The sequence below is a fragment of the Protopterus annectens genome, chromosome 3.part0 (assembly GCF_019279795.1).
Source record: "Protopterus annectens isolate FY-2018-M chromosome 3.part0, PAN1.0, whole genome shotgun sequence".
Lineage (NCBI taxonomy): Eukaryota > Metazoa > Chordata > Ceratodontiformes > Protopteridae > Protopterus > Protopterus annectens.
The window spans coordinates 417,099,170-417,243,348 of record NC_056731.1 but is presented as its reverse complement, the minus strand read 5'-3'; positions in this window follow the sequence as shown (position 1 = coordinate 417,243,348).

Below are 144,179 nucleotides of genomic sequence, written 5' to 3'. Positions count from 1 at the left end.
ACTGGGAACTGCTGCTGTACAAATACTGTAAAATGTTTATTAAAACACAAAACAAACCAAAAAGTATCAAAGTGAGCTTTTAGTAAGCCCTTCCTCAGACAAAGTGCTTCTCACAAACATCACATTTTAAAATAAACATACACCAATCACTCTTCAGTAAAAAAAAACCCACCCTGTTTTAATTGTTAGCTGAAACTAACAAGTCATCATTAAAAACACATTGCCACTACTCTTACCTAATAAAAAATACGCCTACTTTTAAGTGTTGGCTTCAGAGGCACCATATCATTCAGCCCAGGTTGAATATGGGCTGTTAAATCTAAAATCCACTTTGATTCTATGGTTTCTGTCTTTAACCTAATATCACCCCCTCTCTTATTAATGAATACATTGGCTATCACCCTAAATTTAAATCTATGTGTAGGATTATCCTTTACATGATTATATAGCGCATTGTGCTCATCACAGTTCCTAATTGACGAAATGTGCTGTAGTATCCTGACCTTAAGCATATTGTTGGTTTTACCAACATAGTATCCTGAGCATGACATGCAATCAGCCAAATACACCACATTAATGGTCCTACAGGTAGCTCTCCCTTTAAAATGAAAACTCTTCCCTGTGGAAGGATGCACAAACACTGTCTCCCTATTAATGTGATCACAAGCCTTACAGCCCCCACATGGGACAGTACCCAGCGACCTAGGTAGGCATGTGACCTCATTATTTCCCCTATCGTGACAGAGTATATCCTTCAGGTTCTTATTTCTCTTATAACTAAATTGTGGAAAGTCCCCTACTATATCACTCAAGTTTCTGTCACTAGTGATGATGTTCCAATTCCTCTTGATGATGTCACACACCCCTTTGACATTACTGCCATATGTTAGTGTTATCCTAGGTATAGTTTCCTTCTTCCTACCTTTCATCCGGTGACCATTGTGATTACTATAATTACTTCCTAGGTTCGTCATAACATCAAGCCATGGTCTATATTTGCCTTGCCTGTTCGCAGTACCTCTTGCTACTGCTGTTTCCACTAGCTCACATCTATACCCTCTTTCTTGGAAACATTCTTTTAAGTCATCTATCTCTCTCTCAAAATGTTCATCCTGTCGACTGATCCTAGAGATCCTGCCAACCTGCCCCTCTACTATGTTGGAAAAGGTATACCTAGGGTGCATGCTGTCAAATGAGAGCAAAGAATTCTTCCAACTCTCTTTTCAATACAATCTGGAACTAAAGCCTCCGGGTGTAAGTTCTACTGTGACATCCAAGAAGTCCAGAGCCTCACATGAGCTCTTGATATCAAACTTCAAGAAGGATGTGGTAGAGTGTAGATATTCCATAAAAGTATTTAGCCTTTGTTCACCCCCCTTCCAGGCAATAAAAATATCGTCTACAAAACGTAGATAAACCCCTATATGTGGACTCCAATCTCTGTGGTTTAAAACATATTTCTTTTCCCAGAAGGAGAGAACTAGGTTGGCGTAGGAATTTGCACAGGGGGTGCCCATGGCTACCCCCTGTACTTGCCTAAACACTGATCCATTGCTCAAGAAGATGTTATTCTCCAAGATCAGTTTCAGTGACTCTTCTATGAGAAAAAGTTCTTTCTCTACAACACCCACATCCTTCAGAATCCCTACACCTACACTGAAGGATGTGGGTGTTGTAGAGAAAGAACTTTTTCTCATAGAAGAGTCACTGAAACTGATCTTGGAGAATAACATCTTCTTGAGCAATGGATCAGTGTTTAGGCAAGTACAGGGGGTAGCCATGGGCACCCCCTGTGCAAATTCCTACGCCAACCTAGTTCTCTCCTTCTGGGAAAAGAAATATGTTTTAAACCTCAGAGATTGGAGTCCACATATAGGGGTTTATCTACGTTTTGTAGACGATATTTTTATTGCCTGGAAGGGGGGTGAACAAAGGCTAAATACTTTTATGGAATATCTACACTCTACCACATCCTTCTTGAAGTTTGATATCAAGAGCTCATGTGAGGCTCTGGACTTCTTGGATGTCACAGTAGAACTTACACCTGGAGGCTTTAGTTCCAGATTGTATCGAAAAGAGAGTTGGAAGAATTCTTTGCTCTCATTTGACAGCATGCACCCTAGGTATACCTTTTCCAACATAGTGAAGGGGCAGGTTGGCAGGATCTCTAGGATCAGTCGACAGGATGAACATTTTGAGAGAGAGATAGATGACTTAAAAGAATGTTTCCAAGAAAGAGGGTATAGATGTGAGCTAGTGGAAACAGCAGTAGCAAGAGGTACTGCGAACAGGCAAGGCAAATATAGACCATGGCTTGATGTTACGCATAACCTAGGAAGTAATTATAGTAATCACAATGGTCACCGGATGAAAGGTAGGAAGAAGGAAACTATACCTAGGATAACACTAACATATGGCAGTAATGTCAAAGGGGTGTGTGACATCATCAAGAGGAATTGGAACATCATCACTAGTGACAGAAACTTGAGTGATATAGTAGGGGACTTTCCACAATTTAGTTATAAGAGAAATAAGAACCTGAAGGATATACTCTGTCACGATAGGGGAAATAATGAGGTCACATGCCTACCTAGGTCGCTGGGTACTGTCCCATGTGGGGGCTGTAAGGCTTGTGATCACATTAATAGGGACACAGTGTTTGTGCATCCTTCCACAGGGAAGAGTTTTCATTTTAAAGGGAGAGCTACCTGTAGGACCATTAATGTGGTGTATTTGGCTGATTGCACGTCATGCTCAGGATACTATGTTGGTAAAACCAACAATATGCTTAAGGTCAGGATACTACAGCACATTTCGTCAGTTAGGAACTGTGATGAGCACAATGCGCTATATAATCATGTAAAGGATAATCCTACACATAGATTTAAATTTAGGGTGATAGCCAATGTATTCATTAATAAGAGAGGGGATGATATTAGGTTAAAGACAGAAACCATAGAATCAAAGTGGATTTTAGATTTAACAGCCCATATTCAACCTGGGCTGAATGATATGGTGCCTCTGAAGCCAACACTTAAAAGTAGGCGTATTTTTTATTAGGTAAGAGTAGTGGCAATGTGTTTTTAATGATGACTTGTTAGTTTCAGCTAACAATTAAAACAGGGTGGGGTTTTTTTACTGAAGAGTGATTGGTGTATGTTTATTTTAAAATGTGATGTTTGTGAGAAGCACTTTGTCTGAAGAAGGGCTTAGCCCGAAAGCGCTCACTTTGATACTTTTTGGTTTGTTTTGTGTTTTAATAAACATTTTACAGTATTTGTACAGCAGCAGTTCCCAGTGACGTTTTTGGTTTGCTGATGTATGTGATCTACTATTTTCAGGGAAGTTACATCTATATTTGTGGTATTTTACATTCCCTTCTGTCTATGTAGACACCTGTACACAGAAAATATCCGCGTACATTACGAACACGGACATAGATGCCTTTCACCTTGTTGGATCACTCCATTTGCATAAGATCCACCTGCTTAAACAGAAAATTGCATTGCACAGATGTTTCCCTGTTTGCCGGTGCTTTAGCGCCATTAGGCAATGCTTACTAAATCAAAAAATGTTCGAACTAGCTCATTTAGATTGTTAAGGAATGTGTTGTTAAAGTGAGTTACAGCACCAGAATGTCCCAATTGTATCTGTTGAGGTAGCTAATGAAGGTGTCATTACTGAAGGAGGAGAGTGTACACATATTATTACAGATTATGTGTTTATGTGCATGATTATATTGTTTCTCTGCAAGGGTTGGTAGATGGTTAAGGGCAACCAGCAGTGTTAATTTTGTTAGGGGTGGTGGTGGTGAGGATCCGGTCTAATGTACACTCCTTATAACTGTATTTATCTATTCAAGAAGCATTAGTGATAATTTGGGTGAAACCAACGAGATTGATGGAGAGTGTTGGAGAGTTAGAATTTATAAGAAGGTAGTCTGTATTAGCATCATCTATGCTGATCGTTTCCTTTTTGATATCATGACAGATCCACTAAAAGATTATTCTAGTAAACGGATGTTATTTCCAGAAGGAATATAGATGGCAGTGACGCTTATAGTCTTGTGTTTGTTGATTTGCAGGCGAGAGAGAGAGAGAGAGAGAGAGAGAGAGAGATTTATTTCAGCATTAGGAAAGCTGGGCTCAGGTGAGTAGGTAGGAAGTAATTTCAAGGTGGTTTTGCATATCATAGCCACACCACCGGCTTTCTTTTTACTTTATGGCTATGCAATAAAAGACGGTATCTTTCAGTTTTCAATGAGCTAGAGACATAGAGTTTTTGCTGAGAAGTTTTCTGTATTGTCTTTGATGTGAACTAATTACTAGTTTTGAAATGCAAAGGAATGCAATTGTTTTATGGCCTTCAGCATCTGCCAAAGATCTGAGTTCAAAGTATTTTCAGAGGTAGATGCTAAATACTGCCAGATTTCAACAGTGATGATTTCATCTGGGATAGAGTCATATGACAAGAAATGATGTCATTCTGCAACATATCTTAGCAGTAATATCTGAGATATTCATTTGAAAGTTTCTTAGAGAGGTAGAGCATTCTGTATTCTGTCTTGGACCTGACAACAACAGGAACCATTCACCACATTTGCCTTGCTCTGATGAAGTAAGTTTCTAGGGAATGTATAACTCTCTTGGATATACTCAGGAATATAGGAAAGCTTAGTTTAGATATTTTTCTTTATTTATTTGAGACTGTCCTGCAATGTTGTTTTAAATAATTTCAAGTGACTTTGAATTCTGATGTCACTGTGAATATATTGAGTATTTTCTTGTTCTTTTTTTAGTTATTATTAGATATATCTAAACCTTTCATTGTGGCTGATCTGTCTAGAGATATTTAAGTTTTAAGAGTACTTGCATATTTATTTGGAGACACTGTGTGGGCCACTCCTAATAGCCTCGCTCTTGGTCAAACTACCATTTGCATTAATATTAATATTAATATTACACAGTATGATTCGACACCCTTTGTTAAGGGCCTTAAAGTAGCTGATAAGGAACTGGCTGGTGGCAGTGATAACTACTTTATAGTGAGGACAAAAAGGGGACATACCTTGTGCCACCCTTTCCCAGGTGTGTGTACATGTGTGTGTGTGTGCATGTGTGTGCATGTGTGTGTGTGTGTGTGTGTGTGTGTGTGTGTGTGTGTGTGTGTGTGTGTGTGTGTGTGTGTGTGTGTGCGTGTGTGTGTGTGTGTGTGTGTGTGTGTGTATGTAAATCAAATGTCAAAGAGTGTGTGTGTTAGCTACTTGGGCAGGAACACAAAGCACTGGTTAGACAGAGAGGGTGCTGGAGGTCTTGGCTTAGCCACTCAGCTGAGATCTCAACTCTATATCTGTGCCAGTGGGGAGTCTTACTGGGAATCTGAAGAAATAAGGAGAAACCAGCCCAGGACTGACTGTGGTCTCTGTGTGCTCTTAAGGGAAAGTTCACTTGATGCAGAGAGCTGCATTTGGAAATACTGCGTGTGTGCCTGTTATCCTCTCAGTTTATGTCCCCCACTGGTGCCAGTGGTGAGGATTGAGGTTCCTTGATTACAGGTCCAGTGGTGGGGCATCACAACTTATATTTGTATTTACTGTTTCATGTTATTACTTTAAAAAGGCTGTAATTAAAAAAGATCCATGTTGTCCAGTTTATCTCACTATATGAATACATTAAAACAAATGTAAAAGAACTGCTTGTTCCAAGTTGGTTGATGGCCATTGCACCTGCTCTTTCCTTCCTTATGGAGTTATCTGATGCTGGGAGAAGCTGTGGAATGAATAAGATTATTGGGAATGATTACTCAGAATTAGGCTCAATAGCCAAGGAGTCACTGATGTGAACTGAAGTATGGAATGAATACTCTGGTATGTTGCACTGTCATACGATTAGGGGAGGACAGTTAAGAAAGAATAAAAGTGCATTTAAAGAGTCATTCCAGCTTATACCCTACAAATTTATAAAAATAAATTAATAGCGATCTGATTGAGTTTGGTCTATGCATATCTTACATGACTGTTGAAGGTCACCTATGTAAATTACTGAGAAATGAACCAGCAAAAGCATATGACCATGCTACTCAGACAAAGTTTTTTTTAAATGTTGTGGTGCCGGCATGGGCACAGAGAAAAATGGTGTTAAATAATTTTGGAACTTAACATATATATGAATCAACCACATATGCTTGAAAATAACCTACAAGGATGAAAAGCATACTTCTTGTAGATCTGTTTCATGCAGTCATTTAACTTTAAAGCAGCATGTTTAGGCCTTTAATTCAGGTGTGCTAACAATCAGACTACAAACTGACATATAGTACAGTACAGATTTACAAAGGAAGCAGTTTGACTTATTCTTTCCTGGAGTGGTTTCTGCTTTTTTGAGAACTAATTCTTTATGCTGATCAGGTAAGCACTTGAGAAGTATGTCAAAGTTTTCAAGGTTACTTTCCTATGATAACTATTCAACATTCGTATCTGACTATCTCTAACAAGAATGGGATTACTAAAGCAGCTGGGGATAGAAAGCAGCATCTGAAGTAAGGTTTTGATTATTATACCATAAAATTAGACAACATGACACATATGACATACATCCCATGAGATATTAGCAGAAATAAATGTTTTGGCAATATTTGTTTATATTTTCAGCATAAATTGCATTGTATTGTATAAGAATCAAATGAAACTGAATATAATCTATGTAAAAAGATTGTAAGACCATTGTTAATGTATTTAATATATTGAGTGTTAGGAACCAACTTTTTTGAACTTACAGTACATTTTGACAGAGTTCACCCATTCTGAATGACATACAAATGCCAGAAAAAAAAAATGTTTGTTAAACGGGGAAGCCCACAGGACACATAGCACAAACAGAGAAGCAGCACTTTGTTAACTGACTTGCTTAGGGTCATAAAGTAGGCAAATGGTGCCTATGAGAATCAAACCCAGGACTGTTCCAGGGTCTAGGTCTAAAGCACATAGTCTTAAATCCCTAGACAGATCAAAACAATACTGCAGACGGATGTAGAATGCAAATGCGCTGGCAATGTTAATTAACAGTGTAGGTTACTGATGAAGCCTGTAGAGTTTCAAGATAACATGGCTACATTTCATTGAATATAACAGTGCTAATTTTATGTCTTTTTCTTAGTCTCCATATTGCAAGCCATCAGTGAAAACATTCTCAAGTCGCCTGTTTCTGTTTCTTTACATTAATTAAATGGAGGACAAAGTTTAAATTCTCAAACATTAGTTACTCGAGACTCAGTTCCCTGAGGTTCCAATCAACTCTATAGAAAATCATTATCAGTAAGATGTTTTGACAGTAATCAACATTTTTCTTTGAGTTGGTGCGACCAGGTTTGTTTGTTTTTTAGTAAAACATTTTGGGTCTATAGCAGTCCGTCAAAACGGCTGACGATAAAATACCAGATGTTTGAACTGTGAAGTTCGAACACTGATTATCGCGAAGCCGCAGAGCACCGAATTCTTTCCCAGGGAAAGAATTTGGTGGGCCGTTTCTGTGGCTTCGCAATTATCAGGACTGTGGTGGGAAGTTACAGGTTGGGTTCAGGTAAGTGTGTGATTGTATGGATGTTAGGGTTAGGGCGCGGGTTAGGTGAGATAGGGTTAGGGCGCAGGTGAAGAGGGTGTGCAATAGTGGCAGACTTTAGGGTTAGGGCGGGATAGGTGAGTTAGGGTTAGGGCGTGGGTCAGGTGAGTGTGCGATAGTGACGGACCTTAGGGTTAGGGTTTGTGCATGTACAGTTTAGTGTAGGGTTAGATGTAGGATTTTTAAGTGTATGTGTGTGGATTGATGTTTTTTTTGGTGTGCTTTGAGTGTGAAGAGTGTGGAGATTCTGATCATCTGGGGTTTCATCTTCCAAGCATCATAGTGGAAGTACTTCTCTGATTTATCCGTCATCTAGCGTTAACCTTTTGCACAACAATACTTCAATTAATATAAGCAGCTCATTATCTCAATAACCCTCTTCAAATTCTTACTTTGTAGTTAAAAAATCTATATCATCCTTATCAGTACTTCTCAGTCTTATTTTATGTATATATGTATATATATATATATATATATATATATATATATATATACACACACACACACACACACACACACACACACACACACACATACACACACACACTCATGTATGCTTGTTTTTATAGTTCTTTCATATATATTTTGTATATATTACAAACATCATTCATATTTTAATTTCCTTTTAGAAGAAACATAATTCATACAAAACTGAGTTTATGCAGATTATTATTTTTTTCTTTTACCTTCTATACATCTCACTGCTCAGCTGTTTCAGTATACCTGTGTGCTATTAAAGTTAAAGTCAAAGTAAACGGTATTGTCATTCAAAAATCACACAAGTGCAAAAACTGAACGAAATTTCGTGTCTTCGGACTCAATGTGCAGACACCATATAGACTACTTTTACAGACATTTACACATGTAACACCTAGCTATTACATCATGGACATGCAGGTAGACAGACTAATATTGCACCTAATTAGAAACATTTTAACACTTTTCAAAGTGAACACTTACTTGCATGGGACTTTAGCATTGCTCAGGTACTTGGTTAAGACATTGCACTGATCCTTGCACAGAAAGAGACATTTGAGTATTGCACTGTGAACATTAGAGTATTGCACTATGGACCTTACAGTATTGCACTATGGTTAATTTACGAATTTGCAACATATATTGCACTGAACGAAGAGATATTTTACTACATTGCTACTGCCCTAGATGGCCTATAATCTTGGTGAATATTGCCCTAAGTATTAGATGAGACTGGTAACCAGGTTAATGTACAATTTGAGACAGTTTCTACTGACCCAAGTGAACACCATGAAGTGTAATTGTTACTAGAGTTCATCAGCCTGAATGATTATCATTTGTGTCTGCTGTCACCTTGCTTTCAGTCTTTCTGTTCTTCTAGGCAGGAACTAAATTGGGACTCACTTTATCAATGCCCCATCAGGTCATCAAACATTAAAAAACAAATAAAAATAAAAAGGTTAAACATAATACTTATCAGTTTACTTGTGTCATTTTACCTAGTTCTTTACCAGAAAAGGAAAAGCGTGCAAGTTGTCCCATTCATTTAATTGTCAAATAAGTAAACAAGAACATTTCTGAATAACTTTCTTCCCAACATCTTCCCACTTTCCACTGTTACTTGCAGTGAAATTGTAATTCCTAAGGTTCTTAATCACTCTAAGGCAGCTTCTGATTAAGCAGATCCTAAAATAGTAGTGCCTGACACATACATGCTCTCCCACCCATTAATCAACCAACAGATAAATATGCAAGTTTCGGCTAGAGAATAAGCTGTTAGTTAACAAAACTTGAAGATTTTAGAATGATCAGGACAAAAAAAACTGATTGAGCTATACATGAGGCTGGAGTTTTTATTAAAAAGAAATAGTATTTCACCCGAACAATAAGGTATTCATGAAAACACGAGCTGTCAAAACAGAATTAGAATGGTTTCACTATGAAATACTGGAATACAATTACTTGGAAATCACTTCTGTGATCTCAGCTAATCAAAACAAGTCTGTGCCATATTTGGTGCAATGACACAGACAGAGAACATTCTTTTTTATTTTTACTAATTAATTTATTTACTTGTTTGTTTACTTTTTTCAGGTAGATTCCCTGCATACCACATGTGGAGAGCAACCCCCAGAACTTCCAAACTTATATATACAAACTAAGCAGCTGATCATTATCGGGGAAAGATGGAGCTCCTGAAAGCACTGCACTACAGTCTTAAGCAATGACTGTTTTTGCTCCAACAACAGCAAGTGATTTCCAAGGAGAAGCAGATTTGAGAACTATGGGGCAGCCATTTAACAGCATTGTAACAACAATCAGTGCTGATGCTTCTTCACAGTGTATGGCTCTCCAGTTCAGTTCTCTGCTGAGGTGCCTTCTATTTGGAGCCAATATATCCTCCATGTGTCTGTGGAGACTTTCACAAGATGTTTCACTTTCCTGTCACTTACCCACAACAAATAGTTGAGTTGTTGATCCCCTCAGATTACGTGTGTGTGTGTGTGTGTGTGTGTGTGTGTGTGTGTGTGTGTGTGTGTGTGTGTGTGTGTGTGTGTGTGTGTGTGTGTGTGTGTGTGTGTGTGTGTGTGCGGGTAAATCTTGCAACAGACTAGTGTCCAGTTCAGGATTAGCTTCAATGCCTTGTGTCTACTGAGGGCCAGAATAGTCTCCAGAGTCCTGTGACCCTGCATTGGATAAGATAATGGATAAATGAATGAATGAATGAATGAATGAATGAATGAATGAATGAATGAATGAATGAATGTGTAATAGTCTGGTATGTAAATAGCAGACCTTATTATACACAGCTGTGTTATATCTGTCAGCTATGCATACTCCCATCTCCTCTACCAGATCTATTTATTTATTAGTTATTTGTTTGCTTATTTTTGTTTATTTGCCATTTGCAGTGAAGGAAAGTTTAATTGAGCATAGTTCCTTTCAGCAGAAACCCTGAAAGATAATTTGCTCTAATGTCAAGAACAATATTTTTTACAGATTGTAATTATGAACATTAATTTTCATGTTTTCTTTATTTTATTTGATACATTTAATAAATGTGTAAGCCCACTGGATACATGTCCCTTTTCAAGGGTGACCCAAGAGCATGCTCTGGTCAAGTGACCTGCTAAGAGTCACACAGTAGGCAAGTGGAAAAGGAAGGAATTAAGTCCTGATGGGACTTTTATGATACTTTTGTACCCTGGGCTACAAAAAGTAGCTATTTAACAGCTAAGAACCTCCATCCCCTGTACTGACTGCCAGGCAAACTCAATATGCATTCAATCAAAAACACATATACTGTTGTGTTTCTGGCAGTAATAAAGACAAAAAACTAATGATCATTACTTATTGTAGATATATATATATATATATATAAAATCTTCTTCTTCTGGCTTTTCCTGGTTAGGGGACGCCACAGCAGATCACCTGTCTGCTCATGATTGCCAGTGGAGTTTTACGGTGTCAAGTTGCCAGCCCAACCTTCCACAGAAGGCACACACACACATGCACTCACACCTAGGGCCAATTTAGAGTGTCCAATCCACCTACAGCATGTCTTTGGAATGTGGGAGGAAACCGGAGCACCCAGAGGAAACCCACGCAACCACAGGGAGGACATGCAGACTCTGCACAGAAGGCACCCCAGCCAAGGATTGAACCTGGGAACCACTGCACCACCGTGGCAACCTATATATATATATATATATATATATATATATATATATATATATATATATATATATATATTTTATAAAAAAATGTTCTGTTATGAATGAGTATAATAAGTGATATCATGAAAGAGCCAAATAAGGTATTGTTGTTAGGCTTGACATTGAATTTCAGGTTCTGCTTGATGGTAAGTTATGCATTTCTGTATATGAGCCAGTATGAGATATTAATATTATGGGTGGTTACATGGAGGATAAACAAAGAATGAATAGACATCTTTGGTGCAAATGGCATGAGTAACATTGCAGCTGTAGTTAATGATCCTGAGATAACATGATAACATATATATGGATCCAGAGTATTGGTCAATGTTCACTTTAGTCAGCAGTTTCCTATCAGTTTCACTTGGTTGACAGGAAAGCTGAGTGACAATTGCAGCAAGATTTTCTGGGGTTTGGGATTTTGCTGTTTCCCATGGTATTTTGCACTCTTGAAGTTGGTATATTTAAGAAACAATGAGGTAAGAGTAAAGCCCACATATGTTCATAGGTTCAAAGATAAGTACTAGATTAGCTGTCAAGGTCTAGCTGCCCTTGTGGGCCATTTTAAGCCTTGCTACTTTCCCTTTTTGTGTTGAAATAACCTATCCCATTTAGTTATTGATCAGCCTTACCCATCCCATGGTAGATAATTATATGTTATCCCTCATGAGAATAACTGGAATCATACAACTGAAATTTGAGGGGAGACCCATGCATGGAATAAAGCATACAGGACCTGCCCCTGTCAATTAATACCACAGGGTGCAGTCATGGAATACATTTTATGTTTCCAATCCATAGATCTAAGTTGCACTTGAATAGGGACAGACATGATTTTTTTATATATTATTAATCTCAGTTTAAATTTATTATTCGGCTCATCTTAAATCCAAAAAAAAAAACTTAAACTCTTACTATTCTTTCCTCGACCTGTCTCTCTCACCATAAATCCTTTGTCATCACATCCCTTGACAAGACCACCATCCTAGCTGAAGTCCACACAAAGCTCCTAGTCACAATTATTGATGATGAACTTAAATTTAATCTCCATATTCAGCAAAATATTAAAAAAACTCACCAAAAACTAGGTCTGCTTTACCCAAATAAGAAATTTCTTAACTCAGAAGTTAGACTCACCATAGCTCAGTCTCTCCTCCTTCCCTCCCTTCTCTATGCAGCTGCTATTCTCACTTCTGTGCTCTCCACACATCTTTCCAAACTCCAACAAAACTTATCATAAAGTAGGCAGATTTGTTACTAACTCTCTACACAACTCACACCACTTCCTAGAACTCAACTCTCTTAAATGACTAGAAATCCCCCAACAACTCCAAATGTCTCAATTTCAAATCATACACTCTGTACTATACAAACCCGCTTCCTGCCTTTCTCTTTCCTCCCTTGTATCCTATTATACCCAAACCACACCCTCCATACATCGAATCAATAACTCCTTGACATTTATAAGCCCAAGAAATATTTTGGAAAATACTTTACAAATACAGCGTAGCCCAAGCATGAAACAAACTCCCCTCACATATAAGAACCATCTCCTACCCTATGTACTTCAAAAAAGAGCTTAGACAACATTTACATAGATAAAGTCTTGCTCCTGTTATGACCCTACCTAACCCATTACACCTCTTCACCCCCTCCTCCAAGCCAGGAATAAACAACACATAGTTTGGTGATTTCACACATAAATGTATCTCATACCTAGCTCTGTTAATTTTTGTTTTTTTAGGTATGTCCAAAAAAAAAAACATCGCTGATATTTTTATGCTTTGTATTTTTATCTTGTTCACATTGTTTTCTGTAAATCTTAATTACCTGCAATTGTATTACTACTGCTTTTTGAATTGTGTTGTGATTAATTGTTAACTATGTTAAAATGTGTTCTTGTGTCTGTAAAATCTCTGGAGCTTTTCTCCTCGGGTTGCCACTGAAAATGGGCCTCTGGCTCAGTTGGACCAGCCCGGTTAACAAATGTCAAATAAAATAAATAAAGTAAATAATTCTCTACTACTTTTTGATAATCCCAAACATTCCCACATGCAGTTGCCTCCAAATTCCCTATATAACTGAATAAGATCTCCTCTAAAATATCTATAAGAGATACTGTACAAGATCAGATATTTTAGTCTTTCATAATAACTTAAATTTTCAAATCCATGGATGTCCTTGGTATATTTATGCTATCCTTTTTCCAGTCTATGTATGCTTGTTTTCTTATAAGGTTTTCATATTTTTATTCCATATTGAAGTTTAGTTTAAAGTCCTCCACCCAAGTGACCCGACATCCAGCCAACATACAACAGCTTTTAGCTACTGCAGGTACATGGGATGTCGCATATATGTGCTGGAACATCAGCCATAAAAGGATGCCTGCACGTACAATCCTCAGAACTGCAATGCCCCAGTAAGAACACCAGAGCAAAGGACAAATAATCTGCCATCCAAGAAAAAAGCAAGGTATGGAGGGAAGTTGGAAGGGATAGAATACTGCAACATAGAAGCGAAGGTCATCTATTGTTATGGTAAGATTTTACACAACTATACCATGTCCTTCTATTCAATGTTGCAGTATTCTTTACATATGGGAGAGTGCCAAAGCTTAGTAAGAACCCTGGGAGGAGGAAGGGAATAATGAGCTTACTAGATAGCCATGGAGAATGGCTCTAGCAAACCCTGCCCTAGATCTAGAAATGCTATCCAATATGTATTGTTTGGTGAAAGTATGAACAGAAGACTAAGTAGCAGCCTCTAAAATGGTGTTAGTATCCAAGCCATTAAAGAATGCACCTGAGGAAGCCACAGACCTAGTAGAGTGAGCCTTAACAGGAGGAGGAAGTGTCTTACCATGAAAGTCATAACAAAGCAAAAGTGTGTTAGAAACCTAAGAAGAAACTGTCTGTTTAGAGACATGCAAACCCAGAGCCCCAGGGTAAAAAGAAACAAATAGCTGAGCGGACTTCCTGATAGCCTTGGTCTTATCCAAATAAATTCTGAGTCATCTATGCACATCCAAGGTGTGTTAAACCCTTTCACTGGAGTGTTAAGGAGAAGAGAAAAAAGTGGGCAATTGAACAGATTAAGACACAACTCATTCACCACCTTGGGCATAAAGGTGGGATTAGTACACAAAAATATCCTGTCTTTGTAAAAAAACAAGAAAAGGTGGAGAAGACATCAAAGCTTGAATCTCAGAAACCCTCTTTGCAGAGATTAAAGCTAGCAAAAGAACTGTTTTCCAGGTACAAAGCTTTAGGGAAGCTCAGACTGATGGTTCAAAAGGGGCTACAGTAAGCTTCTCTTAGACATAATTCAAATCCCAAGGAGGTGGAACTGGTTTCCTGGGAGGCTTAATATGAAGGACTTGTTTAAGAAAATGTTTTACTTCTAAACTGGAAGCCAAAGCTGGAGGTAATGGCAGACAAGCAGGAATGGCTAACAAGTGATACACACCTGATGAAAGTCCTTAATTTTTATTTAATAAGCTGCATTTAATAACAAGCAAAAACCCAAGACTGCCACCAGAGCTTTAGAACTCCCTTGTCCTGCACAAAACAAATACAGAATAAAAAGCAAAACACCAGGACTTGGGAGACGGCTGTAGAATCCAGTATAAAAATCTTTATTCGACACAAGCACTTTCGTGGGTAACCCCACTTCTTCAGATGTCTAATACATTTTAAAAACAGCTCTTAGTTTAAATATCCTCTTGAGACACATGATTAAAACCAACCAATACATTGTTCTGGTGTAAACAAGCAAATTTAAAGCAACATCCTACAAGGTACATGCCATTAACTGAACTAGAAATCTGAATGTATATGTATACACTTCTAAAAGCCTATTTATAAAGTATCTAGATTCAAATTTCCATAACATTTCAGAAATGGAACATGTCTTTAAATTTCTAGTTATAGGGAGAACATATGAGAGTATAAGAGGGGGGATCTACGGAACATCATTGAAGAGCTTGAAGCTAAGTGGATAGTAAGATTAAGGGCTGATAGAAGACATGGATTAAATGAATATGTACCCCTGCATCCTAAGTTAAGGTATAGGCAGCTTTTTAGGTAAGATGTGCTATGGAATTGTTCGTATGATAAATAACTGACTTTTTGTTACAAGTTTGTATGTGTTTTGGAAAACATCAGAGGTAAATATAAACATGCAAATATATTCTTTGTTTATGACTGTAGGTTGAAATGTCCTAAGTGAAAGCTGATGCAGCTTTTTAGGCAAGATATGCTGTGGAGTTGTTTGTATGATAAATTACTGAGTTCTTGTTACAGGTTTGCATGTGTTTTGGAGAACAGAAGCGGAAAATGTAAATATGTGCAGATATATTCTGTGCTTGTGTCTGAAAACTGAAATGTTATGGAAATTTCAACCTAGATACTTTATAAATAGGCTTTTAGAAGTGTATACATATACATTCAGATTTCTAGTTCAGTTAATGGCATGTACCTTGTAGGATGTTGCTTTAAATTTGCTTGTTCACACCAGAACAATGTATTGGTTGGTTTTAATCATGTGTCTCAAGAGGATATTTAAACTAAGAGCTGTTTTTAAACTGTATTAGACATCTGAAGAAGTGGGGTTACCCATGAAAGTGCTTGTGTCGAATAAAGGTTTTTATACTGGATTTTACAGCTGCATCCAAGTCCTGGTGTTTTGCTTTGTATTTAATAACAGTTGCCATAGCTGGCCTTAGGCATAGGCCAACTAGGTGGCCACCTAGGGTGCTGCTCTAACAGGGGTGCTTTTCTAGTAATCTGAATGGTGTAGACAGACCAGGGTGGAGGCATAGGGTGGTGTTGGGGGGGGTGCTATGGAGACCTTTTGCCTAGGGCACCAGTTGACCAAAGTCTGGTCCTGACAGTTGGAAGTCCATTTTCTGACCCTGGTCCCAGTACTGTGTTTTAGTTTTGCTAGTGGTTCCTAGTCAGCGACAAGTGAACTTTCACTGAAGAATAAGCCAAACCACTCTTAAGTAACCCACACAAGTAAGAAAGAACTACTGGAACATCTACTAAAAAATGGATCCAGATTTTGAGAAAAACACTAAATTGAAAATCTCTTCCATTTGGATAAGTAAGATTTCTTGTACTGGGTTTCCTGGCCTCCTGCAGAACCCTAAGCATGTCCTCTGAAAAAAGGTGTCTGAAAGGAATCAAAAGTATATTACCCACAAAATCAGTTGTAAGGCTGGCAGATGTGGATAAAGTAGAGATTCCTTGTCCTGTATGAGAAGGTCCAGTCTGTGAGGTAACTTGGGATGACTGGCCTTGGCTAAATGCAGAAAAAAAAGGAATAAATGCCATCTTGGCCAAAAGGGAGTCACCAGCAAGAATTTTGTTTTTTCTTGCTGAATTTTGATCAGGACTTTTTGAATGAGAGAAAACAGGGGGATGCATAGAGAAACATCCCCTTCCATGAGAAAGATAGGACATCCACCTTCCAAGCCAGATGATATGGGAATCTGGCACAAAATAGAGAAAGTTGTCTGTTCACCTGGGAGACAAAAAGATCCAGTAGATGAGTACCCAACTGATGGACCAAGTCTAGAAACACATCTCTGTGAAGCATCTGTTCATGGGATTGAGTCTTGGACCTGCTTAGTGTGCCTGCCACAATGTTTTGGGTGGGTCTATATTATAATCGCGAAAGCTGTCTTTTGTGAATACATGTTCATTGACACATAAATGTCGAAGAACGAGAACAGCGAATTATCAAAATAATGAAATGGAGAACACAGAACACATTCCCGGAAGTAACAGCGCCATACAGGTAAGGTAAACCTAACTGTACAAACCTTACCTAAAACACTTTTTCAAACATTTTTGCAGGGGGCCAAGCCCCCCTGTACCCCCCACTCCCCTTACTTATATATACCAACTCTGAGACTGCACTACAGTGGGGAAAAGGATTCATTTCCTCATACCCACGATCACCCTGCTAGTCAAGAAAATCCGTTCGGCATTCTCCATTTCACTTTTTTGGTACTTTGCTGTTCTCGTTCTTCGATGTATATGTGTCGATGAACATGTATTCACTAAAGACAGCTTTCATGATTCTGATATAGACCCGTTTTGGGTGGATGGGATGTAAACCTCTTGAGAAGTCACATTGTATTGAACTGCCAAATCCCATGCCATGAGAGCTAACCTGAAAAGAAGGTAAGATTTTGTTACCCTACTTGTTGACATACCAAAGGACTGTGGTGTTGTCTGTAAATACTTTCAGGGGGCCTGGATGAAAGAGAGGATGAAAAGCCTGTAGAACTAGAATAAGAGCCTTCACTTCCTTGATGTTGATATATTCTTTTCTTTGTGAAATAGACCAAAGGCCCTGCACTTTCTGAGAAGCAAAACATCTGAGGCATCTGTAAACAACTCTTGAGCTGGCTGAGGAAGATGAAGAGGAAGTCCTGGACTCAGAGAAAATTGTTAAATCCACCAAAGGAGCTCGGATTTTATGCATAGGAGAAGAGGGATCACAAACTCCAGAGGGGGATCCGGCTGCATCCAAACTGATTCTAGATATCACTGAAATTTCCTCATGTGGAGTTTTGCAAGGGTCAGTATAGGTATTGTGGATGCCATAAACCCTAGAAGTCCCAGAAACCCCCTGGCTGTAATGGAGGGAAGAGGCAGAAGGCTTTCAAAGAAGGAAATGAGGGACAGAATTTTTTTCTGGTTGAAGAAAAGCCATCAAGAGGTCTGTTCTGAAGCCACACCCTAGAAAGATGTGATCTTGTGATGGGAAAAGAAAAGAGTTTTTGAAATGTATGGTGAACCCCAGACTTTGCAGGTGAGAAATGGCAAACTGGAGATTTTGAATCAACTGTTCTGACTGAGGAACCAGAAAAAAATAATATTGTCCAAGTATGGGTATACCTGAATTCCCTTGACCCCGAGGAAAACAATCACTTGAGCCAAGCACTTTGTGAATACCCCTGGTCAGCTGAAAGTCCAAAAGGCAAGGCAGAAAACTGAAAGTGAAAAGAAGCCACAGATAAATGTAAAAATTTCCTGTAAAGAGGATGGATAGGTATGTGAAGGTAGACATCCTTGATGTCTAGAGAACCCATGTAAGACTGAGGAGGAATCAAAGTAAACAAAGTGTGTAAAGACAGCATGTGGAAAGTTGGTATTTTAGGAAAGTGTTTAAGTGAGATAAGTCCAGAATTGGACTCCAAGGACTGTCCTTTCTTGGGACAAGAAACATTCTTGAGTAAAACCCCCTCTCTGGTCCATTGGCACATGCTGAATTGTGCCTTGAAAAAGTAATTCCCTTAGAAACTGTGGAAACAAAGTCAACTGGTTTGTAGGGGGGGCTGTGGAATACCCATGAAAGGAGAAAGAATTTTCCAAGTCAGGAAATATCCTTGTTGGATAATAGAAAGAATCAAAGAATCCTGAGTTATACTTGCCTAAGCTGTAAAAGAAAGGGATAGATGAAGAAATAGAAGAGTAAGACTTGGAAGAGGTTGGTAGTCACATAGTACTTGGCCTAGCTGGAAAGGGCTGCTGGGATAAAGGGCCAAAAACAGTAGTCTTAGACTGTGAAGGTTTTCTTGCAGTCTTCTTACAAATGGAAGAAGAAGCAGAGGAAGAAGATGAACGTGATTGACTCCTAACAAAGGAAGTCTTAGTGGGAAAATATCTGTGGAATTATGGAACAGGAGACACAAAAAGGTGCTTCATATCTTGATGTTCCTTTGCCTTGTCTTGTAAGAACTGAAATAAATCGGCAGCTGCAGAACCAAAAAGAGCAGAGTTATCTACAGTTGCATCCATTAATTTTGCTTTGATGTCATCTGCCAAAGGTTGAAGCCTCAAGCAAGAGTGCCTTCTAAGGACAGAGCCAAAAGCAGCTGCACTACAGGATGCTTCAAGTGCATCATAACTACATTTAATAAAGTGTTTAGCCACTTATGAAGAAGCTGCTAATAGAGACATGACCTGTTTTTTTAGGTTAGAGTCTAGAAGCTGTGAAAGAGCTTGAGAAGCCTGTGAAAGCAGGGCTTATGAATACCTGGACATGTGTGTTTGATAGTTTATAGCTCCGATAGCCAAAGTGAAAGAAGTGTAAACTTCCTTACGAAGTCTTTCGATAATTTTATTCTCCTTATCTGATGGAAGAAGCTTTGAAAAAGGTGACAACCTAGAGGACTTGTCTGAAGCAATGAATACTACAGCTGGATCAGCTGAAGGACACTTATAGAGGAATTTGCAGTCATCAGACATCTGGCCTTTTAGGAGCAGAAGCGTGTGAATCAGAGGTCTTAGAAATAGATGAAAAAGCTGGCAAAACAGGAGGCACAGAAGAAGGAGAAGGAGTTTCTATTTGTAAAAGGTCATAATACCTTTTATGCTCTTCTGCGATCTGTGAGCAGTCCCATTTAAAAAAAAATCTCTCATTCTGTTAATGGTCTCCCTAAAATAAATCTCTTCTACCAGAGAATCTGCCCCATTGGACTCCTCCTCCAGAGAAGCATCTTCTAAAAGGGAAGCCATTTGTGTAGAGTATGTCAAGGAATCCTCATCAGAAGAAGAATCATCATCATCAGCTAATTCTTGTTCCCTGACCCTTTTAACAGGAAAGGATGTGAAAGAAGGAACATAAACAGCAGTGGAAGGCTTCAGAGCCATCAAAGCCTTAATTAGTCCTTGAGAAAATGTATCCCTGTTGGACTGTGGAGAGGAAGGGGCCTGAGAATGTTTGGTTTTCTGTTTTTTTCTTTAACATGCATTTCTGCATGATGAGTTGAGGAGGAACCCAATGTAGGCCTGGTTTCTGTGTCTAACTACAGAATCTGTTCCCAAGTTGGAGAAAGAGGTGCATCCCTGGGACATTCAATCACAATAAGTCATGCTTCCCCTTGTCCTTCTGAAATTGACATCTGCCCTGCCTCAGAAGAAGTGCCAAGGTCGGATTATTTATGTAAAGATTCAAAGCCGAATGTTGGCTTCGCAATGTTTTTGGGGCAAAGTTTTTGAAACCTAACATAGAAGGATCCTTCACCTACTTCATCTTGCCTTACACTAGTAAGTGAATTAGGGAATAGTAATTATTGAGATCAGTCAGGAAAATATAATGAGATTAGTTAAGTACTGTTTTTCTGTATCTGTATAAATCTATTCATCAGTGTTATTTTAATTTTCCTGTGAATGAAACTCTAGTGTTTATTGTAAACAGATATTCCATATTTTCATATTCTTTTATTATTTATTATTAAATATATTTAAACATTTCATTGTGACTGTTCCTTTAGGGAATATTTTAACCTTTAACCTTTGAGAGTACTTATATCTATTTGCTGATTCTGTGGCCACTCCTGAAAGCCTTACTGCATTGGTCAAACACTATCATTTGTATTAATATTAATTTCACTCAGTGTAATTGGGTACCCTTGTAAAAGCCTTAGAGTAGCTGGCTTTGGAGTGTCTTGTATTAATGCAACTACCTTATAGTGTGGGCAGAAGGTGGAATAGCTAGTAAATCTGTACCAGCCTTTCCCAGGTGTGTGTGTGTGTGTGTGTGTGTGTGTGTGTGTGTGTGTGTGTGTGTGTGTGTGTGTGTGTGTGTGTGTGTGAAAATCAAATCTCAAAGAGTGTGTGTATCAGCTGCTTGGAGCAGGGACACATAGCACTGGTTTCACCAGGGTGCTGGAGGACTTGGCTTGGATGCTCGACTAAGGACTCAACTCTACAGTTGTGCCATTGGACATTCTTATTGAGGACCTGGAGAGAGAGAGAGAGAGAGAGAAAAACCCAAACCCCAGACACAGTGCGCTTCCTGTGAACTCTTAAGGGAAATTGTACTTTATGCAGAGAGCTGCATTTGGAAATAGTGTGTGTATCTATTTTTGTTCCAAGTGAATGTCCCCCTCCAGTGTAAGTGGTAAGGATTCATGAGCCTTGATTACTGGCACAGTGAGGGGACATCATTTCTAATTTCCTAGGCTTCAAAAATCTTTTTATTCAATTTATAGTTCTATAACTAATATTAACCAATATGATTAGAAAAACTCAAAGCTGGATCTACCCATGCACCAAGGTCCTTAAATGATTCTACAGTTCAATTACTGTCTGCTGTATTAAACATTCACCTTTCAATTTATGTCTTCCATATCTCATATGTTTCGTTTTTGAAGTATTTATCAGCATATTATTCCGCGGTGCTCAAATTTGCCCTGTCTGTAACACATGTAATCAGTTTACCCTATGTCATGTGCATACAGTTGAAAAAGACAGATCAGTAAGATGCAATCAAAACATGTATGGGCCTAGGATAGAGCCCTGTGGGACACCCTGACTGTAACCTTGAATTTCACCTGTCCAATTACTGTATGACACTTTCCATGTCCTATTTGTAAGCCATACAGCTATCCATCTTATCAAGGGTACTTCAATACCCAGGTGTTCGAATTTATTGATCAGTGTTTTGTGCTTAACCTTGTCAAATGATGAAGTTAAGTGGATATAAATTAAATCACAGCACAATGTTTCATTCATAGCTGTTGTTATAGAACATAATTCTACAGGTGGTAATAGATCTATTTTCAACATAGGGATAATGCTAAATGGTTTCAAGTACCAACCTTTGCAATTCTGACAACTTACCCAATATTACCTTCTCTATTATTTTCTCCCAATATGAAAGTAAACTTAAGGGTCTGTATGACTCTTAGTTTGTCCTACTCCCCTTCCCCTTAAGAAAAGGTTTAACAAGTGCATGTCTCCAAATTCATGGAATCTCCCCATATTTATATGAACTATTAAATAACAGATATAATGGTATCTCCCTTTTTTTTCAATTTCTCCAAGTATTTTGGGTTTCTAATACCATGACTGGAATGGATCCCATTCCTAAGTCAAAGTACATTAAAGTTCATGAAATTAGTATTGTTTTAATATTTGATGTAAGCCAAAAGTACTCTTCATAGCACCCGCAATGGTCCCATTAATGACTCCTTCGGCAATTCGTATGGGGTTAAATATATTGGTAACATATCTAAATATGATTGCAGATTCTTTTTTATAAGACCCATTGCTCCTACTACTATTGGAACTGCCTGTGTATCTTTCTTCCACATTGCTCTCTTTTCTGCCTGCAAATCCTGATATTTTAGGACTTTGTGTCTCTCTATACACAAGACACTATAGTCACTGGGCATGATGATTTCAATGGTCAATGCTATTTTTGTTTTCTTTTTATGGACCACTATATCCAGTTTTCTAGCATCTATCTTTTGAACTGTTGGTAATGGATGATCCCATGTGATGTAAACTTCATCATTTTCTATGATGCTTTGTGGCTCATGTTTCCAGGGTTTTTCAGCCATTTCAGTACCATAATGGTTTCACAATCCCCAGTGCAACAATCTTGCCATATTATTATGCCTTTCATTATACAGTCCTTCTGCCATTAGTATGTCACAACCAGCAACGAGTTGTGTGAGTGTTTCCAATTTGGTTTTACAAAACCTACATTTGTCTGTTTCTCTCACATGTTCAATGGACTTTGTAAACCAACGCGTATGCAGCCTACTATCTTGAGCCACCTATAGTAACCTTTCATCTCTTGGTTTGAATTCCGCTCTCCTTAACAATTCCTGCATTTGTTCCTGAGCAATATGAGGTTTGTCCAGAGGTTTTCTATGCTTTCAACTATATTTATGAATTTTCCACATTGCTTGCCTTCTCATCTGGTCTGTCACCTTATATTCTTTCTTTTGTTTGTTGGCACATTCAGTTGCTGATTTTTATCTACTTCTGGTTTGATTTTCATTCCTGCCTGATGCCGATATGCTTCTGTCAGATTAAGCAGAGAAGTCATCTTAGATTTATTCTCTTCATGTTTCAAAACTTTCACTATGTTTAGGTCTTGTGAGGTCAGCAGATATGTGTGGAGTCCCACGATTGCAGATCTATACATGTAATCAGTTTCAAGGAGGCCCATCCCTCCTTCTGAATGGGAAATATATAATATTGGTATGCACTAATTTTTGTAAATCATTTGGTGAGCATGAAGCATCCTTTTTGTTTTCCTATCTAATCTATCCAATACATTTTGGGGCCAGTCAATCATTCCTAAACTGTAAGGTAGGACAGGAAGAGCAAATTGGTTTATAACTTGGATTTTGTTCCAAGATGTCAATGCTGTTTTCAGGGTTAATTTAAGTCATCTGAAGTATTCCTTACTAAGTTTTATTTGCATTTGTTCATGTTTTATTGTTGATCCTTCATCAATTCTCAAATATTTATACACTCTCTCTTGCTCAAGTTCTTTTTTATCACATTCTTGTCCCAAACTGATGTTTTCTTGGTGCTGCTGTTTTCCTGTATTAAAAGTTGCTTTTGCACATTTATGAAGACCAAATGACATTCATATATCATCTAAAAAAGTTTTGACAATTTGCAGTTGTGCTTTCAGTTCCTCATCTGATGAGCTATACAGTTTTAAATCATCGACAAAGAGAAGATGAGAAGTCCTTACACTTTGTTGTTTTCTATCGGTACTGTAAGTTCTTTCTGAATTGTTCTCAAGCTATTATTATTATTTCTGTCTCTTCCCTGTGCTTTGTTTAGATCCAGTTTGCATTGTTATTTTTCAATAAAATTTTATTTAACTTCAGTATCTGGGGTTACCTGGATGTCACTAGGACAGTTCCTCTCCCCTTTATTCGTCCAAACTGCTTTGCATAAGATTTCGTAAATATATTGATAATCTGTTGTGTCTGAGAATGAATTTTAGAATCTACACGCAGTTTGTCAATTTGTATGTCATTACTCCTTACACATGTTATGTATGTATAAAATGGTTTCTTATTATGCTCAATATGTTTATATATATTTTCTTAAAATTTTTTGAGCTTGTCTCACACTATGTTTGATTTGTCTGTCTAGCTTGTTTATTTCAGTTTTCAAAGTTGTAGTTCAACCTCTTTTCCATTTCTTATATTTTTTCTCACTCACCTTAATCAAGTATTTTGTTCTTGGAAATATGTCCTCCTGATGTTGTATGCCTAGATCCTGATGTTAAACATTTTTTATTTTTGCATTCAGTTTTTCTTTCAAAACATTCCACATTCCTTGGCAGTTTTTCCTACTGAACATTAAGTTCTTTAGGAACACAAATAATGTCTGGTATGTTACATTCTCTGGTAGGTCTTTTTACAATCTGAAGCAATTGTTGTTCCTGAACATACATTTTGAATATTTTCCTTACTAATGTTGTTGAATCAATATTATTCCAATCTGTTTCTGGTACTTTTAAGTCCCCAGCCACTAATATTCTTCCCTTCTGTGTTTCATTCAAGAAAAATATGAATTCCTCTAGGTCATCGGCACTTGACTTTAGTGGTCTATACACTCCAGCAATAGTTATATGTTACAGGGTTGTCTTTATTGTCACAATTACACAATCTATAGCATTAGTGTTATCAGTGAACATGTAATAATCACAGGTCTCATAACTCTCTTTAATCCCTATCATAACACCTCCATCTAATTAGAATGTCTGTTCAGGTAAAACATTCATACCCTAACAGAACTGGTTTCCAGTCATTGTTCTTTAACCATGTTTCACAAAAATAACAATATCAGTCTTGTGGGAACATAGCAAATTCTCCAATAAAAAAGTATTATTAATGCTTCTAGCATTAACAACCGACAGAGATGCATCAAACGTTGCTATCTGTGAACTGTTAAATTTTTAACCTGGCAAAACTGCTACCTTGTGTTTGTCCAAATGACCTGTTTAGATCCCTCAACTGAGTACTTCTGATAACATCTGCCTTGCTGATGTGCAGTAAATCCATCAGTAATGGGTCAGACGATGCCTTGTATGCAAGACACAATCACTTCTTAGCAGTCTGTAGAATTTCAAGAATAGTAACAAGGATTTGAGTCAGTCCATCTAAGACGCGTTGTTTAGGCATTGTATTCTTTCAGTAAAATATCTCTGTGGGATCTTCATTTGCTGCATGTTTCTGGACAGATATATGCCAAAGGGGGCATATTATTCAATGACTGGTATAATGAGGGCTGAGTAGAAGGTGACAATGACATCCTTAGATACAGACACACTCTCTTTGCTTATAAGCTGTGCAATGTAGAAGGACTTTATTACAAAAATGGACATATGTTGATCAAAATTGAGGTCATTGTCCATATAAGTGCCCAAATCCAGAACTACTAGGTCAACTGTTAGGGGTGCATTGTCAATGAGCTAGTTGCCTGGGGTAGATGACTTCCCAAAGAATAGAATAATGCATTTTTTGGCATTTAGTTTCACTCCCATGATTTTGGCACCAATTATTTATTTGGGACAAATTTTCCTGCAGGATACCTAAGTCATTTAGGGATTCAATAACTGCTTCTAATTTGCAGTCATCTGCAAACTTTGTCAGCTAGAGCCCTTTGGTATTGGCTTTTACTTCAGAAAAGTATATGCCAAACAGGAGATGTCCCAGCACAGAACCTGGGGGACTTCACTGATTACTGGTCTCTTTTATTTAGGTAACTTCCCCTATTGTGATTATCTGCATCCTATCTGTGAGCCAGTTGGCAGTCCGGGGGGTGACACAGGGGTTTATTCCCAATTTGTTTATCTTTTCTACTATGCGTGGCCAGGTGAAGGTATGCAGTGTATACCATTTTTGTTCTTGTTTTGCATGCTCCATTATTATATCTTGGAGTATGCTCATTGCAGTGGCATTGTTTTGCTGACATTTTGGACATCAGTATATTGAAGATTATCGCTTTCTCTCTCTCTCTATTTACATATATACAGGGTCTGTTTTATTTCATCAAGCTGCATTTAGTCAAACTTTAGCAGTTATGGTCACCCAACCATATAGTGTAGCTCAGTGAGTTTGGCCATGGGATGTATTCAGCATGTGCCCTTTTCACCTATTGTTGTATTTGGTGAGCTACATCTGGTGTCTACCATTTTAGGGAGCTGTCAGGTAACCTAATGATAGGAATCCTTGAGGTTTATTTAGGGCATATAGTAACTACGCTAATACCACTGTTACAAAAATGGCTTAAAGACTATCTGTCAAATAGCTGGCAGCACATCATTTCAAGACATCTGATACTTTATGGATGTACTTCTATAATTTTAATACATTAAAATAAATGAGACAATGGTGACTGAGCAAAAAGTCATATATCAGCACTGAGAGTGGATATGAGGGTTAACATTTAACTGCCATTCCTGTGGTTTATTTTCTTTCCTCAATTTATCACCACCTCATTTTAATCAGTGCATGTTAATGACTTTCATGTACTGACAAGTTCTCTCTGTTACCCAGACACATATATTTTAGCTTCCTTTACGCCACTCCACTGAGTAGACATTGTAACAATTCCACTGTCTAATATTGTTTTTTGTGTATTTTCTCCATTAGGCTTAACCTACTATGTTTCTTTTTCTGCTTTTGTAACAGCTGAAATTCAAAGTAATATGTTTTTGACAAATAGTTTTCAGAGAAATCAGGAAAATTCATTTCCATCACTACATAACTCAGATTTTGTCATCAGTTATTAACTTTAAAGAGATACATATTAAATAATTCTTTATTGAATTTTCAATAAAAAAGAAAAAAATGGAAGAGGGAAGGATAAAATATGCAGGAAAAACACTTAGGCATATGAAAAGTTTTAATGAACAAAAATCTGACCTAGAAAACAAACCAGCTTTAAATCAATAAAGTTATATTTATATTTGTAAAAAGATATTTTTAATCAAGATCATGGAAATAATTTTGTATCAGTTAGTATATTTAATGTATAGATAGGCAATCCTAGACAGCAACCATTTTCTAAGTATTTCAGCCATTTTGCACTAATAGGTGCATTTTTTTTTTTAGAATTTAGCGATTTTTTTTGGTTACTGCCAAATATGTCCAAATAAAATGGCCTCAAATGATAGAATAATAACATGCAGTGGGATCCCAAACATTTTCATAGCAATTGTAATTGTAACATTAGCATTTCTGGTACTTGAAACATAAACGGAAGTGTATGCTGTGTTTTAGCAGATTGTTTAAATAATGTAGTTGTGTTTAGAAGCATCACATAAATGTTTCCTGCTGCAGTGCTGGGTAGATGTTCTATTTTTCCTGCATACAAACAAAAATATAGAGTGTAACTGACTAAACACATCATTCTTTCAGTGTTGCAATCAACATAAGTATTCAAATAATAATTATTTCTGACTTCTGGAAGTGCAAGCCTATTTATAACACTGACACAGACTTATTCAACTTCACTCTGCTCATGTTACAAAAAGTTCATTCAAGTCTAAAAAAATCAAGATAATTAATACGAGAATTAATATAAAGATATGACCTCGAAACTTTCTATATTTCTCTGCCAAAAAGCTTGACTTAATGGCTAACGAACTAATTCTTCTGCAAACTGAATATAGATTACCAGTATTTGTCTACAGCTCCACGTCAAATTAGCCAGCTTTACAAATCCTAACAAACTCTATGCATGTATGATATTGGCTCCTACAAAGAAGTACTACATCAACTCACAGGTGATAAAAATGAACACATTCCTAGTAAAAGATCACCTATTATCCACACTAATATACAAGCTAGAAATATAAACTACTGACCCATACAGGGTCCCACTTCACCCCACAATATAGTCAGAAACATCAAATTGATGATGCAGAAAAGCTACAAAACAGAGAATATGCTCCCCAACTCTTTCCAAAAATCTCTTCTCCATTACCAAACAATATAATTAATGTGCAGCCATAATTTCACCTAAGCCACATAAAAAGTAAAGCAAGTGCATATTTAAACTGTAAGTCACAGTAAGCTGTGGGTAACATGGATAATTTGTTATTCCTTTCCTCCCTGCTTGCCCACAAATAAGTAAAGGTCATGGCATGCATACCTTACAATATGATAGTGTGCTATTATTAAGGATAACCACCAATGACATAAACACAGCAGCAGGTTGAAAACAGTGCTTTTCTCTTTACAGCAAACTAAATGTTTGATTATATTTATTGTGTTTAATCCATGACTGAGTATGTGTTGCACACTCACGAGTCAACATATTCTAAAGTGTGTGTATATATATATATATATATATATATATATATATATATATATAGATAGATAGATAGATAGATCGATCCCTGTCAGGTGATTGAGTTTTCAGAAAATTGAAATTCATATGGTTGAAACCATATAATTGAGTTTTTGAAAACAGAAAGCTTTTGAATGGAGATTGCAGTGCAGCAAAGATCAGGAAATGTACCCTTCTTCACTATTGTGCAATCTATGAGTTGATATACATAATTTGCAGGGAATGTGGGAGATGCAAGAGGGCTTCCCCTGTAGCATAAGCATAAAAAAGTAGATTTTTTGAGTGTTTTTTTTTTTTTTTGGAAACTCGATCATATGGTCTTGTCCGTATGAATTTCGAGTTACTGAAAACTCAATCATCTGACATAGATATATATATATATATATATATATATATATATATATATATATATACACACAGATATAGATTCAAAGAAAAACATGTTACAGAGTCCAAATGGCAACCATTCTAACCTCGTATGCATATATGTTAGCAGGTAATGCCACACAGATAAAAGTTGATCCTGTAAAGTACTTTAGAATTAACATTTTTCCACTATCCTTAATGAGAAGTTTATCTGTATTAATTTTGCAGTTTTGTAATAAAGCTTTACTACAGTAATATGTCTAAATATTAATCTTAATCAGAATATCTTTATTATAATTAAACTGACTAATGTAAATATTCACTCTGATGTGAACAATGTGCTTTCAAACAAAAAAAGGTTTAACTACCTCTATGAAACTTTGGTCAGAACATTTTTAGAGAAAAGCAATCTATGTTATTATCAGAAAAGGAATGTAGATTGCTGATATTGAAAGAGTTCAGCATTATTTCAAGAGATCGACAATGCAGCTTCAAACAGGAGTAAAAGCATCAAACTAAACACTGGACTCAGTAACCATGGACAGATGTAATTAGATATAACAAAATGAATAGTTTACAACAGATACAAGTTATCAGATTTTAAAAAATTCAACCATTAAGCCATGCTACAGCAAATACTGATGCTTAAATGGCAGCCACATAGCAGATCTAGCCAATGAGCACTCAAGAATACTTTATTAATATAGCTCACTTTCATAAAAAAATCCCATACTATGCTTACAAATGTACAGAAATACAACAAAACTAGGTAAAATGCATCTAAAATATTTAAATTTATCAGTTTAACCGTGGCTTGTTTAGCCTTTAGTAGTAGTTTTATAGTAGTAGTAGTATTGAAGCCAGGATACTGATCTACCATTAGCAATGTAATCTGGTCCTCATTATGTAATTCTGTCCTGAGGATTACATCCCCACCTATGGGATACATAGTGGCTTTCTCAATAACTCTGTCTCAGATCACTCTCCATAGCATGTTTAGCAATTAAGTCAGGGTAGTTTTTAATTTGCTTTTATTTTTGTTAGTGAAATTTTTAACCTATTCATATAAGTTCATGGCATCTATGGGTTAGATTGAGTTAGAGTCAGACTGAGTTTGGGAAGCAACAATTTGGTCAACAGTTTGACCCTTGCTAGATGACCAGCTTTGAAGTTGCCTTCGGTTACATAGGAAGAGCTGGTGTCTAGAAGTTCTATTTATTTTTGCTTTTCTTCTCAAAAATCTGTTCTGATTTTAGCTTATTTTTAATGGTAGAGTTTTTTCTTTCATTATTATTATTTTGTTTCTTCAAAAGATAAATATGAATACATACGGTTGCTGGGATATTTTATCTATCTATCTATCTATCTATCTATCTATCTATCTATCTATCTATCTATCTATCTATCCATCTATCTATCTATCTATCTATCTATCTATCTATCTATCTATCTATCTGTTTCTTTGAGGATTTTTGAGTTTTGTTAGTGGTCTGGTAGACAGACTACGTAAAATGTTCATTATGTATATGTTTTATTTATTTATCTTAATATGTTCATTATCAAGTGCAATCCCCCCATTGGGATGTATCTCACTAAACATATCAAATAATTAGACCCCAAAGGATCCTAAATAAAAATATCTTAGGCCTAAAGTCCCTGAGCTACACAGAGGTGCTGGAAGCTCTATCCCTTTATTCAAAGTCTTCGAGACTTTTTTGGGGAAATCACTGCCTCGCATACCACACTATTATAGACCAATTTTCCTGAACATCCTGTTTCTCCACAAGTCTCATATCTCTGCCAATACTTGAACCAGGAGCCTAAATCTTCACACCAAAAAGTATATAAAACATGACGGAGAGGTTTGTTTATAATCCATTGCCTCTCAGACTTCAAAAATAAACTTCTACTGCATGTAAGTAGTGTGATTCACTATTTTTCTTTAAACATAAACTAGATGACTGCATGCACATTCACAAATTTACTTCAGGATTGACTATTATGGCCCTCCTGGAGAAAGAAGGTGCTGTCGGGGGGGGGGGCGGGGAGTACTGGCAAGATGAGAATGGTCAAAAGATTCAGTGGCCTTAGAATATCTATAAATCTGTAAATCTTTAGTTAAGTATGTGTTTCAGGAGACATGGATAAAGGAATGGGTATGAGTAAATATAAGCTGTAGTTTCTTGGGTTTATGGGAATTATTTTAGTTTTATTTATTTTTACATCACGTGTGATTTTTTGTGAGGTCTGTGGGTTTCAGAAGAATTAGTTTCATGTGTCCTGGGTTGGATTCATTCTTACCTGAGTTTTTATTTTAAATATATATATATATATATATATATATATATATATATAATTTTTTTTAATTTGTTAACCATGGGGTCCTGTTTTCAATCCCCCAGTTAAACCATGATGCTTGAAAATCTGACAGTTGGCACACAGTGTTAAGTCAGCAAACTGTAGTTATTATGCCAAAGGGTTTGATTAGCTCCTCCCTCATTTGCCTATTGCATGACCATAAGCAAGACAATTAGTCATACAGTGTTTAGGGAAAAATGGAAATTTGGGCTAGACTCCTCAACAGTCCCCTGGACTGCAAGCCTAGTAACAACCTATATACATGTGTTATATACCAAGAGGATATCTAGCTTGGCATGATGAAAGAATCACAATGAAAAGTAGAGTCAGAACAAGCTATTTAGAAAGAAGTAGGGTAGGAAAAAGTTAAATTATATGATGAGAGAGAGAGCAGTTGCATTTTCCAAGAGTCTTATAATATGATTTTAGTTTTGATCAGAAAATGGGATAAAAAAAGAATGATCTTTACGAAAGCAAGTGAGAGATTCATATAGTTTGGGACCAAGGATTGAGAAAGCATGGTCTGTGCACTAAAGTCTAGTTTGGACCTATACTAACACTAGTTGATTAATTATTTATACACAGTAATTGAATTGGGGCAGTACTGGATCTTGATCTAACAGGGCCCTAGGTAGGGTAATGGACCATTCTCATCAGTATCCTATTTCCTGGCTGTATCCCCCACCAATTACCAAAAAGTACTGTTCAAATCTGTCAGTGTGCTTACTATTTTGCAATGATCATAGAGACTGGAATTTAATTTAAAACTTTTATTTTAAACTTTGCAGCAAAACACTGCACATCAGCAAGTCAAATGTCACCATTTACTAAATAAAATAAAACACTCTGCTATTGAAATCTAATTTAGCATGAGTAACAGTAAACTTCTCTTCCTTTGAAATTCACATATTGCAATCACGAACTCATTACACTACAAGATACAGTATTTGCTAACAGCCTGGAGTAGCCCACTAAATACAAAAGTTCCTTTTTGGGGGCAGCCCAGAAGCACTATCTGGCAAAGTAGCTTGCTATGGGTCAGAGTCACATAGTAGAGAAATGAAGGCTGAGGGAATCCAATCCTGCACTATAGGAAGCATCTCATTAACAACTGATAGCCTTACTCATCTGCACTAGTCCAAAGACAAACTGTTGTACTCCAACATGTTGCATTTCACACCTGTGTGGATCAAACACCATCGCCCCTGCACAATCACCCAAATACTTATTAAAGTGTGCTATATTATTTGTACATCTGATATTTTCAGATAATTTATTCCATAATTGTGATATCTTATGTGTTAAATACAATGTATGCTCTTTTTATTACATAACCATAAATAGAACTTTAAATAATGATGTTTATATTTATTTGGATTATTATATACTTCCAGATGTAATATATACTAAAGAAAAGAGCCATTAAACACTTTATGGGCAAATATAAGTTGAACCCTGATATATCTGCAATGGAGGGTATAAGGACCTAATGAAACACATCTATCCTTATAGCATAACAAAACTGCTTAATATCAGGTGTTATTTTTGCAACTTTACATTATACTGATTCTATACAATTAAGCTGTCAATTATAAAGAGTACAGAAGAATATACTGCATTCCAAAACTGATCTGATATATACACCTTAAGTAAATTCTTAAATTTGATAAGATTGTAACCTGCCTAGTTGTAAGGATTTTGAGAATCAAAAAACTGTCCCAAGGCATTATTACAGATGGTCATCACATGATTTTCAAAATAAAAAGAGGGATCAATCAGTTTACTAAGATACTTATATTCACTAACTTTCAATAAATCAAATGTTGACAATGTAATAGATCTTATTTTTTGTTTGCCAAAATATATGACATTACACTTTTTCACTAAATGACAGAAAAACTGTAATAGTCCACTTACCTAGACATAGTTAACACATTTACTGCTATTAGCAAAAAAGCCAATTTTACAGTCATCTGCATACTTAACCAAATAACAGTGCTCATCATGTGGAATAGAGGCATGGACCAAGGAGTCCAACAGGTGCACAAGTCTGAGGGTGGGCAGCAGACCCCATGGCACAATGAGAGTGAGGGCTGGCACATGCCAGCTGAAGCAGGATCCCCCATCCCATGCAGGGGCTGCACTGCTGGCCCGTTTCACCCATCCCATCAGAGAGGTGGAGTTTGAGCATACCTGGTGGGACCTAAAGGATGGTGAACTATGTCTGGGCAGGGCAAAGACAGAGTAAACTGGTGGAGGCCTGTACTGGCCTTAATGTGCAAATCTGTCGTCTGATCTGGGTATAGTGGTGAAGACTAATTAAACCATCTAGTAGCTGGTTCCCTCTGAAGGGAAGCTGGTGCTCTGCAGACACAGTTTTATCTGGTAAAGTAAATGATTAGAGGTCTTGGGGCTGAAACGATCAGCCTATTCTCAAACTTTAAATGGGTAAGAATCCCAACTCATTGGCTTGGTGCTGGGTGTGGAATGTGAGCACCCAGTGGGCCACCTTTGATAAGTAGAACTGGAGCTACAGTATGAACTGAATGCCGGGTTAAGGTGCCCAATGCCAACACCCATCTGATCCCAGAAAAGGTGTTGGTTGATATAGGCAGCAGGACGGTGGCCATGGAAGTTGGAATCCACTAAGGAGTGTGTAACATCTCACCTGCCAAATCAACTACCCCTGAAAATGGATGGCACTGGAGCATTGGGCACATACCTGGGCATCACCGGTGCTGGGAGCAGAGGGGGCTATGCTGTGACAGGTAGTAGGGCCGCCACAGTGGTAATGAAGCCCAGGGTGAGGGCCTAGGTGGAGCTGCCACCAGTGCAGATCTTGGTGGTAGTAGCAAATATTCAAATGAAAGCTTTGAATGCCAAAGTGGAGAAGGGTTCCATGTAAATAGCAGTTGAACATGGGTCAGTCAGTCCTGAGAGAGATAGGTGAGCACCATTCTGAAGGGACTGGTGATGGCCTCCATTGCCATCAGCCAATCAAAAGGAAATTGAGTTCAGATCCCCACATCTGGAGGGGCAGAGGCGGTTCCCTCACAGCGTCCAGTGCATTGGCACAAGTGATCCTGGAGAAGCCAGCAAGGGCCTCTGAGGAGGTCTCTTTTCTTTGTAAAAGGCAGGGTGCCCTGCAATGGGTTCACTCCAAGAGAGGGGCCTGCACCATGGAAAGCATTGCGGTTCTGGTGGTGTCAGATAAGCTCTTGCCAGCCATTGAAAATCTGGGGAAGAGTGTGTAAGTCTAGCACCATGCCATACTCATATCCACAACAGGTCTTCAAGGTGAGCAGCCTAAGGTATGTTAGAACAATGTAGGTAAGGGAAGTCGGCAAGCCAGATCCATAACTTTGGGATAAGGTCTGGCTGTAAGGGCTATGTCAGTCTGGCTCATGTATGAAGTGGGGCTGAGCGCTCACTGTGGCTGGATGAGGCATCATTCCCTTGCCCACCCCCCTCCCCGGGGGGGCCAGGGGGACAGCAATTGTAACTCAAGATGTGCAACGGACCCTTCCTGTGGATCATCCTGGCAATGGCGAGCGTCGGTCCCAACTGGCATCCTGTATCATCAGGCAGCTAGCAGCTGACTTAGAACTGGTGCAGACCAGGGGAATCTGACTGTTTAATTAAAACAACACATCGTGAAGGTCCAAGACGGGTGTTGACATGATGTGACTTTTGCCCAATGCTTTGAATGTAAAGTGAAGAAATTCGATGAAGTGCAGGTAAACAGTGGGAGTAACTATGACACTGTTAAAGTAGCCAAATACCTCATCATCTAATTAGTGACGGCCATGAATGGATGAACGATATTCCCACTGTCCCTACCTACTATCTAGCAAAACCACAGCCAAGGGAATGGGCTTGGCAGAATCATCAGAGAAAGAAGACCCTGTTGAGCTTGATTCTAGTGTGGCACTAAACAACAAAGGCCTGAGCACAGATCCCTGACAAACACCTCTCTGATTTTTTTGAGCAATGATTTCTCCACCTACATAAATATTGAATAACCTTATAGTGTTCCAATCCCAGGTCAATAGCGTGGAATGACAGTAAGTCAAAAGCTTTTGTTAGAGCCAAATAGAGTACACCTGTGCTAATAGCTATTCATACCTCTCAACCTGGAAACATCAAAAATCTGGACAAAGCCCATGAAAAATAGGTACGAATCTGTATGCTGATTAACATCTAATTTGCATACATAATTATGTAACCCCACCCACTCCAATGGAATTGTGGGATACCAACTTTCAAACACAAACTGAAGAACAGACAACCAAAACATGGCACCAGAGTCCCCCTGCAGCAATGTCCCATTACTTGGCTATTTCGCCCCATTTGCCATAGACACTGTGTGCATACTGCTTTGCTTCTGCAAAGATTCATTGGATTTTATTTTTTACATTTTACAGCACAGCAATGCAGAAACACTAATAGACATCTGGTAAACAAAGCAATACTGTCTCACAATGAAAATAGGCTTGGCATTAAAACTTCTCTGTCCTTGAAACAGCATTGAAACCCACACCACATCCAAAGAAAATGCATCTGGCCAGTGGTGGATAAAGATTACCTTTCGGCCATTTTCAAAACTTCAGCCCTTTGCACACAAAACAAGAAACATACATGTGTTCTTCTCTTTGATACACCTTCCTGACTTTATTAAATTATATTCCTTGTATAATACAACACACATGCCAGAGCGCAATTTAAATTTATTGTTTGAACATTTTTCCAGTAGGCTGTACTGTAGGCAATGAAACAAAACACATGAACCAATAATGACAAAACTGCCCAATTCAGAACATTTCCATCATAAAAGTCTACTTCCACACCCACACTATAAATAGAATGACAGTAGTGTAAGCCATAGGCATCTTGCACAGTAACTTGCACTTATTTTTTTTGGGGGGGGGGGGCAAAAGGTCAAAAACCAAGGACACGTTTTAAACATTGCTTGTATAATTTTGAAAAATTGCTAGAATAAAATGCTGTGTTACCACCATGCATTTCACTGGCATGTTTTGAACCCAGGACCCTATGCACTACAGTCAGAACATATCACTATTCCAAATCAGCAGCTTCCTGAAACACAGGAAGACTGAAACTTAATGGCTATCATTTAGTGAATTAATTTCTCACTTCTCACCATAGCTCTCAACCTCTTAGCACAAAAAAACCTTGACAAAGCCAATAATGGGGGAATACAGATTGAGTTCTCACTTCTATCTGGATAATTTTTCCTTAGGCAGACAGCAAATGTTGGAGGTGTGAAGGGGAAGAAAGAGGTAATTCGGAACATATTTTCTTGGAGTGCAGTGAGTTGGCGGACTTTAAGGATTCCCTGGGGGATGCACTGCTCAGGATGCTGGGTGGACAGATTGGTTTGAGGAGGAAGATTGTTTTGCTGACTATGATACAGATTCAGAATTACTTAGACATGGTAAGACCTTGCTGTGTCTAATAATGATGGATGCCAAAAACAGCAATTACTAGAATATGGAAATCAAAGTCTAAACCAACTATACTGGAAGTAGTGAATATAGTAACAGAGATAAAACAACTGGAATTGGGAACTTTAGAAAAGGGTAGGAGCAAACTACATAGGAAAAAATGGGAATTGTGGGAACAGTACATACAAGGGAAGAATGAGATTTATAAGGCAGCAGGACTTAAATGAGCTATGTAATGTTTGAGTGAGAAATATTGGGTTGATTACAAGTGATGTATAGTATTTGCAAGTGGGAGTATGTCAGAATGGTTTGTGATGTAAAATGCTTGCAACTAGGATTGTGTTGGTGTGGTTCGTTTTCATTTATTTAAATGTATGATTGCCTATGTAGTAAGTGGTGGTTTAATAAAGATATTTCTTGTTTAAAAAAAAAGCAGGAGTTGAATAATTTATGTAATATTGCTTAGGTTATATGACATAGCGAATATATGAAAAGTATAATGTTTGCTATGTTAATATACTTTGATTACTTTTATATAAATGTAAATTTGCCTGTGTCACAACTGATAGTTTAATAAAGGTGTTTTTTTTTTTTTTTTTAAAAAAGGACATATGTGGGAGTGCCTATGCCCTTTACATTTATATGCTAACTCTGTGGTCACATGATTAGTGGTATTGTTTTCCCTTGGGTAATAATCAGAAGTGATTTCAACACTGGTGGACAGAAACTGATAGATTTAAAGCTGTCCACTCTGCAGTCAACCAAGTATTGGTGTAGGTAAACTGATTTATACATCATGGTGGGGGGGGGGGGTAACAGGACTACTGTTTTTAAATATCTCAAAACTATAAAATTGGTCCAAGAAAAGAAACCTTTTTCAGAAAAAAAATGTTCCAGTCCAATGAGTTTGCTGTGAAACTATAATTGGTAGGCCATGCCCAGGTGACAACGTCAAATCAAATGAAATACCTTTATTACGGTCACTGATGCTGCCCACCTGTGTGAACCCTAGCGCACTCATAATGAGGAGGATATCCCTTCCTAGTATGATAGTTTCACCAGTGTGCACACTATTGAAATAACCTGAGAAAAGTCAATAGAGTTGACCAGCACTGATCTGACAAGAAAGTCAGTAAAGTGTTGAAAGAACATCTTGTCAAGACATGGATCTGTCCCCATTTCCTTTACTTTTTCTACTTGCATAAGGTAGAGGTGTTCATTGTAATATGTATGTGTAAACATATTGAATTTCACAACTGTTAAGCCCCTAAACGTATTAATGTCATTCAGGTCCAAATCAAGGAGTAAAGCCAAAATCCTACACCGTAAACATCACACTATTATGCATTTTGTCCTTCTAAAGTCACCATCCCTGACCAGTTCCACGACATATGATCACATCCCTTATCCAAGGTTTCAGGTGTGCACCTGATAGCTCAGCTGATTAGCCATTTGTTCAACATCAAGATGAATCTGCTGTTAAACTTGTTTTGCATAATACTTCAGTCCACGGAGTCATTTGTAATGTACACTCAGCTTTTCCTGATCAGATCAGACATTTTGCCAATCTCTTCACTTAGCAGCGCTGAATACAGCAAAAAAGAGCACTGCAATATGTGATAATTTGGCAGATAATGTATTGTACATAGTACTCAATTAAATATAAGGTCTTACAATAAATCGCAAAGACGCTTAAAACATAATGATATATCATTCAAGAATGTATCTTGTTGCACCCTAATGGTGTTTGGTAACTTGATTTCAACTAAGATGATACTGTAAAACAAAGTCAACTTCAACTTGTGCAGATACTATGATCTTATATTATTATAACTACATATTTAATCATTTATGATGCATTCACGCACTCGTACTATGATACCTGCAAAGTCGCAGAGGAGCCATAGCTTATTCACGGAAGTAAGAAGCAAAAACACGAGGCAGACAAAGAATCAGCTTCAAACAATATATCAGTCAATTGCAACACACACACACACACACACACACATACACACACACACACACACACACACACACACACACACACACACACACACACACACACACTCACACCCCGAGTAAAGGTCTCAGCGAGACTTCTAAATAAAAGAAATCCTTTGCGCACACACTTACTTCTTCTCCATTCAGCCAGGAGTGAGTAAATCCATTTTGGCAATTGCTTTCTGTTCCCACTCGCTTGGCAAGCCTTCTAAATGAAATTACATCCTTGCTTTCTGTTCCCGCTCGCTCGGAAAGCATTTGAACTGGAAACCCGGAAATATGTGCGTGGCATGCAAAGCTTGATTCCGACAGGCTGGCAGCCCTAACGAGCTGATGTCATTATGCACGTGATGATGTCAGCTTACAAAGTGCGAAAAATAAAAAAAAATTAAAAAATAAAGAAAAAATCAGAAATGAAGGGGTGCCACTCGGGAATCGTGGCACCCCATTATTTGGACCCCAAAACTTGGTAAACACCAAGTAATTTGGGACAGTTGGGAGGTATGTAGCTATTTCCACAGCCATAGAGATGTAATCATAAAACCTTGACCAATTAATGAGTGTAGAACAGCCTTTCAAAATAAAAATATTTTGAAAAATGTCTCTCAGCTATATATATATAATACATCTCTCAAAACATTTGCATAATATTGGTATTAGACTTACTGGACAATAATTGTCTACCTACATCTTATCTCTAGATTTAAAATTTGAAGTAATTAATGATTCCATCCACAAACTTGATATATATCCTTTACATATCATAGCATTAGATGTCCTAATTATATTATATATAATGGATCATAGAATTAGGCATTTAATTCTATGATCTACAATGGATCATATATCATAGAATTAGATCGTAGAATTAGATGCCCTAGTTAAGATACTCGTTAAATAATATTTTTAATAACCAAAATAATTCTAGTAATACAATATAATCCACTCAATGTATCAGATTTAATTTTATTTAAGGCTCTTAGAAACATCTCTTCAATATTAGGATGTTTTGTATTTCAATACATTCTTTCTTACATGAATTGAGAATAATAATCATTAGTATCAACAGAACCAGTAAAATATTCATTAAATTTATTGGCCATCGATTCATGTTCCTAATCATTGACTAATCTACAAAAATAGAATTAATATGATCTGCTTCATTCCTGAAAGAATTCATGAATTTATAAAAATCTTTGTGTGATCATTTGCCAACAAATTTTCATATTTTTTCATTCATTATTCTTAATGAATTTATAAAAATCTTTGTGTGATCATTTGCCAACAAATTTTCATATTTTTTCATTCATTATTCTTAATGATAGTCCCCTCCTTCCTAATCTTAACTTCATTTTATTAAACATATTTGGAAATGTATGGTAAACACAATAAGCCCTCGTTCTATATTATATATTCTGTTCATATTATAATTACACCATACTGTGAATTTATGTTTGTAATTTGCTGTTTTATAATAAGTTGTCACAGCTGCACTGTTACACAACAGAGATTCTACATTATCATAGCCCTCACTGACCGAATCAGCAATCTCTACCCAGTCCAAAGAAAGTAAATTATTCTTTAACTGATAATTAGACTGTAACTATCATATTTTGGCTATACTTTCAGTTTATCCTTAGCAACTATTTTAAATAAGAAAAGCAAATGATCAGATAATCCTAAAGAAAGAGAAATCCAAATATCTTCCATTAAAATCAGATTATCTGTACTTAACAAATCTAGGATATTACTACCTCAAGTCAGTTTCAAAATCAATTGTGTAATATTACCATACTCAAAAATCTCAGTAAATTGTCTTTTACAATTATTTTCTTCTCCATTTAGTTGTCAGTCAATGGTAGTATAATTAAATATATCTGTTAATACCAGATTTCTATAACCTTAATTCATATTTAATGTAGACAAATAATCATGCTGAGTATCTAAATCTACTGTAGGTTTATGATAACAAAGTTTCAGTCTTATAGGATCATGCAAAAATATTCCATTAGCTTGGACTAATAAACACTCCAACTCAGCAATAGCCTTTCCAAGTTTACACAAAATTGAATCTCTAACCCATAAAGTTATACCTGTACCTTTCTTGCTTATTTGTAAGCATTCAAATTTGTTATATCCTAATATTTGTAAGTCAGATGAATTATATGTCCAGTAACAGCAATAAATTCATATCCTTCAGACCATGCAATACATTTTAACTCACTTTCTTTGTTCCCCAAGCTGTGGGCATTACAATAGAAACATTTTAAAGATCCATTAAATTATCTCTTACTACTGCACAAATGCATCTGCTTATTTGAGGCCCTAAAATTCTTTACAATTCTTAAATAAGCCTTAGAAAACCTCAGATCCATAATAGTTAAGATAATCTCCATTCCTTGATAAACTTGTTAAATCATAGGCATTAATTTCACAATTTTTTATTAATTTAATATTGTAGACAAAACACAGTTGTCCTAGCCAATTATTAAATAATTTTACCTTCAGCCACTTGCAGTCTGACCAAAGCAAGTCAGGAAGGATTTTACATAATGCAAATTCTAGAATTAAAGTTTCAAAATATACAGTTATATCAAAAATTGCATTTTTCATCTAATTTAAAGATGTATACCTTAAATCAGTAATACATTCCTGAAAAATAAATTTAGTATAGGTTACTTTTACCATAGTTAATGCTGGTAACAAATCTAAATAATCAATTAACTTTAACCCTGATAAAGAGGAAATTGTAATCGCCTCACAGCAAGAGGTTCTCCAGTTCGATTTTTGGCTGGGGTGCCTTCTGTGTGAAGTCTGCATGTCCTCCCTGCGGTCACGTGGGTTTTCTCTGGGTGCTCCAGTTTCCTCCCACATCCCAAAGACATGCTGTAGGTGGATTGGACACTCTAAATTGACCCTAGGTGTGAGTGCGTGCATGTGTGTGCCTTCTGTGGAAGGTTGGGCGTCGGGCTGGCAACTCGACACCATAAAACTCCACTGCCAATCATGAGTGGACAGATGATCTGCTGTGGCAACCCTTAATTGGGAAAAGCCGAAAGAAGAAGAAGAAGAAGAAAGAGGAAATTGTAATAACATCAGAAATAAAACAAGACTTTTCACTGTTTATTAATATATTTATCTTCACTAATTAACCCTCATAAAGTTCTTTTAAGCTTCCTTACATGTGAGATCTCTTGTCATCCTTCACTCTACCCACTAATACAATACTAACATCAGTGTAAGGGTTAAATGAAATACTACCAGTTAATGAATAAAGACTTTCCTCCAAATGTTCTGTGTTCAAAACAACTTCCTCTTTACTAGAATGAATCAAACATTGATGTTTGCTTACAATTGCTAAACTGCATTCAGCTTCAGGCTTGTTCAATACTTTCTTGAAATTAGGAGATAGAGAAAACTATAATGGTATAAATCTCTTACACTTCAGGCTCTACACTTCAACCATGAAATCATTACTGAAATTATTATATTGTTTTATCTATGTTTCTTTTCTTATAAGTAATAACAGTTACACCAGTGTCAAAAAGAATTTCCACACTAACTGAGATTCTACTATCATAATTTTCCACCACACAATTTTTTTTATGTTTTGAAAGATTAGATCAATCAGATTTTCTAGTACAACAACTATCTAGTCCCTCTCTTATAGTATGTTCTAAATTACCCTCAATTATCCCTGAAAGAAAGGGCATAATCAATGTTAGCCACCAAAATTTTAGAATTGTTCAAATCTTCTTTCCTAGATTGTTGCCATTGTTCTCTATTAACAGATAAGTCTCTTTCATTTGAAATAACACTTGATGAACTAAATTAAAATTCTTCTATTAAATTTATCAGTGTGGATGATTTACTACCTTTCTTCTTTTTATTCACTCCATAAGCATTCCTAGGTTTCTATTTCCTCATGACTGATGTTTCAAAGGTTACCATTTGAAATGCTGGGACCTGCTAGAGTGAGTCCACAAATATGGAGACTGAATGGGCCAAAGGACATACTGACAAGATGCCATTTCTCAGACTATTCCCTTTTCTCAGAGGTATGATGATCTCGAAGTTGATCTATTTAAGTCTGGGGGAAGTTTAAAGGAGAAGAGTGATTTTCAAGATTTGCTTTTCTCCTGTGTTTTCTGTCTTCCTCTATGAAGTACACTCTGACACTGTTGAAGACATACTTGTGTGGTGGTGCTAGTGTTAATTACTGTATTTTGCAGCTTGTGTAAGTAGATGGATAGGGATTCTAATCTCACAACTGTCAGCTAGTGTGTGTGTTTTCATTCCACTATCAGTCTACAGACACTTTTACACTGGGATGTGAGTACACATCTATGTCAGACACTCCTGCCAGCATGTTCTCTGCATACACTTATGATATCATCATTTATAAAATGCACTCTGACACTATTAAAAGCAGACTACTACAGTGGTGGTGGTAGCATTAAGTACTGTGTTCTACAGCTTGTGTAACTAGATAGGTAGGTGTTCCAATCTCACAGCAGTCAGCTTGAGTGTGTTTGCTCATTCAGCTACCAGTCTGGAGATAATTTTGTACTGGGTGTGAGTCCACAACTAAGTCAGACACTCCTACCTTAACATCTGCTTTTTAGTATACACTGATAATAACAATGTCATTCTCTATGAAGAACACCCTGAAACTGTCAAAATCAGACATCTGTGGTGACACTAGTCTTACATTGTATGGAATCCAGCTCGTATACCTGCATAGGTGTGGTGTTCAAATCTGGACCTCAGTCAACTGGTGTGTGTGTGTGTGTGTGTGTGTGTGTGTGTGTGTGTGTGTGTGTGTGTGTGTGTGTGTGTGTGTGTGTGTGTGTGTGTGTGCATGACTGTCATTGTATGATGTTTTGAATCTCTTTTCATTTGATAATCACTCAGGACAACCTTTTACATAGCCTCCTGAATCCAACATCCCCTTTACATAACATCCTTTCTGTGAAACACTGAGGATGTCATCTCAAAGATGTATACACACAAAATGTGAAGCACAGGCCTTCCATGACCCCCTGCAAGCCATCTCCAGACCACTGGATGTGTGACTGATAATTCTGTCATGGAGTGGTGCCCATGTCACATATGGACAGAGGCGAGCTTCATTAACTCAAACACATTCACACATAGACACATACCCTGTTATCGTCCATCACATAGATATAGTGATTTGGGGTTTAAATGATATTTAGCCTAGTAATGTCCTATGATGCTCTGAACATTGCAGATGTCAGTGGTGTTCTCATCCACATATGCTGTGTTGAGGTGTGGATGTACTGTACTCCTACAACAGTGTATTCCAATCTGTGATTTGAGCCACTGTACTGATGGCTGCTGCTGCCATTTGGTTACATGTTCCTTCTATAACAGATATAGTGATATCCCTCCTGAGGGCTGTTAACATTGGATGACACTATGTATATTGTTGCTGTACTAAGGCATGTGTTCTTGTATTGGAGTATATCAACATTTTATACAGTTGTCATGCAACCATCACAGTGACAGATGTATATGGCACAGATGTACATGTGTATACCTGGCCTTTGGAAATGTTATCTGACATAAAGCAATATTGCATCATACTGATTACATGGCCACATACACCTGGGTTCATTCACATGTTCTAATGCTGTTATACAGACAAACATATGACATGTTGAGATTTACTTGCACCCTTGGGGAATTTCATTATATGCACTATTGTGTTGCAATTCTCAAGGATTATACACATGGTCCCCAGCAGCACTGTGTGACTGTCACCATTTTTGTCATTAATATGTCTGCATGAACCACTTCCACCTCAGTTATAATGTGAACATATATGGTGTCAGGGCCCTCACTCATACAGTTCCACTGATAAACATATAGGCATATGATGAAGTCCAACTGTGTCTTCGATACATCTGTAGTGTGACTGTATTGTGTCACAGATGAACCACTACATCACATCAGTATTACCACTTGATAGTTTGCATGAACACATATGGATGTAGGTCAGGATTTCAAGGCAGTATAACCTTTTAATGGCAGTGCCAGGGGTACAAAGATCATGTGGTACATGTGCTGAGTGTTGACATGCACTTATAGTGGGTACTCCATGTACTGTTTAGTATGTGTACAATATCACAGTGACAGCTTCCTCACTCATTGACACTAGACTTTGCACTGCTGTAGTTTCTGGGCACATGGGCATAGTTGCTGCATTGCCATCATTCTCATATACTGCTGTACCATTCATTATAATGGATCACTTCTTAATTCACACATCAATTGCAGATGCTTCAGACAATATCCATTCTTTTTACATGTGACAGATACATACAATATCCAGATGTGTGTAGGGTATTCACTCATAATAGTGTGTTGCTTGTACATGTTGTTATCTACATGGTTGTTACCTATATCAGACAGGAATACTTTACTCAAGTGTATCACATTTATCACACTGAGCTCCCATATGTCTTGTCAGCCATACAGAACTATTCTTTGGTATACATACCCTTTAGGATTTGAAAGTACAAACTTCCCTTCAAAGTGTTCTGCTAGCTGCTTGTGTGACGTGTCTTTCTGTGTTCCACCCAGTAAATACACAGCTCAGTGACAACATTGATGCCATGAGTTTGATTCTTGCAGGCGTAGATTGCAGCTTATGTGACAAGAAAACATCTCAACTGATCAGGATTGACCCTGATTTAAATTCCAGGTTAATAATGTCCCTCTTAACCACTCCAAAAAGTGGTCATTTTTGGGGAAGAGGTGGTAAATTTCCCTTACAGAATACTGACAATCATTATAGTTGTACATGTCTTTTCCTGTAGAACATGCATAATAAGTTACACTCGCATATTCTGTCAATGCCAGAGATTTCTGGTCATAATATTGTAAAAGTGTCTATTTTGTATCTGTTTCTGTCTACATTTGTCCGGGAGTCTGTTCCTATGTGTCCCTGATTGGTTGAGAGTTATGATGACAAGTCAGTCATATTCAAGCAGGTCATTTTGCAGATCTTCCAAGTATGCACATAGCCCCTATTAGATATACTGTCCTTGCTAAATATCCTTTCCATTGAGCATGTCAGTCATGTTTATATCACAACCAAACACCTCCATTGACATAACCTTGTGTGACTGTCACATATATACTATTGTGTGCGATAATATAATATACTCACACAGGAGGTGACAACAGCAATACATATGGTGCTCTTTACTTATGTGCTTAATTTCATGCTACTGACTTGTCTTGGAAGTGTATACACATTAACATATCCTTTCTTGGGGACAATGCCGTATTTACCATGCCCTCTTCCTCTTTAATCATTCCTACCATTCATTTCTATGACCATTTCCATCAGCACACTTTCCTAGCCAAATGTACATCTCCTTGTATTTGTCCTTGTGGTTTACCCCCCCCCCCCCATTATTTCATTCTGAAAGTAATTGTTATTGTGTAACTTGTACTCAGTGCACTTTTCCTTATTGTGTTATTACTGCTGTTATGGCAGTATTTTCACCCATGGTATTGACTGAGGCTGTCCGCACAATCTCGCTCAGCAGGTTTGCCCATAAACAAACTTGAGTGCTTCTTGTTTCTCTGCTCAAGCTGCTCTGCACGGTTTCGTAGAGGGAGCACTGTTGCTGGCTATGAAACATTGCTTGTATTGGTGAAGGCATGATGAGCAGCATGAATATGTTATTAGCGCTGCTGCTCATTGCACTAACACGTAAATTCAGAGTAGGCTTCGGGTTTATTGAATTCCCAGGATTGTGTTTGATGTTAAGAATCCTAATAACAGAAAAGGAAATTGATAATACTTAACAGGCATCAAAATATTCATAAATAACAGATTGAGTAGGAAATCAGAGCTATTGTTTTATACAGTAGAGTATGCTGGAAAAGATAACATGCTATGATGGAGGATTACATCTAAAACTGTATGTCACAAAAGTATATTTCATAGTTGAGCTTTAACAAATATATGACAGCATGAATCTTCAACCTAACTCTTCCTGATTAAACTTTCTCTTTTTCTTGCTATTTCCCTTTCTGTTGTCTGATTCAGTCTCCTCTCTTTAGTCTGCACTGCAGTTGTATCTGTGGTTAGAGACATTAAATGAAGACTGTCTTAATAGCTTTATGTACAGTATAGTGTAGTTTGTTATGGTTATCTATCCAAACTAGGAACTAAGGATTACTATAATGGATTTACAGTGTTTTTCTTAGAAGTAGAACTGTTTAAATTTCCTTTGTAATACATGGTGTATTAGTCAATATTTAAGCATATTCTTTCAGCTGTAATTGAAACTTAACAGTGCAGGTTTTGTACTAAACATAACTTAGTACATCTACCAAAGAGTGAGAAATTTGAATGAAGAAATATGTTACTAAAATATGAGCACTCTGCATGAAATCTTGGGTAGCCAGAGATTACAATTATGATCCTTTGCTAATCTAGTACTGGAATTTATGTGGGTGTAGCAAATTCTTTTTGCATTTTAGTGGATAATGGAGATGGGAGTCAAATCTTATACTTCTGGTTTCATTTCCCACCAAACGCTGATAACAGTGGCATAAAATTTAAAGCCCATAGCTCTGGCCACCAGATTTTAAATGGTAGCAGCAGATGGTACTATAGGTCTGTTCACCAGAATCATTATTGCAACCCTGGCCCAAGTAATGCATGAAAATGTTCCATGAGCCATCCATTTAGTTGACTAACAGATGTCAAGAAAATGAATAAACAAATACATCTATACTGCATGGGACATGTAACTTGATTATATTATTGCATATCTGTGGATTGCTCAGTAGTTTTCTTATTTTACTACTCCCCCTCCTGTTCCAGCCATTTTCTTTCCCTTTTATCATTTCACATTTTAAATCCCACCACCCCACACTATGACATTCTTCATATATCTCTCCTTAGCTTTGAAGCAGCTACAGTGCTGCCTTCCTCACCTGCCTCACACTGTTTATATCATTGTGGTCTCTGAAACATTGCCTCTGCTTTTCCAAGCTGCTCCCCAGGTGTCATCACACCATACCCTATTGCTTGGGCTAATCATTCTATTGCTCATTAGATTCTAATACCTCATTTGCCTAGTCTTGCTAACACGTGGCACCTCTTATCACTGTGAAACAGGCTGACAAACTCTCAGCACCTAGCCACTGCTGTCCTTGATCCTCTTCCTTTTGCTATCCACATCTACTTGAATGCTCTCACACGATCATTACTCCATATATGTAATCTAGCCTTTTTGCTTTTGTCGACCATAAGAACGACTGGCACACATGAGCCAAGACACTGAGTCCACAAGCACTTCATTGTTGTTCCATTCCCATGTACTCCAACTTGCAATAGCCTTTCCCAGTGTTATGACTCCACAAGATCCTATCATAATATTTTCACTTTTACTGACCCAGCTCTCCTATCAGGTGGACTTGAGGGCCTCCTTCTCTCTTCGTCCTCTCTACATCCCATCTCTCATCTGAGATCATATTTCCATTCACTCCATCCCATTAACTCCTGCCGTCAACTGTACTTCTCTTAAATTTCAGCTTCTCTGCACTACTGCCACCTTGCATGGGTCATATCTTAAATGTTCTATGGATTACTTCAGTGATCTGGTAATCAGATGTAAAAAATTATTATAAAAATAATCAATCCAAGCTGATTCATTTCCTGTAGCTTTTCTTATTGGCTAGGATTATAGCATCCCTCAAAACTCACTAGCATCTTATCTCTGAACTCTGAATTTTAATTCTTCCTATTTGCCTTGACATGATTTTGAGCCATTGCTCCATGCTGTCTCCTGGTAATATATCAGTTGCAAATATTTCTTTCTTTTGATCCATCTTCCTTTTTGACTGTAGTACAGAATTTGCTTTTTCTGCTTACTAGCGCACTTTCAAAGAATCCATACCTGTCTCCTAAATAGCTTAAAACATGACCTATGAGGACCATTTAAGTTACTTATTTATTATTTTATCATTAATTTTACATTTATTGACCAGGATAGTCTGTCTGGGTGCAAGCCCGTTTTCAGAGGAGACCTGGAGAGAAAAGCTTCAGAGGAATATATAACATATACACAGACATTTTTTTAATTTTTACATAGCAGGTGTTTTGCAGGAAGTTAGATTTTTACAGCAGAGTGTGATCATCTTGTATTACTTAAAAATGAAGTCTTGGTAGATAATTTTGAGGATGTTAAATACTGGTAATAGGTTTAGTTCTGTTAGTTCAGTTAGCGTAGATAAGAGAGGGGAAAAACAGAAGATTTGAGGTGGGGATATGGGTTTAGCTATGTTAGTTCTCTTAGTGTAATTGAGAGAGGGGAGAAGAGAAGATCTGAAGTATGAGAGAAGCTTGGTATAATGGTAGGGGTTTTCTGTTGGTGAATGTTCCCATAAGGAAAACATGCAGGGAAGGCTGGGTGCCATTAGCCTGGGCTAGTGCAGGAGCAGGACCACTTGCTATAGAGGTGGTCTTTTAGCTGTTTTTTGAATTGGGTTAGGTTTGTAATCTTTAGAATATGTTGGGGAATTTTGCTCCAGGTTTTGGAAATATAGTGGGAGTAGAAGGTGTCCCCAGCTTTGTTGTTGCTTTTGGAAACTTGTAGGAGTGATTTGTGTGTGTATCTGAGGTGTCCAGTGTTGGAATATGGTTGGAGTATTTGCTGTAAGGCTGGGGTTCTGTCTGGATGGTACACAGACTGGTGAGTGATAATGAGTTGGGTACAGTTTAAATGTTGGGGAGTTCTAACCATTTTACTTGTTGTAGTGAGAAGCAGTGGTGGGATCTGTGTGGGGAGTTTGTGGCAAATGGCTATTTTGTTGTAGCAGGATTCAAGTTTGATAAGGTTGGTTTTGCTAAGGTTCATGAGGATGGAAGAGGTGTAGAGTAGACTGGATAGGAGTTGAGTTCTGACAATGTCTAGTCTGGATTGATTAGTAAGGAATGGTTTAATGAGATAGAGAGAGCCTAGTTTGATGTGTGTTTTCTTAATAGCTTGAGAAAGGTGTAGGTTGAATTTCAGTTTGTCATCAATTGTAACACCTAATAGTTTAGTTTGTGAAGTGGCTGTTATGGTTATGTTATTGGAGGAATGTATATGGAAAGAAGTTGGAGGGTTGGTTGATTTAGTGGGGAGAAAGAGCATCAGCTTGGTCTTGTTTGGGTTAAGTATAGGGTTTGCATTATCTAGCCAGTATTCTACTTCTGAGAAGGATTGTTGTGTGATATCCTCCAGCTGTGTGAGGGAGGACACATTGCATATGAGGGTAGAGTCATCTGTGTATTGGATAATTGAAGCAAGATGGGTGGATTTGGTTAGGAAATATGTGGAAGAGTAGGGGTCCTAGTATGGACCCTTGTGGGACTCCTAAGTTAACAGGAAGTAGAGATGATAGGTCCTGTTGCCATCTAACAGCTTGTTGGCGTTTGGTTAGGTAGCTATAGAACCATGCTAGGGTAGAGTGGCTAAGATTTAAGGTGGCTATCTCTGACAGCAGTTTTTGCTGTGAAACTGTGTCAAAGACCTTAGAGAGATCTAGAAAAAGGGTGAAGACAAATTTGTTTTGGTTGCTGTATTCATTTACTGTGTTGGTAAAACTGAGGAGGGTGGTTGTGGTGCTATGGTGCAGGTGAAAACCATGTTGTGTGTGAGAAAGGAGGTTGCGTGATATACGGTGATTTAGAAGCAGAGTGTGAATGCACTTTTCAAGTATTGTGCAGAGGGGTGAAAGAATAGTGATGGGTCTATATTTAGTGAGTTCAGCAGAGTTTCCACCTTTATGCAGTGGGGTGATGTAGGAGATTTTCCAAATTAGGGGGACATAGCTTTCAGTGATAGTGGCTGATATGGATGGATATGGAGTAGGCTATGGTTTCTGTGCCAGTTTTAAGGAATTCAGAAGGCAGATTGTTTGCAGCTAGGCTGGTGGGTTTGAGTTCACTCAGTAGTTTTTTATGGTGTGAGGTGGGACAGGTTTTAAGGAGAAGGTGTTTACAGTATCATTATTGGTATCTGGGATCTTGGGTGTGGTATTCTGGTCATATTCTATAAGAGAGTTTATTGAGTTTATAAAGGAGGAATTGAACTGGGATGCAATGCTGACATCTCGGGGGTTCCAGGATAGAGGAGTTTATTTTTAGTGTACCAGAATTTTTGGGGGTTGTTTCAGTGTTTTTGTTGTGCAGTGGTGTAGCAGTTTTTTGTCTGCTTTTTTTAAAATTTAGCTTTATTTCTAAGTTGTTTGTAGAGTAGTAGGTTGTCTTGAGTTTTGTTAGTTAACCAGTGTACCCATGCCCTATCCCTTTGTTTTAACAGATCATTAGTGTTGTTTGTTAGGCATGGTGAATGGTGTTTTTTTTTATTCTAGCAGATCTACAGGGGCTAGGCTATTTAAGATATTAAGGAAGGTAGTGTTAAAGTATTGTACATCAGCATCTAGTAGTAGAATTTTGAAGGAAGACCAGTTTATTTGTTGGAGAAGGGAATGAAATGTTTGGCTGTTAAATTTCTTTTTATTATGGATTAGCCGGTAGACTGATTGTTTGGATGGATTAAGATTATGTCTAAGTAAATAAGTGGGCAGGTGGTCACTGATGCTGTTGGGGAGACATCCTGTTTGGAGGGATGTAGGTGATTTGTTAGTGAGGGTCCAGTATAGAATTGAGTGTCTGTTAGAAGTTTTGTCTATTCTGGTTGGTTCTTGTATAATTTGGGAGAAACCATGTAGGTTTATAAAGTTGGATGGATTATTGGAATCATAGGTGGACCAGTCGGTATTGATGTCCCCCATTATGATGGCTTCTTGGTGGTAGGTTGTGGATAGCCAGTGGAGAATGCCTTCAACTGTAGTTGAGTTTTCTTCTGGAGGGATGTAGATAGCCACTTTGATCAAGGTTTAAATTTTATTTATGTTTAGTTTAGAGAAAAGTATTTTGGCATTGTTTAATGAAGGAAGGTTGATACTAATGAGTTCTAGTTGTATATTTTGTTTGAACATTATGGCTACACCACCTCCTCTTTTAATTGGATGGTCTAGTCTGTGTAGGTTGTATCTGGGAGGTAGGATTTCATTGTTTTTGATATGTGGTTTGAGCCAGGTTTCAGTTACTATAGCAATGTCAGGGGAGTATAAGGCTAGCAGTGCATGGAGTTCATGCACTAAATTTATAATACTTGTTAGATTTATGTTAAGGAATAAGAGAGTATGACCTTTGGGGTGGGGGGATGATGGGGGGGTTGTGTGAGGAGTATGAGGTATGTGTGGAGGTTGTTTTTGATTCGTTTTGGGGACAGGCTTGGGGTGGATATCACCACTGAGTTGTAGTTGTGATAATATATTGAATGCAGTTTTTATAAACTTGGATAGCAGCTTGTAGTTTGTAAGGAGAGCTTCAGCTTTAGAGCTGTCTTGATGGTATTTGAGTGAATGGTAGCCTATGTGGGAAATGTTGTAAAGGTTGGGTGCAATGTAGGGTTGTTGAGGGGGGGTTTGAGTTGTGAGGTTGTAGTTGTGGAGTAGTGGTGGTACTGATTGTAGATGTGGGTGCGATATTTTAAGAGGTAGAGGAAAATTAGTATGATTAAGCTAGCTGTGTGGAGAAATAGGATTTTTAGTGATGTATGTTGGGGTGATTGTGACATTGTGTAGTTTGGAAGTGTGTTGATGTGGTTTGTGTGGGAATCTACACTCCTTGGTAGAATATCCCCTCGGTCTTCTGCGTGGTGTGCTGTCCCTTGAAGCCTTGTGCTGTGACATGGGCTATCTTTCCAACAGCTACGTAGTACATCTAAAGAATTTCCCAACTGAACTGAAAGAATACCCAATCGGTAGAACCTACCCTGCACTACCTAGAAGTGTTTCCTACAGCCTCACTGTCTTGAAGCCTTGTGCTGTGACACGGGCTATCTTTTCAGCAGCTACCTAGTACATCTAAAGGATTTCCCAGCTGAACTGAAAGAATACCCAATCGGTAGAACCTACCCTGCACTACCTAGAAGTGTTTCCTACAGCCTCATCTGTCTTGAAGCCTTGTGCTGTGATACGGGCTATCTTTTCAACAGCTACCTAGTACATCTAAAGAATTTCCCAACTGAACTGAAAGAATACCCAATCGGTAGAACCTACCCTGGACTACCTAGAAGTGCTTCCTACAGCCTCACTGTCTTGAAGCCTTGTGCTGTGACACGGGCTATCTTTCCAACAGCTACCTAGTACATCTAAAAAATTTCCCAAATGAACTGAAAGAATACCCAATCGGTAGAACCTACCCTGCACTACCTAGAAGTGTTTCCTACAGCCTCACTGTCTTGAAGCCTTGTGCTGTGACACGGGCTATCTTTTCAGCAGCTACCTAGTACATCTAAAGGATTTCCCAGCTGAACTGAAAGAATAACCAATCGGTAGAACCTACCCTGGACTACCTAAAAGTGCTTCCTACAGCCTCACTGTCTTGAAGCCTTGTGCTGTGACATGGGCTATCTTTTCAACAGCTACCTAGTACATCTAAAGAATTTCCTAACTGAACTGAAAGAATACCCAATCGGTAGAACCTACCCTGGACTACCTAGAAGTGCTTCCTACAGCCTCACTGTCTTGAAGCCTTGTGCTGTGACACGGGCTATCTTTCCAACAGCTACCTAGTACATCTAAAGAATTTCCCAAATGAACTGAAAGAATTCCCAATCGGTAGAACCTACCCTGAACTACCTAGAAGTGCTTCCTACAGCCTCACTGTCTTGAAGCATTGTGCTGTGACACGGGCTATCTTTCCAACAGCTACCTAGTACATCCAAAGAATTTCCCAACTGAACTGAAAGAATACCCAATTGGTAGAACCTACCCTGAACTACCTAGAAGTGCTTTCTACAGCCTCACTGTGTAGGTGATAACCTACTCATTTTTTACTGTAACATTAACATACTATATTGATTGTTTGTCATATTCCTATTGTTGGGTCAGCACACCCGTGGATCTACCCCGAGGCCATCCATCCCACTCTTTTCCCCCCCTATTTCCCAAACTAGTTCAAAGATTAGTTGCAGTTCCCTATGGTTGCCACCAGAGGGCAGCAAAGCACATGACTTGTAATCCCTGTATCTTACCTATATACTAAACTTCTCCAGAGTTGCTGTATGAACCTATTTTCAGCTATCCAAGTTTAACATTATACATAGCTACCCCCCCAAAAGGAAATAGACGACATTAACCTATAAGTCAGTTAGGCAGTAAGACAGAATAGCTAGAAACCTAACTTACCTTAACTAAAGATTGCTGCTATATTACTGCTTATTAATTCCTTTTACCATAATAAGTAGACAAAAGGACTCCCCTAATATTTCAAAGGAATTGGTGTCTCAAAGAAGTGCCACATACCTACTGAAAGTCTTGTAAATCGCAGTCTCACTGTAAAACTGATTACCTCTCAGCACCTCTTAGCTCTGCCCACTCCGTTCGCCCTACGGGCTCACTCCATTCCCCTACCCTACCCCCAATCCCCACCCACCCCAAGGGTCCTAACCTTATACTTCCTAAAACCACACCCTCTATCCTATCCAACCTATCCGTGGCTCAAATCAATCAATTTACCTTAGCCACATCCATCCTTTTATAACTTTTCCTTTACTCTCTGTCCTTTACTACCTCTACCTATACTACTTTTGACAACTTCTCTGCCCACAGCACTTTTCTTCTCCACTGCCCTATCTTAACTTTATATCTGATATTATTTCATGCTAGCCCTGCCTGGCGGTAATAATACACATATACGTAGTAATATGTCTACAACAACTAAAGCTATCCTAACCATGGTAATACTCTTAGCCAATCTTATACCTGTCCTCACCACTACCTATCTCCTCACCTCTTTTGAAAAGGTGAATTACTACCACTTCAACTACTCTCCTTAACAAACAACTATACATAACAATACCCTTACCCATTCCCAAATAAATATCACTTCCACTTCCTGCTACTTGCTAGTTAAATACCATTGACTTACACCCATTAAATTAAACCACCCCACAGTAAAAAAATGAAATATCTACCTAGCCTTAATTCTAACCTACTTTCTGCACTAAAATCCCCCACATTAAAAGATGGTGTCATCCACCCTAACCCAGGCCATTCTAATCTCTCTACTATACCAATTCTTTGTACCTCTCCCAACACCCTTACTACCCAGACCAGTCTCTCTAACTCCTTACAAATAGGTCATCTCAATATCCGCAGTATTAACAACAAAGTTGCCCATCTCCATGCCCTTCTTGATATTCATTCCTTTGACATCCTCTGTCTTACAGAAAGCTGGTTAAAATCCACAACAAAGGATAATGAAATAATCCCCCCAGGGTACAATATACTGAGACATGACAGAGTAAAATGCTAGGGGGAAGGAGTAGCCCTACTGTATAGAAATGAACTACACATCTCCTCTATACCTTATAACCCACCTCAAGATAGTAAAGTTGAACTCAGTCTCTAGATTTCAACTCAACCCTAGCAAAGCACTATACATAATCTGTATCTACCTACCCCCAGGTAATAACATTACCACAATAGAAGATACCCTATGCTGGATATCTACTATTTACCCACAAGAAACTATTATTCTAGGCAATTTCAATACTGACTGGAATAGTATCAATACATATAATCCTTCTCATATTAATTTGCATGGCTTTAACCAAACAATCACCACCACTACTAGAATTAACAAACCAAACAATAAAGAAACTATCCTAGACTGGAGTCTAATCAATAAACAAGAACATACTTATAATGTAGGAACCTTGCCTGATGATGTAAGTGATCACATGCTTACTTACATCATAAGACAAAAGAATGACATTACCAACCCTCCCAATTATAGGATTTCCCGAACCAACAAACACTTTAACCCTGTATTATTTCTAACAGAACTTAGTGCCTGTGACTGGAACCCTCTAAAAACTCTCCCTCTTGAAGAGGCTATTATATATTTCAATAACAAATTCTTAACAATCCTCGACAGGCATGTACCTAAATGATCTATTAGAATAAAGTCCAAATCTGCCCCCTGGCTCTCAAAAGATACTAGACAAAAGATATTACGTAGAAATAAATCCTGGGCTAAGTGGAGAGCAACCAGAAATACCTCTGAACAACAAACCTTTAGACAGTTGAGAAATGCTACAAAAAAGCTATACTCTCTGACAAAAAAATCTACTATTGTAAATTGCAGCAAATCCACCACAATAATGCGCAAAAATTCTGGTCAAGCTTAAATAACCTTCTTCGTCCTGGCCACTCTAGCACTCCTTCCCCTCTAGGGTCAGAAAACAATACCTCCCATCAAACTGCCAATGCCTTTAATACCTTTTTCACAGACACCATACAATCTCTAGCCAGTCAACTAGCCTCAAACAACTCGGATCTACCTAACTCCCCACCTATACTCTGCCAACTTTCCAACTACAACCCATCTCTACCTCTTACATCCAAAAACGTATCCACAAACTTAAGCCTTGTACCCCCTCTGCCGACAAGTTATCATCTGAATACCTACAACAAGCAGCTAAAGTAGTTGCCTAAGCTATATCCATCCTGATAAACCGGACCATAATTGAAGGAACCATTCCAGATCTCTGGAAAATCTCCCACAGTATCCCCTTACATAAAGGAGGTAACTCTAACGACTATTCTAACAACAGGCCTATAGCTCTCCTTTCACCATTAGCAAAGCTTATGGAAAAAATATATCCACCATCAGCTAATGGACTACTTAACACAACATAACATTCTAGCAAACTGCCAGCATGGTTTCAGGCCTTTTCATAGTACCACCTCAGCTCTCCTATCCTTCACCAACTCCATTAACAACAACCATAATAACAGCACCCTCTCAGCAGCACTCTTTATCAACTTGTCAAAAGCCTTTGACATGGTTAACCACCCCCTACTCATAAATACTCTGTCATCCCTCTCTCTAGATGCCAAAGCAATTCTCTGGTTCAAGTCTTACCTTAGTAACAGACAGCAGGCAGTTCTTTGGGAGAATCAGTTATCATCCCACCTGCCAGTCTCCCTTGGAGTCACTCAGGGCTCTATTGTGGGTCCTCTTCTTTTCTCTTTTTTCATCAATGACCTTCATATAGCTATCCCTCAAGCCACCTGTATACAATATGCTGATGATTCTACGATCATATGCTCTGCCAACTCTATATCTGAATTTCAATCTTTAACCCAGACAGCTTTCAACACAGTAGAGGCATGGTTCTTGAAACAGTGCCTTTATTTGAATGCCAAAAAGACCAAGCTACTACTTTTACACCAAACAGTAAGTCCTCCCCCATAGATTTATCCATACAATCCAATAACGGCACCCTTATATCCCCCGACTCTACCACCAAACTATTAGGAATCACAATTGATAATAACCTCACCTTTGACAATCACATTAATAACACCATTAAATATGTAAATAAAAAACTGGGTTCCCTATATAGGACAATACCCTTCTTAACTCCAACAGCCAGAATTACTATTGCCCACTCCCATCTAATTTCAACTCTTCTTTATGTTGCACCCATATACACAAATCTAATAAAAAAAATAATCTTACTAAACTAGCTAACTCCTACAATAGTATTGCTAGATTTGTCACTGGAAACCCATACAGAACTCACCACTGTCTTAACCTTCATCAGCTAGACTGGCTGGAACTAAAAAACATTCTGATACTTTCCCAACTTACCAATGTTCATAGGATTTTCTACCAACCCAACAACACACCGATACTCAACAACCTTATAGCACCCTGTAGAAATCTTAATTTCTTACGCTCTTCCAACAAACTTCTAGCTAGTACCACCAAGTCTAATAATTTGGCTGGGGACTCCTTGTTCTTCAATACCACTGGAAAACAATGGAACCTCTTGCCATCTGACCTAACATCACTACCCTCCCTTCCACTCTTTAAACAAAGTCTCAAGAAACACCCTAAAACTCACTGGCTATGCCCTTGCTGTTACCCAGACTAATCTTCTGGATTTTTCTGCTGCTATCTCTAGACTTCCTACTTTCTTCCACTCTTTGTTGTCTACCCCTCTGAAGTAGTAGCACCCATAAGCAATCTCAACTACTTAGGTTATGTATGTATCCTTGAAAGTAGTATTCTTGCCTATCTTTATACTTCCTCCTTTTTCTACTACTACTGCTTACCCCCTTGGAAGTAGTAAGTGACTGGAGTAAATTGGAATAACCGATTATATGAATGTATCTTAACAATGTATTGGTAATTGCCTTAGATATTCATACTGTAAAAATGATTTGTAAGTGTATTATGTTTTAATGTAATGTGTTTCATAGTTTTACCCATTATTCAAATTGTAATACTTTTTCTTGTACATCGTAAAATGTTTTGTTGTTTATATGTAGAGCTTTTCTCCCCAGGCCTCTACTGAAAATGGAAATATATCCAGCTGGACCAGCTGGTCAACAAATGTAAAATAAATAAATAAAATGTAGTGGTCGTAGGTGTTGGAATATGAAGTTGCTAGTAGTAATTAGTAGTTGTGTGGTGGGAGATGAGTTGTGGGGGGAATAGGGATGCGTGTTAGGGGAGAGGAGGGATTTGCTTTGCTAGGTGTGGGTAGGGAAGGGAATATAGGGAGGAGGGTGGAGGAAGGTGGTGCAAAGGGTGGGATTAGATTGAATTTTTAGTTGATGTAGTCAAAGGAGGGTTATTGATGGCAATTGGCTGTTAGTGTGTCGGGTGTGGCTTGTTAGAGGAAAATCTGGAAGTGGGTGGAAATTTGGAGCAGGATAGGAGAGCAGAGTAAGCAGGAAGGGCGAATGCAGCGGGCAGAAACCGGGAAGGTCAATTGATCCAGGAACAATCAGGCAGACACCTATAGCAGCATGCTGTAGGCCTGTGCCAGAGCTTTGGACAATGTGAATTGTAAGGGCTATTCTTTGTAAACCTTTTGTTTTTAAAGGACATACTGTGCAGTATTAGCTAACATTAACTATGTGGGTGTCACTTCAGACACTTTATAAAGAGAATACTGTACAGACCGTGGGCACAGTTAACAAAAGTAGAGGCTAATTTAGCTATATTGTGGTAGGAGGATAGTCTACTAGCACTTCCTGGTTAGTGCGCACACCATTTTTGTCCAGAGGAAGTGAACTCAGTGAATAAAAACATTAACAATTCTCAAAAACCTACATTGTTCTGAGTTTAATTAACCACTATTGGGATAGGAAGATATTTTGTAGCTTGTTCAGTTTAATGTGAGGGTTTTCTGTAGGGTAGATACTTGAGTTTGTGAAACCAGTCTGTGTGACCTGAATCTGGAGAACAACGTGGTTGATTTAGCACTGGGTAGATTATACTGTGGTTAATTAGCCACTATTGGGGATAGGAAGATATTCTGTAGCTCATTCAGTTTAATGTAAGATTTTCTGTGGGGTAGATACTTGAGTTAGTGAAACCAGTCTGTGAGACCCGAGCCTAGGGAACCATGCTGTTGATTTAGCACTGGGCAGATTGTACTGTGATTAATTAGCTACTACTGGGATAGAAGATATTTTGAAGCTAATTCAGTTTAATGTGAGGTTTTCTGTGGTGTAGATACCTGAACTAGGCATAAATCCGTATATAACTCACTTTTCAACTACAGCCTTAAAACAGGCTACATACCACATGAATGGTGGACTGCCACAATTATCCCTCTTCACAAGGTTGGACCATCAACAATTACCCAGGAAACTGCAGACCCATTAGTCTGACTGATCTGATATGCAATGCCATGGTACAAATATCATGGAAAAGATCAACAAAGTCATTGGCAACCTGGAAACCCATCCCAGTTTCATTTTGTCAAAGGAAGGCATGCCTACTTAAGCTGGTAGATTTCTTTGAGAGGATCACCAAGGCAATGGATGAGGGGAAAATAGTGCATGCTGCCTACTTGGACCTGGCTAAAGCATTCAATAGAGTATCTCACTCAGGTACTGTTGGCAAACTTACTGAACTAGGTATAAATCCCTATATAACCCACTGGATTGCCAGCTGGCTCACCAATAAGACCCAAGAAGTCAGGATTGCAGAGACCACCTCTACCAAGAGACCATTCACCAGTGGAGTACCTCAGGGCTCAGTGCTACCCCCACTCTTATTTGGCATCTACAGTTTTCGGAGGTCAAGACTAATGTTAATGGCCTCTGGTTCACCAAGTTTCCAGATGAATGCATATTGGGAGATATCATAGATTCCCCCTATGACACTAAAATCCTGCAAGAGGATCTAATGCAGACAAATGACTGGTGCCAAAGCCATGGATTAAAAACCAATGCCAAGGGGTATATTATAGTGCCTTTAGGAAAAAGTCCTCCCAAATTAATTACTCCATTGATAAGACACCCCTAAGAGTTGACCCAGTTGTTACAGATCTGGGAACATATGCAGACAGTAATCTAGCCTATGAACAACACATAGCCAATGCAGTAAGAAAATCATTCTGTGTTGCCCAACTTATAAGTAAGGGTATGGCAAACAGGTCCAAGGAAGTTATAGTACCACTTTACTCAGTCCTTATCAGACCTATCATTGAGTACAATGCCCTCCTCGGCATGTACCTGACCAGACATTTCAACACTTAGAATACACATAGTGGCTCCTCATCAAGACAATCTAGGGTGTTAACACATTTTCCTGTACACATCACTTTAAAGCCCTATCTCTATACTCTATGTCTCCCACAGGTGACTGAGAGACAGATCCAGCCCTGATGGTCCTTTTGCACATCCGCAAAATCCATTACACCAGAAACATGAGATCCAATGATTTAAACTTTGCTTGTGAAATAAGTAGAACATGCTGGCAAGACAGATATGTGTCTCAAAGGATCACCATGCTCTGAAATAGGCTACACATCCATGTGAAGTAGATTTTATCCCTAACCCTATTCAAACATAACCTTGTCAATTAAATGTGAAACTGAAAATTCAGCCCCAGTCTGGCCCCCATGTCTCTGATAGACAGAGTCCAACAATAAATATTCTCTAACTAATATACCTCCCCCCACTAATACCTGTGTTATATGGGAACATAATTGTGCTAGGTTTCATGGCTAGGCTTATAAAGGCCCTGGTGGTCATTAACCTAATATATAACTATGACCCTATTATTATTTTTATGGTTGTTAAGCTGCAATTTGACAGTTGCAAAGACAAGACTAAAGCAGACACCTAGACTATCAGACATGGTGTTCCTATAGTGTATTGGTTTTGTATTGCATTGTTAAATTGTACTACTACCTGATGACTTTGTTTTATAAGTTTATCTCTGAAAGAGAGATAGTTTAATTTCATTGTTTTGTTCTCTGTTCACATAGTCTAGACCATTTAACTAAGTTATATTTTAAATAGTACCATGACAAACAGGCAACAGAGGAGAGACAATAGAAACATGTATACTCATCTTTACCACTTCTGATATGTGCAGTTCAAACACTTTGTGCAAACACAGTGCTATACGCAGTTGTTTACAAAAGGTCTCCAATGCTATCAGCAGATAGTCATCCCCTACAGCAGAATGAGATAGGTGTTGTGTTGTCCCTTGCAGCTCCAGCTTTTCTGCATAGTCAGAAATAATGTATCTAGTTCACTTCTAGACATATACCTTCGAAACATACTGACTGTCAGCACACCTATCTTTATCATAAAGTTTAACATAATTTATTTTCATTTAATGATAAGAACGCAAAGAATTAAAAATAGCTGTCACATTTGGCATTTGAAAGTTACATATTGCAGAAATGCAGTTTAACTTTTTGTTATGGCACTCAGCTATACAACGGAAAAAAACTATGATGCGCATTTGGTATTTCTTACTTCACCACTCATATTGTTGTGTTTCTTAACTAACAAAGTCCTAAAACATAATGATGTTACCTTTTTCAAATGCTGTTCCCAGCATGAGTTTTTTTTTTTTTTTTTTTAAGCAACACTTCCTTTCTTGCTTAGGAATATTCAGTTTATTTCTGAGTAACAGCTCACACGCTGTCTGGCTTCCTGGTCAGTATAAATATTAATGTTCATAAAGAATATAGCATCGCATCAGAATGTTTAATTAACTTTCTAGACAGCTGTCACTAAAATATGTATTTTTTTATCTCAAAACAGTTTGACTCTAAATTTAAAAAAAAGTAAATGTAAACAAAATGAACTGCCTAAAACTAATAGTAGTTCTGAAAATAACACAGCATTGCATTTTATATTTACCATGCATTTCTATTCATTTTGTTTAATGACAAAGTTATGTTCTTGTGTTTACTGTATATTATACTCAAAAATATTTTGCTCGCCCATCTTAATAGATCATGCTCAGTTCTGTCATTCGGGTTCAAGTAACGTGCCACGCAATAGTTAATGTCATCATGTGCTGAATGATGGTGAGATCTGTGCATATAAGACTGCAATGATGCTATCAAGAAAAATTGGTCTGTCTTTCAATTAGCTTGACATTCATCTGCTTAATAGCAGTCAGTGATTTTGCTAACAAGGTAGATCCAAAAACATGCCTACATGACCATTCATAACTGCAGTTTTTCCAATAACAGCTTGTCTCAGGAACTTCTGGAACTGTAGCAATATAGCTGGCTAATCAATGGTAAAATGAAGAGGTAACGTCCTTATAAACTACAATTTCTGTGTTATTCTTTACCGTGAGTAGTAACAGATTGTTACCGCAAGTAAAAGATTTGCAGACACTGTTGTTTATTTATTCATTAGAAACATTGGTAAGTGATCACAGCTGGGGAATTTGCTCCTCATGCATAGGCATTTTCTTGCTCTAGTACACTAGTTAATAAGTATTGTGATGTTACTGCTACAATGTAATAGTTTCTTTACTATATAACCTCATTCTAGCAGGCAGCATACTTATATCATAAAGGTAAGGTGCTTAGTGCAAGCTTCATATTCTTACCACTGGGAAAACACAAGCAAAATGGAGCATAAATATGTCATCAATACAGCAATAAAATGGAACACTAGACTGCATCAAAAATGTATTGTTTTATTTGTGTATACTTTGAACCCACTGTTTCTAAATAAACAGGTCTGACGAGTGTTTTTATCTGTATCAAAATAACTTCAGAATGAATGTCAGCAGTCACATCATCGTTGTGGTTTCTGCAAAGTTTCCACTTCTAGTACTATATCTTTGGAATGGTATCAATGAAGTTTAGCTTGACTGTCCTGAAAAGATGTGTTAAAAACAAGTTTGGCAACTTCTGCATAAAGCTTAATGCTTAAGGGATTTAAAAAAAAATCGCTTTGAAAGCATGTCAATGCACTGAATGAGCAATGCTGAAATTTGATCCCTGGTTTAACACAAGTATTCCTTGGTGTGTGCAACCTTGTTTTTTTTCTGTAGAGAAGATCGAGTATCACAGGTAAATAACATGTTTTATACTTTTTGTTCACCAGAATCTGCTTCCGGTTTATCCTTAGAAGCTAAGATTGATGATGTTTATGTTAATAATCTCAGATCTTCTTTTTCCTGAAGCAATAGTGTTACTTCAAGACAAGCATTTTCAGCATCTCGCTAAATTTCTTTAGTTCATTATCACCTCTATTGGTAACATACATTACTTTTATTTGCTTGCTTCTTTTGCCTGCATCTAGATACCTTTACTTTTTTAATTACTGGACAGAATTGCTTTACCTTGTTAATAATAATTTGTCCACATCTCCCATCTATCCAGTAAGGTATGTCCTTCTGGAGCACTTGTTCTTTATTGCTCCTGGCACTGAAAGATGCCACTAGAGAGATTTGATGAAGTGGTCATCCTCTTTTAGAAAGAAAGGAGGTTTTTCTTTAGTAGTCATAACTGTTCTTCCCCCTTCATCTGGCAGGTGTACAGCAATGCCTGACTGCATTGAACTGGTAATAGTGTACACTTATGCATGCTTATGATGACTGACTGCTGTGTATTCATTACCTGATTACATTTGTGAGTCCTTAATGCTCAGTATTTTGACACTCCTGCCACAGAACTTCCACTGCCCCCCCCCCACTCCCCGGAATGGAAGAACAGACCTCAGCTGTTTATTTTATTTTAGTCATTTACATTTCTTTACTGGGAAAGTCCGACTGGGCCAGAAGCCCATTTTCAGTAGAGGCTCGGGGAGAAAAGCTCCACAGAAATATAAGCAAAATATAATAATTAGATAGTACAATAGTATACATATAGTAAGATGCAGAATACACATCATCTAGTTAATCTATACAAAGAAGTATTCAATACAGTTTTCTAGTAGATACAGGTTCAAAAGGAAAAACAAAAGCATTTCAGTGAAGATCACTGTGAGAAAAATACAATTAGTAGTAAGACGTTGTCCAGTTCGATTCTCAGCTAGAGCGTCTTCTGCATGGAGACATGCGTGAATGGGCATACCTTCGTTGAAGGTTGTGCGTCAGGCCTGCCAAGCCCGTACGTAAAAATCAACTGCCAGTCATTAGCAGACCGGAGTTCCGCTGTGGCGACTCCTAACCGGGAAAAGCCGAAAGACACAAACAAACAAACATATTAAATAATAGTTATGAACAAGTGAGATTTCCTTTATATATATATATATATATATATATATATATATATATATATATATATATATATATATATATAACACTGAGGAGAGGGAGAAAATGAGGTAAAGACTGGACAGTGTGAGGAGGGAGTTATAGATATCTTGTCAGTCAGGTTTGGCACAGGAGCAATGCCAGTTCTTGGATAGATGTTCAAATAGCAGCTGTTTAAAACTGGTAGATTCAGGTGTGTTTTGGATTTGGAGGGTGTGGGGTAGAGAGTTCCATAATTTGGCTGTTTGATTTGAGAATAGGGCTTTACCATGAGTGCTGTTAACTTTGTTTAGTGTGAGAAAGTCAGTGTCAGCTGGTGACTTCAAATCAAAGTGGGGGGGCTGCAGGAGACAGCTGAATGGGTGGGGTCAATGGGAATGGGTGTGGCCAACTAGAAAGGGGAGGAGCTATGCTCCAAACCACAAAAACTGTAACTTTAATTAAATATGCTGCCCTGGGTGCCAAACCCTCATTATGAGAGTCCAATCAAGACAAAATGAAGTGTAGAAGAAAAAAATATTCCAATGTATTGGCTGCATAATACTTAATACTTAATATTTAGATGGAAACAAAAAGGTTGTGAGGCATGAAAAAATAATTTACTTTTTAAATACATTACTGGAATGCCAGTCAAAATCAAGTATAAGAAAAACAAGCAGCACTCAACTCAAACCACTTCTCCTTGCATTGCAGTTCTAATTATAATTTATATTCAGCTTTATTAAAGTTCCAAGTAACATGCTGAAAGTAGCAATCTCTGTGATACCCACACTTGTAAAAATGTTTCTTATCCAAAAAAGACCTGCTGTCTGACAGCAACTATCTACTTGTTTCATGGGGAAAACATGATCAAAGTAAAAAATGAAAAGCAAACAAGAAACAAGCTCAACATACATTGCTTAAAGGATTACTGCACAGGTTATGGACCACACATGATAGATTGGCATTCTGTTTAGTTTGCAGGTAAAGCCTACAAAGATGACTGCAAGTCTCCAACAAATGTAATGAGCTTCTTAAAATAATGTAATCCTGTCCTTTATTACAAATACTGTTATATGCATTTCAATATCCAAGGCATATACGTTATCTAGTTATGTAAGTATTCTCTGCATGGCAACAATGGAAAGGCTTTCAATGCTGGCAATTCTTTAACAGTATGCTTATTAAAATTTACTTGCAACTTATACTCTCAGACAAGCTTACTTGATGGTCATTAAAGCATTGCTACTTGAGCAACAGGCACTTTCTGAATAATAATAAACATAAATCAATAGTATAAAAATATGACAGAAACCAGAGCATTCTGCAAAATCAAGGACAGATGAAAAGCCACTGTAGTACTTGTGTCTACCTTGGATATGGGGATACTCTACACATTTACACTGCATAACTGCTCCTTGCCTTGCTTGGACACATCCAGAGTCACTACATGGGGGATTGGGGTGCAACAAGAATGTCACAATTTGAAATGTCTCTGGCTAACTGTGATGGCCCTGACACATTTGTCATACCTCTCAACCTCAGAGCAAGAAATCTGGACAAAGCCATACACAGAAGTGGGACAAAGGCCCAAAAATAAGGACGATTTTTAAATATTGCTCTTATAAAGTTAGAAAGATAATAGAATAGTAGGTCCTGCATTAATATGAATTTTCTGAAGGGTATGAAATCTGAAACGTAAATGTCTGTCATTATTTTCTGACTTCAGACTTTAATGATTTGCCGCTAATTTGCCAAAAAAACACAATTTTATGAAAAACGGACCAAAAATGTGATACAAAAATATAAAATAGCCACGCAATACAGCTGGGAACCTGTCAAAGAAGAGACACTTTTTTAATAGTAGTGCTGCTAACTTGAGCAGCTGACAAAATAAAAGAATTTACATGTATTTCTGAAATAAAAGTAATATATAACTCTTAATTATTACAGTTATTTATTAATTGTAAACCCTCCATGTTTTCTCCCAAAATTGCCATTTTGCAAAGGAATTATTAGGGGAAGAGCAACATTTTGAGCCCAAATCAGGGACAGTTGAGAGGTTCGGATATGCCTAATTCTATAAAGCAATAATGCATAATGCATCCGAGATTATCCAAGTTCAACTAACTCTGGGCAAAACCGCAATCCAGACTGTAGCTTGCTACAGACCCCCCCCCCCCCACCATGCCCAGGATTCACACTCCTCTTTTCTTGATACACTGGAAAATATTAAGGTACAAATAAACACTAATAATGGGTGATTTCAACTACCCTACCATTAACTGGGAAAACTACTCATGTACCAAATCTTTTGCTCAACATTTTCTGGAAATCATTAATTCCAATGCTTTGGATCAATTTATCCACACCCCTACCAGGGGCAGCATTATCCTAGACCTGGTCATCACCGACATGGATGACCGGTGTTCCACACCAGAGGTCAGCTCCTTGTTGGTCAGATCCGACCACAAGCTAATCACCTTAGACATCCACATCCCGCTCCCACCCCCCATTAAGAAAACAACCATAAAAAATGTCTCCAAAGCCAACTTCACACTTCTTAAGACAGAAGTGGCAAACTTCATGACACCCATGCAGATGGACAATAGAGGTACGACTGCTGAATCCTACACAAATGCACTTTATAAGCACTTACATGAGTGCATGGATCATGCTATCCCTAACAGAACCAAGATACTAGCCTCCAAAAAAAAAGGAAGCCAATCTGGTGGTCTTCTGCCATAAACAAACTCTACAACAGAAGAAAGAAACTGTTGCAAAAAAGAGTAAAATCCCATGATTGGAGGAACTCCCTGGTCAGCCTCAGTAAGAAGCTGAGATCCCTCATAAAATCCTCCAAAGCTAGTTATGAAAACAAAATTGTCACTGATTCTAAAGACAACCACAAAGCATTCTATAGCTATGTCAAAAATCTCAATGGCAACACTCAGATCTGCTCTGAGTTACAGCACAATGACACTAAATATATAGAACCAACTGATATTGCCAACATCCTGGTAGATAGGTTCAGTGCTAACTTTACCCCCCTCTCACCCCCTAAAGGGCCCATCTTTATACTGGAAGATCGCAAAGTTCCTGTAATCATGGCTGCATAGGTAGAAACTTCACTCTCCAAAGCCAAGAACACAGCATCCGTGGGACCTGACAACATCCCAGGCTGCCTTCTACATGAACTACAGAATGAACTGGCACCCCACCTAAGTACCGTTCAATCATAGCCTCACCTCAGTCTTTGTGCCCATTGAATGGCGCACCATGACAGTTATCCCACTCCACAAAGGGGGGGGCACAATAGATCCCGGGAACTACCGCCCCATTAGCTTGATGAGCCACGTCTGCAAGGCCATGGAACGTATTATCATGGAACTCATAAAGAAAGACATTGGATATCTCCAAACTCTGGACCCCACACAGTTTGGGTTTGTAAAAGGCAGATCATATCTCCTAAACCTGATAGACGTCTTTGAAGTAGTCACCAAAGCCATAGATGAGCGAAAGGTGGTTCACACAGCCTATCTAGATCTCGCCAAGGCGTTCGACACCATCCCCACTCTGGAATTATAGATAAACTCACTAAACTAGGTATAAATCCCTATGTCATAAGATGGGTTGCCAACTGACTTACTGAAAGAACCCACACCGTGAAAGTAGCAGACTCCAAATCAGACTTCAGACCAGTGACAAGAGGAGTACCACAGGGTTCAGTCCTGGGTCCTCTCCTGTTTGGTATCTACTTCTCTGAAGTACAGGCTAACACAGAAGGTCTTTGGCTAACTAAATTCACAGATGACTGCAAACTAGGAGCCATGATTGAAACTCCTAATGATGTGGACATCCTACAAAAGGGCCACACTGAGGCAGATGCCTGGTGTCAAAGACATGGTCTCAAGCTCAATGCCAAAAAGTGCATTGTCACCCCCTTTGGTAAAAACTCTGTACCCATGAACTACCACATAGGCAGTAGTCTACTTAACTCCAAAAGTGTGATAAGAGACCTTGGGACACAGGTGGACAGTAGTCTCTCCTTTGATAATCACATCGCCACAGTGGTCAGGAAATCCTTCTACATTGCACACCTCATCACAAAAGGTTTCTCATCCAGAAAAAAAGAGGTCATTGTTCCTCTCTACTCATCATTCCTTAGACTCATTATATAGTACAATGCCCCTTTTAGTATGTACCTCACAAGACATCTACAACTACTGGAAAGGCCGCAAAAATACCTCACAAAGAGGATTACTGGCCTCAAACAGATGCCTTACACAGACCATCTCAAAAAACTCCAGCTTTACTCCGTCACATATCGCCTACTCAGAGGCGATCTCTGCCTAACATACAAAGCTATGTCAAACCCAGAGCTGTTGGACATGCTCCACTTAAAGAAATCCCAGTCCCTCCAAGCTACATGCACTAGGGACCTAAACCTTGTCACCACAATAAACAGAACATGCTAGAGGGATAGATTCCTGTCCCAGAGACTTCCCATACTCTGGAACAGACTACCTATCTATGTCACACAGAGCTCCTCATTAACACTCCTCAAGAAAAATCTTGATGATTGGATGGGTAATAGGAAATTCACCCCGGGGATCACTTCTGTGGTTCTGCTTGACAGGGGCACAGGAAAATACCTTTTTGGCTAGGCTTGTATAGGCCCTAGGGCCAATAGCCTAGTACCTACCTATGAACCTATGAACCTATTTGCATGTACCTCTCAACCTGTTAATGCCGGAAATCTGACAAGGACAAATATATTGGGGGAACATATAAACAGTACGAAAAATTGCTCTTGTATAAACTGAGACAGTTGATAGAATAACAGGTCTTACTTTAGCATGCATTTTTCTGAAGGTTATGAAGTCTGAAACTTAGTGTCTGTCTTTATTTAGTGAATTAATTCCTAAATGATTTGCCAGAAAGCCACAAATTTTATGAGGAACAAACCAAAAATAAAAAGCAAAAATCTATTCATTCTGCAAAAATGTGGACAGTTGAGAGGTATAGTTCAGCCAGGGCTGTCTTTGAGTTTGCCCCCCCCCCCACAAAATCATGGACGAATGGAGCCTACCCCCTGCAGCCATTCCAATGAACCATTACTTGGCTATTTCACCCCATTTACCATAAACACAAATGTGCATACTGCTTTACTTCTGCAATGATTTGGACTTCATTTGAAAGTTTTATTTTGCATTTTACAGTGCAAACACTAATAGATATCTGCTAAACAAAGCAATGTAGTCTCACAATGAAAACAGACTTAGCATTAAAACTTCTCTGCCCTTGAAACTCACATTCATTGAAACAGCATTGAAACCCACATTCAAAGAAAATACATTTTGCCAGTGGCAGATAAAGATTAGCTTTGGGTTTGGGCTGTTTTCAAATCACAGGCTCCTTGCACACGAAACATACACATGTTCTTTCATACACCTTCCTGATTGCATTGAATTATATTCCTTGTACAATACAGTACAGTTTTAGAGGGTGTTTTAAATTTATTGTTTTGAACATTTTTCCAGTAAACAATTAAACAAAATGCATGCACCAATAATGATAAAACTGCCAAATTCTTTCAGAACATTTCCATCAGAAAAGTCTACTCAAACTTCTACAGTCCACCACATATGCACAATCTCTGAAGAAGTAAAAGTCATCTAAATACTTCCACATTGAAGTGATCTGTAACTAATGAAGAGATTGCTGCTACTAAACAACTTTATATTTCATTGTTTCATCTGCAAATAAAGTGCCTGTTTCCCTTGAGGAATAAATTGCCTATCTTACACTAAAAAATTATAAGCTAGTAATATTGCAATAGGGAATGGATGGCAAACTGATAACAGGTTCATAGTTACTAGGTATCTTCACCAAAAAGAGTGCAGCATCCACCCCCTTTGCAACACAGTATAAGCAATGCATCTATCTACTGTGGGAGTAGAACCCACAGCCTTCTGCATCAAAAGCAAATACTCTACCTGTTGTGCTATTAACAATGTAAGCAAACACAGCATAAGCAGCACTAAACCTTTGCTCCCTTGCAGCTCTCAGCTCCTTGTAAAATATATTCACTCAGCTGTATCTCTGAATTTTTCAACAAAAGAAATCTGGAAAAAGCCAAAATTTATTGGGGGGGGGGGTGGACAAAAGCCCAAAAACCAGGGACACATTTTAAACATTGCTTGTATAATGTTGGAAAGTTGCTAGAATAAAATGCTGTGTTACCACCAGACAGTTCACTGCTAAGTCTTGAATCCAGGATCCTATGCAAAACAGTCAGAGCAACATACCACTATACCAAATCAGCTGTTTTGTGAAAGAGAGGAAGACTGAAACCTAAATGGCTACTATTTAGTGAATTCAGTTCTCACCATAGCTGTCAACATCTTAGCAATAAACACCTGGACAAAGCCAGTAATGAGGGAATATAGCCCCCAAACATATTCAGTAAATTCAGTTCTTACCATAGCTCTCAACCTTAGCACAAAAAACCTGGACAAAGCCAATAATGGGGGAATACAGTCCCAAAAATAGGGATACATTTCAAATATCCATCTTATAAACTTAGAAAATTGTTAGAATAAAAGCTTTTGTGTTACCATGTACTTTCTGAAGAATATGAAGTCTGAAATTCAAATGCTTATCATTTTTATTTAACATTTGTTAACCAGGAAAGTCTGACTTGGAACAAAAGCCAATTTTCAGCAGAGGCCCAGGGAGAAACACTCCAGACAGTCACATGTCTTTGTAAGATGGGAGGACACCAGAGCAAACCCACACAAACACAGGGAAAACATGAAGATTCCACACAGAAGGCATCCCAGTGAAGAATGAAACCAGAGAACTTGTAACTGTCAGGCAACAATGCTACCACTGCACCAATGCACTACTGACTTTGTAAGGACACAAAACTACAGAAACCACAGATTTTATGAGGAACACAACAAGTATGAGGGAAACATCTGCACACTTTTTTCAAATGGTGGTGGGTAGGCAATTCAGGTGCTTGCACCTGGGCCCAAGGTACAGGGTTCAAGCCTGTTCTCTATCCACCACCATATAGCACTTGGGGCATTACGCGCACACACACACACACACACACGCACACACACACACTTTTGTTTCAGTTCCCTACCTGAGACGGCTCCAGCTGAAGATCATTTCAGTTCCCTACCTAGGCTCCAGTAACAATCCCACCTGAAAATGAGAGAACAGGCTTCAGTAACAGTCCCCATGAGTCCATCTACAGTCATGCGCAGGCTCCAGTAACAGTTTCCCTGTGAGAGCAGGCTCCAATATCTTCCTGGGGAAGGTTATCCCCACAAGAGCAGGCTGCAGTCCGGATGTCTTCTGTTCTGTGCGGTTGTCATTGCATAGACTTCTGGGCTGCAGGGCAAAGATGGCTTTTCCTCCTATCCGGACTGCTGACAAAGCAGTCTGGAGTTCCCCAATCTGTGCAATCATGCATGCGCAGAGGTCTGGGATTCGAGAAAATTATTTTTTCGCAATTTTTTTCTTTTGTTTTTTTTTTCTTTCCACAGCTGGGGGGCTGCAGTCCTATAGCACGAGCTGCCCCTGGAGAAAGTTTCTGTCTGCAGATCTTAGATTTCATGGGCATAAGTAGGGAATAACAAGTTCCCTGAGAGATGGCCAACTGTCAGGATGGAAGATGATATTGTGTGTGAATTTAAGTTGGTAGAGACGGAGAAGGTTAGGTAGCTCGAGCCAATTTGATTTATGTAGAGCAATACAATGGTGGGTTTGGTGGGGAAGGCTGGCTGCAAAGTGGGCTATTTTGTTGTAGCAAGTTTCCAACTTGGTTAAGTCTGATTTTTTTAAGTTGGTAAAGAGGGGGAAAGCATATAGCAACATCGAGAGGAGGAATGTTCTGGATATGGCTAGTCTGGTATTGTCAGTGAGGAATGGCTTGGTTCTGTACAGTGAGCCAAGTTTGATGTGAACGTTCCTAATTGTGATGGCTATGTGTTGGTCAAATCTAAGTTTGTTGCTGATTGTCACACCAAGGAGTTTTGTATGCTCATCTGGTTGGATAACTGTGTTGTTTGCTGAGAGAATGGTGAAAGGAGGTTTGGTCGGTGATTGTTTGCTACTGGTAAATAGCATTAGCTGTGTCTTTTGGGGGTTGAGGATTAGTTGTCATTTACTTAGATATGTTTCTATATCATTAAAAGCTTGTTGGGGTACTATCTGGAGGTCTGGTAAGGTATCTGCTGAGGAGAATAAAGTTGAATCGTGCACATGCTAAACTACTTTAGCATGTGTTGTGGATGAGGCTAGATCATTGCAGAAGATGATAAAAAGAAGGGGCCCAAGTATGGACCCTTGGGGGACTCTGACCGAGACAGGCAGAAGTGGTGAAAGTTTGGATTTCCATCATACTGCTTGTTGTCTGTCAGAAAGATGGCTTAGGAATCAGGGGATCAAAGTCTTTCATAGGTTTAGTGAGGCAAGATTATTAAGGAGTTTCTGATGGGAGACAGTGTCGAATGCTTTTGACATGTCTAGGAAGATTAATGCTACTTGCAGATTTGAATTTCTCAGTTGGCATATGGTGTTACAGAAATCATTTGGGCTGTGGTGGTGCTGTGTTTTGGTTTGAAACCAAGTTGGAAAAGAGAGATAAGGTTGTGAGATAACAGGTATTGTAGTAATTGTGTGTGGATACATTTTTCCAGAATTCTGACACAGGGGGAAAGGATGGCTATGGGTCTGTAATTGTTTAATTCTGTTGATGTTCCTCCTTTATGTAGAGGGGTGATATAGGACATTTCCATAATTTTGGGACATATTGTTCTGCTTTAGAGCTATTTACCAGAATGGAGATTGGCAGAGCTATGGCATCAGTTGAACGTTTGATGTACTCATTGGGGAGTTGGTCACTGCTAAGGAAAACAGTTTCAGTTTATCAGCATTATGTTTATGGTGTTAGTTAGGACAGGTTTGAGGTCAAAAGAGTTGTTAGTTTCCACATTAGGTGGAAGAGATGGTGGGGTTGAAATGGAATTTTTCCCTGTAACTAAGGAGAGGATGGTGTTTATAAAGTAGGTGTTGATTTGTGAGGTAATACTCATGCTTTGTTTATTGGTTGTTGGTTCTGGAGTTGTAGCTTTACCTGGGTGGAGGAGTGAGTTAATTGTTTGACAGAACTTTGTGGAATTGTTTTAATATTTGTTTTGCACAGGTGTGTAATAATATATTTTTTGTCTAGTTTGAGTTGTTTTTTTTCTTTGATTGCGTAGCTGCTGGTGTGCTAGCAGAGGTTTATTGTCTTTTGTTTTCTGGTATTGAAACCAGGTTTTGTCTCTTAGTTTTTGAAGTCTAATGGTTTCTTTTGCTATCCAGGACAATCTCTTATTTTTAACACAACATGCACAAGTTAGTGCTAAGCTATTTAGAATAGCTAGAAATGTGTCATTGAAGTATGTTATGGCCTGGTCAAGTTGGAGATGATGGAGTGGTGTCCAGTTGCATTTATTGAGCTTGTCTAAGAATGCTTCGTTGGAGAAGTTTTTGGTATTTCATATGACTTTGTAAACTATGGTTCTGGGTGGGTTGAGCTGATGATGGATTAAGTAGGTAGGTCTATGGTCACTTAAGTTATTTGGAAGGCATCCAGAGAGATAGTTGTGGGTGGTACTGTTGATAAGTGACCAGTCTAAGATAGATTCCCTTTTGCTATGTTTATCTATTCAAGTGGGGAACTGGATTGTTTGGTAGAAACCATGTAGATTTATGAAGTTGGAGGGGTTATCACCAGTGCAAGTGTTCCAGTCTAAGTTGAAGTCACCTGTGATAATAGTTTTATTGGTGTAGGTTGAGGTTGTCCAGGCTATGAGTTCCTCAATGGCAGTGGGAGTATTGTTGGGAAGTATGCAAGTGGCTATTATGATAATATTTTTCTTTGGGTTGATTCTGAGTCATGTTACTAGGACTTCAAAATTGTTATCATAAAGGTATTTGATGGGTAGGTAGTCTATGCTTAGGTTATCTTTGTAGAAGATTGCAATCCCCATCCTTCTTCCTGATCCTGTCTAAATTGTGTATGCTATAACCTTGTGGGAGTATGTCTGGGTCTCTTATATGGGGTTTTACCAATGTTTCTGTTGCTATAGGAATGTCTGGTGGGTATTGTGCAATGATTGCATGAAAGTCTGTGATTTTGCTAACTAGTCTTCTAAGGTTCATGTTAAGAATGAGAAGGTCTGTATTTTTAATGCGAGAAAGGGGTGGAATTGTAGCCATGATGGTTTACATCAGTCTTTCTCAATCTCTCTCTCTCTCTCTCTCTCTCTCTCTCTCTCCAGTGAGCTTCTCCAACTCCCAGACTGTTAGATGTACCCATATCATCCCTAGAGAAAGTGGGAATAGTAATGGATCCATATCCCTATACCACACAGCCATCAAATTAGGCTGTGTTCCAGTCTAACCCATTATTAATGCCAGTTGTGGAATAAAGGAGCCATTTAAGAGAATGGCCAAAGTGTTATACGGACAGCATCACCATCCTATCTAAAGCTACAAAGAATAGAAAATACTTATTCTTCCTAAACTACTGTAAACGTTAATGCTACCTAAACTAAAGCCTATTGCTAGTACAGGACAGCTGTAGTGAGCATGATATCATGCTCGATTAGCCTCCCTACCCCCCTGTTCACCTTAATTAGTATCTTATCCTATTACTAAATCATTCATCAACTTGTTATCTAGTGTGGTGTACTTTTAATCCCCATTTCTCAATTCTTGCAGCAGATTATAACTCCCCCCTTGTAAAATCAGGCTAGCAAGGCTAGGACTGTTACCTACCTTCCTAAATTGGATAATTACCTTGCCCTCCATTTTTTGAATTATACTTACTGATTGTTTTTAGGGGCATTTCATCTGTTTCTGTTGTAGCGCTGCTCCGTTTGCTCTCTCATCCCCATTTCCACCCACCTCCCATATCATTTCCTTTATACTTAACCGCCTACGTCCTCCTACCATTACACTCCACCCTTTCCTGTTCCTCACCAATTCTCCATCATACTCCCTGCTTCCATCATGGTATCTAAACCTCCTCCATTGTCTCACTAACACACAACCTGATAACCAATTCCAATCATATATATATATATATATATATATATATATATATATATATATATATATATATATATATATATATATATATACATACATACATATATAAGATATTTATATTTATTATATATATTAGACAATATTTCAAGTAGATTTATACTCTATTATACTCCAAACCTACAATGCTACTTTTAAACTACTGCAGACTTACTGTAACCATGATTAATCACTGAATTACAGTTAAGTAACAAATATCTCCCCCCGGATCTGTGTGCTCACTAATTTTGCTACCCTTGCTTCTCTAGACAGTACTATGTACCTCTCCCTACCCTTACTGGCAAAGCAACAACTCCCTAATATTTAAAAGAAAACTCTAGTACTGGTCATACTCTGAAATACTATACACAACCAATATATCCAGCATTTATTACCCTTATACACACCCCACTCTTTCTGAAACTAAATAACATGTACCGCACATCCAACACAGCCACCATATGCATTATTCTACCCATTAACAATCTTCACCATACTTTTACTTTCCATCCTCTCCTCTTACCACAGACAACTCCATATCTGCGCCCCACCCCATGGCAAACAGAATCCATAGCCAGTCCCATAAAACTAAAAAACTTCCCTATATCACCATGCGACCTTAGCTCCTCCCAATCCTTCCCTTACTCATACAATAAGCTGACAGTCAAAACTAACCCTCACTCTTTTCAAAGACAAACTAAAATAATTCTCAAGCTAACCAAACTCTATCTACACCTACTCCAGAAACTCACCTCTTGTGGAGACATACACCCTAATCTGGACCCATTATATCAACAAACTCAAAATCAAATCAGCTAAATCCCCTATACCACAGACCTACCTCTTCTCTATTCTTCTTAAACATAAATGTAAGAAGCATACTTAACAAAATTCAGGACCTTCATGCCCTACTAGCTCTATACAAACCAGATATTGCTGTGTTAACCGAAACATGGCTTAAATCAGAACACCACAATAATGAGATCACAGCACGTGGATACAATATTATACAAAGAGATAGATTAGAGAAAAAGGGAGGAGGTGTAGCAATATTATTCCAAAATCATCTCACCATAGAACAATTAAATTATAATACTCAAGAAGTCAAAGATGTAGAACGAATCCTTGCCAAATTAAAAGTAAACTCCAACAAGCACATAAATATTGCAGGAGGCTATATCCCACCAGGCAGTAACACTACTATAATGGAAAGCCTGCTCAACTGGAACTCAAACTCCCTTCCACAAGAAACAATACTAATTGGGGACTTTAATATTGAATGGCTTAACTATTCCAGCCACAATCCCTCTACCTTTATAAACCTCCATGGGTTTACCCAAACCATCACCACCCCACTAGAATAGACAAAACATCCAAATGTCAGTCCATCTTAGACTGGATTCTGGTATCTGACCCCACTGTTGCACAGCAATCTGGCTGTCTTCTGAATAGTCTAAGTGATCGTCAGCCAACCTACCTAATTAGGAACAGATCCCAATACATCAGCCAACTCATCCTCAGACTTGTACATAACAAAAATACCTTTATAGCTACTAACTTCATCAATGCACTAAAAATCTATAATTGGACTCCCCTAATACAGCTATCTCTTGACAAAGCCATGGAGTACTTTAAAACAACCTTCCTAAAAATCTTAAATTATTATGCACCCTCCAGAATCATTAGAATAAGGACTCACTATGCCTCATGGCTAACAAAAGATACCAAAACTATAATGAAAGAAAGGGACAAGGCCTGGATTCAATTTCACAAAAACAAAACTACTACCTTTATATCAAAGTATCTAGAACTCTGCAACAAAGCCAAAAAACAAATTAAACTTGAAAAAACTAATTACTATAAAAACATGCAAGAAAAATATGCTCACAACCATCAAATATTCTGGGCCACAATAAACAGTATACTACACCCAGGAAAATCCACTACTCCAACCCCTGTGCTACCGAACAAGCAGGATAACATTCCCACACAATTCAACAAATTCTTTACCAAAACAGTCCAGACCCTTGCCAATGCCCAAAAATAGTACAAATAGCCCCACACCAATAACTACCCCAACCCACCCCATTACACAAATCAGGACTTCCAGTTTTATCCTGCACTCTGTGTCCACTAAAGTAATTTCTAAACTCCTAAAGAAACTTAAACCAACCACACTAACAGCTGATAACCTACCAGCAGAGTTCCTTCAGATATCTGCAGAAGCCATAGCCTATCCTGTCTCAGTTCTCATAAATAAGTCACTGTCAGAATACAGGGTACCTACCTCATGGAAAACATCACATATTATTCCACTGCACAAAGGAGGTAACTCCTTAAAACTCACCAACTATCGACCAATAGCAATCCTGTCACCTTTATCCAAAATACTAGAAAGAATAGTTCATACTCAGCTAATGCAGTACCTCAAAAATAACAATGTACTTTCCATATCTCAGCATGGCTTTCAACCTTCCCATAGCACCACCACAGCACTACTATCATTCACCAACATAGTTAACCATCATAGAAACAAGGGTCGATTCGTATCTTCCATATTCTTAGACTTATCAAAAGCCTTTGACATGGTAAACCACAGTATGCTTCTTGAAACTCTATCTACCCTAAATAAAAGCCCCTCCTCTATATCATGGTTCAATAACTAATTATCAGGCCGTCATTAAACAGTTCTATGGCAGGACCAATTGTCCCCCCTGTTACCAGTAACCATAGGAGTCCCTCAAGGATCCATCCTCATCCCATTGCTGTTCTCTCTGTTTACCAACCACATCTCTTCATCCTCACTCACTGTCTAAGTAGTACAATATGCAGATGACACCACCCTTATATGTGTTCCCCCACCTTAATTGAACTGCAAGCTCTAACCCAAAATAACTTCACTCTAGCTGAAACTTGGTTCACTAATATCAAACTTATTCTTAATCCCAAAAAAAACTAAACTAATTATTTTCAGCCCTGGTAGATCTCCTCCTCTAAACAATGATTTCACCATCATCTCCAAAGATAACATTCAAATCACTCCAACCACACACACTAAACTTTTAGGTGTGGAAATCGACAATAACCTGAAATTTGACATCCACATAGCACAAACCACAGAGAAATTTAACAAAAAGCTTGGACTCCTCTATAGGAACAAACAGTTTATCATTAACAAAACTTCTCTATGCTTCACCTATCTTGACTAATCTCTGCCAAGCAGATCTAAATAAAATGGAATCTTGTTATAACAGGATTACCAAGTTTGCTACTGAAGCTTCTTACAGGTTTCATTACTGTCTATCCCTTAAGCAGCTCAATTGGCTTGAGTTGCCTCAAATACTTCTTCTCAATCAACTCTCTATAACACACAAGCTCTCCAGCATCTCCCAGCACTCCAGCATCTAATTCAGCCCCACACTACCTCAAGAGCCTTAAGATCTAGTAACCAGAACCTCATAACTGTCATCAAACACAAAAATGATGCTGGTAAAGCCCTTTTTTCTTGCAACACTGCCAAAATCTGGAACTCACTACCAAGCCAAATAACTTCTTCCACCTCTGTTATTCAATTAAAAAAACTCCTAAAAACCCACTCTGTAAACAACTGGCTTTGCTCATGCCATTCCCCAGGTTAATCCACTCCAAGTGATTGCTGCATGGATTCTGTTAAGAACAAACAGTTTACCCTGAAAGAATGTTAACTTGTTGATACTTAACTTACAGGACTAATAACTCCTGTTACCAAACGTAACTCCCTTTACTAAATTTAACTTACAGAACTAATAACTCCCTTTACTAAAGCAGCACATTGCCTAATGTCTTAAACAATAGTGTGCTTTAATGTATATTATATATGTCACTACTTGTCTACTTTTATGAATTGTTAATTTCTGCTTTACTGTGTATTCATACAATATTTCTAATATGTTTGTTTTATTTTTTTTTCTCTCATGTATTGTAATTGCATTTTGGAGCTTTTCTCCCCAGGCCTAAGCTGAAAATGGACCTGTGTCCAGTCTGACTTTCCCGGTAAACAAATGTAAAATAAAAAAAATAAATAAAAAAATAAATTTTTTTTTTGTTTTCTGTCACATTAGTTACTTGTTAGGCAGCTATAGGTGTAGTGTAACTCACATTTTCAGCAGAGCAGTAAAAAAGAAAGAAAATATGCAAGAAATATGTTACTGTTATCTAGTATCAAACAGAAAATATTTACACGTAACAACAGAGTTTGAAATGATGAAAAAGCCTGCTTCTCTGCAGCAAGTGGCCATTTATTTATGAGCTGTTGACTGGGATGTTCTCAATGGGCATTGCCTATTTGCTTGAGAGGCCTAGAGAAGAAGTCTCCAATCATTGAACTCAATTAACATTAACCAAAAACATGTTAAATAACAAGTTAATATAAGATGTTAATAATGGATGTTGAATAGTAATATACAGCATTTCCAGTGTTCTATTTTATTATTAAAATTTCATTAATAACACTACTTGCCAGTATGTGCCAGAGAATATCATCTGAATACTCTTGCTAAAAGCAACACCAACTTATTGTTTCAAGTTAACAGTCTATGGCATTAACTGGTCTGTAAGTGAGCTATTACAGTGATAAGAAGAAACAGAATATAATAAAACATATAAATATTATCAGTATTGTAACTTTAAGCAATACATGATAGTATTAAAGAGTTGTCAATAAAAGCTATGTTGGAAAGGATTATTGGGGAATGCAGTGAGACAGTAATGATCAACCATTTTAAGAAGACTGAAATGAGATGTGTATTAAAGGATAGCATTCTAGGGTCTAAAGTAATAAAACAGAGAAAGGATAGGTACACAGTCTGTACTGCATTTTGCTGTGTGACTTGCCTCAAGTTATTTGATCTTTAGCTAGGGACTAATTTGTCCTTCCTATAAAGTCCTCTTAGCACATCTAATTGCCAGGATCTCATCTTGAGTACTTTATTCTGTAGCAATGCCACATTGTTGTTAATTACATGGAAATAATGCAGATCAGTTAACAGTGGACCTCTAAAATAGTCCAAGATCTGTCTTATAAGCAATTGGAAAAGAAGTACCCCAGTATATGCTTCCTAAATGAAATAAAGGAAAGGTGGAGAAGGGGGCGTGATGCAAAGAATGAATGCCTGAAAAGGCAAGCAAAGTGCAATATACTGGCATATTTTAAAAAGGTTTATGGGAGATTCCAGAAGAGTTGTTCTCCATGTAAGTCACTTACCTCAGAGTAAGGCCAATATATAAACAGCCTTATACTGCAGGCCAGATTCCAAAACACCTGCTCTCAATGTAAGTGGTCACTCACACCACTCACACTGTGAGCAAATCTTTTGGATCAGTCACATAGTGTGTAAGAAGCAGGACCCATAAATTTAAGACTGTAGTAATACCCAAGTGGTGTATTTTCAGGACAAGAGTACTAACAACATGTAAGAGCACCTCTGTGGAAATCGTGCATTTGAAAAAGAAGAGCAGAATACAGGAATCATAGAACAGACCTAAAGCACTTCTAGTGCAGGATAGAAGAATGCCAGTTATCAGCTTTGAAAGATAAAAGTTTAATACAGAAACAAGTATATGGACTGACTGTATGTCTAAACAGCCTGCAGTCACCAGTACATTACATATGGCTCAATGGCAGAAGGAGAAAAAAAAATGTTTTTAGTTTGCCATTTAACTGAATTTAACAGTATACCACCTTCCCCATCACTACCTTCCCCATTATCTTGTCTCAGTCAGTCTCATACCATCCTGAATACCTGGATGGAATCTTTCTCTACCAGCCATTCAGTCTGTCCATTCAGTGTGTCCACAGCTCTTTCCATGGAGAACTTTTATAGATCCAAGTAGCCATTGATTACTGCAAATCTTCTGCCTTTTACACCTCGTCTATCCTCTGTCATTCCTTTTTGATGATTAAGTCCCATTCCTTTAAAGCACTTCTTTTAGAGTGTGTGGCTAAATTAGAAATCATGCAAGCAATGAGTAAAGGAAACAGTTTCTCTTTCTTTGTGTTTGGGTGATCTCACAGTTAAGTACTAGAATAAATAAAATCAAACCAATCCAACGAATAAAGTAAAATAAAGTCCTGGACACCACTGTAGGTATAAAAACTCTATATTTTCCACACAACACGAAGGATGAGCACTTCGTCTAATGACTAGACTTCATCAGATAAAAGCACTGGTACAGATTACAACTTATATACATAAAATCTCATTCAATAATTACACTCAATTAATGTTTAAAGAAACATATCTAAAAACCTTTTACTTCCCTGTGTGAATAAACCATATGATACTAAAAAAACTTTGTCATAATTTTCGTATATACTTTTCTACACAATAATATATCATGTACAATAACAAAATAACAAAATAATTTAATTATTTGGTCATTTAATCAATTTTATGTAAAAATATATATATATATATATATATATGTATATGTACGCTGTTTAAACATTTTCAGCCTTTTTATGCAATACAGATTTTATACTGATATAGTAATTTAAGCCAGGTGGCGTGTTCGATTTACACCTGAGCTGCCATAACAGTTCCTTGTATAGCAAAACATTTTTTATGTCACCCCCTCCCTTAGGAAAATCCCTTTGAACTAAATCAATAATGCCGAATTTGAATCTTGTAAATGAAGAAGGGCAGGTTACACTGTGTTTGTACAAAGCACTTGTTTCTTTGTGGGTCCTAATGTCATATAGATGTTTATAAATACAATCCTTAAATGCCCTTTCAGTTTTACCTATGTAATATGCACTGCATGCAGTGCATAAAGCCATATGAACCAACATTTTGGACTTACAATTACCTTTAATAAATCTCACCACACTGTTCAAACTGTTGTTTAGTGTAACACTTGCCTCACTATATATGTATGCACAAACGCTACATGCTCCACAAGGAATAGTAGCCTTGTAATGAATGAATTCCTTGTTTCCTTTTTCAAAGGTCCTCTTGAAATTGGTTCCCACTTTGTAAGTAAAAATAGGTTGCGCCCCCACTAACTGGTGTACCTCCTTGTCAATTTTCATTAAATTCCAATTGTTTTTAATTATGGGCAGGATTCACGAAGGCTTGCACGGAGTGTAAGAGACGTGTAACACTCCATGCAAGCCTCGCGATCCAGGAACAGCCCTAAACTCCCTGTAAGAGACCAGCTAAAACGTCTCTTACACGGACTGGGCGTGGATATGCTAAATGCCTCACTTGCAGCTGAAAGGTATGCAAATGAGGTATATTAGCGATCCACGAAGCAGAAACCAGCCCATGTAAGAGACGTTTTAGCTGCAGAAATGTACTCAGTTGACAACTGAGTACGCTTTCTAAAAATCACAACAGAGCCATGTCAGCTCCAAATAAAGGGTGCATATGTGTCAGGCAGCATGCCAATGGCCAAATATGTGGCCATTGGCAAGGTAACCCGATGCAAAAATTATAAAAATATATATATTTTTTTCGGCGATCGCCGATGTGTAAACGCAGCGCAGCCCCGCGCAAATGGGTTGCACTGTATAAAACATAAAAATGAAGGTTATAAACCCACAAATGTGGGTTTTATCCAATACATGGAATGACAATGCAGGGACCAGCAGACCAAAAACAACATGGCCACCGTGTAGTGGTTGCTAAGGGGGGAAGCTGAGTCTAAGACATGTAACTAAGCATTAGTAGGCAATCTCATGTAAATGAGGGTTAGGATACTGAATCCCACAGTCACATAGCAAATGAGCACAGTCTGAGTAGTGTAAGAGATACATAAGGGGGAGGAATAGAGTAGGAGATAGGTGACATCACAGGGGGGAATGGTAGAAAGAAATGCAGTTCACTGGAGGTCAGTGTAACTTGACAGATGACAGACACACATCACGGAAAGAGGAGTGCCACAAGATAAGCATGGGAAAGTCAAGAAATGGAAGGTGTACACTGTTACTTACACCATAGTTTCTTGCTGGGCGTGCATGCACACATGTGCGCTTCATGAAGTGCGAGTAGGGTAGTGTGCGTGCGTGTAAGGCAGACTGAGCATGTGGGAGCATGTTGGTAGATGTTTAGCACTGTTTGCGCTGGTGTGCGTGCGTGTAAGGCAGACTGAGCATGTAGGAGCCTGTTGGCAGACTTGTAACACTGTTTGCGCTGGTGTGCACGCGTTTTAACCCGAATCGGCAGATCCTGAACCGTGTAAACATGTGTGCGCTCGTGTAAGCCACTGTGAGCGTGTTTCTGCTGGTATGCACGCTGCTCCCCCCTGAGGAAACAGAAAGGAAAAAGGAAGCAACAGAATTAGTAGGAAGCTAGCAGGGAATACTGCTGGAGCTAGCAGTTGAAAACAATTAGAAGCAGGCAATTACACAGGCAGAATAGTAGCCCAGCCCAGCACTTAAAACTCTGCAAACAACAGTGCAGGATGTTTCTCTCAAGAGACACTGCAAGACAGGAGTAAGCTATTAGAAGTGAAAACTGAAAAAGCTGAACTCAGAGCAGAAATGTTAGGGGCTGCCATAGCTGTCATAATGAGACATTTGATGCAGCTGTACCAGACATTTGCCAATGGGGACATCCCACATGGACACCTAGTGGGGGATGCAGGTTATGCACTGGAGCCGTTGCTGATGACACCCATCAGAAACGCACACACACCTGAACAGGAACGCCATAATGAGGCACATGCACAAATACGTAATGTAATAGAGCGTGTGTTTGGGCTGCTCAAGTCACGGTTCCGGTGTCTGGACACATCTGGTGGAGCCTTGCAGTACACACCAACTACATGTACCCAAATTGTCATGGTATGTGCTATGCTACATAATCTGATCTTGCAAAAACAGCTGCAGCAGGACCAGCATAGGGCTGGGCCAAACAGCCCCCCACCATTGCCAAGGCCATCACAGGCAGAACGTGACTCGGAGGAGGAACAACCTGAGCCTGCCCAAGTAGGCAGAGGGAAGCGTGCCCAGTATGCCCTGGCCTTGGCAACGAGGCAACGCATAGCACATACACTGGCTCAGTAGGAACCCTGGGAATGATACCCTCTCTGACTCACTCAAATAATAACAGGGATGCCTAAAATGACATGACCTGCTCACAAACATATACAGGGAGTGTAATATGCGCATCCGACAGAGGCAGCCCTGCAGCACCACCTGAGGCATGAATGCCATGTGTTAAGTAATGTAACACCATGTACTATATGCACACCTGAGGACCCTGACTAACATCCACCCTCACCAAGCATGAAGCCACAAAATGATGATGGGATGATCAATTGCAATAACTGGCTGAAGTAATGCAGTTAGTCAAAGGGGAGCCAATGTGTTCCAGCCTGGGAAGACATGTGGAGCATGACATGATGCACCACCTGCTAGGGGTGGTGTGCACATATCAGTCCAGGCCCCATGGATACTGGCAAAGGCTGTCAGTACCCACAGCATGCTCTGAATAGGTAAGTCTCAAAACACAAACCCACCTTCATAGGTACCACAAGGGATAGGAACCTAGATGTAATGCTACCCAATGCCAGAAGTCTAAACAGCAAGATGTGTGCAGTGTAAACACACACAGTATGGAGAATGTAGATATCAGTCCTGTAATAGAAAACTGGGTCAAGGCTCACATCAGCACCATAACACTACCAGGTCACACCTCATACTGTGCTGTACAGCCGCAAAACATGGAACAAGCTACAAAAGGAGGGTGACTAGCAATAAATGTCAAGCATAACCACACCCCCATGTTGGTACCACAACAAGAAGCAGCATGGATTAGCCATGGTCAAATACCAATGGCTAAAACTGCCTCCCAGTATATAGCCTGCTGCAGACTACTGTCCTAATACCAGGAACTGCACCTGGCCTATGTTGGAATACATGAATATATCAAGCCCCCCAAACGACATTATATTGCTTGACTGAAAATACCCAGACATACACTGGGAGCATTATACTAGCACCAACACAGTAGGAGAAAAGTTCCCAGAATCCATAAACCAAAATGCCCAGGAACAATGTACCACTCCCACAAGAGGGGTAAGCATACTGGATGTGATAATCAGCAACATGTGTACTGGATGGCAAGATGAGAAATGTACCCCTCACTGGTAAGACCAGACCATAGAGTAATCACACTGGATATACACATCCTGACCACAGTCCCTGGCCAGAATACCACAGTGAAAAACATGTGTAAAGCATAGGTTGCACCCCTCCAAACCGATGTGGAATCCACAAAAGGCCCTGTGCAAGTGCAGAATATGGGACACACCACAGAATATGTTATACAGGCATTCCATGAACACAGCCAGGAATGCTTGGAGTATGCAATCACAAATAACAACAAGACACAATGCCATACACGCAGGCATCTGGCATGCTGGACTCCAGCCATTACCAAACCATGCAAGAGAATGAGGAAGCTACTACATGATAAAGCAAACATAAAAAGGGAAGTAATCACTGATCAGTAGTATGGCAATAAAATATGTCCACACATACAATCCACTAAGGCCAGCCACAACAAGTAGAATCTGTGAATCCAGAGGCAATGTGACACCTGGCCCAAGTACACAGACAACCCACAACTCCCCCCAATAAATACAAATATATGTGAGAGATGCAGCCATGTATCCAAACTGGAGGCTGAGCTCCCCCAACTCAGTACTGTCAAAACTTAGTCAGGAGGAGAAGGTAACCACATACACCACAAACCCAGTCCCACATAGACCTATCACAACTGTAAACCAAACACATTAACACAGAAAAACATTCCCGGAGGCCCTAATTACAAACACACCACACCAACAGAAGCCTCCAAAGCAGATCCCAAGCAACCACAACCTCCAAACATAGCACATGCAACACATAGTACACAAAGCTGGTGTGCCAAACAGTCAGTCACAGGCCAGAAGGAGAAACAACATGCCTGATACAGTTGTAATAGGTGTCTCTGTAGGCAGACACACTGCTGTCCCACTCACCAGACTGAACAAGGGAAAGGGTACAGTAAGCTGCCTGTAGGCTGCCACAATATGCCACATAACACAAGTACACAGGTCACCCCAAAGCAAGCAGAAATATGATGCACTCATTGTCCATGCTGGTGTGAATGACCTGAGATGTACCTCCCTGGACTACATGAAAAGAGACATGGATGAGCTCTCTGAGTATGTACCCCAGGCCGGTACGACACTGGCCGTTTGCAGCATCCAACCCTCACCAAGAATGATGCCACAGTACAAACACAGAATGATCATCTTTAACAGGTGGCACAGTTACAGCTGTCAGTCCAAGAGGGCCTAATGTCTGTCTGCTTGAGATGTCATGCATGACAAGCCATGCTGCTGTTCCAGGGATGGCTTGCACCTGTTACCCCTGGGCGTTTGGATACTGGATAAGGCCTTTGCCACCTCCATAGAGCCGTACATAGGCAAGGCCAAAAAGACTACCCACCACCCTAGAAAACATAAGTGGTAAGAAACATAAGGGTAATGCTGACCAATGCCAGATGTGTAAACTGCAATATGCATGCCCCTGAGGCACTTCCCAGTATGGAGAACATTGATGTCTGTGCAGTTACAGAAGCCTGCTGCAAGCCTACTGATAGCACACCAGCACTACCAGGTTATACCACATATCATGCGTTATGGCCTCAACACCTGGACCAAAACATCAAAGGAGGGGGAGTATCCATATGCAGCACAGACACCCATATGGCCAGGTAACTGACAATGCACAAAGCAGCGGAGACCACCCATGTGCACCTAAGTGTAGTCAAAACTGCTGTACAGTCTGTAGCATGCGACAGACCACACTCTCACACACAAGAACTCCACCCAGACATCCTGAAGACACTGGACAGTATGAATGTCCCACCAAATACCAGACAAGGTACTCACAAATTACCACATAGGTGGTAAACCATTATGTATGTAAGGAGTAATCAGGGACCTAGGGACACAAGTCAACAGTAATCTGTCATGTGACATTCACAATGCCAATGTGGCTAGGAAGATTGTCGATATTGAACACCGTATCATGAAAGGATTCACATCTACATCAACAGAGGTCACTGTGCCCCTGTACTGTTCCCTTATCAGATCCATAATCTAGTACAATGACTCATATGGGATGTACCATACGTGACACCTGCAGCGGTTCGGAAGACCTCAAAGGTACCCCACCAAGAGGATAAAGGGTGTCAAATATATGTCATATGCTGTCTGGCTGTAGACACCCCAGCTGAATGCAGTCACAGACTGCCTACACAGAGGCATTGTATGTCTGTTGTACAAGGCCATGTCCAACACAGGAGTAATGGACATGCTCCACCACAGGAAATCAAAGCCATTGGAGCTTTGAGAGTGACAGATGTCAGCCTCAACACATAATGAAGTAGGATGTGCTGGAGGGACAGATACATAACCCAGAGGCTCCCCACACCCAGAAACAGGATCCCAATCCATGTTAGGCAGAGCCCCTCACTGACACCCCTCAACAGGAATATTGCCAAGTGGATGGATGATCGTACATGTACACTGGAGGTCTTCACTGTGTCACGACCAGACAGAGGCACAGTAAAGAAAATCATAAATGGCCATAATAGTCACATAGCAAGGGGCGGCGAAAGACACACACTATCTGGCTTGGCTTACTAAAGGTGTTGCCTGAATGGATACTGCAAACTACCACCCCAGGATCCTGACAAGCTTGGTCTGCACAGCTATGGAAAGGATCAGTATGTACCGCAGACATAAAGCTACCGTGGACCTACTGATACCGGACCCTACACAGTGTGGCTGTCGTAACTGCAGATCCTGGCCCTAAACATGTTTGACCCATTTGCAACAGTCATTAAGGTCATTGATGAGGGCAATGTGGTCCACACAGCGTAGCTGGACCGTGCATATGCTTCCAGACAATACCCTACAAGTTCAGTATGGATATGTTCACCAGCTTAAATATATACCCCTATGTCAGTAGAGGGGTTGCAAACCAGACCAAGGACAGAACTGACATGGTCAGACATGCTGCATCCATGTCAGACTACAAAGCAGATATGAGTGGCATCCCACAAGGCTTGGTCCTGGGACCCCCCCCCCATTCTGTATATATGTCCAATAGGTATAGGCCAACATGGAAGGACTGTGACTGAACATGTATGCAGAGGAGTATAAACAGCCCACCATATCCGACCCCCAGCTGACACAAGCAACCCACAAAAGGGCCACCTAGAAACAGACAACTGGAGCCATAGCCATGTCAGCAAGCTAACTGCAGAACTGTGTATAGACAACCACCGTGGATATACAGTAAGTGCCCACAAATTACCACACAGGTGTTAACCCATTATGTACCTAACATGTAATGAGAGACCTGGGGACACAACATGATAGATATCCTGGACTGGACAAACATGTGGCTGTAGTGTTCGCAGAAACATACCATATACCCACCCAATCATGAAGGTTGTCAGATGTAGATAAGGGGAGGTCACTGTGGCTCTGCAATCATCCTTCATTAGCGTCACAATTTACTACAATAGCCCCTGTGGGATATACTTCAGCAGACACCTCCATCAACTGTAAAGTCCACAACAGTACCCCACCAGGAGTAGCAAAGAGCATGAACAGATGCCATGTGTTGCCTGAGTAAACAAACTGCAGCTCCACACACTGCCATACTGCCCAGCCAGAGGCAAGCTGTGCCTGATGTATGAAGCCATGTCCAAGCTGGAATCAATGAACATGCTGCACCTTGTACAATCTGAATGGCAGTGAACTATGCACATGAGAGACCTGAACCCCAGCACTGACATACATAGGACAAGCTGTACAGAATGATCCATAACACAGAAGGTACCCCCCACTCTTGAGTAAACTCCCGGTACAGGTTAGCCAGAGAGTCACCTATCGACACCCCTCAAGAGGAATCCCGATGAGTGGATGGGAGATGGTAGGTTAACCCTGGGTATCACTGTTATGTCAGAGGTAGATGGAGGCACAGTATACTAACCATGACATATGTCATGGCAAACTCCAGTTACAATGTGTGTCGAAGGATAAACACACCCTGTGACTAGCATCAGAAATGGCCTAGGGAACATCGCTAGTGTTTGCCAATGTCCACCTATGTTGTGGAATACCCTACCAATGTTGGATGAGCCTGGTGTAGGTAGGCCATATCTGACCATAATGCAACATGGTCATATGTGCACAACTGGTCCCTACACAGTCTGTTGTGCTCACTATGAAGATGTCAAGCAGTGATAGGACTAAAGCCCAGGATACTGTCAACCACAGTGAAAGTACTGAACCAGTACACTATACGGTACTACAGTGTTAGGTCATTATGAAAGTATGTTGACAACTGTCTGCAAAGTATCCCATGCAATCCCTGCAGGCACAATATAATCCCTGTTGTGGCAGACACGAAGCAGTTGGCCAGTTAGTACACAACATGACACCCAACACACAACCATAAACGTGAGATATTGTTGATGTTCACACACACCCAAATATGTGGTAGACTTCAGAGTGCAACATATGGAAAGCTCACACTGGGCATGCTCGCACACTTGATAAATGAGGCATATGTCAGACAACATGCCATGGAAAGGCTGAACTGGGCATGCTCACAAACTTAGGCCATATTTCCGTTTAGCAGTTGGCCACACATATCTGGTATTTGTATGTGTCATTCCAGGAACCAACCACAACACAGCAATCTGCCCAGTGCACACAGTAAATGACTACAGAGACATAAGTGATATAGTGGATCGCCCTCATATTCAAACATCTTCCACAGATACACAAGTTGTTCATAGGAACATGGAATGCTATGGAAATAAAGACCTGCAAACAGTAGAACAGCACAACAAATATTGTGCATCTAACAATTGAACATATGGGTGTAGAGGTCAATACTAGGCTTGTTGCCCTAGGGAATGACAGCTTAGCCAGAGTGTGCTTGGCATCTGCATCCCCAGTACAGTAGGCTACTGTGCCACTGTAAAGTAGGTCACATAAGGCAACGTGTGAGGCTAGTGAGCTGTGCCTCTGTCAAGCAGGGGCACAGTGGAGATCCCATGGTTTGAATGTGCTAAGCCACAGCCATGTTGTTGGTGTGTGCTGGAAGAGGGTTGCTGAGGACCTCTAACAGTAAGTGGCCATCAATAACAGACTGAGGGGAGCCCTATCTGCATTGTCTGGACAATTCCACTGTCAACACTGTGTTGTGATGATTATGTGGGAATGAAGTGTCATGCCAGAACTGTTCACAGATGTCCTCCCTCTGTGGGCTACAGCTCTGCAATGTATTAGCTCACTCTGTCTGTTGGACGGCTCATATATGGCTGGTGTACACCTGACAGGTGTCTTGTTGTGGAGCAGTCATGGGTATATGTGGGATAGCATGATCAATGTAAACCTTACACATGCTCATAGAATGCAATTGTCAAGGATTATGCAGAGTGGCCAGTATAGTCCCCCAGCATGGGTCCTTTGAAGTCGTCCACCCCAGTCTTCACAAGTGCAGAGTCTGCTTGTGCTAAATACAGTTTGAGTGCAGTGACAACCTTGCCTGGGGGTGGGGATGGGATATGGATGTCCAGGGAAAGGTGGGTATGGTGAGATATCAACAATGGTGGTCTACCTCTGGTGTGGAACAGTGAGTACCCATGTTGCAGATGGACAGGTGCAATATGTATTCCCCCATGTGGCTGTGGTGTGTGGTTCTGCCATAGCACATGGACCCACAAATTGTAGTGGCTGTAGGGTAAAGTGGTAGAGGCCTGAGTAGTTCTCACACACAATATGCCTGTACCTGATGTTAACAACTGGAATGGTGTATGTGAACACCTGCATATCCCGGCTCTGTTCCCAGGAAAGCTAAGTGTGTGTCCTGGATGTGGGAGTGGTGTTCTGGACTGGTTGTGTTGTGTGTTACAGGTCCTGTGGACACGAAGCATGGTATAGAACATAACCGGCCAGTGCGATGTGCATATCTGACCCTGACGTAGGTGGCTGCAAATGCATATATATGCTATGCCCCACCTGACAGGTAGTACTAGATGTACATACCTCTGTAGAAATAAAGATGTCAGCACCCTATAAATACTGCAGGTGCAGACCAGATGCCCAGTAATTCTGTTAGCGCGCTCTGCTAATGCGTCTCCCTCAAGTGTCATAATATAGGTAGGTAGGAGTTTGAACCATGCAATTGCTCAGTGTGTGTGTGTGTGTGTGTGTGTGTGTGTGTGTGTGTGTGTGTGTGTGTGTGTGTGTGTGTGTGTGTGTGTGTGTGTGTGTGTGAGTGTGAGTGGGGTTGATGTGTGTGCAAGTCTGTGTGAGGAAGATGTCCCTTTTGGCAACTGTAAAAGCACTCTACAGGATGCACATTCCCCTATCTAAGCACGGATGATGTCAGCACCCTATAAGTACAGCAGGAGAAAATAAACCTCCCAGTAATTTGAATAGCGTGCTCCGCTAATGCATCTGTCATGAGTGTCATGAAATAGTTAAGTAGGAGTTTGAATCCTGCAACTGCCCAGTGTGTTTGAGGGGGATTAGTGTGTCTGCAAGTCTGTGTGAGGGAGATGTCCCTTTTGGCAACTGTGAAAGCACTCTACAGGATGCACATTCCCCTATCTAAGCACGGATGATGTTAGCACCCCATAAGTACAGCAGGAGAAGGGAAACTTCCCAGTAATTCGAATAGCGTGCTCCACTAATGTGTCTGTCATGAGTGTCATAACATAGTTAAGTAGGGGTTTGAATCCTGCAACTGCCCAGTGTGTGTGGAGGGGGGTTAGTGTGTCTGCAAGTCTGTGTGAGGGAGATGTCCCTTTTGGCAACTGTGAAAGCACTCTACAGGATGCACATTCCCCTATCTAAGCACGGATGATGTCAGCACCCTATAAGTACAGCAGGAGAAGGAAAACCTCCCAGTAATTCGAATAGCATGCTCTACTAATGCATCTGTCACGAGTGTCATAACATAGTTAAGTAGGGGGTTGAATCTTGTAACTGCCCAGTGTGTGTGTGAGGGAGATGTCCCTTTTGGCAACTGTGAAAGCACTCTACAGGATGCACATTCCCCTATCTAAGCACGGATGATGTCAGCACCCTATAAGTACAGCAGGAGAAGAAAAACCTCCCAGTAATTCGAAAAGCGCACTCTGCTAATGCGTCTGTCACGAGTGTCATAACATAGTTAAGTAGGGGTTTGAATCCTGCAATTGCCCAGTGTGTGTGGCGGTGGGGTTAGTGTGTGTGCAAGTCTGTGTGAGGGAGATGTCCCTTTCGGCAACTGTGAAAGCACTCTATAGGATGCACATTCCTCTATCTATTTTATTTTTTTATTTTTATTTTACATTTGTTGACCGGGCTAGTCTAGCTGGATATATGTCCATTTTCAGTAGAGGCCCGGGGAGAAAAGCTCCACACACAAAAAAGCACAATATACCAAAGTAGTCATATATGTAAACAAAAAATGAACAACAATAGAAAGTGTACAAAAAGGACTGGTTACATAAAAATTCCAGAAGACAAAGAAAAATACATAGTCAGTTGAAGCATGTCATAATTATAGAATCAAGGCTATTTTAAATAGTATCATAAAGAGAATAAATAAAGATAAAGTACAAGAGACGAGGAAAGAAGGAGTAGTGGAGAAGTCTAGGAAGTAGAGAAGAAGCAGTAGACAGTAAAGAAAGAAAGGAGATGAAGTGACAAGGAGAGGAGAAGAGAGCTTGGAGAAGAAGGTAGTGCAAAGGACGCCAAGCATTGGGCAAAAGGTGGCCTAGGAAGTAGCTTAATTGGTGAGTAGAAAGTAAGAGGAGTGGAGGAAGTAGAGGTAAAGTAAAAGGGGTGGAGAAGAATGTCAGTCTGGTATACTACAGGAACAGAGCCAGTGATTTTGGAAGTAAAGCTTGAGTTTTTGTTTGAAAAGAGGAAGCGATGTGATCAGAGTTATATCACTGGGTAGCAGATTCCATCTTCTACCAATAGTGTTAGAGAATAAAGAGTCGCCGGCATGGTTGTTAGAATTTATTGATCTAGTCAAGAGTTTACAAGAGGAACGAAGGGAGTTGAGATTATTGTAAGGGATTAAAAGTTGTGAGATTATAGGGGTATTGTCAGGTTGGTACAGTATTTTGTGGGCAATAGTGAGTTGTGAGATTAAAGATAATTTTGGAGTTCTAGCCAGCCTAAATATTTCAAATTAAGACAGTGATGGGTTCGATAGGGGTTCCCAGTGGCAAAACGGGCAATGCTGTTATAGCAAGTAGCTAGTTTGTTAAGGTTAGCTTTCTTAAGGTTGGTGAAAATAGGTGAGGTGTAAAAGAGAGAGTAGATATGAGATGGGAGAGGGCAATTTTAGCTCTAGAAGATGGGGTTAGAAATAGTTTGATACGGTATAAAGATCCTATTTTTCTGTTGACCAATTTAATGGTATTGTTGATGTGTTGATCAAAAGTGAGTTTATTATCAATGGTTATTCCTAACAGTTTAGTTGTTGTGTCAGGAGAGATGACAGTGGCATTGTTTGAAGAGATAGTGAAGTTTAAAGGGGGGGTCCGAGAGGTAGGGGTGAAGAGAAGAAGTTTAGTTTTTTTGGCATTAAGAAGGAGGTACCATCTAGTAAACCATGTTTCTACTGTATTGAAGATATTTTGAGTCAGTGAGTGTAGTTCTATAGAAGAAGAAGCAGAACAAATAATGGTGGAGTCATTGGCATGCATTGTTATATCTAAGCATGGATGATGTCAGCACCCTATAAGTACAGCGGAGAAAGAAAACTTCTCAGTAATTTGAATAGCACACTCTGCTAATGCGTTTCTCTCAAGTGTCATACCATAGTTAGGTAGGAGTTTGAAACCTGCAAGTGTGTGTGTTTGGATGTGGCGAGTTTGTGTGTGTGCAATTCTGTATGAAAGACGTGTGCTTTTTTGCAATCAGGAGATCACACTACATGATGCACATTACCCTTTCCAAACACTGATGATGTCAGCACCCTATAAGTACAGCTGGAGAAGCAACACCTCCCAGTAATTCGAATAGCACACTCTGCTAAAGTGTCTCTTTCAAGTGTCATAACATAGTTGAGTAGGGGTTTGAAACCTGGATGTGGGGAGTTTGTGTGTATGCAGTTCTGTTTGAAAAACATGTTAGTTTTGGCAATCAGGAGATCACACTACATGATGCACATTACCCTTTCCAAACACTGATGATGTCAGCACCCTATAAGTACAGCCAGAGAAGAGGAGCTTTCTAGTAATCCGAATAGTGCGCTTCGCTAATGCGTCTCTCTCACGTGTCGTGACATAGTTAGGTAGGGGTATAAATCCGGCAAGTGCATGTGGGGGTAGTAGGGTGTGTGTAAATGCAAGTGTGAGAGAACAGATCCTTTTGGCAAATACTACAATACACCAGATGCTGCATATTCCCCCAGTAAACACAGGGGATGTCACCACACTATCAGCACAGCCAAACAGGGCTAGTTGGCCAGTAATGCCAATAGTGCGCTCTGCTACTGGGTCTATTACCATTGTCAGAGTACAGATAGGTATGTTTAGGAAACTCACAACTGCCATGTGTGGTTGTGTCACATATTATGACCTTGTGTGGGTCTTTGTGCATAACAATGCATGCCATTGCCTAAACCAGCAATGGCAATGCACACATAATGTATGTGTGTGACACATACACATAAATACCTGTGACCTGCAGTAGTTACCATGTCTGACACGTGCCTCGAGTAGATAAATGGTATTTGCAATGCATAACAATATGACTGTGTCTTACTGTGCAGGGCACGCCTTGCATGTGTCTATACAGTGTGGGTGTATATGGTAAAATACCTACAGCAGGGGATACACATCTGGTCTGGGCCATATAGTCTACATGCAGTCGATGTACAGGTGCTGCATGTTACCACCTGTTGTGGGAGTGGTAACATGTTATTCCACTGCAATTCAGTGACCACATGCTGGGAACCCTTCAACTAGTGTATTGTAGCTACAGTAATGCTCACGCACGATGTTTGGCTGGATGCAGTCCAGCCATATAAAGACAGTTCTTGAGACTGTCATATTGCCAGTGCTGTTATGGAGGATAGGTGGGTTTCCTGTGTATGGGAGGGTTGTGTGTGCCAGGCTATGAACCAGAAGGCAGTCCGACACACTGTTAGCTGCACATGACTAGGCCCTGATTCTTTGTGCTGTGCCAACAACCTGGAGGTTTGTGTATCTGTGGTGCCTTGGGATACCACCCCCCTGTCCATGTGTGTTACATGTGTAGGGGACAACAGGCATGGTATGAGGTATAACCTGGCAGTGATGGGTTGCACCTGTGAGCCGTGAATCAGGACTCTGGTACTGGACAGACATTGCAGTTCACCGTGCTGAGGACAGTGTCCAGTGCATGCATCTTGCGGTGTACACTGCTGGTGTTGTGTAGCATCACTGTTAGTGTCCTATCCTGTGTGATACCCGTGGAGGTGGCTATGTAATCTGTGTCCTGCAGCATAAGGCAGTATGTGTGTATCAAGGGGCTTCGCCAATATACATTGGCCCATGGGTGTCACGTGCAAGCTGCCCCTCACAAAACATTGTGGCTTCCCTAGCATGTAAGCACACATTGACAGCCAGTAGATACCCTATGAATGACATTGGAGATTGAGCAGAATGTAGACATAGAACACCCTTCCTACATATAGTGGTAGCATACCTGGTGAGGGTATGATGGCAACCAAGATCAGGCTCATACTGGCCCATGCCACATGCTGAGAGATCCCATCTATGTTCTCTATCATGTAGTCCAGGGAGGTATGTCTCAGGTCATCCATAGTGGCATGGTCAATGACTGAGTCATATGTGTCCATGCCTGTGACTGACCTGTATGCATGTATTTTGTGGTGGACCATAGTGCCCCACAGGCATATCACTGTGACCTTCACCATGTACAGCCTGTTGAGCGGGACCCCACTGCAGCAGCCAAAAGAGGTACCTGACACATCTGTAGCAGGTGTGTTGTGTAGCCCTACAGGCTGTGAGTGTGTGGCACACAGGATGTGTGTGCCATGTGTGGCATGTGCTCTGTTCCGACGTAACATATGCCTGTGTGCCAGCTGCGGAAGTGTGTGATGCTCAGGCAGGATGCTATTCTGAGTCTCCAAGTATGCCCCAGTGTGTTCAGATTGCTGTCAGTGCGGGTCTATGTCTGACTGGTATTGTAGTCACTGTAGTATGTCATGCCACCTGACAGGGTATGGCATTACTGGGTTCAGAGTGCTCAGTCCCCAGACTGGCTATGTGGTGGCATCCCACACATGTGTTGTACATTCCTGGCCAGGGATGATGGTTGACTGCATACATGTGGCAGCTGTGACATTGTCACATGACTCACATAAACCACAACTGGACCATAGAGGTGATTCACAGGTTACCTTTGCACATGCTACCCTAGTAGTGTGATTGACATGGTGATTACCAACACATAGGGCCAATGGGGAACAACATACTGAAGGTGTGTATGTGTGGGTGTACTGCTACTGATTTCATAGCACTGGCATATATGACTGCACACGTGGGTAAATGCCAGGTAAGACATGTGCAATATGTCACAGGCAACGTACATGTGAACAGGACAGACAGTGACATTCTGTCATGTGTAAACTTGACATACATACCGTACGCTATGCAGATGTCGCTAGGAGTCCACAGAAGCACTGTAACTCTGCATTGCAGGTGGAAGCAGTGTTCCAGGGAACCCCAAGCGAACATACATGCAAACAAAGCTACAGTAAGCAGGGCTGGAAGTGGTCCATTGTACAACAAAGAAGGGGTAACACTAACAGTAGGTAACAGTGAAAATATGTAGGCACTATCAACATGTACCCAGGAATGCACAGCGCAGATGCCCATGGTAGAACTGATATTATGCCATAGTTAATTGTGATTTGGATTACATTGGTACTGCACACATATCAACATGCGCAAACATCCACATTGCATAGTCGTTGTGGGCAACTTGCCACCATTACTGTACATGTCCATCATTGCGTATCACTACTTGCATTAGCTTCCCCCCTGTGCTACCCATGTATGTGGCTATCTGTTGACATCCTTACCACCGGTATGCAATAATGTGCAGCTGTTACACTTTGGTATGTACTATGGATGCAGATAACAATTCAGGACAGTCATACGGTTACTGCATCAGGCATGCTGGGATATACACACAGTCATATCAGCACACTGTACTGTTACCTACAAGATACTACTAATACACTTCTATGTAGTCACCCTGTGCATCAGCAACATGTTTACCTGTTCCTGCACTGATGTTGGAGATAGCAGGAGGTGGCACAGTTTCATCATATGCACAGGGTGTGAATAAGGTATGCCTGAGTCTGCCACTGATACCACCAATTGACATGTGTGTGTATGTGTGTTGGTGAGGGACAGCAGTACAGCTTGGGGCACTGTTGGTGCAGTGTGTGTGTGTATGTGGTAGCCCTAGGTGTTAACATTTCGCATGTGTGTATGCACGCACACAGTTCCACCTCATGGCTGCCATATACAGGGGTTTGTGGACAGCCACAGACTGCACCTGGCAGGTCATACAGATCAGTGTCTGTGGGCATGGACACGGTACCTGTGCCTGGCAGGGGTGCTACGGACCATATCCAGTACTAAGCCAGACTGGGTGCTGTCATCAGAAGCGGGAGTGTGTTGACTGGACACAGGTCCCTGTTGGGACTGTCCAGAGACACATGCACATGGTCTCCTGGGGCGTTCCAATGACAGCACAGACCCAGCATTGCTGGGGCTGCTGCTGGCACTATGGGGGCATGCACGGGCCTGTTGTCGTCCACACCGACTGCCAGCTGCTGCTGTTGCTGGCATATGGCCATGTCAATGCCGCAACCGCCCACCATTGCCCTGGCTCATGGACATGTGGCTGTGGAACTGCTGTAATATGTCCCACAACGTCTGTCTATCACATCGGTGAAATTATGGATAGCATCCGCGATGTCATTCATACTGTCAGTCATGGCTGTGCGACATGCTCTCAGCTCCCTCAGACCCTGTCTGGTGTACCTTTCCATACGCGACTGTGCCTGCATGACAGCCCGAAACATAGCTGAGGTTGACAGACCTCTTTGGGCACATCTGCCAGAGGCAGTACGCCCATGGATGCTCCCACGAGAACCCATGGGCAACTGTCTGTGTGGTACCATCGCAGGACCCTGCCCATGGCTGCTGTGTGGGGAAGCATGTGCCACAGATACCACATTACCCTAGTCAATGCCCACTGTATCCTGTCCATCACCTAGGGACAATGGTAACATAGGATGTACTGGCAGGATGACTGTGCACAATGATGGGGTTGACAGCTGTGTACTGTCAATTGGCTGACCAATGGCGGACCCTGACACACCTTCCTGTGCCATTACACAGATATCATCATTACCAGTACCTGTGGCACCAGATTCAGGTTCCCTGCTGCAGGACACCAGAGCAGCACCAGAACCTGTGGGAGGAAGACAGGAAACACAGTTTACAGTGTCCACACAATGTTACCAGTTATGCACTTATGCATACATGCACACATGCACGCATGGACACATGCACACATGCACACATGGACACAGGCACAGATGCACACATGCACACATGCACATGTGCACCCATGCACACAGGCACACATGCACACATGCACACATGTACACGTGGACACAGGCACACATGCACACATACACACGTGGACACAGGCACACATGCACACATGCACACATGCACACCCCGCAGTATACACACAGAGCACTACTGCGTTACACTAGTATTACTAGCACTATCAGGACTATTATAGGTATTGTTAAACACACTCACCAGCATGGATGGCCTGCCTTGCTGTAACACCGGAGGGACCTGCAGAAATGAGGAGATTAATGTCAGTGGGCACAACTGTGCCATTGATACTGCATATGATACAGTGCAGTAGTACACCAGTTGCCTTTCACACGTCAGCTGCTGATATTGCCAATATCACACCTGCACAATTACATACTATGTTGACAGCTACATACCACGGACACACCTTACACATGCATAAACTAACAGTGTACAGAACAGTCAAGTGTACATATGGCATATTACCTGCACGCTCCATGTCGTTGCTGTGTGGATCCAGCCTCCATCATGATGCAGGTGTATTGCTGTTGCTGTTCGGGGCTGGAGCCACAACACTTAGGAGTAGCCCTCCAGTCTGGTGAGGGGGATGTGTGGCCACCCACCTCCTGTGGCAACCTGTTGCCTGTGGATATCCGGCCTTGCTGATGGACATTTCTGATTAAATCACTGCAGTGATGTTGTACCTGCTGATATGTCCTATTATGTGTGCCAATGTCATTTACCCTACGGACAAGGTCTTGCCACAGTGCAGCCCTCTCCTGCTGATTCTGGCTGGTGCGGGAAAACAGTATGTCATAATCCCGCACCAGGCTCTGGTGTATCTCCTCATCTTCTGCTGCAGAGTAGGCAGGATTACGCTGATGCACCATCTCCCTGGAAGAGAACACAAACAGGATATCAGCAGACTATGTCAGCAATATATGGCACATATACTATACATGATACTCAACTGTAGTGATATACTACTACTCCCATATGTAGCATGTGTGTGTCTCTTGGTGGATACACAAGTACATGGCCAGATATCAGTGCTCAGCCAACACCTGTGCAACAATACCTGCCACATTCCATACAACATAGTAGCATGCCCCATCGGTCAGCACACTGCGACAGGTCCAATGCACAACCTCACTTTGGGGGTTCATACCAAGGTACTGTATGTGGAATGCCATCCACTAGTGTGATCTGGACACAAGTTACTCGGCCTGGATATACATATCCCACCACCACCACCAGCACAGTAGACTACTTTGATATGTATGTGATTAGACAGTTATTCACTTGTTAGGACTGAGATGGTATCCATGCAGCCCACTGGGCCAGTGGAAGCCACAACCCACACTGCTGACCCCTTTGCAAATGCTTCCCACGGACATCCCAAAGATTGCATGGAACATGCACACACATTTCTAACCCAGACCCTATGCACAAAGGTTAGGCATCCTGTCCAGCGGACCCCAGCCAAAGACAGATTGTATAACAATAGAAGGAGGCTACTGCAGGACAGAGCAGATTCACATTAAGGGAAGGCATCTGTGGTCAGCACTGGTAATAAGCTACGGTCTCTCATAACAACATCCACGGCCTACTCTGGGAGGGAAATCACCACAAACACTATAGAAAACCACAAGGCCTTCTTCAGTTATGTTACACATATGGACCAAATGCCTCAGATATGCTCTAAGTTAATACACACCTACTTAACATTCACTGAACACACAGATATTGGCAACATTCTTGCAGACAGGTTTGGTGCACGTATTCCCCCTCCTTCTCCCCCACAAGTAGAAATACTTATCAGAGCTGAATGTAACCTCCATATCATCTCACATGTCCAGGTGAGGGCCACTCGCAGAAAAGCAGAACACACAGCATCACTGTGACCTGATGGTATCCCTGGATGTGTGCTACATGCACTCCAAGAGGACATACAACCGCATATAAGACTGATATTTAACCTTGGCCGTACTACAGGATATGTACCTGAACACTGGCATACAGCAACAGCGGTCCCACTCCACTAAGGAGGCACCTCTACTGACCCTGGGAACTACCGCACCATAAGCTTAACCAGCCTGGTCTGCTAAGCTATGGAATTCTTCAGTATGGGATGCATATACAGCAATATTGGGTACCTGCAGACACTTGTTCCCAGCCAGTTTGCCTTTGTGATGGGCTGATCCTGCCTTTTGAACCTGGTTGGCCTTTCAAAACAGTCACTACAGCCATTGATGAGGGCAACGCAATCCATACAGCCTACCTGGACTTGCCTAAGGCCTTCAACACAGTACTCCACTCAGGCATCATAGACAAGCTCATTAGCTTACATGTTACTACATATGTCACATGATGGGTTGCACACTGGTTGACATACAGAATCCACAATATCAATATTGTAGGAGCCATGTCAGACTCAATGCCAGTCACATGTGGTATCCCACAGGCCTCTGTCCTAGGACCCCTCTTGTTTGGCATTTATTTCTCAGATGTAAAAGCGAACATGTGTGGGTTGTGGATGACAAAGTTCCCAGATAACTGCTAACTAAGCGCCATAGTCGTTACACCAGCTGACACACACATCCTACATACGGGCCTCACTGCAACAGAAAACTGCTGCCAGGATCATGGCCTAACACTGACTGACATGTAATGTATAGTCATCCCCTTTTGGTGGAACTACGTGCACACAACATATCACATGGACATACCTATAGATACAGACCTATGACACATATGGAGGGTTCACAGTATGCAGACTATTAACCTGCTACTTTACATTACCTGTGTTTGTCACAGCTGGTTGCGTTACCGCTACTACTGCTTCCTGCTGCTGCTGGCACGGCTTGCTACTGTCACTGCTGACAGCTTAGACTCAGTGTGTGTACCGTGTGTTGTTGTTTGTGTTTTTTTTTTCTCTCTCTCTCTGTCTCTGTCTCTGTCTGTCTGTCTGTCTCTCTCTCTCTCTCTGTCTGCCTCCAGACAGTGCAATGAATGTATTGCATGTGTGGAGTGTGAGTACAGGCTGCTTTTGTAGGTATCTGCATAAGTCCATGTGATGGCCTCTGCACCAATTGTAAGCCAGCATTTGCTAATTGCATGCAGCCAGTTGTGTACTGATTGCAGTTCTCACTGTGATTTCAGGACAGTGCTATAAAAGGGTATGTGAGATAGGCATTGCCCTTTCAGATTGTAAGGGCAGGGACCATGCCGGTATGCTGTGGACACTGTTCTGTGAGTGTACAGGTTAGTATCTCTCTCATGATTCAGGCTGTGTTGTAGATTCACATTTCTCCATTCCTCTCTCCTGTTTCCTGTAGTAAGTGTGTATGCACAATGACACCTACAAATATATATATATATATATATATATATATATATATATATATATATATATATATGTAAATATACATACATTTATATATGTACATTAACTGACATTATTACCTACTAGCTACCAACTAGCATGGCTGTTTCTGTTCACACACTACTATTATGGAAATCCACTGGTTTTGACAGTAATTCTAAATGACATGCTTTGTGTATTACACATCCTATATTCCCTTTACATTCATTCCTACTATTACATGATATATTTATTTTAGCACAATGCTTTTGTATAAGAGTCATGGCTTAGTGGTAGGTCATGCAGACTACTGTTTCCAAGGTCCTGGGTTCGGGACTGACAGTGGGATTTTATTTTGCTTTTGAACTGACTACAGGACCTGTCAATCAGAGTGACTAAGACACTTTTAAGCAGTTGTAACTGGGTTAGCGCTGATTTGCGCAGAGCTCCCACATGCGCACTGGCGTTTAGCTCCACGCACACATGCGCACACCCGGTTACAACCGCTTAACAGTGCTTACTCTGGCGCACACCCACGCTATTTTCTTTGAAAGAAATGAAAATGGGGAGACAGGAAAGTGGTGAAAAAGGGGTCACAAAGTGGGTAAGACAGTAGGGAAACAAGCTTGGGATTTGCAGGAGGGATGTAGGTAAGGCCCATAGCTGCCCATTTCTTCATCAGCAACAGCTGTGCATATGTATCTAATTTGGTGTGACATTTGAAACCTTCCATCCCTGAGAGAGGTGTCAGGACAACAATAATACTTGTTGTACAGCCAATTGTAATTGATAGTTTCCATGTCCAGCAGACATGTGTGCGGAATGGGCAGCTATGTATGGGGCGTAATTTTTTTGTGGGTACAGAGTGCCCTTTTTTTTTTTTTTCAGGTGAGAGTGGTATGTCAGGTGAAGGAAGTCAGTATAGCTGGGGAGGTAGGTTGGGTAGGTCAACAGACAAGACAAACAAGACACATACAGGGGTGGTGTATGACATGTGTGGGGGGTTACACAATTGACAGGGACGGATGTTTGGATATCCAGAGCCCATGAGCCCACAGATGGCAACAGTGGAACTGATATCCCCACCCATGGGCAGTTGCCACTGTACCTTCACTGCCCAGGATGAGGCTGTGCTGGGGGCTGTGTAGGCTGGGCAACAGGCATGCCCATTAGTTGTGCCACCTGTGCCTCAAGCTGGCGTAGGGGCCCAAGAACAGATTCCTGGATCTCCCTACTCACCACAGTCCGGACGCTATGGAGGGTGAGTGGTGGTTCTCCTCCGGCCACACTTGCAGAGGGGGGACAAGCCCCATCCCCTGTAGTGCTTCCACCCACAGGTGGCACAGGGCCACCGGAGGAGGGTCCAGACTGGGCACTAGTGCCAGGTGCACTCGCCAGCTGAGGTGGGAGAGGTGGGAACCCACCTTCCCTGTCGTCCTATGTTTTGCATTATGTCATGACAGTTTGGGTTAGTAACATGTAATACCATTCGCAATTAGTTGTAACAGCATGCATTAGTATTCCCATTAACCAAACACCCAGATATTCACACCATTGAACAGCGAGCATAACACATGCATAATTTGAACAGCAATACACAGTCCAACAACATGCAGGGTTTATTGATGGCAACAGGCCATCAGGTTTGGATGTATGAACAGGGCAGATGCATCAACGGACATGCAAATATTTATGACCCAACAGGACAAATGTCCAGGGGTGTTAATTGTGATTGCACATACCATTTTCACGTGGAATGGGTTATATGTGGTTATAGGGTGGGGTGAAGAAAATAATATTAACACCTTCGAATACCAATACATATGCTGTACATTTCTAATAGCTGCACATATATACGCACTACTGTTCTAACCACAGTTTCCTATATGATAACTACTTCAATTTGGTGATAGGACTGTTACTGCTACATCAATATACATTTTATTGTTCTTCATACACATTCATATCTGGCTTTGTTCAGCTACATCATCCTGCTACATTTGATTTATATAGCTATAGACGACTGTGGATGTTTGGTATGTCAGACAATCATACTATCTGCATATTACAGACTGAGAGCAACATATCCAGATTTTGGGATACACATTCCAGCTGTAGCAACACTTTGAACAGATTTCGCTGTTTGGTTTTGCTTCTCACATTCATTTTATTCTGTACTGACTGCAGTATACTTTATTCAGGGGTTATTACTGCTTTATTGGTGGATTCATAACTCTTTCTCACACTCTCTCACTTGTTTTCATTTTACTATTCAGGATTGTACTTACTTCTAGGCTTTATTGACATGTTTTACCTGTAGTTATTACAATCCTTTCCAGCAGTCTCACTTCTGTCACGTTTCAGTATTTCAACAGGGATATATTTCACACATGTGATTTGCTCATCTTCTGCAGCTGTACTTTTCAGCCTGCTGCAGGTTGTGTACTATTATATTACAGGTGGGGCATCTTTATTTCAAACTTTATTTCAGACATTTTCATTTTTCTGTTTGGATTACAGACTGCAACACACTTTTGTAATCAAGCAATACTTGCAAACACTCTTACACTGTTACTTGCACATTCTATTACTTAGTGACTACACTGCACTCTTTTGCTAACTGTCATACTTTTATATTTCTTTACAGTTACTGGGAGAGGATTACTGACCTGCCTGGTGGCGCAACCGCACCAGCCTATCGCCATAGGCTCTGCGGATCGCAGAACGGACACCTGCAGCTGTAATATAAATGAAGTAATATTGGAATACACATCTCCATAATATCAGCTAGTTTAATTTCTTACATACATAATTAAATGTAACTTACTCAGTAGTGGGGCGTTGGGCATTTGCCGGGCCTCCTGGATCCAAAGGTTCAATTGGTCTTGCTTGCGTCTCTTCAGGTCTGCATGGTGGTGATGAACCTGCTCACCAGTCCTTGGAATCCCTGTGGCACTGGTGAGATCATGAGCCAACCGGTCCCACGCCTCAGCCCTATATGCTCCCCACAGGGCCTGGCCCTGCATGAGTTGGGCCTCATGATTGTGGACTAGGAGCCAGACCATGTATCTGGATTCCTCAACGCCCCACCTCTGTGCTCGAAAGCAACTACCCTCACCTACTCCTGATATTCTGGCTGCAAGTCAGTTCTACAATCGTTTATGCTGTGTATTCCAGCCTATGGGGCTTATATATGCCATTTTTCCCGCACATATCTGTGATTGGCCATTTTGGAATTGTATCAACTTCACGAAACCTGCTTTGTCATGCTCCACTTTGTATTCATTCCTATATATTTGCTATTACTGCATTTATAGGTACTGCTGTCATGGCTTAGTGGTTCAGTACTTTAACTATGGTGCATAGTATCCTGGGTTCGAACGTGACCATTGCTTTTTATTTTTTATGACTGTCTAGACAGGCTGGGGGTGTGTCTGTGTAAAGGCAGTTTTGATACGGCTTGCTCAACGTTGCCCGTCGGTTAGCTTGTTGGCATGGTGCACAGCTCCACGCAAACGGGTTACGCTGGTTTACACGTCATTTGGCTGTCAGCACGCATATTACACTCAGCTCAGCTAGAGGCACACAGTTTCAGCGTGTTAAACCACTGCTCACCTACGGGCACTCATTTTGCACCTGTTGAACCACTGCTCACCTACGGGCACTCATTTTGCACCTGTTAAACCACTGCTCACCTTTGGGCACTCATTTTACATCTGTTAAACCACTGCTCACCTACAGGCAGATGCACTCACCATGTTAAACTGTTGCTCAGCTATAGGCACATCTGGTATTTTTTATTATTTTGTTATCTCACATTTCTTCAAAATAAATGTACTATTTCATTACATTTTACATGAACTATGATTTTATATGTGTACATGTTTGTCAGGGACTTGTTTTGTGCTTATTTTACTAAAAATAAAAATTGGTGTGTGGCTCGAACCATGAATGCCTGCTTTTCAGCTGATGTCTCTACCACTAAGCTATTGCTTCTTGGCTTACTTTGTATATTTAGTTCTTATATCCTTTTCCACTGACTGCTAACTGTGGCTAAGCTACGGGCACACCCGCGCAAATGAGCGCACTCATGGCCAAACATCTTTACGATTTAAAAAAATATATAACATGTTCATTTATATATTTTATGTTCATAGTCTGTGGGGGCATGTGTTGTGTTGTGTTTATTCACATTTCCATGGCCTCTGTCGTGGGTGTTTACTTTGGGCAATTTTACTCTTCTGGGGGCGTGTCCGCTTGCAGGGCTCGGTCTACGGACACGCCCCCTACAGTCTTCCACGGACCATGTTAGCCTTCGGTGTGATTCAGCATGCCCTCATGCATATGCATGACATGCTGACGTCACACCGTTTAACTGCAGCCTCCGTGTAAGCCATGTATCTCTTACACGGAGGCTTTGTGAATCCTGCCCTATATCTAAAAACGACTCTGAAAACATTTTATACTGGGTAATACATGCTGCATTGTATTTGTTTCTTTCAACCATAACTGCTTGAGAGGTCTGAAGGGATTGACCTAATAGGGCTTTATATTTAATGCCCCATTTTTCTATAACCTCTTTTAGAATTTCAGTGACCATTTCCAAAGGGTATTCTCTCTCAATAAAACATTTACCCAGGAAGGTCATTTCCCGTTCTAAATCACATAAATCAGAAGTCATCCTGGCTATCCTGACTGCTTGACCTTTGATCAAGCTTTTCTTTTGTGTTAATGGGTGATGACTACTGTAGTGCAAAAAACTATTGCACCAAGTAGGCTTCCTATAAATGTTAGATTTGAAGCCAGTAGAGGTCTTAGAAATAGTGACATCCAAACAGTTGATACTATATATATATATATAGGGAATGCAGAGTGTTTGCCCAAATACAGATGTAATGTTTATGAGCAGTGCAACTTGACTACTGACAAAACTCTCCTCTCAATCAGCTGTGTTTGAATAATTACTACATGATCTGTTATGCCTCATGCTTTCAACAGGAATGCTTCTGGCCATTATGTTGAAACAAATATCTGTTTGTACAGAAATGTTACCCTATTTAGATCTCTGACTGCAATGGATGTTACTCAGCTGTATGTTTTTTCTCTTACTCTATCCTCCTTCTCTAAAAACACTTCCTGTTTTTAGAGCTTTTTTGATATAATCATACGAATAAGCATATATAGTAAGTGCTAGTGCGGGGGATGGGGAAGTTCTTTCATCTTTTCTACAGTGCCCATTGATACAGTCATGTGTTTCACATGTACCTGTGAAGATTGTATCGCGGGTTCTTATGTAAGCACATAACTCTTTCCTTCCTAAATTTTAATTTTGTTGTCGGGTTATTTTGAGATCAACAGGGAATGCCTAAAAGCACTCTCAGGTATCAATTTGCATTGCTGCATTTGACAACTTTATTGATCTTGTCTTCAAAATGTGAAGTTAAAATGCATACAAAGATATGACACTGTATTGCAAACAACACAGATTTTGCCCTAAATAAAGCATCCTTCCTAACATATGTTTTTTTTTTCTCTCTTACCCGTCACATCAATTCTATTATGGAAAACAGTCATATAACAGGAAACATTTTTCAAGATTTAAAAAAGACCTTTGGAACTGTTGACCATGTTCACTTACTAGAGAAGCTTTCTATGTTATTTTTTTTACAGTGGTTCAAAAAGTCTCTTTAACACAACATTTACAGTTTTTGGTTAGAACTCTTTCATTGACACAAGTAACATTACTAATGACATTATCAGGTTTCAGTACTTAGCTCTCTTCTTTTCCTTTAATTCAGTACCTTTTTTTGCTATGTACCTCGGATTAACTGTATCCTGTATATTAATGATATCATGATTAGCAGTAGAAAAAAAAATCTTATCAGGCCTTGTTTGCCTGTCTACAGAATGGTGTTGTTTCCGTATGAATCTGGTTTATACATAATGAAATAAATTTAGATACACAAACATCTACAGTAATAATTTCAGATCTATGAAATTAACTACCCTTCTTATAATTTTGGATCCTAAAGCAACATCTCTACCTTTCACTACTCAATAAAAATACCTAGCAATAATATTGGATCAGACACTTTAATTTCAAATCCATGCCAAATTAAAAACAGCTAAAGTTTTAATCCACCTAATAGTAGCTTACAAAAATGTGGACCTCGTAATTATTGAAGCATATCAAACAATAGCTTTCAACTTAGGTTCATAGGTTCATAGGTAAGTACTAGGCTATCTGCCCATGGGCATTTATAAGCCTAGCCACAGAGTGATGGCTTTTGCATCCCCATTAGATTAGTAACCTGGGCCTCTGTCAACAGGGCTCCTGAAGTGATCCCAGGGTAGAACTTATGATTACCCATCCACTCATCAAGATTTCTCTTGAAGAGGGTCAGAGAGGAGCTCTGTCGAATATGGATTGGTATTCTATTCCAGAGTGAGGGGAGTCACTGGGACAGGAATCTATCCCTCCAGCATGTCCTGTTTATAGTTGTACATAGGTTCAAGTCGCTAGAATGAGTGGTTCTGAGGGATCTCATTTTTTTGAGGTGAAGCATGTCCATTAGTTCAGGGTTTGACATAGCCCCTATAGGTCAGGCATAGGTCACCTCTGAGCAGATGGTAAGCGACTGAGAAGAGCTGGAGCTTTTTTAGCCGTGCTTCATATTGTAATTGTTTAAGGCCCTTAATCCTCTTAGTAAGGTACTTCTGTGGTCTTTCTAGTTGTTGCAGGTGGCTAGTGAGGTACATCCCAAATGAGGCATTGTACTCTATTATGGGCCTAATGAGTGAGGAGTAAAGGGGAACAGTCACCTCCTTGGATCTGGATGAGAAACCCTTTGTAATCAGGTGTGCCACATAGAAGGATTTCTTGACTGTTTTGGCTATGTGGTTATCAAAGGAGAGCATGCTATCTACTTGGGTACCCAGGTCCCTAATTACTTCTTCTGTACTTAGTGGATTCCCATCTATGTGGTAGTTTGTAGGTACTTTGTTTTTCCCAAATGGGATTACTATGCATTTTTTGGCATTTAGCTTGAGGCCGTGACTTTGACACCAGGTGTTTGTCTCTGTGAGACCCTTTTGCAGGATGTCTGTGTCAGCTGGAGAGTCAATTATTGCACCCAATTTACAGTCATCTGTGAACTTGGTTAGCCACAGTCCCTCCGCCTTTGCCTGTACTTCGGAGAAATATATACCAAACAGGAGGGATCCCAAGACTGAGCCCTGTGGGACTCCACTTGTGACTGGTTTAGAGTCAGACATGGCACCTGCCACTCTTACCATGTGGGTTCTGTCTGAGAGCCAATTGGCAACCCATCTCATGACATGGGGGTTGATATTTAAGCTGGTGAGTTTGTCTATGATTCCTGAGTGTGGGATGATGTTGAATGCCTTAACGAGGTCCAGATATGCTGTGTGGACCACCTTCCCTTCATCTATGGCCTTGGTGACTGTTTTGAAGAAGTCGACCAAGTTCAGGAGGCAAGATCTGCCTTTGACAAAGCCAAACTGGGTGGGGTCCAGTGTCTGGAGGTTCCCAATGTCCCTGTTAATGAGCTCCATGATAATGCATTCCATGGCTTTGCAGACCAAGCTAGGCAAGCTTATAGGGCGATAGTTCCCAGGGTCAGTTGTGGCACCACCTTTGTGGAGTGGTACGACTGTTGCTGTATGCCATTCCTTGGGTACATAGCCTGTAGAGAGGCTGAGTTTGAATAGTGATTTGAGATGGGGGGGTTGATAATTTTGAAGCTCATGTAAGACACAACCTGGGATAGCATCTGGTCCCATTGATGCTGTGTTTTTGGCCTTTGCAAGGGCTGTCTTTACTTGTGTGTCTGGGATATCTGGAGCGCCACATTCTTCTGGGATGGGTGCTAGCCCCTTTGGTGGAGGGGGGAGGGTGAAGTTTACACTGAACTTGTCAGCCAGGATGTTGGCAATGTCCGTTGGTTCAGTGTATTTATGGCCATTATGCACTAGCTCGGAGCAAATTTATTCTCCATCACCAGCCAAAATACAACACCTCTTGAGCTGGTATCTGAAACCAAACTACTAGGAGTTCAAATCAATGACAGGCTCAAATTCAACTCCCATCTACTACTAAACATAAAAAAAAACACCAAAAACTTGGTATGCTCTACCGACACAATCGGTTCCTCACCTCAACTACTAAACTTACTCTCTCTACTACATTTTTCTTGCCCTCCCTTCTCTATGGAGCCCCTTTTCTAACAAATCTACAATCATCTCTCAAAACTAAACTATCCTCTTGTTACAATAAAATTGCCAGATTCGTCACTAGCAACAAATCATCAACCCATCACTGTGAATCTCTCCACAAACTAAACTGGCTAGAGCTACCAAACTGCCTCTCCTACACTCAGCTCACCTATGCTCATAAACTCATTTTTCAGCCTTCCCACTGTCCCTCCCTGTCCACCACCTTTAAAATGTACCACTCACAAAGACTTCTCAGATCAAACAATCAAAACCTTATAGAAGTTTACAGACCCCTCCACCCCCCCAGGACAATACCTCCTGGCACACTCTCTAGCACGCTTATGGGACTCCCTTCCCCCCTCCATTCGTACCATTACTAGCCTCCCATCCTTTAAAAAATCACTCCACTCTCATCTAACTTCCACATGGGAATGCTCATGCTCCCATCCCTCATAACCTACACTTTACTTCAACACTCTTTCCCTTCCTTCTCTCACATCCCAGGTAACAAATTCTTGCTTGCTTCTATTATACAACTCCTTACTAGTATCTAGCAATTCCTTACCTACTGCATCTAACTACCTATCCTCAATCCTACTAGAAAAAAAAATTATCATACTTTTGACATTATTACCTTTGATTGAAAAGCTTTTGATCAGTCTGTTTACCTCTGTAATTCTCATGCAATCTGTTGTGTATACTAATCTTAGTTTGTTTACCTCTGTAATCATCATGCGATCTATGTGTGTATATTAATCTTTGTTGTATATGTATGAGGAGCTTTTCTCCCCAGGACTCTATTGAAAACGGGTTCTTCAGGCCCAATGCACTATCCTGGTTAAACAACTGCAAATAAATAAATAAATAAAATATCTGATAGTTTGCACCTAGACTCTTGACATAGTTAAAGAAGGCCTTGTGGTTATCCTTAGAGTCATTGGCTATTTTTCTTTCGAAGTTGGCCTTGGATGATTTAATGAGGGAGTGCAGTTTTTTACTGATGTTAATCAGAGATGCCTTCTTATTTTGGGATTATTTTGTTCTATCTTGCAGGAGTTCCCTCCTTCTGTTGTAAAGTTTATTTATGGCCGGGGTCCACCAGACTGGCTTCCTCTTTTTTTGAGGAGTTGGTCTTGGTTTTACTTGGGATGGCTCAGTCCATGCATTCTTAAAGGTGTTCATAGAATGCACTTGTAAAGGATTCTGCCGATGGGTCGTCATTTTCCATTTGATTGGGAGCTTTGAAACTTCACACCTCAGTCTTGAGGAGTGTGAAGTTGGCTTTAGAGAAGTTTTTTACCCTGATTTCCTTGACTGGCGAGGGGGGGGGATGTGAGTTTACCTCAGGTGTGGAACATAGGTTCCCCATGTTGGTGATGACCAGGTCCAGTATGTTGTCACCTCTTGTGGGAGTGGTGACCAGCTGTTCAAGGGCGTTTGAGTTTATAAACTCAAGGAAGCATTGGGCTAGGGCGTTTGAGCTTGAGTAGTTTTCTCAGTCAATGTTTGGATAGTTGAAGTCACCCAGTAGCATGGTGTTGGGTAGAATCTTCATACTTTCTAATGTTCTCAGGAATTCCGCGTGAGGGTCCTGAGACAAGGTAGGAGATCTGTAGCAAGCTATAAATTGAACAGTCAATTTACCCGCTGTCAATTGCACTTGGATGGTCTCAGATTCCGCGTGCTGTGCTACTAACCTGGAGGTGTGGGTGTTCTTGATGAATATGGATACACCCCCTCCTTTTGTGTTCCGGTCCTGGTTTTGGGACCTAAAGGTATGGTAGGAGTTATAGCCTGGTAGTGCCGGGGTGCTCTCTGGAGCCTTGAACCAGGTTTCTGTCACTGCACATACGTCAATTTCTTCCAAACTAAGAAGAGCCTTGAGTGTGTGCATTTTGAGGATTAGACTTCTGGCGTTGAGCAGCATTATCCTCAGTTTTTGTTTATTATTGTTGTTTATGGAGTCAGGTTTGTCTTTTGAGCCTTGCCTAAAAAAGGCAGTATTGGGGTGGCAAGAGTCTTGGTCAGTATTCGAAAGCCCATGGGCAACAAGTGCAGGTCATCTCTCGTGAAGCAACGTGGCTTGTCAAGCATGTCGTCCCAGGCTGACAAGTACTGGATCCCCTTTGAATGACACCAGGAGTTTAAACAATTGTTGAAACTGATCATTTTATCTTCGTATGCTGGCATCATTTTGGGTGAGGGCAGGATGCTACTCAGAGCCAGAGTCATACCAGCCTGGGCTACATGGTCAGAGAGCTCCTCCATGTCTCTTTTCATGTAGTCCAGCGAGGTGCATCTCAGGTCATTTACGCCAATATGTACAATGACAGAGTCATATTTGTACTTGTTCTGGAGTGACCTGAGTGCATGTATTATGTGGCGGATTCTGGGGCACCCAACAGGCAGCTTACGGTAACCTTCTCCTTGTTCAGTCTAGTGAGTGGGACGTCTGTGTGCCTGATGATAGAATCACCGATTACTAATGTGTTAGGTGTGTTATTTAGCCTTAGGGCTGTTTTTGCTTGGCACACTGACATTGTGAAGTATGTGTTACCTGGTTTCTGTTGTGGGGTGGGGGTTGCTTGGGTGTATGCTTAGGAGGTCTTTGTTGTTTAGGCAGGTTCTTATTTAGAGCCTCCGAGTATGTTTTTGTGCATTTCTGAGAGTTGTTTTCTGGTGCAGCTATGGCTGGTCTATGTGAGTCTGGTAATGTGGTGCTAGTGTTGCCCTTCTCCTTGTGACTGGTTGATCCAGTCGTGGGTTGAGAGAGCTTAGCCTCCAGTTTGGCTGTGTAGCTGCATCTCTCACATATGTTTGTGTTGGTTGGGAGGAGGAGGGGGTTGTCTGTGTACATGAGGCAATTGTAACATTGCCTCAGGATGCCCAGATTCACCAGCTGGACCAGAGAGCACACCTGAAGCTGTCCCTTGAACATGCCTGAATAGATGGTTGGGACTGTATTGCTGATTGGATGAGTAAAAAGCCTTATACTTCCTGAGTATAGGGCTGAAGTGTAAACTGTAAGCTAGTGCTAGTTTTAGTGAGTTTTAGTAAGTGCCGGTTTTAAATTGCCTTATTTCTAGTGCTGGGATGAAGTGTTTCAAGTTTCAAGGGAAAAACTGAAGTGCAGACTTTGTGGAGCCTGGAATAGTTTAACCGCAGCTAAACAGCTCTGTGCGGTGCACAAACCCACGCAAAACCACGCTAAGCGTTTTTTATATCAGGGAGATCAAAAGGGATAGAATTGGCCCAAAATGGCCAATGAGCTACACGTTACTAGGCTGGGACCACTCCTACAGGGACGGATAGGCTGCTCAGAGTTTCCTATCTCACAGTGAATAAGGAAGGCACCTAATTATCCAAGTATGATATGGGCAACACAGGAATCTTTACCACAGTCCTGGATTCAGCAAAGCCTGAAAACTGGACTAGACTAGTTCAGAAAGGCAGGAAAATAAGGAATTTTTTTGTGTTTTTTTTTTCAGAAACAGAAATCCAGAGCTTAAATTACTTTAAATACACAGAGGAGGCAAGTGCACTTGAGTGTATAGCCTGCGACTGTGTTACAGGTAACTTAAACGCAAAAACGACTAACAGCAACTGTTTTTCAAGTGCAACAAAGAAATAAGTACAGTAAGCAATGCAGATATCACTAGGGATCCACAGAAGTGCTGAAAAGCCGTGTTTTAGGCAGAATTAGCGTTTCAGGGAAACAACAAGCAAAAACAATACTTAATCAAGTCCAAAGTCTCTCTTTTGTCTCTTGGCCGCTTGTAGGACTCTGCAGGGAACCACGAGGAGCTTGCTGGGCTGTATGCAAGCGCAAAACTGCAGTAAGCAGTTTTTATACCAGGGAGATCAAAAAGGATAGAAATTAGCCCAAAATGGCCAATGAGCTACAAGTTGCTGGGCTAGGACCACTCCTACAGGGACAGATAGGTTGCTCAGAATTCCCTCTCTCACAGTGAACAAGGAAGCCACCTAACTATCCAAGTATGATATGGGCAACACAGGAACCTTTACATCAGTCCTGGATTCAGCAAAGCCTGAAAACTGGACTAGACTAGTTCAGAAAGGTGGGAAAACAAGGAATTTTTTTGTGTTTTTTTATTTATTTATTTATTTATTTATTTTTTAGAAACAGAAATGCAGAGCTTAAATTACTTTAAATACACAGAGGAGGGTAGTGCACTTGAGTGTGTAGCCTGCGACTGTGTTACAGGTAACTTAAATGCAAATATGACAAACAGTAACCTTTTTTCAAGTGAAACAAGGAAATAAGTACAGTAAGCAATGCAGATATCACTAGGAATCCAAACATGCAAATCCTTAGACTGGATATGATTTGCCACTTACTGCATCTCTGTCAGAACAAAACATTTCACAGCTGCAGGCTGCTAAAATCAAAATACTTAGTTTTGCATATCTAGCTAATAAAAGAGAGCACCATTGTTGTACCACGTGAAAGGCAAAGTGGTTAGTTGTTACTGCAAAGGCTATCTAACTCCTTAAACCATTGCTTTCAAATTTCTTAATGAATGAAACTGCCCACCCAAGTTCATAAACTTAGATACATGAACTTTCTTGAGAAATCAATACAGCATTATACTTCACATCTCAACTTTCTCTTACTGCCTGCAAACAATCCTTCAGTAGATTAGCCCCTGTATTTGCTAGCTTTTATCTCTTCAATAAACTCTATTTAAGAAAAAGTTAAATCGCATCTTAAAAAAGAATTCAAATGTGATTATTTCAGAGATAAAGGAAAACATATTCTGCTAGTTATAGTAACAAAATTTTACTACGCATATTTAAGGTGTGTTTAAAGATTCTGTGTATGTGCATCATACCACCTTACTGGTACTGATGCTGCTGTGGTAACAACTTTTTTTATTCTTACACTAATTGTTATCCAATTATGATTATAAAATTGTGATATGAACTCATTTATTTGAAGGTACTTGCTATATATCCAATTGTACTTTGCTTTGTCTTATGGCCCAGGTTGTGGTCAAAAAGGGTCAATAACCTGTCCAATCACCTGGTCAAAAATGATAACTTAATAAATAAATAAAATATTTAAAAGACCAGTTTATTGGATACTTTAGCCACCAGCAGGTATTGTTATATAATCTGTTCTAATTTCTCTGGCAACAAAAGGGTTAGGTATTTATTTATGCTGCAATTTCCTCATATTTTCAAATCATTAAATTTACTCTCAGGCAGACAGTATGTTAAATCCGAGTAAGATTGATTTACAAATTGTCAGTCAATGAGAAGATAAAGCAGACAAAGGTTATTTTGCCTTTTTAATGCTGTTCTGTAACTCATTCAAAACCTAATAATAAGTGAATAATATTTATCTGCATTAAAGTACAAATTGAAAAACATGATATGTAGTAAGATAATAGTCTGAAAATTGCAGAGAGAAAGGACAATTTTTTTGTTAATAGCTGACAGTACAGAAAGGCTAGATCTGGCCTGTGCTGGAGTAGATAGATTTGCTCATGGTGCACAGACAGCATGTATGTCATCAGTATTACACAGACAGCACTACCAATGCAATTTGAAGACATCCGTATGAAGAAGAAAAGCTAATATTTATTACCATGCTGCAGTGCCCCCTTACATCCCTCTGTCAAGATCCAAAAAGATGCACATTTTTCACAGCCAATATAAAACTATTCCCAACCATGATGAACCCCACAAGTGCATATGGTTCAAGACAGAGACAATCACACATCCAGCTGTGCAGGTACTGCTCTGAATATTCATCTGTTAAGCACATTTGTACACAGTTATATACATATACTTACCACAGATTAAGTAGATACATACAAAGTAAATGTTGGCTCTAGGTGATTTGGTCATATTGACAAATGCTGATGTGCCATCCTGACCTCATTTTAAACAGGATAAAGGGGAATGATGATGTTAATGGTGGCGATGATGCTAAACAATACAAAGCATCATTCCTGTAATCCACTGTTACCGTTGTTGCAGTACATTTGCTCTGCGTGCAGCTGCATACTGTTATACCTGTAATAAAGACCAGCAAAATTTTCAGATGGAGAAGAACACTGACATCACACATGGAGATCCAATCAACTATAACATGCATAAGTTATCTAGTACTCAGAAAAGGGTAAGGGGAATGAGTTTAATGCAGAATCAAAGCTTTCAGACGTGTGAACTATTCTTGTGCAACTGTATACTACATATTCTACAGTTGTGCTGTGCTTGTACCATATATTAATATATACAGACAATGCAGGATTTTCACACATACACACACACGCACACACACACACACACACACAGTTGCATATCTGTGTGTGTGTACATGCATGTGCATGTTTGTGCCTGTTTATCCGTACATATGGGCATGCACATCTGTTTGTGTGTGTGTGTGTGTGTGTGTGTGTGTGTGTGTGTGTGTGTGTGTGTGTGTGTGTGTGTGTGTGTGTGTGTGTGTGTGTGTGTGTGTGCATGTCTCTTTGCCTGTACACATGCATATAGTGTATGCGTCTGTGTGTGTACATGCATATGCTTACATGTGTGTGCCTGTTTATCTGTACATATTGTCATGCAATATGTGTGTGTGTGTGTGTGTGTGTGTGTGTGTGTGTGTGTGTGTGTGTGTGTGTGTGTGTGTGTGTGTGTGTGTGTATATATATACACATGCAGGCATACTTTTGTTGAGACAGAGAAGTTGCAACAACCGCAGCAATATTGTATATACTGGAACAGTACTCTGTTTGTCACAACACTCCTCCTATTCCATGCTGACACTGCACCAAACTCTTCCTTGCCTGGATTTCAGGCCACACACACACACACACACACACACACACACACACACACACATATATATATATATATATATATATATATATATATATATATATATATATATATATATGCTAAAGCGTTACCACATCAAGAAAAGTAACAATGGTATATGCACTTAATAATGGTCTTCTTGCTGCAGATCCCTGGCTGGCAGTCCATAAGTGACACTGTGCTGTGTTCTGTAGAAATTTTAGTGTATTAAGCATGGCCATTATGCTTTACATTTACAGCTACCTGGAAATAATGCACTTGCAGTTAAAGCTCCTACTCTAACAGAACTTGGCCAGGCAACACCTTGAGAAATGTGTGCATTTCTAAAGTTCATACAATGAGAGAGATATTAAAGCAGTTAGTGACTACTTAGTTCAAAACTAGTGTTTTCGGTCTATGTAAATCTTTATTTTCAATTTCTTAAGCAATTTCTGTGCTGCTCTGTATTTGTTTATTTATTTATAAAGAAAATGTTTTATTTGTTGCATTAAGAGAATATTATTATTCATCTTTAAGTACTTGTGGCTGATAGTTCATTTGTTTGCTTAAGGATTTATGAATTTCACTGTTGTACTTTGAACTATCTAGTGTCCACCCTTTAAAAGGTTATCAGTCATAGATTCATAGGTTCATAGGTTCTTACTAGAATAACAACCACAAGGGCATTTTAAGCCTAACCATGCACCCCAAATCTGACAAGTGTAGTTGATAGGTTTAAGCAGGGGGTTGAAACATGCAAGCAAGGGCCTGGGAGATTTACATGCTGCCTGTGTCAATTAAAGAAATAGATGCCAAACTAGGGATGAATTTCTTGTTTCCCATCCAAGTGTCCAAGTTACATTTCAATTGGGTTAGGGAGGAACTATGTTTCACCTGGATGGGCAGCCTGTTCCAGAGAAGGGGTAGTCTCTGGGATACATCCCTGTTTGTCCAGCAGGTCCTATTTGTATTGCAGGCAAGGTTTAAGTCTCTAGAATTGGTAATTCTTGTGTTTGCTTTGCAAATATGCAGGAAGTGTATCAGAGTGGGGTCTGACAATTCCTTGTATTCCAGGCATAGATCTCCCCTCAACAGCCTGTCGGAGACAGAATACAGGGCTAGAGTCTTGAGGTGGTCTAGATAGGATATGTTGCTTATGCCCTGCATTCTTTTTGTGAGGAACCTCTGTGGACATTGCAATTGTTGGATATACCTGCCATAGCAAAAAGGGCATTATACTCAATGACAGCTCTGTTGAATGCTGAATGCAGTGGGATAATGGCTTCCTTGGACCTAGATGCCATACCTTTGTTTAGAAGTTGCACAACATAGAATGATTTCCTTACTACTGTAGACATGATGGTCAAAGGCAAGATAACGTTCTGTGTGTGTCCCCAAGATTTTGACTACTGGATCAACTGTTAGGGGTGTGTTGTCAATGTGATAGTTACCAGGGGTGGATGACTTCGCAAAGGATACTATTAAGCATTTCTTGGCATTTAGTTTTAGTCCATGGCTCTAACATAGGTTCATAGGTTCATAGGTAGGTACTAGGCTATTGGCCCAAGGGCCTAAGTAAGCCTAGCCAACAAATGTCCCTGGCTTACGCCAACCCAAGAAAGTTAATTTCCTGTGCCCCTGTCGAGCAGAGCCACAGAAGTTATACCCGGGGTGTATTTCCTATTTCCCATCCACTCATCAAGTTTTTTCTCGAAGAGTGTTAATGAGGAACTTTGCTTTACATAGATGGGTAGCCTGTTCCAGAGCATAGGAAGTCTCTGGGACAGGAATCTATCCCTCCAAGTCCTGTTTATTGTGGTGACAAGGTTTAGGTCCCTAGAGCATGTAGCTCAGAGGGATAGAGATTTCTTTAGGTGTAGCATATCCAGCAGCTCTGGGTTTGACATAGCTTTATATGTTAGGCAGAGATCACCTCGGAGTAGGCGATATGCTACAGAGTAAAGCTGGAGTTTTTTGAGATGGTCAGTGTAGGGCATCTTCTTGAGGCCAGTAATCCCCTTTGTGAGGTACTTCTGTGGTCTTTCCAGCTGCTGCAGATGTCTTGTGAGGTACATTCCAAAAGGGGCATTGTCTATAATGGGTCTAATGAGTGTTGAGTAGAGGGGAGCAATGACCTCTTTTTTCCTGGATGAGAACCCTTTTGTGATGAGGTGTGCCATGTACAAGAATTTCCTGGCTACTCTGGCAATGTGATTATCAAAGGAGAGACTACTGTCCACCTGGGCCCCAGGGTCTCTTATCACGCATTCAGCATTAAGAAGACTGCCACCTAATTGGTAGTTCATGAGTACAGAAGTCTTACCAAAGGGGATAGGAAATGCACTTTTTGGCATTGAGCTTGAGGCCATGGATCTGACACCAGGCATCTGTCTCAGTGAGGCCCTTTTGTAGTATGTCCACATCATTTGGGGACTGGACTATACCACCTAGTTTGCAGTCATCTGCGAACTTTGTTAGACTGAGGCCTTCTGTGTTAGCCTGTACTTCAGAGAAGTAGATACCAAACAGGAGAGGTCCCAGGACTGAACCCTGTGGTACTCCACTTGTCACTGGTTTGAAGTCAGATTTGGAGTCTGCAACTTTTACAGTGTGGGTTCTGTCAGTGAGCCACTTGGCAACCCATCATGTGACTGGGATTTATACCTAGTTTAGTGGGTTTAGCTATAATTCCAGAATGGGGGATGATATTGAGAGCCTTGGCGAGGTCAAGATAGGCTGTGTGAACCACCTTACTCTTGTCTACGGCTTTGGTGACTGCCTCAAAGACCTTTCACAAACCCAAACTGGGTGGGGTCCAGAGTTTGGAGGTTACCAATGTCTTTATTTATGAATTCCATGATGATACTTTCCATGGCCTTGCAGACCAGGCTCATCAGGCTAATAGGGCGATAGTTCCCAGGATCAGTGGTGGCTCCCCCTTTGTTGAGTGGGATAATTGTTGCTGTGCACCATTCAGTGGGGACAAAGCCTGATGTGAAGCTATGACTAAACATGGTGCTTAGGTGGGGAGCCAGTTCATTCTGAAGTTCTTGTAAAACGCAGCCTGGGATGTTGTCCAGTCCCATGGCTGCTGTGTTTTAGGCTTTAGAGAGTGCTGCTTTTACCTGTGTACTTGTGATTACATGAACTCTGCATTCTTCCAGTATAGATATGGCCCTTTAGGGGGAGAGAGGAGGTAAAGTTAGCACTGAACCTATCTGACAGGATGTTGGCAATATCAGTTGATTCTGTAATTTTTGTGCCATTGTGCTGTAACTCAGAGCAAATCTGGGTGTTGCCATTGAGATTCTTGACATAGCTATATAATGCTTTGTGACTGTTTTTAGAATCAGTGGTTGTCATAGCTAGCTTTGGATGATCTTGTAAGGGATCTCAGCTTCTTACTGTGGCTGACCAGGGAGCTCCTCCACTCATGGGATTTTACTCTCTTTTGCAACAGTTTCTTCCTTCTGTTGTAGAGTTTGTTTATGGCAGGGGACCACCAGATTGGCTTCCCTTTTTTTGTAGGATAGCATCTTGGTTCTGTTTGAAATAGCATGATCCATGCACTCATGTAAGTGCTTACAGAGTGCATTTGTATAGGATTCAGCAGTCGTAACTGTATTGTCCATCTACATGGGTGTCATGAAGTTCGCCACTTCTGTCTTAAGAAGCATGAAGTTGGCTTTGGAGACATTTTTTACCACGGTTTCTTTAATGGGGGGTGGAGGCGGGATGTGGATATCTAGGGAGATTAGCTTATGGTTGAATCTGACTAACGAGGAGTTGACTTCAGGTGTGGAACACCGGTCACTCATGTTGGTAATGACTAGGTCTAGGATATTGTTGCCCATGGTGTGGTATGGATAAGTTGATCCAGGGCATTGGAATTTATGAATTCCAGAAAAGTGTGGTATGGGTTATAGCCTGGTAATGCAGGGGTGCTCTCTAGGTCTAGGTCTCAGTCACTGCACAGATATCGATGTTCTCCATTTTAAGGAGTGCCTCAAGTGAGTGCATTTTGAGATTTAGACTTCTAGCATTGAGTAGCATTACCCTCGGTTTTTGCTTGCCTGCTCCTGTTATGGTGGTGAATTTGTCATTTGAACCTTGCTTAAAAAAGGCACTATAGGGATAGCAAGAGCCTTTGCCAGTATCCAGAATCACAGGGGTGACAGGTGCGGCCATCTCTGGCAAAGCATCGTGGTCTGTTGACCATGTTGTCCCAGGCAGATACTGGATCCCTTTAGAATGACACCAGAAGCTTAGCCAATTGTTGAAGTCAATCATTTTGTCCTTGTACTGCGGTATAATTCTGGGTGATGGCATGATGCTACTCAGGGCTAGGGTAATTCCTGCTGGGCTACAAGATCAGAGAGTTCTTCCATGTCTCTTTTCATGTAGTCCAGGGAGGTAAGTCTCAGGTCGTTCACACCAACATAGACAATCACAGAGTCATATTTGTACTCGTTGTGGAGTGACCTGAGTGTCTGGGTTATGTGGTGGATCCTGTCACCTGACAGGCAGCTGACAGTAACCTTCTCCTTATTTAGCCTGGTGAGTGGGACATCAGTGTGCCTAACTATAGAGTCACCTATGACTAGTGTGTTGGGTATGTTGTTTTGCCTTATGGGCTGTTGTTGAGTGGCACATTAAGTCTGTGGGCTATGTGTCATATGGGTTGTGTTGGTGCGGGGAGGTTGCTTGCGTTTCTGCTTTGGAGGTCTCTGTTGCTTGAGCAGATTATTATTGAGAGCCACCACAAATGTTTTTGTGTGTCTATGTGTGGATTTTGGTGGTTTAGATTTAGTGGGACTATGTGGTGAGTGTGGTGTGGTGCAAGTGTTTACCTTCTCCTCTTGACTGTCAAGTTCAGTGTTGGTTGGAGAGAGCTTCACCTCCAGTTTGGCTAGTTAAGTGCATCTCTCACAGGTTGTAGTGTTGTGTGGTAGGAGGAGAGGTTTGTCTGTGTACATGGGGCAATTGCTACATTGCCCCAAGATGCCCAGATTCATCAGATAGACAGGAGAGAACACTGGGAGCTGACCCTTGGACATACCTGAATAAAAAAAATATTTTCCTCTAGACAAGTGAGGAAAGTGAGTATAAGAGCTGTTTTTCTCTAAGCAAGTGAGGAAAGTAACTACAAAAACTGTTTTCCTCTAGGTAATGAGGAAGGTTGAGTGCTGTAGTAATTTGTAGTTTATTTAGTGCTTACAACAAGTTCTGAACAAGTGCTGAGCATGAATAAGCAAATTCAAGTGCTAAAACTAAGAATCTGTATCTGGATCTTGTTATAGATAGGCTAAATAGTGCTTCCCACTCCCACCTATAAGCTAGAAGGCTTCCTTCCAACACAGAAAAGCTTTGGGGGCTCAGAAGCTTACAAACCGTCCTGGACACAGCAAATGCCCAAACATCAGTAGTTTGTTTGGGCATTTGGGACTGCTGAGGGATTTGTTATGTGTACTTCATCTAGGAGGTGTTTGGGATTTAGGAAGGTTACATTTAAGTGCCTCAGCATATCTGGGTCTATGTGTCTGCTTTGAATTGTGTGTGATGGGTGCAGTGTGTGTACTACTGACATCCTTTTTGATATTAGAAATGTTTTTATATGAAAGATTTACCTGCAGTAACATTGTGTAAATTCATGTCTCACATACCATTTCCGTTTGTGATTTTTGAATTAACTGGTTGTCATTATACATGAGACAATTTCTAATTTGTCTCAGGATGCCCATATCCACCAAGCTAGTAAAGGGAGATATCCATGGCAACAGACCCTTTTTATTGATTAGACAGTTGGAGTGAGAATATAAAGCACCGTCAGGAGTACCTGTTTGGCAGCTCGGGGGGTAGTGCTTGACACTGCAAACTAGTTGCTATGTGTGCAACTAGGTAGTGCTGAAATTTCAATGATGCTTGTACAGAAGAAATGGCAACCCAAGGTGTCTTTGTCAATACAGGGCACTGCCAAACAGTTGAGGGGAAACTAGCAAGTAGACCATATCTAATTGCTGCCATTTAAATGTTTAAAGTGTTGCGTATTTTATGGATAAGTAGTAAAAGGTGTGTTCTTGTTTTGTTAACTTTGACTGTAACATTTTCATTGAAAAGTTGAGTAGAGGTTGTTGGTACTGAAGAGTTACTATTTATTTCCCCCACCCATTCTGGAAATATTGTTATGAGTGATTGTGCAAAATAATTTCATTCAAGTTTGAATTACTGTTGGTAAGATTGCACTGAAAGTCAATATTCTCAGTCTGAAATAGATAAAATATTAAGGATCCAGTGATTATATCTATGAAATGTTATTGTACAGTGTAAAGCACATTCTGGTATGGCATGGCATGATTATTACCCAAGGCAGCAGTGTACCATTACAGTAGACCCTTAATGATAATTCTCCTTTGTATATTAATTGGTACCAATGGTGAGATTCAGCACCCCATGTTGAACGTTCCACCTTGCAAATTGTTTAGTGCAGCCATGTAAGAGTCAAAACAAATAACTCCTGATCACCAGAGTCCTCATGCCTTTATTTGGCAAGACACCTGTGTGTTGTTTTTGTATCCTCGGAAGAAATGATTATTCTGGTGTGCCCCACATTGTCCCAACAAAGAGTAGAGTACAGGCTAAGCTTCATTACCCCTCCCTTCCCCTGCATCAGCTCCAGCAGATGCCAAAGCCAAGAACTGAACTCAGATCACCTGGGTCATTGTCAGGTTTGTATCCTTCTATACCATTTTCTGTATTTCATTAAGCGCAAATTCATGTTAATGCAAAACCTGTTATTCTATCAATGTACTAAGTTTGTAAGAGCAATATTTAAAAAGTGTCCCTATTTTTGGGACCTTTGTCCACCTTTTATTTATGGCTTTGTCCAGATTTCTTGATCTAAGAAGTTGAGATGTATGACAGGATGTACCAGCAAGTAATCAGTCTGAGGAATTCTGAGCTATTTGCACCCTGTTAAGTTTAATATCTGAAATAGGTAATGATTATAGGTAAGCAACGTTGCTGTAATTCAGATAAGACAAGATCAAGGTCTGCACAGCCACCGCAACAGCTTGTGCTTGGAGTAAGTTCTTTCTGTCAGAAATATTGTGCAACCTCAAAAAATTAGATTGAGAGTAGTAGTAATCTAGTCCATCAGTTTCATTCTGGTATTGAAAACCACACCAGAATTCCATGCCTTCACAACAAACTGCAACATACCTGTGAACCTCTCAGCACAAGATAGCTGGACAAAACGAGAAATAATGGGGGGACAAAGGCCTAAAAATAGGGACAGATTTTAAATATTGCTCCTATAAACTTAGAAAGTTATTAGAATGACACCCTTTGCATTATTTTATATTTTCTGGAGGATATGAAGTCTGAAACTCAAATGTCTGTCATTATTTTGTCACTTCAATCCCCAGTGATTTGCTAGAAAACCACAAATTTTATGAGGAACAGACCAACAAAAAGAGGCAAAAATCTGGGCATTCTGTATAAATCTGGACAGGTATGGAACTGCATTTTTTCTTCACCACAAGTAAAGGTGAGATTCAAAACAGGATAATTTCTTAATTCTGATATGAACAGTTATATCCAACAACTTTCAGGAGTTAAATCTCTTGGATGTCCAGGTCTTTACTTAAAATACACTGTAGACAAATTGTGGTGAAAGGAGAAAAGAGGAAACATTTAGTAAAATCTGCAAAAGTGATATTCATTTTATTTATTTTATTTCACATTTGCTTACCTGGAATATCCGACTGGCCTCATAGTCCATTTTCATCGGATGCCCAGGGAGGAAAGCTCCACATACAAATTATCAAGTACAACAATATTTACAAAATAATATAAAAGAACATCTGAAAAATATAAATATAGAGTGAACAATCTGCATGTGTGAAAAAAACTCTAAAATACAAATAAACAGACACAGCATACATCATACACATCTATAGTACAAACAGCAAGATGAAATACAAATGGTTGGTCAACCATTAGACAAATGTAAGAGAAAGCAAACTTACATTATATTCAATACTCACAAATATGGGAATTATTTGTATTTATGTAGCACATAGTTACAGGGTGCCTAAAACAAAGCAGTAGAGAACAGGGATAAAGAAGGGGGCTAAAATAGGAGGGAAGAGCGAGAGAGGGCTCAAGATGGGAGAACAGTTGGTTAGAGAGAATGGAAAAGAAGTGAAGAAGGGAATATTATAAACCCTGCTAGGAATGACCCAGAGATAGCTTGCATATAGAAAATAGCAGAAGGCCAACAATTAATCCCTGTGCAACACAGGAGGTGACACAATAACAGCATAAAGAGTGAATACCAGCTTATCCGTTGGATACACACAGAAAGGTAAGAGGAGAACCACTCTATGACAATACATGAATCCTTACAATAAGCACAAGTACAGAATGGTTAACACTGCTCTCTAAGTACAAGAAGATCATTCATAACTTCCGTCAGAGCCATCTCAGTTTTTCATTTATTGCAGAAACCTGACTTGCATGGCCAGCATACTCAATCTTATTACAAAACACAATAAAGCTACAGATTAACTACTTTCTTAAACACCTTTCCAATAAAAGGCACAGCAGACACTGGGTAGTAATTTATTAGCGTCATATGGATCAAGTATTGGATCAAGAATGGCAGTCACCAAGACCTCTTTCATAACGGTTGAAAAAGTAATATTATTCAAAGATGACTGAATAGTTTGATAAATCACAGGCCCCAGGACATAAACATTCTTTGGCATGGATCTAAACCACTGATGACATGTGTGCTCTTGAAATCAGAGAAGAGATCACAGTAATCTGGCATCTGAAACTTACACCAAGTCAAAAACCGTATCACATTCTAGACAATTAAGTCTTCTACTGGCCTCATGGAGAAGGATATTGCCCTCAAAGACTACAGCTTAGCTAAAAGAAATTGAACAGAAAATTATTGTTCTTTGAAAGAAAGCACATTAGGCCTGGCAAAACAAACTGCTCACCACCTAGAAGATCTCTGATGATAGTTTCAATGTAGATGAACTCACTCATAAAAGGATCACTGTCCTTTTATGAGAGATCTCAGCTTGATAAGTTGCACGGTCATCTTTATACATAAGCCTGCAGTCAATGGCAGCTGAATGCCTCCATTGGTGTTCTTCCTCATAGCATGAAGCCTAGCATTAAGATACATCTCATGGAGAACAAGTTGGACAATTCATACTTTAGATGGGGTAAGTAGATCTGAGACCACACTTCTGCATTATGTAGGCTATAAGCATGTCATCTGGCTCAAACAGTAATATGTGGTGATGGAAGGCAGGAGAAAATTGATCAGTGTTTACAGTGATTACTTTCCTGCATTTCACCAGTTCAACACATGGGGTTGTAACTAGGAGAAAGATACTGTAAACAGAATATGGTGATCCAGCCAAGAGACAGTTTCCACCAACAAATCAGGGAATGAATCACTTTAAAATCAAATCAGTAACACCAAAAGCATTCATAATACAGAAAAAAATCATCTCCAAGAGATATAGAGTCATTGTTCACCGAAGTGTTGAAGTCACCTAAAAGTAACCACTAAGGAGACACTACCCATGGCCTAACATTATGCTAGATTATCATACCAGTTTCAGCTGCACTGAAGTAGTAATCAGGCTTTACCAGTTTCAGCAATAATGTAGCTTGTACTTTTGCCCAATGTTGTCTACTGTAGAGTTAACCTATATACTTGTTGGGTTATGAGGGTACAAATTTGCAATGAGGTATGGAGAGCTTGCCTATTGCAAAATATATATTTTGTGGTTCAATTAATGAGGCTTTCAGAGATTTCATTTTTTTGTTATTTTCACTTGATAATATTTCACCAGTGAATCAACATGAATCCCAGAAAATCATACACACAAAAATACAAATACCCACCAACATACATACACTATCAGCAGTTTGTCAGGGGCCTTATGGCAAACCAAAAGGGTTGATCTATCCAGCATGCAGGAATGGTTAAAGTGGCTACTCAAGGCTAGGATATAAAAGATCCATCATAGAAAAAGTCAAGTGGTTTATTCCATAAATTCTGCACCAAAAAAATTGTAAATAAACTAATTACACCAAGGAAGTGCAAGGCTGAATGGATAAAAACTAAGACACACATACATGCTTTTGTCCTCACTCTTGGAAAATTTATTCAGATAAATACTTCATGTTACAATGCAGTTTAAAAATATTTTGTACTCGAGTCATGTCACATCCTTTTCTTTAAACAATCAAGGAGAGACTAAAGGTGTCAGTCATGTTAAAGTAATGTTCTTTTAAAGAACAACTGAAAAATGCTACCAAAGTGGTTAAAGTTATCTTTGTTGTGCCTTCAACTTAAAAAGACATGCAATAAATAGCATGTTGTTAATCCCCAGCCAGTTGTTTGCATCCAACTGAAGCTGCCAATAAAGCTCTCACTTTTCTAGTGCTAAAGACCAGGAACCCCCACCCTGGTCGAGTTTGATCTTCTCTTCTTCTTCTTCTTCTTCTTTCGGCTGCTCCCATTAGGGGTCACCACAGCGAATCATCTGTTTCCATTTCTTCCTGTCCTCTGCATCTTGCTCTGTCACACCAACCACCTGCATGTCCTCTCTCACCACATCCATAAACCTTATCTTAGGCCTTCCACTTTTCCTGTTACCTGGCAGCTTCATCCTTAGCATCTTTTTCCCAATCTACTCTGCAACCCTTCTCAGCACATGTCCAAACCAATGTAATCTTGCCTCTCTGGCTTTGTCTCCAAACCTTCCAACCTGGGCTGATCCTCTAATACACTTATTCCTAATCCTGTCCATCCTTGTCACACCCAGTGCAAATCTTAACATGTTCAACTCTGCCCCGTCAAGCTCTGTCTCCTGCCTTTTTGTCAATGCCACTGTCTCCAACCCATATAACATAGATGGTCTTACTACCCTCTTGAAGACCTTCCCTTTCACTCTTACTGGTACTTGTCTGTCACAAATCATTCCTGACACTCTTCTCCACCCACTCTATTCTGTCTGTACTCTCTTCTTCACCTCACTTCCACACTCACCATTACTCTGAATTGTTGATCCCAAGTATTTAAACTCATCCACCTTTGCCACCTCTACTCCCTGCATCCTCACCATTCCTCTATCCTCCCTCTCATTCACACACATATATTCTGTCTTAGTCCTGCTGACCTTCATTCCTCTTCTCTCTAGATCATATCTTCACCTCTCCAGGGTCTCCTCCACCTGTTCCCTACTCTCACTACAGATCACAATGTCATCTGCAAACATCATAGTCCACGGGGATTCCTGTCTGATCTCGTCTGTCAATCTGTCCATCACCATTGCAGATAAGAAAGGGCTCAGAGCTGATCCTTGATGTAATCCCACCTCCACCTTAAACGCATCCGTCACTCCCACCGCAGACCTCACCGCTGTCACACTACCCTCATACATATCCTGTACCACTCTTACATACTTCTCAGAAACTCCTGACTTCCTCATACAATACCACAACTCCTCTCTAGGCACCCTGGTCATATGCTTTCTCTAAGTTCATAAAGATACAATGTAACTCCTTCTGACCTTCTCTGTACTTCTCCATCAACACTCTCAGAGCAAACATCGCATCTGTAGTGCTCTTTCCTGGCATGAAACCATACTGTTGATCACTAATCACCACCTTCCTTCTTAACCTACCTTCCACTACTCTTTCCCATAACATCATGCTGTGCCTGATCAATTTAATCCCTCTGTAGTTACTACAGCTCTGCACATCACCCTTATTCTTAAAAATCGGTATCAAAACACTTTTTCTCCATTCCTCCGGCATCCTCTCACTTTCCAAGATTTCATTAAACAATCTAGTTAAAAACTCCACTGCCATTTCACCTAAACACCTCCATGCTTCCACAGGTACATCATCTGGACCAACAGCCTTTCCATTCTTCATCCTCTTCATAGCTATCCTTACTTCCTCCTTGGTAATCCACTGCACTTCATGATTTACTATCCGCACATCATTGAACCTCTCTATTATCGCAAAATTAAAACTGTGTGATGGATAATTCTGGCAATGTTTGTAGAGGGCTTTGGTCTCCTTTGCTTTTTTAATCTCATAATGATGATTTCCACTCTTTCCCTCAAACGCTGGTCTGGTTTTACAGTGTAGAATCATGAACATACATTACAGATTGCAACATATACAACATCAGCTGTGTTGCAATTATAGTTACAATATACTTTAATCTTGTTCCCATGAATATTAACATAGACTGTAATGAGCATAACTTTGCAAAAGTTACATAGTCTGCACTTTTTTATACCCACAAATTTTTATACGTTCTTTCTAACATAGCGTTTAGATTCAGACCTTTTTTATCTACAATGTTTGGTCTTTCACACAGTCTTTCCATTGTGAATCTATCATGTTTAATGATTGACCAATTCTTTTCAAGTATATACTTAATCCAATAAGTGTCAGTGGTGTACATAGTTATAAACAAATTCCTATAAGAGTAAGGTTCAGTTTGCACAGTTGAAGAACTGCCCCCACCTAAAATCATTGTAAAATATTTCCTCTCCCATTTATTTATTACTTCCAACGTGATGTTGTCAGTGAATGGGGTAGGGTAACCCCATTTCCTATTCATCTCTTTCAGAACTGCACACTCATCCCAAAATGTGTCATTTGTTGTCATTTGAACTGCACTCACAAATTGACTTTCGGCAACCAATTTTGTTCTGTGTAAGGAGACGTCCACTAGTGTAGTATAGAAAACTGCTGGAATATGTGGCTTGTCTGTAAATTCTTGAAGGCAGTCTCTGATTGTTGGTATCTTTCACTAACCAAACATCAAGTTGACAATTCATTCCTCATTTATTTCACTTATAAATTGAAGAAACTCAGTACTCTGATTTAGGTACTCCAAAATTAGGGGTATTTTGCAGATGTCCATCCCCCATAAGATGAATATATCATCCAGAAAGTGGGTGTAAAATTTAGACACCTTAAAAATTTCTGATACTAATAACACTTTCTTCTCCCGTTCTGTCATCACAATATTTTCAAAAATACCCCAGTATGGTGCACCCATTACAACTCCTCTTTTCTGCAGATACAGTTGTCTATTAAACCAGATAAAATTATTTTCCAGAACTATTTCAAGAAAAGGCGTTAACAAAATCTTGTGAAACACCTCTTTCAAAAAGGAATTCCATACCCGTTTCATGTAGTATATTAGCATAGACATCCTTTATGTCAATGGTTATAAGCACATAGTTTTCCTAAAATGGTACTTTGGTTATTTTGTCAAGAAAATCCCCCAAATCTTGACAAGAAGAATACAATGCAGCTGCACTGCTGAAGGTGCCGAGTATTAATACAAAAACAAATTGAGAAAATCCTCGGTTCCACCACGGCATACATTAACACAAAATTAAAAACAAAAACAGTATTTAATCTTCAGTAAAACTTAAATAAAACTAACCGAGTGGAGCAGGTAAATCTGATAAGCTCTTTCTGCTTACTAGCCTTCATCAGATCAGATTAAATACTGTTTTGGTTTTTAACTTTGTCTTGGTGTAAGCCGTGGTGAAATCGAGGATTTTCTCAATTTGTTAAAAATCTTGACAATGTTGTTCTTTTATCACCGATGTTTTCAGTTTTTCATCTAATAACATTGCTACTGGGTATGTAATTGACCCTCAAGCATCCACAACAGGTCTTAAATGTGGGTGCTTGATATCCTTGTGGATTTTAGGTAATCCAAAAATAGTTGGTGTTTTCAGGTTAGATACATTAAGGTAATTTTACTCACTGATGTCAGTTTGTCCTTGGATGAACAAATCTTCAAGTCCACTCCTAATATGCCTATAGGCAGTATTCAATTCATTAACAGAAACAGTTTCATAGATGTCTTCAGATAGTAAATTATTAATTCTGGTAATATAATCTGGTGTGTCCGGCCTTTCCTTCATGTTCAGTATGGTTTAAGATGAGCTGCATATATTGAAACCCAAACTTTTCATTGTTTTCTTTATAAAGTGCTGGCATTGAAATATATCCAGCAGCATGTTATTAATTTGAAAATCTGTAGCAACAATTTTTACTGGCAGATATGATTCAGATGAATATTTATGTAATTGTAATTCTTTTCAGTTAGGCACTAAGGACAGGATTTACAAAAATATTGCTGCTGGTGCAATTTGAGCATTGCTATAGTGCCCAATAGTGTGACATTGATAATCCATTATTCAGAGACATGACTAAAAAATATCTCATTCATCACTGATTATCATGTCTCTAAATTAAACTCCGTGCTGTTAGACCTGACAGACCTAGTGTTCTCCCTACCAGTTACACAGACACCTTCAAACTGGTGATTATATACACACACACACACACACACACACACACACACACACACACACACACACACACACACACACACACACACACACACACACACACACACACACACACACATACACACACACACACAAACACGCGCACATGCACACACGCGCACACACGTACACACACACACACACACACACACACACACGCACACATCCAAACAGCTACAGTCATGCCCATACCGCATACATACACACACACACACACACACACACACACACACACACACACACACACACACACACACACACACACACACAAACAACTGCAGTCACGATCCTACTGCATGCATACACACACTTGCACGCGCGCACACACACACACACACACACACACACACACACACACACACACACACACAGGCGTACACATGCACATACACAGCTTTGCAGCATTTACTCACTATGGATTACAGCCCCAGTCCCCCCACTAATGTGAAGGTCGTATGCTGCCTTCACATTTTCTGCTTAGCTCCACAAGTAGCATAGTATAGTTGTTCTTTGAATTATTTGACTGCACTATTCAGATGCTGATGATATTTTCAGTGGCGAGCATATGGATAATTAGCATTACCCATGCCCCCAGACTGCTGCATCTGCATGCAGCTTCAATAGCAGTACTACAATCCATGCTACAGGCAGGTGCATTTATACTGCTGTAACAGTACAGTGGTTTCTGAAGTGTTCAAGCCCGAAGCATTGTGCCTTTCAGGTGCAGTTGGGATTGTGCAGTGAATTAAGCATTTTTGAAGCACAGCAAATTTTTGAATTGCTTATCACTCTTTGTGAAATACTAAGGAAAAGGTACATTCTTATTAAATAAATCATCAGATGCCATACATTATAGTTGTTTTTTGTTTGCTTGTTTGTCTCTGGTGATGAACAAACTAAATTGGCTTTCCTCACAATTTATTCTCTAGTTCGGCACCTAACTAGATCTAGCAAAAATAAGGGGACAAATATCAAGGTCATAACACTGATCAAACTGTATATGAAGATGATAACAAAAGTAAAATACTAAAAGACACAAAACCAGTAATGGTAAAACTGCAAATAATTCATTGCACATAAAAATACATGTAGTTCTTTCTTATTCTTTCTAGTTTTTAACTAATTAATCAGCAAGAAAGAAGCTGTTTAAGCATAAGCAATAATTTCTGAAAGTGTGGCCGTGAGGCTCTACTCTCTATATATAGGTGGAGGACCCCAGCACCCCTGGAAGGACCTTTACTTACCAGTAATGCTCACCAAGGACAGTATTACTTCAATATGAAAATTACATTTTTATCTGTGTTTATTGATGTGGAAGATAGCATGCCTTTTGTTTGCTTATCTTTTGTTATATGTTATTTCTTATTTTAAATGTTAGAAAATTATATATATGACTGACTAGTGCAAAAAAGCTGCTTTTTGTGTTCAGTTTACAAGATTTGTTTTCTCATATTTAAATTTACTCTGATTCAGAGCTATAGGTATTTTCTGTCTAGCCTCGCAACAAGGAGGAATCTGATACCTCATGGGTAGCTTGAAGATCAGTATCAAAGTGATTTTCAGTTATGTGTACAGTATTCCAAGTAGCATAGGTTTAAGATTGTAAAAAAACCCAAAGAAATTGTGAGCAAAACCACAAAGTATAAACACAAAAAATCCCAATGCAGAAGGCAATACGAAAACCAGAGGCAGTACACCAGCAAATCTAAAATACAAGAGCTTCGTATTGCCTTCTGTATTGGTTCATAGGTTGTTACTAGGCTATCAGCCCTCGGGCCTATACAAGCCTAGCCATAACAATTCCCTGGCTATTTCTTCCCACACTATTTATTTCCCTGGACCCCTGTCTAGCAGGGCGACTGACATGATCTCTGGGGTGAATTTCTTTTCTCCCATCCAATTGACAAGGTTCCTTTTGAAGAGGGCCAAAGAGGCACTCTGCTTTGGAATTTTTTGTGTGTATAGGCTTAAGATTGTTCACAGGTGGAAGTGCGTGCAATTCTAGAACTGAAAGACACACATATATAAAAAGTAATGCCCCCCCCCCACACACACACACACACAAACACACACACACACACACACACACACACACACACACACACACACACACACACACACACACACACAATTTTCCCTAAGTTATTTTGATTCTTGGTATGCTTGTTGCCTTCAGGACCAGATTTCTGCTTTTTGCATGCTATATTACTATTTTAATTTTCATTTATGCAGTGCTTCCCTGGGTATAAAGCTTACATTAGGGTAGACTCTTTGGCCGTCAGTTTTCAGTTGCTATAGGACTACTGTTCTGTTTTGCAGATACACCTTAACTTTACTTTCCTATACTCCTTCATTTCCTAGTTGGGTGGCTGATTTCACTTTCATCAAGAGAATATTATTATTATTATTATTATTATTATTATTATTATTATTATTATTATTATGCCTTTTTGGATGCATTTTACTCTTCTTGATCAAGTATTAAACTTCAGGTGTTGTTTTTTTATTGCTGTAAAATATGTCTAATGCACTTCTGTTTTGTTTTTATTTTGTTTCTTTTTTAATGCAAATTTTGTACTATTTTTCAGATGAGTTCAGTTTCTCTTCTTTTTTTTTTCAAAACAATTTTTATTATGTTTTATAACAATACAAGTTGTACATATATTCAAAGAAGAAATTGCTTATTAGTCAAAACAAATAAACATAGTAGTAAAAAGAAACAAAGTATTACATAGTGTCTAAATAATACAGTATTACAATATATCATAAAAAACATAATGTTACATTAAACAAATTAAGGATCTTTGTTTAGAATATTCTCTAGATTGGACCACATAGTATATGAATATGATATTCTAGTAGTTCTTGACTTAATAGTCAACATTTCTAAACAACAGACTTCAGTAAGAATATTTTTGAATTCTGCAAATGAAGGTGTAAGTTCAGATTTCCAGTTTTTAGTTATTGTTTTCCTAGCTGCTGTTAACATAGACCATAAAAGAGGATATTTCATTTTTTTAATACAGGAAAGAATAGGAGTATTGAATAAAACCAAAGATTTGGTCAAGACAAATCTATCTGTAAAAAGTGTTTGAAGAAGATTGTTGATTTTTTCTCAAAATTTCTTTAAGACTACACAATCATAGAACATGTGTGACCAGTCAGGTTTAGAATCTGATTTACATCTCCAGCACAATACCCTATCTTTGGTAATCAATTCTAATTTATGTGGTGTGAAAAAAGCTCTGTTCATAAATTTCCACGCATATATTCTTCACCTTAACAATGATGTAGTTAGTTTGGATGATTCCAAAATATTTTTTTATCTAATTCAGTAGGAATCATATTATTGGTTGTGACAAATTAAGTCCAGTAACCATCAGGATTTTTTTTTGTTTCTATGTTAATTATTTTATATATGATTGATAGTTTACCTTTAATAGTTGTGTTTTGTTGTATAAAAGAGTGAACATTTTTATTAATTTAGAAATTGGTGATCTTGAATTTTGTGGAAATGAATACATTTTGCTAGACATATAATTTCTAAGAGATTGAAGTTGTAACCAATCAAAACTGTTTAAGTCAAAATTTATAATTAGATGTTCTAGTGTAATATCGTCTTGTAAGAATTGGAACCAAAAAATTTGTTTTTTTTTTTTCCTTTAATGGGAAATAGTCAAATTGGAAGTGACAGTAATGTCTTTTGTATATGCGATAGGAAATAAAATGAATATCTAATATTTGTACATCATGTTTTTGTATATATAATTTTGAAAATCTTTTAACTAGAATTTCATATAATGAGGTATATTACTGGGAAGTATATTTAGAGAAAAGTAATTTTTCAATATCAATATAAATGGGCTATTTATAATTAAGAGTTTACTGTGGTTCTCTCATTAGTGTCAAAACAAAAGACTTCTTGAAATTTCTTCCATTTTGCTGAATAATTCTCATTTAACAACAGTAGGAAAGTATTAATTACTGATGAAATAGTGTATAATTCTAAGTCTGGAAGGCTTATACCGCCAGAAGACCAATCTCTCATATGATTTGTGATGGATATTCTAGGTTTATTGGGTTGCCATAAAAATTTCAAAATCATTGTGTTGAATTCTTTAATTAATTATATTTTTTTTGGGGGGGGGTTAATGAAGTAGATTGAATTATGTGAAGAATCTTAGGTGGAATGATCATTTTGATAATTGAGAGTTTTTCTTCCATTGTAAATAAAAGATGTTTCCATTTATTAATTAAGTTATTAATAGAGAAAATGCAGTTAGAGTAATTTGTTTTTATTATATCTATTATATTGTTTGTTAATGTGATGCCTAAATATTTTAAACCTTCTGCATTAACTAACTATCTAGTATACTTCTGATTCCAATAATTAGTATTAGCAGTGATAGGAAGTATTTTTGTTTTAAATCATTAAAAATTAAACCTGTCTTTTTTTGCATCAATTCCATAAAATCAAATACAGCTTAAAGTTTTATTTGTTCCCTCAATGGTGAGAAGATCATCAGCAAAAAGTTGCACTTTAGAAGTTATCTCTGTATTCAAATTGAGTCCCTTAATAGTTGGGTTCATTCTTACATAATTGGCCAGAGGTTCCATTAGGATAATGAATAATAAAGGAGAGAGGGGCAGCTCTGTTTAGTTCCTTTATGAATTGGGATATTTTCTGATAAAAATGAACTAATCTTAATATATGCATAGCTACCATTATATAAATGAGAGATTAAATTAATACATTTATCAGAAAAAGTATATGTTTTTAAAGTAAGAAATAGCCCCAGTTAACTGAATCAAAGGCACAGTTTATATCTAGACTTAATAAGGTTAAATTATTCTTTGATTCCATTGCATGATCAGTAATAGTTAATATTATTTTAATACTGTCAAATGTGTTTCTATTTAAAGTAAAACCTCTTTGATCTTCATTAATTAATCCATTAAGGAATTTCTTAAGTCTATTAGTGTAAATGGACATAAATATTTTATAATCAATATTTAAAAGTGATATTGGCTCATATGAAGAGCATTTAGAGGGGCTCTTATCTGTTTCTAAATAGGAGAGATGAGTGTATATTTCCAAGAGGGAGGGATTGTAAACAGTTCTTGACATCGGGAAAAAACTTAATGTAATAAGAAAAGTGACTCTTTAGGGAGTAATTTGTATATCTCTGGGATGATTCCGTCATTACCTGGGGCCTTATTTATTTTTAATATTAATTTGAATTTTGATCTCAGATAGTGAGATGGGTTTATCCAATGTGTTAACTTGCTGTTCCAATAATTTATTTTTAGTATATCTTTTAATAAAGGAATTTTTGATTCTTGGCTGGGCTTGGGAGTGCCTTCTGTGTGGACTTTGCATGTCCTCCCCATGGTTGGGTAGCATTCGAAAGACATGCGTGCATAAATGGGTGTGCCTTTGTTGAAGGTTGAGTATCGAGCTGGCACCTCGGCATTTCATAAAAATCTACTGCCAATCATTAGCGGACCGGAGTTCCGCTGTGGTAACCCCTTACCGGGAAAAGCCGAAAGACAAACAACAAAAACCTTCATTTTAGAGTCTAATACACTTGAATTTTGATTAACCTTGGTAAAATGATTTCTAAATTCCATTAATATATCTCATAAGTCTGTTACTAACCTCATATTTTTTTCAGAAAATATCTCTTTAATATGATGCATCTTATTTAACCTCTTAGTTTTGGTGGCTAATATCTTTAGTGATTTAGGATTAGTAGAAAAGTTTATAAATTTAAATCTTTCTAAACTAATCTTGGTCTTATGATTAAGGATTTCTAAATATTTATTATTTAAGGTATTAATTTCCTTAGTTCTATTGGATTTAATTATTTGTTTTTGTAGTTTATCAGTATCAACTTTTTCTTGCAGAACTTATATTTCTTTTTCCCAAAGTTTTTTTTTGTTACTGTACCAATTAATTATTCTCCCATATAAATATGCTTTAAGAGCATCCTAGATATATATATAACAGATGTACATTCAGTTGTATTAATATTAATAAAATTCTTAGTTTCAGAAACAATAACATTTTTAAAATTAATTAAAGTAGTCAAATATGCTGGTATTCTTCTAATTTGAGGCATATAATCTGAGTGCTGGGACAGTTCAAATATTATTGCATTATGATCAGACAATGGGTAAAAATGAACTTTGACTTTTTGTAAATTATTAATTAGATGATTTGAGATATAGATTCTATCAATTCTAGATTATGTGCCATGTCTTGGGGAGAAATGTGTATAACAAACTGATTTTGAGTCTGCAAAATCATTAATCTCCCTAAAATTAAATGATTCAGTAAATTCAATCAATTTTTTTGCAGGTGAAGTTATCATCCTCTTTCTAAAAGCAGTAGAATCCTTTTCACATATTATACAGTTAAAGTCTCCAGCAAATATGATATTTTCTTTTGAGAGGTGTATTATTTGATCTAGTTGTTGTTTTACTGTATGAGAACCTATCCCAGGAATCCAATATATATTAATGAATGTGTATATTTTTTATTCATTTCTAGTGTAGTGGCACATAGTATACCTTTATCATCACTGTATGTATTTATTATTCTAGTATTAGGAAGGGAATTGTTCTATAAAATAACTACACCTCTTTTTTTTGTTGTTGATGATGTGAACTAGATAATACAGTATATTTCCTATTATTAAGTCTGTGTATGTCTTCCTTTAGTAAATGTGTTTCTTGTAAAAAAACAACATTAGGGTTGAAGAGATTACGATATTTATAGAAATTTCCCCTTTTGCAGCTATTGTTTAATCCATTAATATTAATAGAAATACATTTTAATGAAGACATTTTAAAGGATAAGTATGTATACTAGGGTATGATCTTTAGATGGTTATATGTGTACATATGTGTATATAATCTTACTGTAATTAAGTAGGAATTAACAGAATTGTGATCCAAATGATATAAGATTAATGTATTAGTTAAACGTCTGGAAAGTTTAGACACCAAAAAATAACAAATAGTAACTATATACACATAAATTTCAACTATATTCACCATTACCCCCTTCATGGAGTTCAAAGGACTCCTGACTCAAACAGGGTACTGTTTGAGTCAACCACACTCTTACCAACAACAGTAAATTATCCCCACCATAATAAATGATAATTATTATTATTTTGCAACAAAATGCAAGAAATATTGATGTTTTACGTGCAACTCATAGATCAATATATTAAGGAATTAAAGTTTGAAAATAATACTTGTCATCATGGAAAGCATTAATAGAAAAGATCAAGTGTTAGTGATTATTTGAGCATATTGTAGATGGAACAAATTATTAATGATTATAGTGAGTATATAGCAAGATAAGAGTCTATATTAACCAAAACAAGACATGTTATCTAAAATGTACATACAATCTTAGGACTTTTTTTATATTTGTATATAAAAATCTCATGCATCATAAAATGGAACATAGTAAATGACTTGTGAATGAACTCCTGTATATTAAGGCAAAGTAAAAACTCTTATTCTACTGATCAGTTATATATTTCAGTTCCTTATATGAACCAATAATATATTCATTCACTACTTGTAATTGTTAAGTGTCTATATAATGGAATACAAAGAAGAGCTAAGATACATAAACCAAAATTTAAAGCTGTTAACTTGCAGTCAAAGCATAATATAAATGTAATGTATAATGTAAAGATATATAGAATATATTAAATGTAAGTAAGCCAATCACATTCCAGCCTTTTAATGCTTGAATATAATCTATACAATCCTGAAGCCAAACATGTATTTAAATGGTTCAAAACCAGCTAAAAACAGAATAAAAACAGAATAAATGTAGAGAAAGATAAATTCTTAATGATATTTCTTCTTTCGCCTCTTATTCTTTTGTTTTGCTATATACTTTCCAAACAGAATGGAAATGGATATATAGGTCAAAATGTGATTAGCAAAACTGTTACACTCACTATTCCTCTTTTTTGTATTGAAAGATGTTTGGGACAATGTAAAATACTCTATTAGTGAGTCACTAGATAAGATGAATTAGCAAATAAATAGGAATTAAATTAAAACAGTTTCTACTAGGTCATCCATTCCTTTCCTTTCTTAAAAGGCAGTAAAACATCTGTACACTACAACATAAATATGAATTTCATATAAAATCTAGTAAAACTGCAATAAAAACATTAATAGATGTAATATCAATGTTTTTTAGTCAGTTTAATATATTCTATATATAATGTTTGCAGTAAGAAATCTTTGATGACACTATTATTAGACATTCTCATTAAATAAAATGAAGAGATAAACAGGAATTAATGAACTCAGCTGCTATTACATCTTTCATTCCCCCTCTTCCCTCCATAAAAGAGCAGTTAAAGAAAACATTAATAAACTGCAGCATAAAAACATGAGATTCAAATCAGATTTATTAGTATTAATATGTATTGTGTAATCTGTAATATACTCACTTTTCCTTGGGGTCAGTGAAGTATATACTAAAATAGCGTTTGTGCATTCCATATGTTTCCTGTTTTGGGTTAACAAAGTTCATTTGTCTGAAATGAAATGAATATAAAATAGAACTAGTATATATAAATAAAACAAAGACTCAAATATTTATAGACTTTAGTATTTCAAGGGTCTATATTATATCATCAAACGCTTAAAAAAGCGAATGCTGATTGATCGACCTAATTTAAGCAAAAGCTTACAATCTCGAACTGTCAGATCAGTGATTTTTTTCCCAAGGAAAATAAATCGCTGATCCAAAACACATACACACAACACAAGCACACAAAACAAACAGAAATCCACACACATACACCTAAAATCTGACACCTAACCCTACACTAAACTATGCACACACCACTAACTACCCACTTACCTTAACCCAAACCCTAACCCTAAGGTCTGTCACTATCGCACACTCACCTCACCCACTCCCTAACCCGAACCCACTTAAATCTATCCTAACCCTCATGTCCACTCAATTGCACACACACCTGACCCGAGCCCTAACCCTAACTCACCTAAAATCACCCTAACACTCACATCCACACAATCACACACTTACCTGAATCCGACCGGTAACTTTCCACCATAACACTGAAAATACCGAAGCAACAGAAACGGACAACCGAATTCTTTCCCTAGGAAAAAATTTGAGTTTCTTTCGATATTTTGCATTTTCGTGAAAATAACTTCGATCAATCAGCGTTCGATTTTTTAAGTGTTCAAGGATATAATATAGACCCTATTTCAAGTTGTTTTGCATGTTATGAACATTATATTATTTTTATATTTTCTTTCTTCAGCATACTTCTTCAAAGCTTATGTGAGTGAGAAGATCACTGTAAAGTGTATCGCAAGTAGCACTTGAAGGTTCCATTCAGTTCCTGCCTTCAGGGGTCAAAGTTTGCATTACTGTGATGGATTTGCAGCTTTGCAAGCAGAAATCAGTTTTCTTTTAAAAACATTGAAGTTCTGATGCTCGAGAGATCATTCCAACATTAATTTAAAGCTTACTTTTATTTTTTCAGCAGGAACCTTCTAACAAACATGAAAAATAATGGAATTGAGCCTGTAGACTGCTCGTGAACCTCAGAACACTGCTTAAACATTTAATATATGCCATTGCTTCACATTTATCACACTAAAAGTATTATCAAAAGAAAAAAACAATGTTTGAACCTAAATAAAGATAATAAATGTGATATACTGTATAAAAAAGCAAGCAGACATCAGCTGCAGCACTCAGTTCTAACAGCTGTGCAACAGAGAAACTAACTGCTCATATTTCATTAATAATAGCACATTTAAAACAAATGCATTGAACCTCTAAATCTCCCCTCCCAAAAGCACAGTCATCATTATTTCAAACTACCCACCAAGCATTTAAAGTTTAGATGAACTAAAATACTTTGTGCTGGGACTTACCTTATTAATAAATGTATGATTCAAAGATATAATGGTAAAACGCGTTTTAAGAATAATAAAACTGTGAAACATGTTGGTGAAAATCTAAAGGACTTAAAGAAAAATAGCAAAATAAAACAGTTATTTGTCCTTCAGCTTCTTCTTTTTTTCTGAGGATTTCCAAGTTATTTTCTGCAATTCTTTTTAATGAATGGCTGTTCCATTCCATGTCTTCAAGTTTGTCAATTAATTTGTGAGTTTTAATGTATGATACAGCAGAGTCAAGATCATCAAGGATTTTAATTCCCTCTGTGAGAAATTGTTTTAGTCTGGCTGGAAACAGGAGGTGTACTTTTATTTGGTTCTTTTTTAGTTCCTTAATTATAGGTAAAAAGAGCTTTCTTTTAGCCATAACTGCAGAGGAATAATCATTGTCAAAATGTATAGTACTGTTATTTATTTTTATAGGGGACTTAGACAGTTTTCAATACTTGCTCTTTATCTTGTGAAGACATGAATTTCACAATAACAGATTTTGGAGTGATGTTATTAGAAGGTGAAGCAATAGATCTGTGTGCTCTTTCAATCCCGAATGAAAGGGCTTCAGAAAGATTTAAGACAGTTGGTAACCATGTAGTTAAAAAACTCACCATGTTACTTCCTTCTATGTTGTTTGGCAAACCAAAAATCCGAAGATCCTCCGGGACCTGTTTTCGAATTCATCTATTTTATTTTGAAGAGTAGTGTTTTGTTTCAGTAGAAACTCTAGGTTATTTTTTCCTTCTTGAAGCCTTCTGTCCACATCAGTGAAAGATTGTTCTATGTCAGATGTCTGAGTCTTTTGAAGTTGTAATTCCGTATGAATTAAATCCATCTGCTTTGAACATTTCTGTTCAAAGACATCTATTTTTGTGCCCATTTTGTCTAGTTTCAATGACATCACTTGTAAAGTTGTTGTTAAAGATAAAAGTCCTTTCTTAATAGAAGAGTCTGAAGAATTATTCTTGGTATAGCTCCTCTTTCAGGCAGAGATGTTGTAATATGTTATCTGAAGATTTTGATTGGAAAATTTCATGTAAAGTAAATATTTTTTGAAAATAACCCACAAGTAGGTTGATAGACGTCAGGAAATGCCATAAAAAGTCCAAATGCATTATTTTTGAAGTTTACATCCTGTCAGAAATAAGAAGAATTGGCAGAGCTGGAAGAAACTGCTGCAAGTCAGTGTGCATCTTGGCCATGCCCCCCCCCCCCAGTTTCTCTTATTTGAAGTTATATTTAGTTGATTTACTTTTTTATGAAGTAGCACTTCTGTGTTTGGCATTTTTTCTCTCTAAAAGACTTTAGTTCTGTGAGGGATCACTATGAAGTGTATGATTTGTCTTTCTGGGAAGCATCTTATTTTGTAGAGGAATATATGCAGAAATAATCACCCTATTTTTGTTTTAGTTTGCCAAGTTAGATGTAGAATTATAGCCTGTTCGTTTTCTGAATACATACACGCGCGTCCGCACACACACACACACACACACACACACACACACACACACACACACACACACACACACACACACACACACACACACATGCTCAGTAATTAATAAAAAGTTCCCATTTTATAAATTACACCAAAAAAGAAAAAAATCAGTATTTAACATTGCATTTGCTAAACCTCATAGATAGATAGATAGATAGATAGATAGATAGATAGATAGATAGATAGATAGACAGATATATAGATAGACAGATAGATAGATAGATAGATAGATAGATAGATAGATAGATAGATAGATAGACAGATAGTTTTAAATATGCCAGTTATAGTCTTTACGTTCTGTCAACATATATTATATATACTAAAGCTCACCCCTGCTGTCCCACAGCATACTCTCGGGCTTTACCATTCTTGTCATGCCAGAACTTTTTCTGCTGTTGGGCTCCTGCAGGTTCTCCTAGGCCAAGCCCATGAGCTCCCTAAGTCTTGTCCTGAGGTTTAGGATGTATTCCACAACAGACTCCTTGTGGGATTCACACTCACCCTCCCTCTCATCATGAATCAAATCTAAAGGCCCCCTCACCTTATGCCCATACAGCAACTCAAAGGGTGAAAAACCTGTGGATTCCTGAGGCACCTCTCTTTAGGCAAACAGCAAATGGGACAAATATTTGCCCCACTCTCTCTTAAACTGGTCTGTAAATGCCTGTAGCATGCTCTTAAGTGTAGAGTTTACTCTCTCCACAAGATCATTA